Source organism: Notothenia rossii, assembly GCF_949606895.1.
Source record: "Notothenia rossii genome assembly, chromosome: 9".
Classification (NCBI taxonomy): domain Eukaryota; kingdom Metazoa; phylum Chordata; class Actinopteri; order Perciformes; family Nototheniidae; genus Notothenia; species Notothenia rossii.
In genome coordinates this window covers 57,396,275-57,540,453 of record NC_136907.1, presented here as the reverse complement: position 1 = coordinate 57,540,453, position 144,179 = coordinate 57,396,275, and the positions used below count along the sequence as shown (strand labels likewise).

Sequence of the window (144,179 nt, the reverse complement as noted above, 5' to 3'; positions counted from 1 at the left end):
TAGTACCATGACAAATACTTGGTTTGTGACAAGATGTGAATATTTATCAAAAAAGGCAATCCAGTTCACATGAAAATAGCGGTGTACGGGTTTATTTGCACTAGAAAAAAGGTACACATCTGGCACATATTTGTGGCAAATGGTTCTTCAGTACCTAGGGCATTGGAATGTTACATGTAAAGCCCACACAAAAAAAGCATTTTGCCCCATTTCAGTGGTAATGCTTTAAGTAGCAAAAATGTTCACCTTTCTTAATCCCGAAGAGAAATTCAGTTCTTGACTCTGGTGTTATTTTACAATTACACACATAGAATACACACATAGATACTAATGGAGAGGTGGCAGAGTTAAATGGCCGCCAGTGTTCCAGGACCCGGGGGCTGCTTACTCTGTGCCCTGAAAATAGCGGTGTACTTGAACCAACGACCCTTCAGTTCCCAAGCCACATCCCAACACACTGAGCTACTGTCACCAATAGTGGTTTTACCATTGTAGTAGTGCTACTATGACTTTTCTTGCTTGTATTGGCAACAACAAAAAAGTCAAATGATGACATGCTTTGGCAGAAAACCTATTCAAACACTGTTTGTTACCATCAAAATGTTCAATGCAGATGTTTGTAAGAAATGTATGTTTCTGGCTGAATACATAGCTCATAAATATGTACTTTCATTTAAAAAAAACTGAAGGTTTCCCTTAACAGATGGTTACCTTAGTGCTTGTCTTATCTTAAAAACAAAGAAAAAGTCTTTAACATGCACCTTTTTGGACAATCAGTAGAACAATGGTCTGCCTTATAAATAAATTGGCTGGTCAAAGGGGCTTCATTTACAGTAGAGAAGCAAAGGTCAAATACAAAAATAAAAACGTTTATACAAAATGGTTTGTAGTTTTATTAATTAGCTACATAAAGATTGTCAAACTACATCACTATGAACATTTGAATGTAATTGAACAACCAGCAAACTACGGCGAAATGCACTAGGCCTACTGTTTTTTGTACATGTTCCTCAATAGTAGCAACAGCATTAAAACTTAAATTAAATCCCAAAATAGCCAAAACCTAAAGTCAAACACTAAGTATCACAGTCCAACCTTCAGAGGGACTGGCATATACACACAACCGCACACACTCGCATGCTTGATGCCATGTGTCATCCTGTATTTGACCAGGCGTTGGAGGACACGGGCTTCACATGTGCCGTGTAATCCTGATGCAGCAAAGAGCTGGTGTAACAGCTGCATCAGCCAGCTTTACACATTGATGAAAGGCTTGTCATGAGGAATCTGCCACACACACACACACACACACACACACACACACACACACACACACACACACACACACACACACACACACACACACACACACACACACACACACACACACACACATACACACACACACACACACAAACAGGCTGTCCGCATGAGGCAGCACCTGCCTGAAGAAATGAAAGTGGAGCCTGTGAGCAGAGTGGACGGATAGGTGTTAAAAAGTGAGAGTATGTAAAAATGAAAGGAGGAGAGAAAACAGAAGGGGGAGGAGGAGGCGAGGCTATGAGAAAAGACAGATACAAGAGGAGTAGGAGGGCTAGGAAAAGAGAAGAGAAAAAAACTATTCTTGCATGTTGCTCGGCAACAATCGCTGGTCACTGAAGGCTGCTAATATGGCTGACCTGGCTTCACATGTCTTCCATTTTGGAGAGTGTTCCTCTTCTCCTCCACCTATCCATCCCTTATCTCTGTTTCTGAATTTAAATGTTTTATAACCACCTACCTTTCTACTTACACCACATGTTTTTTCTTCTCCTTCCCTCCTCACTATCCTCCTCCTCTGAACTTTGTCTCCCCCTTTCCCTTTCTCCTGCCTACTTCACTTGACCTATTTCAGTGTCTCCTCGTCTTTTCAGCGCATATCTGCTGTATTAGGTAACATGCAGTGAAGGGTGACAGGAGGAGGAGGAAGACTGGAAAGGATGCTGTTTGGATTTGAAAATGCAACGCTGCACCTGAGCCCTCATGAACACTTGGTTGCTTATATGGCCTCGTGACACCGCTACATGCTTCACAGTCTTCACACTGTCTCTCTTTTCTCTCCTTCTCAAGATTTTCTTTTTTTGTTACTCTCTGGCTAACAGCATTATCATGTGATGGCACGTGCCTTTCATCCTGTCTCTCATATCTACCTCCCTGTCTACTTACCGCCCTTTGACTTCCCTCCCTTTCCGTCATTGCTCTTCTTCTAATCACATCACACACAATGTCATCACTCTCATCGTCACCTTTACTCATCCTAATCTGTCTCAATTCCTCCTATTCTCAACAGAATAATCCCCCAAATCCCTCTGTTACACTCTTTACTTTTTACTTGAAGAGATAAAGTGGTCAACCTGAGTTAACATGTTCCTTGCTAGCTGGAATATTGGCCATTAGTTTGTTTGGACAACAGCTTGTCTCGTTTAATAAAAGATTTTTAAAGATTGTTTTAGATTCCCGGGTGCATGATGAAGAGTACATTGGGCTGATCAATGAGCTGCATTGTTCCCCATATAATGTTTTCACCACAAAACACTTTTTGTATAGCGTGTTACTGCTGCATATCCATATCCATATCCAGTCAATTTAGAAATGTACCAACGTTATGTGCTGATTCTTGACTGCACAGTGTAACCTTTTTGTAAATGTATCTATATCCCCGAGAATCTTTGAAATTCACCATTTTGGATTTTGGAGAGACTTTGACTCAATTGAAAGCCAAAAATAGCAAATTTACAAGGGAAAGTACTGCAGTCTAATATTTTCTTTAGAATAACTACAAAATTAAAAGTATTATAGTACAGAAACTAAGATTAAAAAATGAGTTAAACATTGCTAAGTTAGCAATGTCATTGTGTGCATCTTAGCTTGTTAGCATTAGCATGTAGCCCCTCTAAAGCCTCACATAGCTGCTAGCATGGTGGTAGACTTTTGTTTATATATGTGATTTCAGTTTTTCCCCTCCCCCAGTATATTTCACAATTTTAGTAGTCAATGCATTAGTCCACAAATATGACAAATTCCTCTACATAGACGATGAATTAAGTTCTTATCGTGAATGAATTCTCTCTTTGATTTGTGGGGAAATCCCTATGCATGAAACAGACACATACATTCAAGCTTGAAATTGATTACAGACCCAGATCAGATAGCGTAGCGGCCTGTGGCCCAATTTGCCAATAGAACAAAACAAGAGAATTTCTGGTTTTGACTGTGAATGCAGGGCAGGCAGCCAAATATAGGTCAGCACAACAGACCGTGTCCAAGCCCCCATCACACAACTGATCACCACAAAGCTGCTTTCCCCAATAACAGCCATCAGAACTAGGTTATAGAGGCCCACAGCCCAGCTAGAGACAAGACTTCGAAAATGGATTAGGCCTAAAGGCTTTATTTCACTGAAATATAATCTTGGATTTTTTTAGGTCTATATTTCAGCGCTGTAATGCAGGGGTATTTAGCCCTGCATTTCAAAGCAGTAATCTCAGATATTGCTGTTACATTGTAAATGCAGCTCACCATGCTATGATTGACAAGGCTGACATGGGGAGTACTGAGCTTAATATTTTGACCCTTTAACCTCATCAGTCAGGTCTGAGACTGATGGGTTTTGGTGAAGATATATAATTCAGATCAGCAACAAATCAGCTTCATGTCCATGTAGAAGTGTAATTTCTGTGGTACGGATCGTTGTGTGTGTTGTTTACTTACATGTACAACTGTGTTCTTGTTTATGTATACAAAGCACTGGAGCAAACCTGTGTGTATATTATTTCTGTGTGTAACCCTTCTGGGGTGTGAGTGTTTGTTATGGGTTTGACAGGCAGTCCCATGTCGCCTCATTAAAACTTGTTTTGTTTGGGCTTCACCAGTCAACTGTCCCTTTGTCTGGACCCTGTGCCCACGACTCAGATTTCCAATTAACAAGAGTTTAACAGTTACATTAACAATGCCATTAGCGCTGTATGTGTCTCATTGTGTATTTATTGGGTGAAGGTATGTCTTTTTTGTTTGTTTTACCCTTAGTACTGTGAGGCGGAATTTCCTTCAGACTTGTTTTCTCAAACAGCACTAAATTAAAAGCGTTGTGTCTGGGATTTGCTTTCCAAATGCATACTGAATTAAGATGCCTTGCATGTTTGTATCAATCCACTGTGAGATTGATACAAGCATTGGGCCTGCCTAAAGTCCTAGTAAATTGTGGTGGTGAATCACCAACTCAATGAGAATTACCAATGGACTCTGCAGCTTCTCTTGGATCCATGAAACCTGTTTTGTATTCTCTAGTTTTGGTTCACTGTTACCCATCTCATTAGCCCTTTTGCCCGGTACTAAATTGCAGAGAGACACAAGGCTATTGTAGCTGTTGAGATGGATGTGTTATTTGCTAACAACTTAGCCATATAGATATTACTGTATGTCATTGTTGCGTTTTTTCTGTTACATCCCTGTGGCAAAAAAAGGCTATATTTAAGTGCATGTCTATGATTTAGGGATACGCTCTGCACAGCTCTCAACATGGAGATGTAAAGTGAAATCACTTGTATGTCCGTAACATATACACAGCCTTTAAATTAATTACTTTTCAATTACTCATGTACTCACAGACATATGCATACTTCTGTGATATAGCGTGCATCCCTTCGATTGGCAAAAATAGAAATCCATTATTTAAAAAAAAGTATTATCAAAGGTATTAAAACACAAAGCCTTTTATACTACAAGGAAAACACTTGCCACATCACTTCAGAGAGCTGCTGCTGTGATGTTATTTTACTGCCTGGATGCCTGGCTCACTGAATATGGATCACAATTCAATGGAGCCTGAGTGATTGTGTTCTCATTTTCAAAAAGCTGTATCTATTTTGAGCTTAAATGCTAATGATGCTCAATGATGTTGGTGTTGGTGTGTTAGAGAAAAGTAATGCTGATTATATAATCACAATACCTTTAAGTTCCAAGGACAACTAGTAACTTCGGTACCAGCCCACTGGGTGTTTCACTTTGATTTCTGTTTTTCCCCCGGCACGTTCAGGCTTCATATGGCTAATTACCCAGAAGGCTGCTGGAGATATAGTGGAAGACTCTGAAGAAAACAAGACTCATAAGTCTTGTTCATAAGTTGAAAGGCTAGTAACAAGAAGAAAGACAGTAGGAGGACATTCCCTGAAATCAAGGTAGCATGATGGTCAGGCCATTAATATGTGTACCAATGCCATTGCGACTATTTGGACAATTTCAGTACAAAATAAGCCGACTTCACTAAAGGGAACTTTTGTGCGAATTACATATAAACCTTTCCAAAAGGGGAACTGAGGCTATTATCTGTGATCCGCCAGACTCCTTTGACAAAAACCCTATTTTGCTTTGCATAACATGTAAGTCGTTGGTCTTCCATTTACTTGGGTTATCGTGTGACTGGTGAATCTGAACCAACCCTTCAAATGCCAAAGTGATATGTTGAGTTAAAAATACATTATTGTTGTATCATCTTAGTTTCAACCAATGTTCGTTGGACACTAAATGAGACATACATTTGTGACATACTTTGCCACCCCACTGACCCCAATGTGCTTGCACCATGACAACGAACAACAATAGTCATTTTCTTTCGACTTAGTCCAATGACCATTGCAAATGTTCATTTTACTATTGAAGTTTTGAGCATTGATTATCTTATTTTATTTGATCTTGTAGGCAAATCAAACACATTGCCGTAAACTACCATGAGTCTGTCATATTGGACGAGAGCACCTTTCATTGCTGGACCGTCAACGTTATTCTCCTTCTGAATTCAGAAAACGACTAACACTGCTCCTAGCAATCGCTACTGTGATCAGATAATCAGGCTTGAAATAGAAAATAAGTAGAGGTTTCTGAAAGTTAAAAAAATAACATTGTGGCCTGTGGGGCATCAAAAGATTTGCAGCATCTGAAGGGTAAGCAGGGCTTTTGCCTTTTACTTTAGTTGAGTTAGGTAAAGTGGGTAAACACACTGTTTCTTCATCTTATGATTTAAATAAACTCTTTCAATCAATTTGCAGTATGCATTTGAGTGTAAACTCCAATGTAGATAATGATTACTGATTACAAATGGTTTGCAAAGGCAAGAAGCAGGATTAGTGGTGATTCGGAGGGATTTGGTGGACCTATTCAAAAGCCAGACACATATAGACACTGGCATCATTACCAAAATGACAGTGTTAGAGGGCCATAATCCAGACACAGATATATGGAAGAAGTACATTTCAGTTTATTTCTAGTGTCCGTCTTTCAAGTGAGTAGAAAAATTGTCACACCAAATATAAAATAATCAAACAGAAGTACAAGTGTACTCTGCGGAATGCTGAGACAACACCACCACTTGGAGAGCTCACAGGAACAAAGTACTAAAGTAGACAAATGTAGAAACTGATCAGCTGTGATTTCAGTGGCTTTCAATTGACTTTTCTGGAGCTACCCAATGACACAAACTCAGTCGAAAGATCTAGTCAGCGTATCGTAAGTATTTTTATAGAGCTCTGCTTTTAAGCTTTTTTCAAACATGTCCTTAGATCATTTTAACACAACATGGAATAGAACAGATACAGACTGTACGATAAAATATTTAATACCAAGCTAACAAGATTTACTGTCCTACTTAAATGAAGTCCAAAAAAAGGCCTGCTCTGACTGTCTCTACCTATACAGCACAGAGGTAGAAAGCGTATCACAATGCCGTGATAACTTTTCTCTATTTCCAAATGAAGCCACTTGATTGAAACCAGTGAAATCTTTTTCTGAGGTATATTTTACACATGGCATTTTTCACATTTCCCAAACCCCTTTCATTTTATAGACATCTGTGGGCTTTAGTTACACTACCTAAAACGACACATATACCATAAAGAAACAGCAGCTTGTAGCAGCGATAACACTGAGACTGCACAATGTTGACTCCTTTAGGTATGATAATTGATCTCTGTCTCAAGCCTTCAAAAGACAGAAGCTTCTACTGTAAGCACATCAGACTTCCCTGCACAGAAACAACATTAAACTAAAATATGCTAGCACTTCATTTGGTTTATGAGCTGAAAGGGGGGCTTCCTTCTTGGGATATTAGACATTTACACAAATTACTTTTGCAATTCATGTAGTTTTGGCACAAAAACAATGTCTAATGAAGCTCAGCGCAAGTTCAGGCAGGAAGACCTATCACTTCGTATTGCGCGTCATGGCAATACTCGCTCCCTTCACTAAAGGATAGGGAGCGCCACTCCCCACTCCTCAGCTAACCTATCACTTCCCTCCATTCACAAGCCTAATCATCGCACCTGTTAATCCCTCTATATATGCTCTCCCCTTTCCATCAGCTGTCTTCCAGGTGTCAACGCGCAAGCAGCAGCAGGGCTTCGTCCCAGCTCCGGGTATTAATTCATCAGCTCCGCAGTCTTGCGGATTAAGCTACAGGGGGCGTTCCCCAGTTGGCTAGCGGTTCTAGCCGGCCACCCCGCAAACCCGGATGCGGAAGAAAAAGACAAGGATACTGAGCTCCACGGAAGTTCCTCCGGCTTAATGGAAATGGGCTACTTCAGGCAAACAATTGACACACGCCTTCAGTCTCTCGAGAGGGCATCACTGGCATCAGGGCCGCTCAAATGCGGCGCTTCCGGCCTTCACGCGGAACGGGCCCTCATCGCTTGCGAAGCTTCACCCACTTCCGGCTTCAACCACAACCCCTCTTGCAGGCAGGCAGGGCTCAAGCTACATCTCATCGAAGCTACTTCTCCTCCCGGCTCAGTAGCAGTACTGGTCTCTAAGTGCGTCTTAGGTGGCAAGCAAGTAGTGATGGCGAGATGAAGCCTTATGAAGCTTTGAAGCTTTCCAGCAATTGGTTCGCAAAGGGTTCATGTCATGAGGCTTCATCATGGGCTTCATTTGAACATAAACCCCTGTTGGTCAAAGCGTGTAAAACAGGCATATTGGAAATCTCAACAGTTGCGCTCTATCTCATACCGAGTTCCCAATGAGTAAAGCCTTAGAATAACTCTAAACAACGGACATAAAATCCTATTTTCATGTTAACAATATTGTTTTCATTCCAGTTGAACGAGTGTGATTGAAAAGCCTATAGGAGGCTGGTAAACATTGCAAAGAGGGATTCGTATTCCTTAATATTATTCATAAACTTAACCACGTTGTAGCCTGAGAAGGCTAAACCATATCAGGAATACATTTATTAACTGCATTATCTCATTTAGCTGTAGCTTCTATAAGCAAACCCTGCGGTCGTGGGTCGGCTGCTTTCCAGCGAGCCACAGCCCACACGCTGAATCTACCCAAAAAACACTGGATATATCTTATCTGCATTTATTCATTTATTTATTCATGTTTTATTCCTACATTTATTTATGCTTGTATCTATTTATACTTATGACATTTTCCGACCTCTATATAAGTGAGGGTCTGAGCTCTTTTAATTCCATCGTGTCACCAGCGGACCCGGGTACAGGAGGGGTAATATGGTTTTGTTATACATCCATGGGCATTATGAGCGTTGTGGCTCAACGGTTCAAATGAATCGCTTCCCGAAGCAGTCACGTGGTATCGACAGGCAGCGAGGTTCGCTTGTCATCGATGACGTCACTGGCCCAAAATGATACAAGCCTCGATACATGCTTCACAAAAAGATCGGGGATTACTCGACACACGCTCCGAAGCCTCGGCGCAGTACGTAACATCACTACTAGCAGGTTCAGCGCACAGCAGGCTCCCCTCCTTTCCCTGCGCCTCACCGCTAAAACAGGTAAGAAAAGAGAAGAAAGAAAAGAGAGAAAGGAAAGAAGGAGAAAAGAAGAAGAAAGAGAAAAGCAAAAGAAGAGAAGAACGAAGAAGAGAGAAAGAGAAGAAGAAAAAGGAGAAAGGAAAAAAGAGAGAATATCGTTGCTTTAGTTTAGGGTTAAGGTGAGTTCCAGGCAGTGTCGGGTGTAACGCGTTACAGCATGGAGTTATGCAGTTCGGGTAACTACTACCCGTCACAATGCTCAGTAAGTACCGCAGTTTCAAGCTTCACACAGCCACGGATGCTGCCCATCCGTGGATTTTGGGGGTTTCTTTCAGGGAGAAAGAGATGTTCATGTAAGATGATAGGAGACAGTCTAATCACCCAACCAGCACATCAGCATCTACGTCTCACCGTGGCGTAATTAAACTGCTAATTAAGCTAGTCCCATACCAGGGCTCGATAGTAACGGTTGCCATTGGCAACCATTTGGAAACGTCAACCACTTCTTGGACTTTGGTTGCCATCAGTGGCAACCAGTTTTTAACATAAGAAATAAGGACAGCAAACGTGCACCCCAAAATAGATAAATGTTCATATTCGTTTTTAAGAGTGATATTTAATGTTGTGACCAGTCGGAACCTGATACTTAAAATGCACGTGCATTGGCGTGATTACAGAGCCAGAAGCGATGCACGTTTACTCGCGTGCGCGGTGCGCCGTGTGTTTGTTTTACAACAAAATGGCGAAGCAAAAATAAGTTGCTTGACTGTGATAAAAGTTCAGCCAACACCTCAACTTCTCCAATGAATGTTCAAAGTGATTCAACTGATGGAGCGTAAGGTAAAACCCGAACGAAAAACAAAGAGGAATGTTTTCTATTCACTTCCGGTAAAAGTTCCTTCAAAATAATAAGAGTCCCGATCTTATTACTACAAAATAAAAGTGCAAAACGAAACTTTACCATAGAAAATGGTTGCATTAAATTATAATCACTCTATAAAAAGGTAACACATTTTAAATATAGTAAGACATATTAAAGGTAATTTACAGCATCAATAATTAATATCAAATGTTTAACTATGAATGGTTTTCATTTATTTAACATTAGAAATGTATTAGTCTGGCCAATCCAAGACTTCATGCTGAAGGGCAATGGGTCTATGGTGGGGGTCAGCACAAAGGTCAAGAAAACCCACATTTGAAAGGGAGACAACGGATGATCAAGAAACTGGTGACTTGCTCAATTCATTTGTGAGGGATCTATGAAGACAGGACAACAGCAGCACTACTGGTATTTCGTATACCAGCAATCGAGGGTGGACAAGTTTACTACCACTTAGGTTCAAATAAGTGCGTTAATTACTTATTGTAAAGCATTCGAACATTCTCGTGTCACATGTTCATTATTAAGTGGATGTATAACTGTATAGCATCTTAATTATTTAAAATGTAAGGTATCAAAAAGGGCAACCGTATTTTCAGTTGGCAACCAAAAGCGGATGCCTGGTTGCCAGCCTGGCAACCACTTTTAAAAGTTAGCGCTGAGCCCTGCCTATATCATGGGTCATGTCTCAGCATTTAACTAAGCAAATATTATTTCATGCTGCTCATATTGCACTCATATATTTGGTTCATGCTCACATGGCTTATGTTAAGCAGGGTATGATATTCATGCATCATTGTACTCAAGCTAACAGCCGCATTACATTGTCTACATCTCCCTCTTCGCCGGGCATTGGCTCGTGCCGGCTATCCAAGATCTCTCCAGTTTACCTCTGGTAAACATGCATATAACTGGTGGTGGTGTCTTAAGAGCATTTCAGGGCTCGTTCAGGATAGGTGCAGCAAACCTGCCGCAATTAAGGTAATTGTTCCTCTTCCCTACAACAACCGCTTCTCATCCTACATTCGTCCGAACGCCAGTGCCGTGCTGGCTATCCAAAGGTCTCTCCAACCTTCAAATTGGTACGTATGCATATAACTGGTGGTGGTTCTTAGCATGTCAGCACGTATATTCGCCCCGCGGCTCATGTTATCCTTGCATGTCTAACCCTGCACGTCCAGGTTGTAACCTTCGGGTCTGTATAAAATGCGTCCCTGCGAAGTCAGGTTGCCCCGTACGTCCGGGATGCCCCGTACGTCCAGGATGCCCCGTTCGTCCGGGATGCCCCGTACGTCCGGGAAGCCCTGTATGTCCAGGACGCCCTGTATGTCCAGGATGCCCCGTACGTCCGGGATGCCCCGTATGTCCGGGAAGCCCCGTATGTCCGGGATGCCCCGTACGTCCGGGATGCCCCGTACGTCCGGGAAGCCCTGTATGTCCGGGAAGCCCTGTATGTCCAGGACGCCCTGTATGTCCAGGACGCCCTGTATGTCCAGGATGCCCTGTACGTCCAGGAAGCCCTGTACGTCCAGGGAGGATGCCTCAATCCCCACATGTATTAACCTCTCTTTTCATCCATAGATTTCCACTGCATCCCACAAGGTAAGATTTCATCACGTTCAGTACTTCATACCTTCACTTCTTTTGGGGGTTCATCGGAAACGGTTCTTCCCTTCCCGAATGACATCCTACAAAACCTGGGCCTAATCGCCAAACACCATTTCATTCACTTGTTATAAACTGTCATCATTATGTTCATTTATATAATGTGACCCGATAATAAACATGTATTCCATACATCACGTCTCTCCTGAGTGAAATGAAGCTCAGCGCAAGTTCAGGCAGGAAGACCTATCACTTCGTATTGCGCGTCATGGCAATACTCGCTCCCTTCACTAAAGGATAGGGAGCGCCACTCCCCACTCCTCAGCTAACCTATCACTTCCCTCCATTCACAAGCCTAATCATCGCACCTGTTAATCCCTCTATATATGCTCTCCCCTTTCCATCAGCTGTCTTCCAGGTGTCAACGCGCAACCCTCCTCCACCCCTTCGCCTCCTGCTTCCAACTCAGGGCCAAGCTCAACCTTCTCCCTTCCAACCGGACCTAACCACTTATCACCACCACCAGTGTCTAGACCCGGGGGGGTTCATCGGAAACGGTTCTTCCCTTCCCGAATGACATCCTACAAAACCTGGGCCTAATCGCCAAACACCATTTCATTCACTTGTTATAAACTGTCATCATTATGTTCATTTATATAATGTGACCCGATAATAAACATGTATTCCATACATCACGTCTCTCCTGAGTGAAATGTTGATCTCCGATATGCTGTTAGGGCTTCTTGATTGTTTTCTTCCCGTATGATGTCATTAAGAAACCTCTAAAGGAAACTTCTGTTTATTACTCACATTAAGAGGATTATTTTAGTTTGTATCACAAGCATAGGTGAATATAGACAAAGTTGGTAAAATTAAAATACATTTTCTGCAAGAAGAAATGCTATTGAAGCAAAATAAACCAAACTCTTTAAATTTACCCATGTATGCTTTTGCCTCGCCTTATTAATGTTTTTAATAACCTAAAGGCAATAAAGGGGTTAGTTATCACCACTCTGTATATTATAAAATGTATGATATTACATAATAAATTATTCACAAAGTAATTCCCACAATCTTAAAAGGAGTAAGTCAGTTTTGCTGGGTTCTTTTGCTACTCAGTATTACATAATGATTCAACACAAAGTTACGCATACTAACAGGCACAGAGCGTACCGTACAGATATATAAAATACACAGACCATATGTTGCTCTGCCCTTGTGTGTCTGTGCCATTATAGCCAGTGAAGCTTCAAGTTGGCACACTGAGACAGACTGTTGGGTACTGACTCAAATGAAATCAGAAAGCATCTTGTCACAACAGTGCTGGAATTATTTATTTATCTGTGTGCAGGATTAAAAAATGTTATATTAGACCATATCTTTACATTGCCTTTTTGATAATTAATGATGAATTTTGTAATGTTATAATAGACAGCAATGGGTGCCTGCAGCTATCAGCCTGCACAATCAAGGGCTTACCATGTAACCCATTAAAAGTAACCTGTATACTTTACATACATTATATCTGCACTGTTTGTACAAAGACCTACACTTGCATCTGCACACTTACATGTAAATATATTTAACAATCCGAACCCAAATATGTATATATTTTCTATCAACTGTTCAACGTTTTACCTTGCTGTGATATCGGTTACTATACATTTTAGAATTTGTTTTATCCATGTTTGTACTATTCATTTTTTCTCCCTTGTGTGAATCTGTACTGTCCTTTTTTTTCTAAACCTCTCTATAAAGGTCAAATTTCACTTGTTTTGCATCAATCCTGATACAGGGTACTTATTATATGCTATAGTTTGGATTCCTAAATTGTTTAGTCTACTGTCCCATCATTCAAGGGTGGTTTTCACTATAAGTAATGTTTTCTTTTTGGACGGACACTATAATTTAAAATGTTTTACTATGTTCAATCTGAATTGACTTAAAAAAATCTATATTGATTCTGACTTTTCTACATTCAACTCACAGGTTTATCATTGCTTTGAGAAAAAAGATTATTCATTTACCCCTTTTAGAAGGGAAGATATGGTCATTTGTTCTGGGGAGGTCATTTTCGAGCCTGAGACCTAAAAAAACAGGCTCAGGGCTTAACAGGTTAATACATTTGTCCATCACTTCCTCTGCGAAGGACGGTATGTTTTCAGTATGTTTTTTCTGTATGGCTGCAGGATTACAGATATTTCCTGGCCCGATTTTGAATGGAGCCCTTGGTGGAAGCTTGTAGCGAACGACAAATTAAATATTGGTGCAGATCAGAATCACCTTGGGCAAATTATGTTACATTGTCGTTAACATTGAATCTTCTCTGTAGCATCCATGTTTTTTCCACATTATGACTTAAAGCATGGACACACCGAAGTGAGAAGAATCTACTTCCCAACTCATTTCTTAAACGCTGACATAAAGCAGAAATAAAGTCAACGCCCTCTATTTCATTTCCTCCACTTTTCCCTTTATTGCCAGTTAAATCACGCTCACACACCATGCCTTTTCTTATTGTTGTTATACTATGAGGACATTGTTTTGACCCTTGGAAATCTAATTCATGAAGCTTTAAATCTTTACATTTATTGGAAGTTAAGACATCAACCGACTCAAAAATCAACCTATTAAGAGTTTTGACACGAAACTGGACAAAAATGATGATCACACTGGCCTAATCTTGTACTTATGACCTTGTCAAGTAAAATAAATCCTGACGAAATCACTTTCAACCTGATGCCATTTCGATGCAAATTTCCACTGCAGGTTTATCCCCAGGATGTGTGTTGATCCTGGGTCGGAGAGAGCTTCTGCATATTGATGAATGTTGGCGTAATTTTTCAGAAACAGCTTTTTCAAGGTCATTATTTGAGTGTGGGAAACTCGAAAAAGTTGTTTTAAGTCATTAGTGTCAGATCTAATATAAGAAAAGGAGACCTGGATGTTTAAGTTACAATCAACTCTACAAATGATTGGCATGAATGAGAGAAGCATTTGCAGTTAATCTAATTATCACCTTCTAACTGCACTCTGTTCATTTAGCTGATTAACAAATCTCATTACAGAATACTTCAGGAGAATGCACATCATCAAGAGCTGACTGACATTAATGAAATGAGCGTGCATGGACAATCAGAAGTTGGTAATGGATATAGGTACTTCTTGCCCAAAATATTTGGACAATCATGCGGCAACATAGGTTTGAAACATGGAGCCAATGTAGATGCACCTTGAACCTGTTACCTGCATTCTTTCTAAATTCCAACAGGCGGCAAGTGCACTGGATTTAAAAATGAGTCTGATTGTATAGAAGACTATGAGAAAGGGCCCCTACTTCTCACTTGATTTATCACCTCAGTAAATATTTTTTTCCATAAAAAAGCAATAAAGCAATGTATTCTTAGGGGGCATGGCTATAATGTAATTGACTGGACAATACCTCTCACAGAGTGTTTTCAGTTCAAGAAAGTTTATCTTAACATTTTTGGCTGGCTAATACAAATTGTGCATAGAAATGTCCTCAACCCTCTAGTGTCAGACCCACAGCAAAAAAACAAGACTATCAAAATGACAAACTTCCATTACATTAGTCCATAAACCAACGTCCACTTCTTAGTGTATACACAGTCTATGTAGACAATGCACTAGTGTTTTGTTCTTGGGTTGTTTCAAAGACCCCTTTGTAACAATTAAGGCAATCATTATGCTTCAGCAGAATCAGCACACAATAGTATTTTAATGAGACAATAGTGTGCTCCACCTTACTGGGAGGATCTGGAATACCAACTGTGAGCCAATCTTTTTCACCTTACATCAGTTATCGTCCTCCCCTACCAAAAAAGTTGAAAGGATATTGCTGCATTACTGCTCTTTCACAGCTCTTTCTTCACTCAAACGGCGCGGATTAACTCAACCTTCTCAAGCAGATCCTTTGAATGCGCCAATTCCATTGAACCCAACTGATAATTGCGCCCTTTTGATATCATGATGTGTCTAAGCTTATATAGTGCTTGCAGAGTCTGCTAATGCTTGAATCAATCGAGAAGTTTTAGAATATTGTTATAGTTCACGGATCAGTATCAAAGATGACACTGGGCCTGCAGTGCAGTACCACCTGACCCCCCTAGTTCAGGAAATAAGTCATGGAAAAGAGCTTCACTGGGATTGGCCCAAAATGTAGAGGGTAACAGGAGACTCCTGCTGGCTAGTTGATGGGACAACAACAGGGAAGCACTTGGGATAACCTCAGGCCAAGGAGAGAGAAAGAGAGAGACCTTCACACCAGCAACACAACTGACCTCCATATAGTGCAGGTCAATGCTAATGCACTCTTATTGATGAACACACACAAAGACACATGAGAGGGAGGAAGAGATAGAGAGAGGTTTCCAAGTTTCCCACTGTGTTCGATAAAAGGCTGAAATGACATTCAGTTACAGTACACATACACACTTGTATCCAACTTTCACAGGACCAAAGTCAAACCCAAGCAAAAATGTAAGATGAAAGAAAAACCATCTAGCTTTCTTATTTAAATGATGCCACTCCAACGAACAGGAAAATGCGGGCAATTCAGAGCTTAAGATATTACATTTTGTATGTAGTGTAATGGCAGCGAATGGAACAGCACTGCTTTGAAGGTAATGTTTTAACTCCAAAGAAAAATATGTGCAAAATAAGAATAAAGAATGGCATTAAGTTGGCACTGATGTTGATTTTCTTAAGCTAAATGAAAGAAGGCGGAACCTGAGAGTGAGAAAAATCCTCCCAGTGGGCAGTAGATGGAAGTTTTAAGAGGAGGAAAATAAACTGTTCACTCCAGGAGAAGATCCTCATCATTATCACAAAGTACCCTTGTATAACGCTACATCCGTGTCTCCAAACAACAACTGTAGCAGCTAAAAATATGATCAACATCATGAATTATACATCTTTTCCACAGATCCTCTGGGTGAGCTACGTTTCGCGAGCGGCTCCACCGCATGCTATAATTACAGAGGTTACAACGGCGGTGATAAACACAGTGCAAAGGCAAATTAAGACTCGCACTGCCCTCCTCCACCCACAAAGGAATTCAAACGGCTCGATGACAGAAGACTCTGCATCATGACAAAGCTGTTTGTGAACGAGAGGAATGAAAGTTACAGGCAGAGACACTTCAAAGTTAAACGCTTTGTACAAACTGTGGCGTTTTGTCGGGGGAAAAAGCTGCCAGTGTTTTTTTTTTTAGATCTCAACTCCTGAGGGTTTACATGCTCATCAGTGAAGTAAATAAGTGGGGCAGAGATGTATTTGCAGACGGGGGCTCCTTAACCACAGGTTTCTGAGTTTCAAGGATGATATACTCGTGATACATCCCAGCATCACAACTGAGACTGATACGCTCCACCAATAATGCCTGAGAGTGGTGAACATGATTCTGCTTATTCAAACAGTATGCTACATTAAAACAGTCTTTGAATTGGCAGCATTTATTCATAGATAAAACTCTTTGTGGTGCATAACACATTTTTCACAAAAGGAAATAAATCAGTATTTCTGATCTCCATTTTTATTTCCTACACCTTTATCTTTTTTATTAAGGGTTATCAATATCAATGAAATGATTGATTCATGTTGCTTAGAAGCAGGGCCGCCCCTTGCCAACTTGGGGCCCTAAGCGACATTCTGAGATGAGGCCCCCTCCCCAACCGACAGGAGTGAAAAAAAATTGTTTAGAAACAAAGTAGGCTACTTTGCAAATATAATTCCTGTTTATTATTATTATTATTATTATTATTATTATCAACAGTTACTTTTTTATACAGTGAGGTAAATGGTAAATGTGCATGTATGTCGTTCAGTATGCGTTTACTAGGGGTGTAACGGTTCACAAACATTTCGGTTCGGTACGTACCTCGGTTTTTAGGTCACGGTTCGGTTCGGTACGTTTTCGGTACAGCAGAAAAAATTATCACAAAACATAAAATATATATATATTTTTTATTATTATTAAACTGTGAATAATGTTTTCACTCAAATAAATACAAAATATAATAAAATAAACATTAAGGTTCAGCATTTAGATGAACTGAAATAATCTGTATTTGAACGTTACTGTACTAGTACTCACAAAACATAAACTATTAGTTTTGGGTTTTTAATTATTATTAAACTGTGAATATTCACTCAAATAAATACAAAATATAATAAAACAAACATTAAAGTGCAGCATTTTGATGAACTGAAATAATCAGTATTTGGCACTAACAATGTCTCCTGCTGTGGAGAACACCCTCTCGTTAGGGACAGAGGTAGCAGATACAGCCAGGTAGCGCTTTGCTAACATGGCGACATAAGGATATTTGGCGTTTGTAATAGCTTTGGCTCGGTCTGAACTTGTTGCGAGTGGTGGAGGCTTAAATGCTAGTGGGAGTTGGGTTTGCACTTCAGTCTTTTTTCTTTTGGTACCGGTGATATTCACGTTCGGGTGATGCCTTTTCAAATGAGTGTGCAAGTTTGATGTATTGCCAGCCGTGTAACCAATTTTAGTTGAACAATGCCGACAAACAACTTTGGTTCGGTCCACCTGTCTTTGTCCGTCATCCTTGTACGTAACTGTGAAACCAAAAGGTTCCCAAACGGAGACTTCAATGATGCTGGAGGATTTTCAGCATTTTTTTTGCCAAATACTAGCCTCAAAAAGATTAAAATATAATTAATGCAAATAAACTACTACTACTAATAATCATAATCATAATCAATTCAATAACAAAAATACTATATTGTTTTATTATAATATAGTTGTAATATACTGTAGTCAAGACAAAACATGCTTATGACATGCTCAAAAACTGATATTTCTTAAATCTGTATTCAAATGTAGTTCCCTCTGTCAGCAATGTATCGACAACTACACACACATTTCTATCAGTATTTATCTGTGTTGTGGTTGACATGATGATGACTGTTAGGAGTTAAGGGGGAGGCTGAGCATCACCATGAAATGTGCAAATTGACATACAAATGAATAAAAGGGGAAAAAATGCTCCATGTTTTTTAGGCTGTAAACTTTAACTGTTATGTAAGCCAACTAGAAAGAGAGTTTATCACTCTTCCTCCTGTACATTAGCAGGTAAAAGGCATAACAGACTTGAATGAACGGTAAATAAAGAATGCTGGAAATCACTGCATCTCCATTATCCTCTATGCTATGAAGAGACTGCCTTCTTCATGTCGTGAATTGCAGCTGATGTTTTAATATGGCAATTGGCAATTTGATTTATATAACATTCGCAAATAGTACATTTGACTCATACAATAACCCACCTTCGAGTGATGCTCTAGTTTCTTCATGTTTTGTTTTTTGCGCCGGACTGAAACTGTCTTTTCACCGACATCTCTTCACCTGCACTAGTGGCCGTATCAAAGCCGTGATTGGTCAGATGTCGATTCATTGCAACGGTGTCGGGTTACAGACGTGCTCCCCTTGTCACCTCTCACTCTCGCGGGGGGTGCGCGGAGAACTGAGCGGAGAACTGAGCGGAGAACTGCGCACAGCAGCTGAGGCCCTCTGCGGGCCCCCTGCGCAAGGCGGGGCCCCATGCAGCCTGCGTGATTGGCCTGTAGGGAGGGGCGGCCCTCCTTAGAAGCAGGAATTGTCTCTTGCTACTTACGCATCCTGAACTCTGCAACAACAGTCAGAATAGAGTCCTATCTTTCATTACAAATGGCAGAATATTGCTGCTACTAATGACCTTCTGTTCTAATGTTTTAAAAAAGGTTTACTCAGAATCTGACTTTTTGTGTTGTTCAGCTCCAATAAGCCCATCACTACCCTATTATCTATAGTCAGTGTCTCAAAGTGTGACTGTACTTCAGCTCAGAGTAGCTACAGTACATGCTTACATGCTAAAGGCCCAGATACACCGGCCCGAAATCGGCAGTAAATGGGAGTCGGGCCGAACATGAGCGTGGGCACGCCCTATTCGGAGTGGTGTGCGCCGCACCGTCGGGTCTTTTCTGCCGACCTGACGCCTTTTCTTGCCGATTCGATGTTGAATCGGCATGGGCGCGGGAAGGGGGGTGCTGAGGGCGCTGCAGCACCCCCTAGCGGCAGGCAGGGGGTGCGGAGCTCCCCTGTCTGAATTATTATTTGACGGTTATTGCTGCTCCCGCTGTGCATAATCTGTGTAATATGTAGCCAATAAATTCCACATTGTTGGTAAAATAATATTTTGGCCTGCCACGAATGTTTTTTCTGTAGCCCCGGACAATTCTACCTCAATAATATAATACATTAACCGTGCTTTACGTGAACCTCATCAAGACACTAGAAAGGACGGCAGGACTTTAATGTCCCGTGTTCAGTGAATGCAACAGAGGCAAGACACCAGACAAATCAGAGAGTTGCATGGAAATAAAAGTGTGCTTGTGTCATTCAAGCTCGCGGCTCTGTGTGTGTGCGGAAATAGCGCATTTAGTGTGTGTGAGAGAGGGGGAGAGAGAGAGGGACCGGTGCCAGCAGCAGGGACCTTGTTGTTAGCATCTGGTTAGCTAGCTGCACTAACGGACATACGGAGCTGTTTGTTCCACAACAAGCTGGAGGAGAGCTCTCCTCTCAGACTGAGAGGCTCAGGTGAGCTAAAGGACTCTCTGAGTGTTTAGATAGTTAACTTTAGTCTAAGTTATCTCAGTGGGTCTCAAACGGTTTGTTCAAAAATTATTCAAAAGATTATTTCCACGGCACACCTTCATATGATCATTATAGTTAAAAAAATTATAATAGAATAAAGGAAAAACAGTTATGAAATACTACATGGCAGTAAAACAAGAATACAGTTTGAAAGGGGAGTGATTTGTAAAATATCCATAAAGAAAAAGAACATCTGCTTACAGATGTGTTTCATCTGGGTGTTGAGAGATGTATCCATAGATCTCTTAATGTTGCTCTCAAAGTGCACCAGATTGATGCTTTTAACTTCAATATTTAAAAAAAATCTTCCCGGGGGAGCATCCCCCCGTAACCCCCTAGAGGAGGTGAGGTCCGCTCCCCACTCGTAAAAAATAGCACTTTACCCCTGCCTATATGCCGTGAGCTGATTATCGAGCCTTCATTGTAACAGTCGCGGGTTTTGTGTGTTTGCGTGTGGGGAGTTTTTTTGTGCGTGCTCAGTCCAGCACCTCAGCACCCCCACTCAAAATACCTTCCCGCGCCTCTGTGAATCGGCGTCGGGAACACCACCGGAAGTCGGACAAAGGGATAACACTGATTGGCTGTTCAGCTAGCGAATCAGTGCATGAGAAGCGTTAACGGAAGTGAGGGAGGTAAACAAATGATTTAAAATGGACTATGGAACACACACGGACGGCTATTTCACCTCATCGGTTTATAGAGCTCCTGTTCGTTCATGTTTTCAATGGACGAGAGTGAAAATGGAAAGAAAAACGCTATTTGTTGTTTGTTAATATCACGGAGTCTGTTCTTCTTCTCTGTCTTTCGGTTGTTCCGGTTGTTGCCTCTTTTGAATGATGAATACACACTACCGCCGCCTGCTGGTAAGGAGAGTTATTGCCACTCACGCATGCGCAGTTCATACGTGCTCGGCTCGGATTTGCGGTGTGTTCCAGTGCGTGAAGTCGGCAAATACGCAGGAGAGTCCGGCAACGCAACAGTCGGTGTCGGCGTCGGCGACTTCTCAGGTGACTGGCCGGTGTATCTGGGCCTTTACAATGATAATGGTGCCATGTTGATGTTAAGCAAGCAATGCTTTTTATGTTAGCATGGTGACATTTTATTTGTAATTATCACCAAACAGTTCAGTCAAAAGTTCAGCTGAGGCTAACGGCAATATTTTGCTAATAGTTAGTGATAAACTAAAATTATCTTGGTTTTAATAAATGCTATTGTTTTATGATCTTGACTTTTTGGCAAATAAGTAGTTGGGGATATTGCCAAATGATTATAAACACAATAGATCTCATTAGATTTGAGAACAACTTAATCTGGCTTTTAATTTGGTGTCATTTTAGTTGTACCCATGTTCATGTGTATTGTTTTATGGTTCTGTGATATAACTCTTTCTATTTTACAACTTGTTTTTTATTATGTTCAGTTATCTTTATTTTCTATCTCTAAAGCATTTTGGGCTGCATCTTGCATGAAAGGTGCTATATAAATAAAGTTGATTATCATCTCCAGCGACTCCACCAGCATGGACTACAGTACATATTGTGGATTTTAAAAGAAAATCCATCAAAATGCCTTTTCTTGTGCAGTTGTCAATCGACCATAGAGCCTTCGGTACAAAGCTATCCCATTATATTCTCAGCGCTGCTAGCATCACCACCACCCCAGAGCAGTACTAGCTCACTGGCTATCTACTGTAGAGACATGCATAAAACATCAGCCACTTTGAAGGGCTTTTCTCAGAAGAAATGACATCACTGGAAAAATAGGTACAACTGCCCTCGGCTTTAGCCACAATTAGCAGCATCAAACTGACCGTGGTTTTGGACTGCATGTCAGGACACGAAGAGAATAAATTAAAGTGTCGAGAAGCAAAGAGCGGTCCAAAAGCACTTGAAATAGTCCTTTTTAAGTCTTAGTATAACAAATAAAAAAGATTGGTTTATTGTTGCTGTTAAAGTGGTAGGCCAGGATATTCCCTTATCCTAATCTTATTATATACAGTAAGTCTTCCAGAAATTATGCAATGTTCTGTTGTTTTTTGGAATGATTATGGATTCATGCGTCGATGCATAATAACAGTCGACCTATTCATCTCAAATAGCAGTGTTTCTGGTGAGAACTGAAATACGGTTTCCAGCCTCTTTGAGTTTACCTCATGGCCAAAGCTTCCTTTAAACATAACATGACATAACTGGAATCATTCCTCTTTTTGGCTTGTTTTCATCAATATCTTCAGCAGAACAGGACATGCTGTTGTGTTCCTAGCAGCACTAATACCTTTTTTTTTTTTTTAGCTATTTGTATAAAACAGAGCCTTAAGTTGTGTTTTTTTATCATTGCAAAGCAACAACACAAAGCCACAACTAGAGCTAAACCCCGAAGCATGTATTTGGCTCGGAGAGTAAAAAGAACAACAACCATGGTATGAGACTTATTTAGTAGGGAGACCAGGGACAGTTGTAACGCCTTCAATATCTCCAATCACAAACAAGCTAGAGCAGGGGTCGGCAACCCCTGGCACGCGGCACCGTAACCAGTGGCACACTAGGAATAAGTGGAATAAGTGTGCAAAAATATTTAAATTATATTTTCGGATCCTGAACGAGACCGCCGCCAGAGCGCGTCTCCCCGTTACCTGCAGAAGGAAGCCATGAACGCAACGTAGCCCGCTCTCTTTAACTCCAGGTGACTTTCTGCCGCTTTCCTCCGTGGTGCAGTGCTGATCGTTTCACCACGGAGGAAAGCACTAAGCTAATTGCAGTACCCATAAGGAGCTGTACAAATGCCGCAGTTTTTGTGTGGCTGTGTCTTTAGTTGAAAGCCCAGTGGCGATCTGCTCATCTCTCATCGAAATGATATGCTACAAAGGGGCGGACTGGCCTTCTGTGTGTTGAACTTTCCTGTCGGCTCCCAGACCGTAGTCGAGGAGGGCAAAAGAAACAAGCTTTAGGTTCAATAACCCACTTAAGCTTAAATGACTGGAGAGAGGCGAGCTCTTCTTGGGAGGCCGTTGCATTTATTTAGCTGTTCTTCTGTTTCACAAAATACATCACAGACCTCTGTTTTTCTGCTTCCTCGTTTCACTTCCAGAAACATACACACATTCCCTCACTGTCGCTCTACCATCCACAAAAACACACATGCACAAGCCACACCCCTCTCTCTCTCTTAAAAGGGACAGCGATCTCATCTAACTCTGACTCCTAATATCATAACATGTGTGTTCTGGAGAATCACAGAACGGACGATCGTCCTTATTATTATGCCGTTTAAACAAATCATTTAAATGTGTTTGTTAAATTCGGCATCATGTAAGTTGCGCTGACAGGCCCACACACTACTTCCCCGCAGCGAGGCTCCCCCGCCCTCCTGCTGATAGTTGACGAGCGTCAAGCTCCTCAACCCCCCCCCCCCCCGTTGATGATTCTCGATCGTTGGCACAATGGTAACAATTTTTTTTTTAAATGGCACTTCATATCAAAAAGGTTGCCGACCCCTGAGCTAGAGTGATGAAACTCACTCTGCACATGCTCAGTTAGATGGAAAGATTGCTGTGAAAAAAGGGAGCCACGTCTGTTGCGAAAGATATCAGCAAAAGTGTGTTTCTGAGGTAAAACATTAACACAAATTACAGTATATGATGTATTTTTTGGATACTGTCTTGAGGTCAAATGTCTAGCAATCAGGCAGGTTCACAGGGGGTGAAAACATGACTGGTGGTCCTGGGACGGTTGTAACACGGACCACCTGGGACGGTTGTAACATGGCACATTTACAATCATGGCTCATTTGCTCGAATGATCAATATTGTTGATTAGTGTGCATTGTCCCTGTAAAAATAAACAGAATAAAATACTGTATATGTAAAGTGTGTGTGTGTGTTTACAGTATGCCAAATATCAGAAAGAGGAAGACAGACAGGGGGGTGCCACTTGCTCTGCTGCAGAGGGCCTCAAATGAAGTTCAGGAGGGCAAATCAGTCAGGGTAGTGGCAAAGTCCCAAGATATATGCCATGTCTCCCTGTACCTGTTCCATAAGAAGAGGCTGAGGTTGGAGAGTCAGGGATCACCCCAAAGAGTAGGCTACTGGACACCCAAGAAGGTGTTCTCAACAGAGCAAGAGATGCTTTTGAGAGACTACCTGATGGAGGCAGCTGATGTATACTATGGTCTCAGCTCAAAGGAGGTAGGTCTACATAATTAAGGTAGAATAGGCTATCTAAACAGATGGAAATGACTTTTACACCTGCCACAACTGTGAATCAGATTAATTCCATCTGGTGTTCTGTTTTAAGTTCTGTTCATTGTTCATTGTTTGTTGGAGGATGTGTGAAACCCCACAAAAATCTTGTTGCCTTAGAATTTGACAGATTTCCCTCTTTTTTGTCATGTAGTGTGAAAAAAGGTAACCATTATTAACATCTTACAACCGTCCCTGGCATGTGAGTTTTAAATACATTTTCCAACCTGTACTTATTTCATAGAAACATTTTAAATACATTGTTTCAGTAGTTGACACATTGAGAATGTATAATATAGCAAAATGGCTATCCTAGTGTAAATAGTTTTTTACTTATTGGGGAAAACCCAAAAAGTGTTACAACTGTCCCTGGTCTCCCTATAAAAAGGAACTTGTAAATGCTCACAAATGCCTATTTCTTGGCTGTCCGATGCCATTGCAGTGACATATGTTAACTCTGAAAATTGGGCGCAATTCCTCTTAAGCGAATGAAAACATTATACTAACTGTGCCCTGAAGTGTATGTGATGTGGCCGCTTTCTCCATCCTTGTCTTTCTCGCAGTGCTATAAATAGTGGAGAGTGCTGCTGTCTCTCATATTTCATGTGTCACTGGCTCTCTCAGTCACTGGTGAAGAATGTTCACTGCATACATAAAGCCTCTTCTTGCCTCCTTGAGCACTTGTCTCAACTTCCTCACTCTCCTTACTGCTTTTAATACTCCTCTCCGTACTTTAAGAGGCCACCTGTTTTAAGTGAAAGGGGACTAGACCTCTATGTGTGGGATAATTTGAAAAGAAAAGGAGTTATGCATGTTCAGCCACATCAATTATTCTCAGAATAGTACAGCAAAAATAATAATAACATTGACCTATATACAGGGGGGTAGATTACATAATAAACACAAATGCTTAAACCCTAACTGAACATGTTTTCAAATGTTTGCAGCATCAAATGGTAAATCTTAATGCGTGCACTTTCAGACTTTTAAAATTAGTTTTTTTAAGGAATGGCTTAGGAGAGGGGGCGTTATGAAGGTGGAATATGAGAAGAACAAGAGTTATTTGGAGAAACAGGAGTCAATGGAGAAATGTGAAAAGTCTAGGACTGCAGAAAACTGTTGAGGTCTAACTCATGCCTGCTTATATCAGTAACAAAACACACAGTTGGGCCCACAAAATGCAGATTTTTAGCCACACTGGTGGCAAAGCTCTATATATTTTAATGTGAGTAACACATTTGGTGCACTACTTTTTCCAAAAGGAAATATCTGAACAACGATTTGGATTGCAATCAAACTTTGTACAGAGAATCATGGTGCCCAGAGGATGAATCCTGTAGACTTTGGTGAACAGACTTTCTTCCTGTTGACATTTGTCATTTAAGTGAAATGTCTTGACACATTATGGATGGATTACCATGTACTTTCAGGTGTACTTTGTGTTCAGTACTAATTAGCAAATGTTAACATTTTAAAATGCTTAACTAACATGGTAATCCTTACATATTAACATGTCATTGTTCCCTCACTGAGTTTTAAAAGCACTGCTGTGCAGACCTAAGACAAGCACATACATGAATGCGTGTAAATGAAACATAACTCTATGTATAAGTCATGAGTTGTTAGGCAATCAACTGTAATACATATTAATGTAAGAGGCACAAAGTGGCAAAAATATCATTGTAAGTTGCACAAAGAGCAGAGAGTAGGAGTCACATAATATCCATGCCTATAACGAACTGCAGATGTAGTGTTGCTACCCGACCAGAAATAATGTTCGGATTTGGCCTATAGTACATGATGAATAATGTAACAATACATATATTCTTTTTTAGGCAACATATATTGTAAAATGTAGTGGTGCATCCATAATTAGTTCTTGCCTATACTAGACCACTTATTTAGTTGGAATGCTGACACAGCATTCCAACTATCTGTTATGCTATGCACGAAATACTTCCGCCGGGATATTTTGCGCTGCTTCTTCGCCCACATTGAACATCGCAAAAACTCTGTTCCAACATCAAACCGTTCAGCTCGATCGGGAATCAATGGCTATTACTTTTATCATTCATAACTTTCATAATTCCAGAGATACATCCCATAATACATCCCATTTTTAACATGGAAGTCAATGGAGAACTCTTCAGATTCCAACAATCTTCATGCAACTTCAACTGCTAACTGCTCCTTCTTCAACTGCTAACTGCTCCTTCATACTTTCACTCAGAAACCTCATTCCAACTTTAAAATGTCACACATCTTTCTGACATTATTCGTGTAATACAACTTTTAAATCTGATTCTCACTTTTACAGATATTAAACATTGTTCAGACCTTGGTAAAGAGGCCTTCTTCAGATTTTATAGTGCATGATGTCACAGCTAGAGTGGAGGACAGATTTAATTTTGCCTTCATATTTTCTTTTAAACCTGCCATAATTCCCAAACCCTACAGTCCTGAGACATAATTTTTCATGGGAAACGTAGGAAAACATCTTGTAGCTTGAAAGATAAAAAAAGTAAGCAAAATAATTAAACAACTTGCCTCTTGAGGGCATGAAGTGACAAAAACCTTCAACATGTCTCCATTAAAACCCATTGTAAATTCAGCCTCACCTTTCCCCACCACAGCAGCTGCACACCTTTAGTTAATCTGCCGAAAAAGGCCACATTATTAACCCGAAAGTACACAAAAAGCACACTTCAGATGCTCAAGTTCCTTGACATGCTTCACGCTTTGAAATTTCACCGATATCTGTTACGGTTCTTCAACAAAACGTTCACATGGAACAAGTTTATCTCTCATTCAGAACAATGAAAATGCTTTCCGCTCACTAATCACCATGGAAACCTTTGATCTCTGGACACGTCGTTAGCTCAAATATAAACACCTGTGTCATGGAACACGATGATGTCATAACTCCGATTGACATAATTAGAGCAGCAGACTAATGACGTGATCACTGGAGTTTAACAGACTGTCTCAGCCTATTCTTTTCCGTCTGATGGAGACTTCATACTGACTTCAACATGTTCCACATATTTTAGACATTATTGGTGACGTATGCTTTTAGTTCTAAAGTTTTCAGTTCAAATATTCTGCTGCTTTTTCATGCATTTAGACTTTTATTTTCTTGTTCTTATTTCACATTCAAGTCCCCTCTATTCATGAACCCTTTAAAGTACCCAGCCACACCACTTATATACCAGGTGCGACTGTTGCTATGTGACTTAATCTTTCAAATACAAGGTTGCTTGTTTGATTCAAGCTCTTGTAGTCAATATGTCAAGGTATTTATCCCTAACATTTTATCAGCTAACTAATGACACACACTCAGAGGATCTTTATAAATGTTTTAAGTATTGCACATCTTTAAACATGACTCTTATAAATCACTTTCAAAACCAGCAGTGATGCACTACAGTGTCAGCTTTTCTAAAATAGAAACTTCAATGTTCACATCTTTCTAAATGATTCTACTTTTCAATGACCTACAAATAATCCTAATAATAATCCCATGTTCAATCTTCCAACTGTTCATATTTGTTGGTCAATTAAAGGTGGGATAGGTAATTTTGGAGAAACCAGCTCGAGTGCGCTAGAATTTGAAAATACACAGCCGGAAAAAATCTGCCACTTCCTTACAGAGCCCCTCCTCCAACACACACAAACACGCACATGACCAATGAGGGCATGAGATAAGTTTGTGCACAGGTGGAAGGGTGACAGGCAGGTAGGCCATCCAGTTATTTTAGCCGGGCCGGCTAAAATGATTGGTCGTGCTTTTTAAAGTACTACGGCTTCCACAGATGAAATTTTTTTATGGATTTTTTGTCAAACACGATGTCGCTGTAGCTCCAATGGACACGGTCCGGTCGTCCCACAATCTTCACCTGTATATCACCTCTCCATGCCCCAACAGCTCTACGTCAAATCTGATATCTCACCATATGCCGTTTCCATGGAAACGCATCCCTCGCCATAAAACACAATGTTGTCGTAACGCCTATGAAAAGGGTCAGAACAGCACCACACTTCAGATAATGGTTAACGGTCCAGCCCTCAACAGCTCTACGTCAATTATGGGGTTTCATCATATGCCGTTTCCATGGAAATGCATCCCTCGCCATAAAAGACGATGTTGCTATAAACTCCTATGAAAATGTTCAAAAAGTGCTCAAACTTCACATGTGTGCTAACAGTCCAGCCGTGAAGATATCTACGGGACAGTTTTGAGATTTCTTCAAGTGCTGTTGCCATGGCAGCACAATGCTAGCCATGAAACACGGTTTTCTCATAACTTCAGTGAAAATGCTCTGAATGGCCCAAAACTTCACAGGTTTGGTAACGATCCAGCCATCAACGCACCTAAGCGTATTATAGGATGTCATCAAATGCCGTTGGCATGGCGACAGATCATTGACCATCAAATTAGTTCAAAGGTTTGCAGTTCAAATATTCTGCTGCTTTTCCAAGCCTTTTTACTTTCTTTTCTTCTCTCATCACACATTCAAGCCCCCAGTGTTCATGTATCATTTCAATCTAAATTCTTCACTTTCTTCCTACACATTACATTTCAGCATAGCAGTTTAGCGTCAGCTTTTCAGCATAAAGCATTCCCACTAGCAATTTCTTCAGGAATCGCATTCTCTAGTTTATTATAGTATTTCAAGAAGCCAACAGCCGGGAAAGGCTAACATACTAACATTGTTTATTAATTGTATTTTTTACGTTTATTTATGTAGTTATTTAGTTACAAATGTCCTTTGTCTTTTGGAAACAACAAGATTATACCACCTGGTGATAAATACTGTTTTTAAGTGTAACAGTTTTCTTCATTCATAGTTTTTTTCAAATAATCTTTGATTGCTTTGAATATTAATAACATTTTTTATTTAAGATAAGTCCACTGCAGACTATAAAAGCATTAAACAAATGTTCATTTGCGTGCAATTTTGTGTCTCAATTGTTTTCAATCTACAAATTGTTGAATTCTATCAGATTGTTACTGCTAGAAAAAATTAATACAAATAATGGACCTACTCTCTGTGGTGGTTTCCTTCTTATTCAGTCCATGAGTATTTTTGCCTTTTTATGCAAGTGTAAATCATTGTTATAACCATGGTAACAACATTTGCGTGACAGGGATACAAAAAGTCATTCATAAATAGAAACAAGAATGCCTGTTGGGTTGGCGCCACACGCTCATATACGTAGTCTGGATCCAGCTTATCGGTGTCTGATCAATGCCTTTCATTAATGAAGCTGAAAGCGAGTTAACTGAGGACACCGTGTTATTTCACTACAACAAATCAATGAGATTCATTAACTTAGCCTGAAGGCTGAGATAAGTAAGGACACACTGTTATTTTACTACAGCAGCTGAGAGGAGTGCAAATAAGGAAATTCCCAGCTTTAAGTCGAACACACTGAGTGCAGTATGTTAGCCAGCTGAGTGAAAATCTCTGCAGGATTTGACCCTCAGCCAATAAACTGCAAAGTCTCTTCATCTCTCAGTCAGACACAATGCTTAGTCATCAGTGAGACGTTAAGCTCAACCTGACAAATCCTCATTAGTAAAAGTTTAAAGGTCTGAGAGAAAATTCTTCCTTTGAGCTGTGTTCAGAAGCTCAGTCTAGTTCCAGGCATGTCTTCAAGGAGGCAGTGTGACATTTTTAATCAGCAGCTGCCGAAAGCTGGAGCCGTTTGTGCCTGACATCTGTTGATAAAACAACCCAAAAAAAGTCCAACACAGCTGACAAAGGGTGTCCAATGGATGATTCACAGTAGTTATAAAAGTACAATCATCTTTGATTTATTTTCATTTCCAACTTGTTCTATTTTCCAAGTGTAAATGTCCTGTTTTCTTTCTGACATCAAAGCTGATTCAAATACTTCTATCTTCTCTATGTCCAGGGTGAACTGATGAAAATATGACTACAACAAACACACACTGTATTCTAATGAGATAACCCAGTTCACAGGGTTTGATATGATCATTCGATGTAACGGTAAACACAGCAAAACACCACTGATATAAATTCACATGTATTTCCATTGATTGCATCAGTGTGTGTAGCCCCATTAAGGCAGATCAATGACTGCACTCCTTCAAAATCTCAAATCAAACAACAAATATAATCGAATGAATCATATATTTTTAAAGCACAAAAGGTCCTAATGTGGAAACTCGTAACCTCACCTGGCTTTTCTGGTAAAAGAGTGGGAATAAAGGAAGACTTTGCCGTTACGGTTAATGGACACACATAGGCAAAGTACCACAATGTATTTTCTAAATAAAGCTCTTCTCTGGCAAAATAACACTCCGTAAAACATGTCTGAATAAGAGTTTACATCTAAAACAGGCATAATGGCTACCATTTAACCATCTTTGCTTAGCTTGTTTTTATTCAGACATGTGTTAGTTGGAAATAAGCTGAGCCTAATGAGAACACTATACATTTGGCATAGCTCTCGGATATTGAAAACAAAATCACACATGTCAATTTCATACTATTGCTAGAGGAAAAGTCAAGAAATCACGAAAGTGAATATGAGTTACTATGTAAAAAGACTTTAATGTCCAAATTTGTTTGCTTCTGGTGTTGCTGGATTAAAATCCACGGCATCACCAAAATCATTAACATTGATCTAGTGTTGCCAACTTTTCAATTGGAAACTAGCTAAAGGGTTAGGTGGTTAGAGTTAGGGTTAGGGTTAAAAATGCTAATGCTAATTTGTGAATAAGTGATGTCAACTATGTCATGCTAAACTGACTAGTTTTAATGTTGAATATATTTGGGCATCCTTATGCAAAAGTAACAACCTCCCTATTCCAAAGTACGAAGACAACTAATGGACATAGTAGAACAGTCAACAAGAAGTGCCACTTTTCTGCCTGAAATCTTTAAATGCAGCAGTCTGAATGGGATGCCAAAGTGCTGATCAAACTTTGAAGATAAAGAGGAGATTAGTTGTTGTCAGGGCCCAGGCTGGATGTGAGTCCAGTGAATGAAAAGGCATTAAAGCCAGACAAAGCTAGGCTATGCTGGCCTTACGCCACTTCCTCTTCTCCACGCTTACACACACACTCAAACCCACTCATTCAAGACCTGCAAGTAAGCAAATGCTTCCGGAAGGTTAGAAATTAATGAGGACTGGGGGCACTAAAAATGCCCTTTAAAGTTTGAAAAATGCTTGTGAAATAAAAACTGTAGGAGGTTAAAAAGACATATAGCATCACCTCACATTTATTTATTCCATTTTTTCCATCTTTATTATATTTAATTTAATTAGCAATAATTTTCTCATATGGATTGTCCACTCTAGATCATTTCTGTGTGTAAAAAATGGAAGTGAATTTGGTCAGAAAACAACAAAGGACATAGCCTGAAGCAAACGATTACACTGACACCATGCAGTCTGCAACAGACCGCACTAAAACCACCATGTCAGCAAAAATGAAAAAACAAACCTGGTAAAAAAAAACATAAACAATAGCACCAATGAGAGTTGGGGGTTTTAGGGGAAAATAAGTAAAGCACTTATTCCTCCCACTGGAAACATTTTAAAACAAATCTTTGATATGTAATGTCAGCATTTTATTGAAGTAAAAACTTATTATTCTACTGCATTGAACACACAATAGATTTCCCTCAGCAAAACGATTTGTATCACACCAAGATGAAAATTCTCTTTAGGCCACCATCTGTGAAAACATGCATTCTTTGCCATAGCCGAATAACATAGGGAGTAAAATAAATCAGACTGAGAATTGTTCTCATCAAGGTGATAAGGGAAGAATGGGTGTTTGACCATCACCATCTGTCTGTTTTTCTCTCCTATCCTCATAGCTTCAAAAAGCTCTGCCGGACATAATGGCCATCTCTCAGCAGTAGAGATAATAATATTATTTGTAATTATGTAAGGCCCACTTACACGTAAGAGCTCATAAACAATAAAGGCATGTGAGAACAAAGAGTGGCTGACAGGCAGCAGCCAATGCTCCAACACCCACCCAGTCGAAAACACACAAATACACAAACACACACACACGCACACGCACACGCACACGCACACGCACACGCACACGCACACACACACACACACACACACACACACACACACACACACACACACACACACACACACACACACACACACACACACACACACACACACACACACACACTACAAGGGCATGCAAAGTCATACTTTCATTTGAGCATGCAAAATGAAAGTAGAACTGACTTTTTTCAGTTAAATATATTGAGTCAGGTCTCAAAGCTCTGGGACCTGATGTTTATTCTGCTCAGTCCAATAAAATGAGGGGTAAATAAAGCACAAAGCATGGTCATAAAAAGAGGTTTACTGTATAAAGTCTACCTTAAAACAAATGAGACTACAATTGGGAAGAGTATAAGCTAATTCTAATGTTAGAACTCATGTTGATTCTGCATATATTTTGGATTCATAAAAGAAAAAGAGACAATCATCTAAACAAAGTTGATAATGGCTAAGGTAATAAATAGCCAAAAGATAGTGTAAGTTCATATTCAGAATTAAACATTCGTGCACAATCTTTCACTACTGGGAGAGCGTATGACTCCACCAAAGGCCATGCTCTTTTCTCAAAATGTTAATGGTAAAAATGGAAAATAGAAAGCATATCCGCCTTCTGTGGTTTGCTGCTATACTGCTGACAAACTGTCAAATTGAACCAACCAAAAACATAACGTTCGTTGGACAGACAAACTAAAGCGTAACGTTTCAGCTTGGTGCAGCACTGGTGTTTACACTGGTATCACGACATTCAGGAAATAGCTACTTAGTTTGTCCAGATATCTAATGTTTGTTTAATCTGCGACTTTACCAGGTTCAAGGATGTGATTTCTTGAGTGCAGTGTTAAGTCCCCCGAGCTAACGTTACTGTAAGCTAGACGTTGGTGGTCGACTAATGCCTAACTATTGTTTTTATGAAGGCTACAATACAGCATATATGATGTATGGGTTTAGGGAGTTTGGCATTGTTGGAAAAAGAACGTTTGATGGAGCTTAATTAGCTAGAAACATAAATAATGCAACCTAAAATAAATTCATTTGTGTATTGATTGTTACAAAAAAAGTATAATTTTGGTATCATATTGACGATATTTGAGGGAAACTCAACTTTACCCATCCATTAATAGCTTCCTCATTTTTAAAGGTCCCATGCAGGAGCTCCAACAAGCCGTTTAGGACAGATAGTGAATACACATACTATACAGAGATGCTGTTTGAGAAACCAATGTGATTTTGGAAATTTGCACGATTTAAATCTATTCTAGTAGACCTCAACAATGGAAATATGATCAGTAGAAAAGGCCATGACATGGGACCTTTAAAGAATCACCAATTGCTTAATCATTGTCTACATGTGCCAATACAATCTTTAGTTAAAGCTTAAAGGGGGTGTAGGTCATTTTGGAGAAACCAGCTTGAGTGGCTAGAATTTGAAAATACACAGCCGGAACAAATCTTCCACTTCCTTACAGAGCCCCTCCTCCAACACACACGAACGCGCACATGACCAATGAGGGCACGAGATAAGTTTGTGCACAGATGGAACGGCTGACAGGCAGGTAGGCCATCCAGTTATTTTAGCCGGGCCGGCTAAAATGATTGGCCGTGCTTTTTACAGTACTACGGCTTCCACAGATGACATTTTTGTATGTATTTATTGTCAAAGCACTTAAGATATTCATTGCTATCGGGATGTTAAGAGCATTCCATGGAATATAACAAAAAGTGTATCTCGAGACGGTTTCTCAAACTTACCTACCCCACCTTTAAGGAAAACCTTTGTAACAAAACTGTCTTTCTGCTAGCAGTGTTTTTGCGGCTGAATAATGTACAAAGATGACAGATGATAATTGATGGTCCTAATTTCTGGATCCACATTGTCAAAGTGAATGTTGACTTTGTGTGACGTATAAGATTCACTTTGTATTCATACATTGACTGAAGTGTCACAAGTATTCTGTCTCCTATAGAGTATTATATTAATCAACTGTGTTATATTCCTGACTGTTTAGTTAAACAGATCCAGGACACCACAATTGTGTGTTTGTTATATTTGTTACACCTGTTGCATTTCTCCAAACATACAGTAACACACCAGGGGGAAAATGTTCCTGTCAAACTCCCACCCACCCACTCACCCTCTCCCTCACACACTCCAAGCTAATTGGGAGTCGCCCCTCGCTGACCTCCCCTCATACTCAGAGTCATCTTCGTGACAGCACAGTCTTGCTCATTATCCCCAACAAGGGTCGGCCTTGTTAGAGCCCCAACCGCCGCACCGCACCTGGCTGACATCACAGCAAACCCTGAGTCCCTGTTGCCATGGAAACCACAACTTGGCAACAACAACTTGGCAATGTCCCACTCCACGGGGGATTGATTGGGTGAGCAATGCAGTGAGAGGTGGATTAGGAAGAGTATTATTGTCTCCCTGGGTGAAGAGGAACGCTCAGGGTCTGATCTTTGGCAGAAACCGAGAGGACGGTGGACTTACTGGAACAATGATGACTGCCTTGGCCCGAAATTGGTCTAACACAAAGATTAAAGAAGTCTCTGATGTATTCATTGCTCATTAATTTGCTAACATGCTGCAGGGATTTAAAAAAGAGTGTGGTGGGCTCTTGCTGAGCTTACTTACATTTTAGACGAATTTATACTTTTTAATACACAACCATATAGTGGCAGTAGTAAATATAGTTGCAAAGCAATTTTGCAATCAAGAGTTTTTTCAGGTTGCAAAGTGCACACTCAACCATTGAGAGAAATGAACAAAACTCAAGTGACACAACGATATGTCCGACAAACAACCATTACCCTCTCCATAGCTCCCGCTCTGCTCCTCTCTCCTCTTAGGGCAGCGGAGAAGAGCGAAAAGCACTCACTGCCTGAGACAGGGAAGCAAAGTGCAGCTGCTATTTGTCATCATCCATTAGTGAACTAGCCAGACCCACAAGTGGAAGCTGCAGTGAGAGCAAATGGTTGGTGGTCACCTGATTTTTGCACCTGATCAGTAGGTATTAATATATTGTGTATACAACGTGGGTCAACCCTGGCTCCAGAGGTGACTTCATTTATAAGCACTCAGAGAGCTAGTCAGTTGAGTTACCTGGTCTATCTTCATTGTGAATGGAGGAAGTGGAGTGCTCTTTATGTATCAAGGGTGTGGAGGTTTGAGTGTGTGACAGGTGAGTATTGCGTTTGATGCAGACCAGACTTTGCTTCCTGTTACAGACCTGCTCTTAACATTTGCCTTAATCCTAACCCTAACCTAGTTTTAGTTGCTTAACCTTACCATAACCAGGTTTTTGTTGCCCTAACCAAGATCATTCCTTAACTTTGACTATACTGTGGTTGCCATGCAAAGATACTTCAGCGAGCAAAACCTTATTTTAAATTGTTATTATTGAATCTGATGAAGGTTTTTTTAAGAATCGTCAAGTATGGTCACTATTGGCTACAGGGTTATGTATAGAGAATGAAATGTTTTGACAGAGTATACAGTTATGTGAGCAGAAAAACATTAAATATAAATGATGTGTTATAATAGAACCCAATGGCAGTTGCAGATGAGTGTCTGGATAGAACATCTCTGCGGTCTAACAGAGAAGGTTACTTCCATAACCTACAATGAGCTTTGATGGGACTCTAAAGACACCTGTTTAAAAGAAAACAAAGTTAAGCTGTTAGGAAACTCTTGAAACTTCAACAATTTTTCCTTGTATCTTTCCTTATTTTATGCACAGACATTAGTTGCAACAGGGCTTCGCTAAGCATGCCATTATGCTCAGGGATAAGTTAGGTTTATATGAAATTCTATTATTTTATGTTTCAGTGGTATTATTCACATTCTGCTGTTTCTTTGAATCATTTGCTCCTCATCCCTTTGAACTGTTGAGGCACTGGCTTTGGCTCTGATATTGGCTTTGGCTTGAATTTCAGACCAATTTACAAGCAAGCTGATGACAACTAAATGTCAGTTTTAAGATTTGTAAAGCTTAACTAATGGAAAGGCAAAACAGTCCTTATAACCATATCAATCTGCAAATATGTGTCCAAATCAAATTGTGATTAATGAAAAGATTTAATTCAATTCCTTTAAATCAGGAGTTGAACTCAAACCGAATCTTGAGAACTCTTTCGTTGATACTCAAAACTCAAAGATATTGCAGCTCAGCAGTAACTTCACACTAAAATGCTACACCATGAAATCCAACAGAAAGGCCTTTATATAAGATGAAAGAGAGATTGAACATATCGAAGGCCTTGGAGAGGTCAACAAACAGAGTTGCACAAAGTTGATGGTTATTCTGCATAATTCATCGCAGAAGCAGTGAATGTGCAGTGACCTAGCTTTAAAGCCCAGTGCAATACATTACACTGCTCTGAAATGACTTGAGGGAGAGGCTTTGAATTAGGTCTATATGTTAACAAATGACTTGAAAATGTAAGACTGGGTATGAGTATAAAAAAAGAAGACACAAATACCAACAGGAGATTCACTATTTGTTGCCAAAATAATACTTTCTTGTTTATATTTTATAAGACATTGGTCTTTTTATTTAACTCTAAATCGCTGCTAAATTCTCATTGTTTTGGCCATGCTGTTTAATTTAATTTCATTATTTTTCCAATACAATTATTTTTCTTTTAACGATATTTCACTGTGGGACTTACGTGTGCTTTGCAGCAACTTATAATGTTATTTATTTGTATTTGTTTGATATAAGGTTCTGCAAGTAAATGTTCTGCAATGGTGATTTTTGCTTATTTTTTCTCATCTCCGACTGCTTTTCTGCTCTGAACAGCTCAAGGAATAAAGAGGTTGTTGACTACGCAACCTATATTCCCCATGTAATCACTGAAGGAGGGGGGCGCCAGCTGCGATATGAATCAGATGCAGCCACGTTTGGAATACAATGACCTGGCAGCGTCTCTCTCTTTCTGAACAAGGTTATCAGCAGAGATTATCAACAGGACAATAGACAGCTGATTCAAATAAGTATTGAATGGTTCTAGCACAAAACGTATGTTGGCTTGTGGTAACATTGGGCTTCAAATTAGTAGTAGTACGGAAATATGTTGGGCCATGGAAATTTTTATGTAACATATGTAATATTATGAAATCTTATTTAATTTTTTCAAATGCCTTAGTGTTAACATAATCCTAATAATTAGCAGTACGGCTTATTACGATCACCATCATTATTTCCCCGGTTGTCCTTCTTACATCATCTTACATAGTCTACAGGGGGAATAGATAAATCAAAAAACACCCGTATACAAATACAATTTTGACTTTGAAGTATCTAAGGCATGCTAATGCTGCTACAAATGTGGGTCATAAGATGCCTCATACTAATTAAGTATTTGTCAACCCCCACTATACTGTATACTTTATACAGTATCTGTAATGGCCTCAACTAGTGGAAGCTGTTTTTTTTTTGTATCTTACTGCAGTTTGCTCTTGATTTTTTTACAACAGTAATCCTTGAGGTAATTAATCATTTAGCAGTTTTTTTATTTATATGCCTGCATATTATATCACAGATCATCTAACAGCTGCAGATATACTGGATATACTGTTAGTTGTGAATGCTCCGATTGTAAAACTGCTCATTGCCACAACTTGTCATCAATAAAAAAAAATTGGCCAACTGTCAGGGAACTGAGGGGAGCTTGGGTTTATTTTTCATGATTTTTGGCATTATTTGTATTGATAATAATAGCACTGTTCACACAAATTACATTGCTGAGGTCTGGCAACATTGCTAATAAAGAATCCCAATGGACAGGAGCAATTCATTTTACCTCTGAATATATATAGTGTCTTCTCATTGCCGGTTTTTTTTTTAGCAGTTGAACTTTGTTGAAGCAATCTTACAACATTCCGAAATGTAAGTTAATATTTTAGCGAGATGTCATCATAACCAATAGAAAATCATGGCCAAACCAATTAACCAAAAGGATAATAAACCCAACAAATCATTAAATTCTCCATATATCATTGAATGTTTTCATTATTCTGTCTATAACCTCTATATCATAGTCTTGAACTGAACTAAATGTGTTGTCAGAATTAATTTCATTAGTGTACACCGCGGGAGCAATAGATACATCATAGATTGACTGTAGATGTTGCACAGGTGCAGTAAATCATGTCTCAGATCTGTCTCATTAAGAGTTTGTCCACATCTCATGTATCATCTTCTTAATATAAAAACTTAATGAAGCCTGTTGAGGCTGCAGCAGCCGAGGCGAGTCTTTGGAAAAAGGATGATAGCATGCTCTTTACACCTCTCTGAACCATGGTGGAGTGCATCACTTTTTGCACTTTTCACCAGGGATCTAACTATAGGTTGACTCCACCATACGCTATGAATCTTTAGCAATTAGGCAGAGGAATGGAGAAAGGGGTAGAGGATTGGGATAAAGGTGGTTTACTATTGTACCCCAGAGTAGCAGGTGAATGTACTGTGAAGACTTTCTTCTTCATGTAATGCTGTGTAGGGGTTTAAAGCAACGTATTCAGCAACATTTTGGATAAAAAGCTCTCTGATTGATAGTGGTAAATCAGTGGTAGCAAGACGGGTGGCAAGATCAATCTGAGCGGTTGCGTGGTGTTTATATCAGGCCTTTTTTCTTTTTAACATATTCTCTAAAGCTAGTCAAAAATAATATAACCTGAGAAGGTGACAGTACCCAGCTCAGAATCAAGATATATTCATCAGCCTGTGAAAAAGAAGTATTCATGGTTTATTTTTTAAGCAAAAGTGGGACCTTTTGGAAAATGTTGGGTATTAAATGAAAAGACCAAACCACTAACCACCTTTTGGCACTTTAAATATGAAGCTGTCATCGTGTAACCATCAACTAATCCAGGAAGTTTGTTCAGACAACGTAAAAAATCTTGCACATTACCCCATTGTTAACCACAAACTGCTGTTGTTGTAAACTCAAGATATAAAATGTTCAATCTTTATAATATTATGTGAGAGTCAAGGGTGCTGTAAGGCAAATGTTCTTATATTTGCAGTATTCAAGCTAGTTGTCTTTATGCTAAGCTAAGCAAATTGGCTGCTAGCTGTAGCTATATTTTTAGCATTCAAACATGAGAGAAGTATTGACCTTCATCTCTTAGACTCAGCAAGAAATTAGACACATTTCTGTAGATGTTGAACTATACCTTAAAAAGGGTCACATGACAACATCTTGGATACCACAGACAAAGTCAAGTTTCGGTATACAAACACTAGAACCAAAGTCAACTGAGGGATATAAGGAAATTATATGTTTTGATTCAATCAAGATTTAATTAAGGGTTGCAGGTTTTTCCATCGGTTTAGTGGGCGGGTACATATTTCACCCACATGATATAGATATAAAAAATTATAGGAACAATGATCAGAATTCTCTACGATAAGAACAGATTATTATGACTGAGCATGTTTCACACTGCCATATATACACTGATCATTGCCATGTTTCTAATGATGCCAAACATCTACTCAAACATACTGTACATGCACAATGTTCAACAGGGCTCTCAAGTTTTGAACAGAATTCAGAGTGACATTTTGGCAGTGGTGTTTGATACTCCAACTTCTGGCTCCCCTCAAAGTTCCCATGAAGCCTTCTGTACCGCGAATGTCAACGGGGGGGGGGGGGGGGGGGGGGGGGGGGGGGTGCTAGTGGAGCATGAAGCCCTCTGTATCGCGAATGTCAACGGGGGGGGGGGGTGCTAGTGGAGTATTAAGCCCTCTGTATCGCGAATGTGCTAGTGGAGTGCACGCGTCTCAAACAAGCCTGGTTTGTTTACAAAATTGCGGCGCGAATTGGTGGGCGGTACCCTGGAAAGAAATCTCTGCGTGAGAAATACAAGGTGTGGCGTGTGAGCGTGTGAATGGAGTGAAATGCGAGCTCTGGTTGATAGCCTGTTGATAACCGATTCGGTAAGATGTTTCACTGCCTCAGCTGGCCTAATCAGAAGCATCTCTCTGGCTTCCCCCAACCCCCCCCCCCAAATACCCATCACATTAAACTTCTTATTAAGGCCGAGAAGCTCCTCCATCTTGGGACTGATCTGTGATCTACAACACGATAGCCCTTAAGAGAAAACTCAGGAATTAACTTCAAATGAGGCAAATATCCGCTCTCTGCCAACCAGAGAGCGGATATTTTAAGGCTTTATGAGGACTAATTCAATGGGCACGAGCAGGCCCCGATTTCTGCCAGGTCACAGAGCAGAAATACACACACAATTAAACGAGAGCATAACATTATGATGCTCTCTGCTGAAACACAGACATCCTGGCAATCTGATGAATGAGAGGCATTACTCTACAGAGGGGAGGAGGGACAGCTTGGAGCTGATCAGGAACACACTGTGGTGTTTTTGGTCATCAACATGGAGCTATTGGAGCAGGCCGGAGCTGGAGCACACAGACAGCAAAGGTGCTCTGCATCCACTCCACATGCCTGCTGATGGCTGAGGGAAATGCATATTCCCATCGTCCCAGCATCGCCCTGCAAAAGGCGACACAAAGACGGCGCAGCCCGGCCACGATGAGCCGCTGCCACCTGTGATTATCGCACAAATATCACTCACATTTAGGTCAATCTCAAAGTAATAGGGTTTTCGCATCAGCAATCCCCCCGACACCAGCCCCTACTCCGACCCCCACACACCATCGGAGGGAAGGATGGATGGATACATAGATTGATGGCGAGACTAGGTGAAATGGGGAGGGGGGGGGGGTTCCATTTTTAAGTCCACGATGAAAATGCAAGCGCACAACAGCCCTTTAACGCATCATAATAATACAAAAACACAATCAAAACCACGCCTCGGTATTCAAATAAAATTGCAAAAACATCTGGCACACTATTCGAACCAAACAGAGCCGTATTCCCAGCAGGCTGTCACATTCTAGCATTTTTTCGAGCACAGATGGGAGGTGTGAGACGAGCGGAATGAGGAAACTGGAATGACATTGCGCCTGCTTACTGTAAAATAAATTCCCTCGGGGGATGGAGAGCCTCCCTTTTCCCTCTTGACTCCCCTCCTTTCCGACGTGCGATTTTCCCAAAATTCAGACCATGCAAAGCGGGTTGTCGGTCATTCCACCCTCCGAAGCATTTGGTCCGGCAGCGCAGTGTGCGAGAGGAAGAAGGCAAGAGCCAGCATCCGAGAGGAGAGAGCCAGCTGTGGGGAGGAAATGAGGAAGGAAGGAGCGGCCGGGCCGGAGAGCTGCGCACAGGAGAGGAGGCAGAGCAGAGGTGCTCTCTCGCTCTCTCGCTCTCTCGCTAGATCTCTCTCTCGCTCTCTCCCTCTCTCTCTCGCTCTCTCTCTCTCGCTCTCTCGCTCTCTCTCTCTCTAGTTCACAATACAACACCCCCCATCCCTGCCAGACAGACTGACAGACGACTTGGGTACCAGTGTCACCAGTGACCCCCACCGGGGATGAGAGGAACTTCAGTATGGAGGCTGAATAATGCCAAAGAGAGGCAAAACCTGGAAAATGAATAGATAGGCTACTATGCAAGTTGCCTACACGTTAGGATCCTGGTCTGTATTATACAGAAAAATAAAACCCTCTCTCTTTTGCTCCATACCCAAATCTCTAAAAACTGTGGTACGGAGCTGATCCAGATTTGCTGCCAATATGACGTAATATAGGAAATATGGGCTGGCTTTACGCCCACGACCCTAACAGAAACATTGTTGTCTCAGAAACAATGTGTGACTTGTTTTGGAAGTAATATGGTCTGTGTTTACATTAGCAAGCATCGCTAACACTCAGAGCTAACACTGTACTGGAGGATGTAAAAGGACTCACTTTGTGGTAAATCCGCAAGAAAAAAAGCATTTCAGTTCCATATTGTTTCAGAAAGAATCCTTGATGTGGTTTGGAAAATAATATGGCGTTTAATCACGGCAGCACTTAGCTGGGTATCTGCTTCGCTATGCTGCTCTGCTACATGTGGCTGCAAAGGGGGCGTGGCCCCGTAGCTATAGAGAGGCAAAGTCCCTCCCTTTCCGGTGGAACTCATGGGACCTTATTTCGGAAAAATTATGTATTGATGTCAATGGCGAGAGAAAACATATCTTTCGATCCCGTTTCCATGTAAAAAAAGTCACAGTTTGTCGTAAAACTGTTGAAATATAAGAAAGATACGCAACTAGAAAGACTACAAATCCCAGAGTCAAGTAAGTGATGTCATAACTGATAATATAATTATTAAATAATTGTTTTCCTCCACTAAATATAAGAGAGAGCTAAGATAAGATAACTTGATTGTTATCATAGCAGCAATGGGTCTTGCTCGTTCTTTTGCTTCCCGTCTGATGAAAGGACCAGGAGTGGCTGGATCAAGTTAGCTAACTAGCTAGTAGCAAGCACGTTAGTTAGCATTACAGCCTTAGCCTTGTCATTTGCATTAGCCGTAACATGAAGTAACATTAAGTAACCCAAAATATTAAACAGTAAGAGAAGTAGTCATTTTTCGTGAACCCTTTGAAGAGAACTGTCATACCGATCATCATTCTATAATACACAGTTTAAGCCCGAATGCCCATGCTACATTAGCATCGGCGATCTTTTTCACTTCATGCTATCTGCACAAATGGTTAACATTGAACATTCAAAAGATCAGGCAGTTCAGGGAGAATCGAAGGAAGGCAGGCAGGCAGGCAGCTTTGCATGACATTCTTCTGGACGTGTTTCTTTGTGGTGATGATGACAGTAGTGACGGCCATGGTGACGTGTGTTGTGCAAGACCAGAGATGTATTTAATTGAGCGGTTTCATACAAAAAAAATTGTTACTTCACAGTTTTACGGCAAAAATAAAATGTTTTAACTTGCAAAATGATCTTTTAAATTGATTAATATATTGTTCAAATATAGCATAATAGGTGAGCTTTGATATTACTATTGAAGAGGCTGTATAATTTTGGGGGGATTTTCCCTTTCTTGTGTGTTATGCGTTTTTGTGCATGTAAATAGTCTGCAGACGCTAACATCCAAAAGTTCCCTCCAGAGGGAGTTTTCTCATTTAAAAACCATTAAAATGTAGCTTTTATTTTTGAAAAACTTTAGACAGTTCCATAGTCTTTAAAAGGTATCAATATATATATATATATAAGTAAATAGCATGAAAATCAGTTTGGTTGTATTCATATATCGCAAAAGTCAAAAAGGCATTGCGTATTTTTGGCAACCCTTGAAAATAAATTGTTCATTCAGAAAGCACGAAGCCTACATTGTTTCCATGGTGAGCCATGCCATAGCCTATATTTGTATGCCCCCTAAACATATTCCACCCCATACTGTTTCCTAAACTAACCCCCCCCCCCCCCTTTGTTGAGTAGACTAATAGAATAAACAATTTATGCAGAGACAGACATGCCAAATCAGGACAAAGACCTAACTCAGGGGCATTAGAACACAAATGAAGATTAAAAAAAAGTTTATAACCCATTTTGCGGAGCTATGTCTATCCCCTGACTCTTTTCTATCTCTGGCTTTTTATTTCCCTTCCTCTTTGTCTAACATTTCTTTGTTCAGCCAACTGTAAGCTATTTCCAAATGCCACAGTCAGTAGCATCAATGGCAATCTAAATCTTGCACACATTGTTCTCGCATGCATCATTTGCTTCATTGCACAAGAAATGACTTTGGATGCTCAGATTAACCACACACACTGCAGCCAAAATGTCATACTCTAAACAGTGGAAGAATGAGCAATTTGTTGATAAAAAAAAACTTGAAATATGACTTCAGGCATGCATGTACTTATGGTGTATGAATGCAGGGTTTTATAGTTAATCCCTGAATGCTTATTTTTTGCTATCATCTGCTCTCTTCTCACTATTTCTTGCAGTATACTCTATTTGAGCTATTCTTATCTGTAGCCTCTCCTTTCCTGCTCTAATGACCTGACATCTCCACAGGGATCATTAAAGTTTCATCTGACCTAATCTGAAAAATTGAAGTCCCCTTAAGCAAGGCACTTGTCTGCTCCAGTGAAGCTGCTCAGTGTCCATCAGTGTAGTGGTACTGAGAAGCTGCTGGCTGGTGCGTATGTGATGCTGCTTAAGTCTATGTTATCACAAAAGATTATGTCACCTGTTGGATTGAAAGTGTTGTCGAGATAGTCTGGAGGTTATGCAGCAGTGGTGATTTGGTATTTGAACTGTGACATGTCTGGCTTCTTGAACTGGTGATGAAAACACACACAAACAGCACCCACCTTGCACACTTTAGCACTGTGATGTCATGCGTGAGTCAAGACAGCCGATTAGTCACAGACTGAGTGACTCATTTTGCCTTCCATTTATCTATCAATCACCTATTCAACCGTTTTAATCCATAGAGCGCAATTTTTCTTTAAAGACCCAATCTGTAATTTTTTCAACATATAACTAATCAGCCCAGCCTCATTTCCTGGGGCATCAAATATAGATGTTTGTCAAATCAGCGTTTGATCCATTACACAAGACAACTTTTTGTATTTGTGTGGCATGCACCAAGGTTTTAATCCACTACAATGTAAACAATCAGCTGCAATATAAGATGCTCAGGGTGCTTCCACCAATCAGAGGTCATTGTCATTAGTTCAATCACCAGCCCTTGCAGTGTCGTAGTATCATGGGCAAGATATTAAACCCCAAATTCCTTTCGTATGTCTACAGTATTGAAGGGTATGTAAGATGTGTGATTAGCTAAATTACATGTTATGTTAAAACACAGGACACTTTACCTAGGACGAGACCTCTTTTTGTGTCTCTCACACACAACACTGCTGAGAGGATCATCGGTGCCTCACTCCCGTCACTCCTGGACCTCGAAAACAGCCGCCTCACCCGCAGAGGACTCAGCATTGTGGGTGACCCCACCCATCCCTCCAACTGCCTCTTCACCCTCCTGCCTTCAGGGAGGAGGTTCCACAGCCTGAGGTTGAGCACTACTCGACTTAAGAACAGTTTTTTCCACCAGGCTGTCTGGATTGTGTTTTTTTGTAATATATATTCTTACAAAAAAAAGTAAATACAGTAGTCAAAAAAGTTTTAAAATCCATTGTAAGGAACTAGTAGGAAGTAGGCCTGGTGGAGAGACACTTGAAATTCATTGTTAAACAACCCAATGAGACATTAACTCCAATGTGCTGTATATTTATGATAAATTGTAGTTTACTTTCATTATTCTGCTAGTTTTACAGACCAGTGGCCCGTCTGTGGATTGAGAAGAGCAGCCAATTGAGAAGATATCAGTCACAGAAAGAAAAGGTGCATCTGGGAAAAAGTAAAGTAAGAATACAGAGAGATAAAGCGCAGCAGTGCAGACAGCCAGCGAATAAGCAAGCTGTGCCTCTGTGGATCCTGTCACCATTGCAGATCTGAAGGTAAAGCTTCTCAAGCTGGTGGGAGGGAGCTGATCTCAACTCTTTGCCACTAGGAAGATTCCGTTTGAAAACTTCTGACATATGTGTTCTGCAAAACACCCGGTGCCACAAGTACAAGACGAGAAGATGTTTCCGAAGCAACATAGCCTAAGATGCTCATACTCTTCGCTGTTTAAGCTCGAGTCATGCCTCTTCTTAAAACCCTTTAACTGCCAGAACCACCATTTAGTAGAGCACATTTCGCGTCTTGATATCTCGTTGAAAAAAAAGAAAAAAAAAGTTGAACTCCATCTGATTCAGACAGCTCTACCTTTTGGTTGACATGTTATGCACAAAACAACCTCTAGATGTCACTGTGGTTCAAACAGAATGCCCTTCAGCTAGCTTCAACTGAGAAAGTTGACAATGCTAAAGATCACTGCTCAACTTTTGGAAGGTAACCATATCATTTTTGACATATTTTAGTGGCAGGGCACTGACTGAACATAATTAGATAACTTGATGCACAAAAAAAGTTTTAACAAGGGTGTAATTATTTTTTTGAAAATATACTCAACCAATCGGTCGAATTGGCCTTTTATGGTAAGCTAGCAATATGACTTTTTCAGAGTTTCAGAGATGTTTTCCAATAAAATATGGTAAATAAATGGCTAGATTCATGGCAATATTACTAAATCTAGTACTGCCTTATCTCAGAGTGAAAGAGTGATAATAATTTATATAGCACCTTTCATGCATGGCATTCAGCCCAAAATTGCACACAGATGAGCAAGTTAGGCCAACACAGGATATAGACATTTGCTGTTAGGCCAGTGGTTTCTTGTTAGGCCAATACAGTAAGATGAGCAAGTATTTTTTTTATCATGAAAAACACTTTACATTACTTTTTTCCATTTTTTTTTTTGCTCATTTTCCATAAAAAAAACAAATGTATTTGAGTTTGTGTTTTGTTTGAGTTTGATGCATACAAATGCTGTACTGTATATGATGATTACTTTTACCATAGCAGGCCAGCTCGACCATTCGGTAGAGGCTCATAAAAACAAAATTGTGTGGTCAGTCAAAGAAAAAAATGTGTTTGTGCTTATTTGTAGTCCACTTGATAAGAAAATGCAAAAAAATCATTTTTCCATAGCTTTTTTCTTGGTCCGGCAGTTAAAGGGTTAAAAAGCACAACCTCGATCCAGAGGTTTTAGCCAATTAGACCTATTTCTAATCTTCCGTTCCTCTCAAACATTCTTGAAAAACCAGTAGCAAAACAGTTGTGTGATTACTTAAAAAACAATGATTTAATTGAAGATTTTCAGTCTGGCTTTAGAACACATCATAGCACAGAGACAGCTCTGGTTAAAGTCACAAATTACCTTCTCATTGTTACGAACTCAGGCACTTAGGAGATAGGACACAATTGCACAGTCGCTAACTAATCTCATGATGAGATGACAAAAAATGAGAACAAAAAGAAAATTGCTCACGTGGTGAGGAACACAACTTTTCACGAGTACAAAAAAAGAGTATAGACCTGACCAAGGCAAAAGACAAGGAGCACATAGACCTGAACATGACAAGGGACGAAAACGAACTGACACTGAACACTGGGAGACAGGGGAATTTAAACACAGGGTAACAAGACACAGGTGGGAATAATCAGGGGCGGGACTGATGCTGATTAGCACAGGAGACACAGAAGGGGTGACAGGTGAAAACAATCAGGAAATTAGACACACCAGGGAAAACTAATGACAGACAGGAAAACACAGGGAAAAAAGACCAGACAATATACAGGGAGGAAAACATGACAAGGAGAATAGAAAAACACCCCACTACCAGACACACAAACTTAAAACCGTGACACTCATAGCCTCAGACAAAGGACTTGTCTCTATTCTTGTCTTGCTCGATCTCAGTGTTGCATTTGATACTATCGACCATGATATCCTATTGCAAAGACTAGAGCACTTAGTTGGCATAAAGGGAAATGCTTTAGGCTGGTTCAGTTTGTGTGTGTCAACGATGAATCTTCCATGCAAACCAAAGTTAGCCATGGAGTGCCACAGGGCTCAGTGCTTGGACCTATTTTGTTCACATTATATATGCTTCCGTTAGGCAATATTATAAGGAATCATTCTGTACATTTACATTGTTATGCGGATGATACTCAACTATATTTATCCATCAAGTCTGATGAATCCAATCATCTAAATAAAAATCAAGACTGCCTCAAGGACTTAAAAACGTGGATGACCTTACATTTCTTTATGTTAAACACGGCCAAAACTGAAGTTATTGTACTTGGCCCAAAGAATCTACGAAACAAACTATCCAAAGATATATTAACTATGGATGGCATTAATTAGGCCTCCAGTGAGACTTAACGAATCTTGGTGTTATATTTGTGTACTTGTGTACTAACCAGAGTTAGGAAAAGGGACCACATTACTCCTGTTCTGGCTGCCTTACACTGGCTCCCTATAGAACACAGAATTTAAAATTATTCTTCTCGCCTACAAGGCCCTTAATGGACAGGCTCCATCTTACCTTAAAGAACTCATTATACCCTACTGTCCCACTAGGGCATTGCGTTCCAAGAATGCAGGGTTGTTGGTTGTTCCTAGAGTCTCTAAAAGTACAATGGGAGCCAGAGCCTTTTCTTATCAAGCTCCACTTTTGTGGAATCAGCTTCCAGTTTGTGTTCGGGCGGCAAACACCCTATCCGCTTTTAAGAGGGCGCTTAAGACCTTCCTTTTTGATAAACCTTATTGTTGATAAGAGAATCTAATAAGAGAGTATTGACGTAAACATGTTGTGCCTCTTCACCTATACATCTTAGTTCTTACTCTTTTTCCTTAATGATGGTATAGATGTAATTTGGTTGTGTGTGTAGACGGTGGAAGCAGGGAGAAGCATATACGTGCCTTGATCCCTGCCGAGTCGACGCACAACTGTTGATTGGTGTCAGTGCCAAAAAAACTTTTTAGGACCAATGAGCTCATGGTATAGATGTGGCGCATACATCTTAGTTCCTACTCTTTTCCCTCAACCTATCCTAAGGGAGTGCATGTACATAGACACGTTGCGCCTCTCCACCTCTGTTCCTTTCTTCTTACTTGCTACCCTTTTCCCTCAACCTATCCTAAGGGAGTGCATGTATGTACGCATACACTTTATGCCTCTCCACCTCTGTTCCTTACTTCTTACTTGCTACCCCTTTCCCTCAACCTATCATAAGGGAGTCCATGTACGTAGACACGTTAGTTTTGCTGCTATATGCTTAGACTTTCGGGTTGGACCTTACTTCTTCCTTATGTCCTGTGTACTCTCATGTTCCGAATAACCCAGCTTCCCAACATTTATTTTTGGTGTCTATCTACGCCGGGATCCGGAGTCGTGGCTGATCCTGTTGCTGCGGTCCTGTGTCCTGGATCCTGAAACATGTGTCCTGGATCCGGAGTCCTGGATCCTGAATCCTGAGTCCTGGATTCGGAGTCCTGGATCCTGAGTCCTGGATCCTTAGTCCTGAGTCCTGAGTCCTGGATCCTGAGTCCTGGATCCTCTATCCTGAGTCCTGGATCCTGAGTCCTGGATCCTGGATCCTTAGTCCTGAGTCCTGGATCCTTAGTCCTGAGTCCTGGATCCTCTATCCTGAGTCCTGGATCCTGAGTCCTGGATCCTTAGTCCTGAGTCCTGGACCCTGTGTCCTGGATCCTCTATCCTGAGTCCTGGATCTGAGTCCTGGACTTTGAGTCGTGGCTGGGCCTGTCTCTGCAGTCCTGCCTGTCTCATCATACTACTTCCCTGATGGCTCCCACAGGTTTGTTGACATCCTCTTGGATTCATCTTCTTATTACAGACACATGCATTTCCAAACATTTGGTCTACCTATGCTGTGAAATGTATTATCTCTTCGATTTACACACGGCATCTATTGCACGTCTGTCCGTCCTGGGAGAGGGATCCCTCCTCTGTTGCTCTCCCTGAGGTTTCTCCCATTTTCCCCTTTAAACTGTGGGGTTTCTCTGGAAGTTTTTCCTTGTAAGATGTGAGGGTCTAAGGACAGAGGGTGTCATATTGTCATACTGATATTCTGTACAAACTGTGAAGTCCACTGAGACAAATGTAATGTTTGTGATATTGGGCTATATAAATAAACATTGATTGACATTGATTGATTGATGTTTAAAGGTCAACACGTTTTTTTGTATCTGTATATTGCACCTGTTATTGTTATATGTTTTCTCATCTTTAATGCATGAGGGGGAATCAGAAGTATTTTGTCTGCTCTGCTGTCACAAGGACAGATACAGGAAGACATTCCTGCCAACACTGTGTATAACAACTCACCTCTGGCTGGCAGAGAACTCACTGCTCCATAGCTTCTGGACTTATAATTTCCCACTGTACATTAACGTTTCCTTTTAATAAATGTTTTGCCACCTTTGCTTACTAAATGTAAATAATATCCTACTTTCATATTATGAGAGTTTATATTATATTGTGTTTTCTGTAATTTGGCACTTCATTAGTGTTTTTTTTTGTCAGGTAGTTTACATAGTTTTTCTCACGGTCAACTTTTACATTTTCACTTTTTTAGTTCTGTTTTACCTTCTTTTTTTAGATGTTTATATTGTATAATTTTTTATTTCTGACTCTTTTTTATGTCTAATTATGTGCAATACTTGGTTTTACATGCTGCTGCCTTGCCTTGCCTTACAACACAGATGGAGCATCCTTACATATGTACACACATTTAGCCTCAATATCTTTGTTGAATAAAAAGAAAAACGTGTAATTCTTTCTTTATCTCAGCTGATATTGTCTGATATTGTCTTGGACTTGTTGAGGTGAATTGAGGGAGCTCTGTTAAAGATAAATGCTGACAGCAGCGCCATCATGTGGTAAATCAAAGCATAACATACAAACAAAAATCTTGTTTACAATCCAAGATATAGTTTTATTATAATTTTGTCCCGGTTTGTCCACATCTTTCCACTATAATTATAATCTGTTTAGTTAAAATTACTTTTTTTAGTCTTCACTTCACTTCAGGCCTATATAAATAAATACTTATTGATTAACTAATTCATGTGATTTTCTTTTCTTTTTCTCAGTAAATGTTAATTTGCATCAGTTTGTAAAACGAATCTAATATTAAAATGAAAATATGATACACATTTGCTTCTTGAACAAATATTTTTAAACTGCTTTCAAAATCATAGATAGATTGATAAATGGATGTTTATTCATGATGATGAGATTTACGAGGTGATCACGAATGCACCATAAGCCTTGGTGCTGCTCAGAGCCATGCTCTCTCCTCTCATCCTTTTGTGTCTCCTGTCCAATCAGCGTCTAGAAGCAGGTTCCTCGTTTCTGATTAGTCAAGAAGGAGGAAGATGCGACGGCAAGGGAGAATAGACTGGGGACTTTACATAGCATCCTACTGATGTGATTCATATTGTTAGATGATATCCATGTGTTGACTTGTCGCGCTATGTAGTGGCGTTGGGATTGTTACCTGTTTGACTTGGGTTGTTTCCAGCATTTTTCGTTGGTTTTGTTTGTTTTGTAGTGTCGTTTGACGCGATGTTGGGCCTGTCGTGGTGCTTATTCTAGGTGAAGTCACTCCCAAGAAATGTAGCTTGTGGCTACAGCACTGGTAGAGCTGTCACTTAAGGTAAGATATTTCCAAAACGGGACTTGGGCTGGTAAAATTGCTTAATGATATATTATGGATATATCATTTGACTTGTGGTTAACCTAGATATCTGAATCTGGTTGATTCTTGACGTGTGGGCCAAACTATGGACGGGCTACCTGGTTAGCATGATATAGTCTACTTTAAAATGTAAAGCTGTGAACATTAATGTAAAGCACATTAGGACAATAATTCAGTGTTTATAATAGTGGCTTAGAAATGTGGATATATAACTGCAATCTTATCTTGTCTACATCTGGGGTTACATTAAAGTAAATAGGGAGGCCTTGTTTTTCTTAAGCAGGCTACTATTCTTAACATGTACTACTACTAACATGTACTATTACATTGATGTACTCAAATAAGGCATCCATATTATAATGTGATAATGTGATAATATAATTATTTTTGCATGAAGAGTTATCTGCTTTTACTTTTGGTTCTTTAATCATAGGGCTTTTTTTCTGTAAGACATGTTTACAGTGTGGTATTGCTACTTTAACTTAAGTAGAGATATAAATACTTCCTTCCCCTCTGTAGAGTAAGATGTAACATGAGGATTATGCATATTTCATGTTTTATATTGTTGAGTCTTTCATGAAACTGTATGGAGAACTGTGTGTTGAAAATGTTGATGATTATTTGCTCCTCCTGTAGGTGTTGCTGTGTGAACGATGCATGAGCGATGTCTGATGTTGAGGCCACGTACGCTGACTTCATCGCCTCTGGCAGGACGGGACGCAGGAACGCCATGCATGACATTCTGCAGAGTCCCAGCGACCCTGATGGGCGACAACTGCCCCTCACCCTGTCTCTGTCCCAGCTGCACATCAACGCAGGAGGGGGAGGTAAACCACAGCCTTAATCTGGAGGGGATATGTGTGTGGGTGTAAAGGGTTATTTGTTTTTTGTCAGGTTTGAAGCCTTTGCTTAGCTCAAGAGTTTCTTTTTATATGTTTTATTGTTGACTAATGGCTTCATATTATGAAGTCTTGCATCTTTGAAAAGCTGAACTGCATTGAGAGGCTTAAAGTAACTTTTGTTAACCCCAAATCAAATAAGATTTTCAAAATGTAAAGGTCATTCAACCCAGTCTTTACACTTTATTTATTTCAGTCCAAACTGAATGATCTTGATTTTATTTTGTTCTTATTTTCTCGCAATATCTTTTCGCTGCCAAGAACACACAAATGACAAGGATGCAACAATACTTTTTCATCATTGTACAGCACAGGATTGTGGGAAAAAATGTAGTTATAGTCAGGGGTGCACACAACTTTCTCAGTGATGTACTCAGATGAGTACCTGGAGTCAGTGTTTGGTACTCCAACTTCCGGCTGCCCTCAAAGTTCCCATGAAGCCCTCTGTATCGCGAATATCAGCGGGTGGGGGTGCTAGTGGAGTATGATGAAGCCCCCTGTATCGCGAATGTCAGGGGGGGGGGGGTAGTAGTAGTAGAGTAGTAGTAGTAGAGTGCAGAGCTTCGTGACCACAGAGCGTGTGAACGTTGTGATCAGCTGTTTTAGCGCAGTGCTGCTGTACAGGCCGACGTTAACAGCAGCCCTGTCTGTGCACACGGAGACCAACTCCGTCGTCCGATGATCTAACCGCCTTCTGGAAAAGCTTCACATATACATCGGTACGCAAATGCGCTTTGTGACACAAGTGACGGTACGCATTTCAGATTGTTGCCGCGCATGCGTACCTGCGTACCAGTTATGTGCACCCCTGGTTATAGTCCCATTCATACATTGATTATGCTCCAATTTTATAGAGTTTATTATAACATTTTCAATTTCCTGTTTCCAGTCGAAATCCAGCATCTTGTCTTGTTTTTCTGGACTCAAAATGCCTATTTTTTAGTTTGTTTAACAGGGGTGTTTAAGTAAACCTTAAACAAATTCTGCTAAAACAGTCTTTCGTGGCTGTAGTGTGTACCACTTGTGAGTGCCACAACGTTCAGGATTCCCTAAAAATAATAGCAAAATTATCTGGGATCTTTCTTTAGACAATCTGTTTTTGCTAATTCTTTCCTGAAAATTAACAATGATGAGGACCCAGGACTATTGCCTAAAACATGTGAAAGACGTTGTATGTATGATCACATTATTATTTACGTAAATCATTCTCCCTTTCCCCATGTTCCTGCAGATGGAGACGATGCTGAGGACAGCCAGAGCTCTTCGTCCTCGTCCCACAGGGAGCTGGGGCAGAGGAACAGCTAACCTGTCACACACTGCTGCCAGTAGACAGAGAGCTGCCAGATGGAATCCAGCCGCCATTGTGACAAAGCCTTTTGTTCAAAGTGGGCTGGTAGCTGGAGGCTAGTGCACCACTGCTGAGGTGCCTAAAAGCAGGGCACTGACCCCCTCATCCTTCCTTCGAGGCGCTGTGCTGCGATGTGACCACCCAGTGCTCTCATGTCCCTGTGGCTCTGCTGTGCACTACAATAACACACTGTTGGCAGGCCTGTATTTCAGAGTTGGAGTGAGCAGAGAGACAAATGTGTAGCTCATGTACAGCTGATTTTACTTTCAGTCTTAGTTACTAAACACGCAGGCTGGAGGATAGGAACGAAAAGAGAAAATAGACAGAGATCTTATGTGTAGTTTGAGAATTTGTAAGACCACTGAGACGTGCTGATGTAATGGGTCACAGTGGGAGTAGCATGTTTGTAGTGATGCTGATAGAGATTATATTGCCAGTTAATGGCCTGTGCTTCCTCTAAATTGATAATGCCGTGGAGGGAATTGGACTACTTAGTAGGGGTAGTTGGGAAACATCATGGACAAAAACACTGGGGCTTACTTTATCTGTTGAAAAAATATTCACTGATTCTATTGTGTTTGATGGGACAAAATCCAGTAATATCCTGTATGTGAATTTTTTTTTTACTGTAGAAAGCAGAATATGGATGGTGGTGTGAAAGTGTTCTGTTAAACAACAATACTTAATATACATTTCCAGTCAATACAGTTTGGATGACATCTTTTATTCAGACTCAGTGGTTGAACATGATGATGATGTACTATCTTTTCAAATGTTTATATTTTTGGTTACTTTTTTTAATGATGCCATTATAATATAACCTTAAAGTGTGACATTTTGGGAAATAGGCTTTTTCTATTTCTTGCTGAGAGTTAGATAAGCGGATTGATGCTGGTCGTGTAGGCTACATGCTAAATATGTAGCCGCATGTAGCAGAAGGTTAGCTTGGCTAAGGATACATAGTGGATACAGAGAAACAGCTAGACTATCTTTCTCCAGAGGATCAATAACTATCAGCCCCCCTAAATTTCAATAACTAACTATTATAATAGTATAATATTATATCTACGAAAACTGACGTTTGAAAGCGAAAACCAGTTGCCGGGCTACCAGCAGAGACTCAAGGAAGTTAGCCATGTTTTTTCACCACAGATTGTGTACATAATACATTAATGTTATTAGTGAGCTTAAAAGGTGCTGGTAAGCATATGTTGTTACCTTAAGACTGATCCAGGCTAGCTGTTTCCCCTTGTTCCCAGTTGTCATGCTAAGCTAAGCTAAAAGTTGTGGTATCAAAATGTGTGTCAATTTGTCCGGACCTTTGAGCTGTTACCTACTATATATAAAATTGCTGAAGTGTTAGGGACACTTTTTGTTGTTTTGTTTTCTCTCTACAATCTAGATAAACTAGTTAATCTAGTTAGCTACGCTACCCTAAGCTAAATCTTTCGAGCTACATTTTTAGCATTCAAACATGAAAGAGGTATCTATCTTCTTGTCTTACTCTCAGCAGTAAAGTGAATACATTTTTCTCAACCTATTAAACTATTCGATAAATGTAGATATGCAATACTCAGTGGAGCTTCCAGTTATTATAACATGTTTGTGTGAAAGTTTTTATCTCTGACATTGAGGCTGCATTGCTGCTTCTAATAATGGATGCATAATCATCATTTGTAAAGACCAACATGCATGCACTGTTAAAACTGTGTACTTTGTTATTTTCTAGTATAATCTTACTGTAATACTGCAGCTTGACTGCGTCTCGTTCTTATTCACGCTGAAGATCATAAAGCAAATATAACTCTTTTTTAAATATTACTTATTCAATCAGGTTTTCAAGTTGTAAACTGCCATGTGACTATAGTGACTCCCACCCGCTTTCACAACGCTGTATATCCTAAACCACACTGTTTATAACTCAGCATGTAGAGTTAAAACAGTTGCATGATTCTGTGTAGGTGTTTCTCAGACTGTCTATAACCATATTTTCTACTCTCTGTGACAAAACAAAAATAAATAACTGATGGCAGTCAAATGGAAAGTGGATTATCTTGTTGTACTTCTGCAATTTGGCCAACAGGTAGCACTGTAGGAGAATTTGTGAAACCGACAGAAACTAATGCATGACCCTCAAACTTTGGTCAATATTCAACTTTATGTGTACATAACAATTTTTTACACATTTCAAAGTATTTGATACATAGGAACTTAGGACATATGATAGGCCATTAAAAATCTTTACAGTGAAAACGTCAAAGGGATTCTCTTAACTTTTTGTTTAATTTTATGATGATCGTAAAATTATTCTACTTAAACATTATCCAGTGTGATTTTTCTGTATTTAAAGACCATCAATGTGCTGTGCCCCAGTGTGTGTGTTTAATGTGAGTGAGTGAGGGAGTGTGTGTTGCTGATTATGCAAATAATCATTAGACAATTGTACCAGGAAGTTTCAGAAAGAAAAAAATCCCCCACCAGTTCCTCTAAGTTCCTCATTCTGGTGGGTGAATGTAACAGTCTGTATCGCCCAGAACGCACACAGCCAAACACTTCACCAGCCTTCAGTCAATCTGACAAAAAACACAGAGAAGAAATCTGAGGACTAAAAGACTTCTTCATATTGGATGAACTGTTTCGTGAAACACAATACACACTAAGAGGTAAGCACACATGCATGTGAGGTGTGAATGACATCAGTCAGAATTGTGCCAGGTCAGTAAGAGCTGTACACACCCAGAAAAGTAAAGAAGATAGGATGTAATTGAGTTTATATCATGGAAAAAGGTATATATAAATGTAGGCTTGACTCAAATGCGTATTGTTTGAAGTTACTTTATAGTAAACAACGTTTTAAAAAAAAGTTATAGTTGAGTTTTTATTGAAAGCCATGGACTGTTTCACAACCATAGACTTAGGAACCAACAGGTGTTGTTTGCCATCATACTGTAAATGCTGTTTGGTAATAATGCTTTATAAGTTGTATAAATCACTGGTGTAACTGTATTTGAACAGCTCAGTACATGTGATCAGATTTGTCATTTAGTTGCATTAAATTCTCCAGTGGATTATGTCCCATACTTTCCTTTCATGTTTGCCTCCACTCCAGCCCTTTGCTCAGTCCAAGGAGGAAGTTTGTTCGTGATCATAGCAGTGTGTGTGCGTGCGTGCGTGAGTGCGTGCATGCGTGCGTGTGTGTGTGCATGTGTTAGCTCCTAATCGGTCCAGACCCTTGGTTTCCTGCCGTTTGCTGACTGTCAAGTTAAAAATATATCAGAGGCACTGAACCAATAAAGCACGAAACCAGTAACAAACTGCCATTCTTAACAACAAATTATTTGTATTCAACTATATAAGCAACTTTTCTGTCATCTGGATTATATAAACTTCAATTTAAAAAAGTGAACAACACATTGTACTGTGCACCAATTCTTTTCTTTTTTTAAGGTGTGTCCCCTTTTTTGATTTCAATAGTGCTTGAAATCTTGATAAAACAGAAAGATTAAGGTCAGTCCTTCACCATAATCTGAAGGTCACATAAAACCCTTTTGTTTGCATTCTTCATTATTATTTAGTTTTAGGAGCTAAGAACTTTATCTAGGTTCCAGCACAGACTTTTGTTGTAGACAAAAGTAAAGTTCTATAGGAGGTTTAATGCTTCTTCTTTTTTAAAAGTACATTACTTTTTTTACCTCTCTTTTATAGCTGAAAATGTTTGTCGGTCCACTTGGTTTGGACTGAAATATCTCAACAGAGATTCATGTTCCCATAAAAACTAATCTTACGGTCCATAGCTGCTGACATAACCATTGTTTGCATGGTCTGAGAAAGCATATTGTTCTGCTAGAATTAACGTTAAGGCCAAAGAAAAGCTTTTCCCAAGTAGGCTACACCATCAGCCAGCATGGCTATTGTTCTCACACTGCTAACGCAAGAGGATACAAGATTTTCCCAAAGAACACAACCTCATGTCAGACACTGATCTCCGCAAAACTATCATGACAAGCAGCGATCTCAACTTTTTTTTAGAAACCCAATAACTGATCATATGCTTTTGCTCTTGTTCGATAACTGCTAGAGCACACAACAGCAACTCGGGGCATCTCAATTGCTGTGTTATTGCTTTTGTTGCTTGTGCTAACATGGCGTAACTTTTTCAGTCCTGACACTTAAAAAAAAGATGTCGTAGTCCGTTCAGTCCAGTCCAGTTCTTGAGTAGCTACTCACTAGCTCTTGACACCTGAATGTAATTAAGATGCTTTGCTATTGTTTTGCATTCTTTTACTCAAACCTGTATGAGCAATTTAGGCCAACAATTGTGTGGCAGAAAAACAACGTTGTACTATCAAATCTTATTTTAGCTGTCTTGGAGGACTAGCGATTGAAGGTAAACAATGTTTGGTCGTTCCTTTTTTTATTGGTGATTCCTCTTAACATTTGACATGTGACTTTTATTATTTTCTGATGCGCCAATCACCGTAAGATATATTGTCCCCATATAAATGATGTTATTTGCTTCTGTTTACAGAGCACTTAGTGGCCCACAGGGCTTAGTATACTTCTGTTTCCCAGACAAGCAGTGAAAGTTGTTTATCTCTTTTTTAGAAAACAGGTGTTTATATATGACCAACTTCTGCTGCTGTAAAGCCTGTATGTTGTCAGTGTAGTTTCTTATATTTCATATTCCCTTGGGCCATGATATCATTGTAACTGTGATTCACCATATCAATAAGTCAATACACATTTCCCATGCCTAACATAATTCCAGCACATAATCATGTATCAATTGTTTCATTCATGTGTACATTGTTGTGTTATATCCGTCATATCCTCTCTGAAATGTACTTTATAGGCTATACAGCAATGAAAAAGAAAGAAACACAAGCATCTGGAGGATGTGAAAGTGGTTTTACTACATTTTGAGAGCATCATAAACATCATAGCCACATTGTTATTAATGTAATCTGAGCTGCACTTTCACGCAACAAATTTGTTTATAACTTTGTACTCGAGCACATTGGGTGTTTGCTTCCCTTCAAACTATAAAACAGCAAGTGACATTTTGATGTAACGTAAAAAATGGTTGCTGGAAACTGTCCACACACTTATCTCCACTGCCAACTCAGACATTACAATCATCATGCTGCCAGCGTGGCTAGAAGACATAACGTATGAATGTCATAAACTGTAATTTCACATTTCAGAGCTACACACCATGACGTTTTATTATACTTGTTATCTCCAACACCTTCTCTGAACTACCTGCCTTTTTTCCACACAGGAAACGTTTGCTGTGCATTTTAGTGGTAAAGATTTAGTGGCCATTTAGTCGTTTGGTTGAGTAGGTGTTATGTACTGAGTGTCTGATCTTTTGAGCTTTGAGAAAATAGCCTATAAGTCATAATAACCCAAATTATAATACATAAAACAAATCTTTAAGTATGACACAAGAGGAAAGAGCAAACCAAATGCTGTTAAAGAAATTTTCTGGCAACTGAAAAGTAAAAAATCTACTTTTGTGTCGTCAAAAACACTTTGAAACGGGTTAGTTTTAAAAAAAACACACAAACATCCCCACCCTAAAACACTAACATTTTTAAGCAGACTTTAACTATTGATAGAGAGGCGAAGTCCCTCCCTTTCCATGGGACCTTATTTCGGGAAAAGTACGTATTGAAGTCAATGGCGAGAGAAAGATTATCTTTCGATCCCGTTTTAATTGTGCCACGAATTACACATATGATGTTTGTGAATTTAAAAGATAATTTTGCAAGTCAAAAAAATAAAAATGTGTTGTAAAAATGTGAAGTAACACTTTTTTTTGTATGAAACCGCTCAATAAACTAAATCTCCCGTCTCGCACCGACACCAAGACGTCACATTGGCACATTTCACTTCTTTCTTTCAGAATGAGGCGAAAAGTATTAAAAGAGGTGAAAATCTGGGCATGTTGAGAGCTGTACATACACAACATATCATGATTCTGATTTATACAGCATTATAGGAAAGTCTTGTAACAGAGATTTTATCAGTTTGATGGTTCTATAAAGACAATTTCATTCATATTTGGGATAGCATGTCGAAAAATGTGTTCCTACACCTGCTGTTGCTGCTGCTTTAGTGTCTCAGTGTCCATTTCCTCTTTGACTTTGTTTAAACACCAAATGATGAAGCAAAAGAACAAATCACCAAGTCGCTGGTTAGGTTCTTTATTATTTTTACATTCAAAAGCCAAGGAATCACAGGTGTTTGGTAGCAAATATTTAAAGTGTTGTTTGTTTTAGCAGCTGTTAATGTGTAACAGTCACTCTTCCTTTTTCTCACTTCCCCCTGGAGGCAGTATGGGCTGTATGAAGTCCACGCTGAGCGAAAGTCCAAGCGGAGGTGTGCAGAGGAAGATCTCCGAGCAGCCTGTACGTACCGACAACACGCACTATGTCAGAGACCCCACCTCCAAAACAAAAAACAACATAGTAAGTAGTCCGAAATCTGGGCTGAGTAAAAACTGAATTTCAGTTCTAGAAAATAAGATACTGATTTCTTTCTGGCATAACAATCTGAAAAGTATCAAAGAAAAACCATAGCATAACAATCATGTATGTTATATTATATTTTTCAATGTGCCCTGGTGAATTCAAAATGTAAGTGGAGAATGTCATAAAAGGAGAATTATTCAGTTCTCATGAGAGCATTAATCAAGGCAGATACACCCCCTCCTAATGATTCGGAGAAATAGTGACTCAGATATTTCTTAATAAACAGAACTTCTCTATTGCACACGATTGAGTCTAGTTTGTGAAAGTCTGTATTCACGAAGAGTTGATAGACCAGATATGTATTATATTTTCATTGTTTCTGATCAAGTCTTTGCTCTGCATTTGCAGGACTCCCTGTTACCTGGTCAGGTGTTCCAAAAGATGGAAGGTATGCCGCATTCCTTCTCTCTTTTGTTTCATTTTTTCTTTGTGACTCTCTTTTGTAAAATTATGTAAAAACACATTTTCAGAAAGTTTTTGCCTTTTCTATAAATCATTAAACATAATACTCAGTAAAACTTAGAAAATGTCAACGTGGTATTATTAAAGAGGCCCTAAAGCTTTTTCGGGGTTTCCCTTTCCTGTAGTGTCTTAAATAGGTTTTTGTCTGCAAAGGCTAAAATTCCAAAGTTCCCCCACCTCCCCATACTTCCGTAACATAGCTCCAACACATTGTACGCAATAAGAGGCGGGGCATTCCTAAGACCAATCACAACAGAGCCGGCCAGCTAACCAATCAGAGCAGACTGGGGTCTGGTTTCAGACAGAGGGTGAAAAGAGGTGCTGCAGCACAGACAGTTTGAGAAAAATAAAGAGCTTTTTGAACATTAAAGCATGTAAACATGTCAGGATAGAGGCACACAACACAAATATGACACCTTAAAATTAGCATATTAGGGCCCCTTTAAATAGTTCAGAGTCAAAGCCAGTTTCAGTATAGTACAAACATGCTCATATCTCAATTGAAAGGCTTGACAAGTTATCATTGTTTTGGGGAAAAAAAGTTTACAAGACAAGCTGAAACTAATATGAGGCTTCAGCAGTCTGAATTAGCCAAATTATTACACATTATTGAAAAATAGTGCAATAATGGGTAACCCCCAAACTAGTCCTAAAACCTACAGTAGTTTTTTAACTTTTTGAATCTTAGTTAGATGCCTGAGATTAGGTTTGCGGTTAACACAAGAAATGTTGGTTTTGTTGTACGACTTCAAATATGTTCTTAAATACCCCTGATGTAAATAATGAATCTTCTATTTCTTAAAAAAGAAATTGCTAACAAGTCGATAAATGAGGCTAGCAAACTGTCTATATCTGGTGCATCAGACTACTTGAGGGATTAATTGTCACAGCAGAAAACCAACCAGCAAAACCAACCTCCTCAAACCCCCCAGGACCAAGCGTCGTACTATGGAAGACCGGGCTTTCTGCTCGGCGGCTCCCAGACTGTGGAATGCTCTCCCGAGCACATGAGAGCAGCACAGACCGTGGAGGCTTTTAAAAAAGGCTTCAAAACCCATCTATTCAATAGAGCCTTTCCTAGACCTTTTATCTTATTTATTGCTACCCTTTTATTTTTTTTATTGTTTGTTTTTACTGCTTTTTATTCATTCTACCGTGTTGTTTACTGTTTTTATTTTGTTCCATGCTAAATGTTTGTTGCACTTCTGGATCTGAACTCAGATATGAAGTGCGTTATAAATGAAACCCATTATTATTATTATTATTATTATTATTATTATTATTATTATTATTATTATTATTATTATTATTATTATAAATGCCTCACACTACTGACCAAAGGTTCCTTAGCATAGTCATAAGTTTAGAAATAACTGCTGGAGGAACCACTTTTAAGGAAGCTTTTAAACATTTATCATGATAGCCAGATCCTGAATGCACCTGTTTGTGACACATTAAATACAGAGCTTAATCCCAGGTCAAATGTCCGGTAAAGCGTCTTTGGGCATGTTTCTATTCAATAATTGTGATGTCTTGTTAAATGTTTGTTTTCCTTGTATTGTCTGAATACTTGTCCTTGTTTGATGTTGCAAATGGAGTTGCTGTGATGCAAGTAAAATGTCAGACTTGATCTGAATATAAATTATTATCGAGTCGTACGTCACCTATGTGTTATAATTGGGTCATCACCTTGGTTTACAATAACGGGGGGTTACGTATTGTAACCCTAGCTATATAAGCACAGGCGAAGCCCTCTACTGGACTCTATGGGTACCACTCTCATCAATGATACGCGAGCGTTCACACACTGAAGTTGTATAAACGTAGCCGGCCAACCAGGGCGAGCCTACCTGAATGCGTGCACAGGCACACAGTATATAAGGTGGCTACGCCTCCCGACTGTCATCCTACACCCTCTTCAGCGAGAGGCATAGGAAAGACAGGGCCCCCAGGTAGACGGCGTTGCCTGTGCTTATATAACTAGGGCAACAATACGTAACCCCCCGTTATATCTCACACAGGCACCGCCCTCTACTGGACTCTATGGGTACAGTGGGTGGAGCCCCGATGGATAAACGCCCTGTCGTCTAAAACATCGACCCATCACACTGCCCCTGACCGGCCTTTGGTTAACAGCCACCGCACCCCAACTTCCTCTCATCCGGTTGTGACCATGGAGAAGTTGGGGTCGCAGCTTACTTGGCTGCATAGAGCCTAATTGGTCTGAATAAGCCCATAGCTCCACCCTGCAGGTGCCAGCGCAAGTGACTAACACTGCGCACTACGTTTCCCAGGTCCCTACGGAGCATGGGGAGAACGTAAGTGCACCATGTTTCCTACACTCACACACTCTTATCTTGTGCATGGATCGTAATGGGGAAGGCTCTCCCTGTATGGGGCTTACTGCACACCATGTTTCCCGGGTCCTTAAGGAGCATGGGAAAACATAAGTGCATTATGTCCAGGGGGGGTCAGATACCTACTGACCCACAGCCCCCCCCCCCCCCCCCCCTCATCAGTCATGTGTTGCCCCAGCAAGCACAGACGATGAAAAGGAGCCAGACATGTCCAAAAGATAAAACCTTATGAAGGGGCCTGGCATAGACCAAGACGCCGCCGTGCATATGTCCTCCACACTCACGCCGTTGAACAAGGCTGTTGATACAGCCATATCACATGTAGAGTGTGCACGGACCCCAGTGGGGAAGGCTCTCCCCGCCTGTCCATAGGCATGTGAAATGCACTCGCAGAGCCATCCTGTCAGGCGTTTCTTGGACAGAGCTTTACCGGCCACACCATCCCCAAAGCCCACAAACAGCTGTTCAGTGCGCCTAATGGAAGTCCGCTATTAAGCCAGGGCACGAAGGACAGGCCCGGGTCTCTAGAAGAGGCAACTCTATGAAGGTATGATAACTTCTTTCTTGTTCTTTCAAACGTTTTACTTTTCTCTGTCAGGTGTTGTCCTGCTCGCTGAAGAGAAAAGGATGATAGTCGGGAGGCGTGGCCGCATTTTATACTGTGTGGCTGCGCGCGCATTCAGGTAGGCTCGCCCTGGTTGGCCGCATAGACATATAAAGGTTGGCCGGCTGCGTGTATACAACTTCAGTGTGTGAACGCTTGCGTATCATTGATGAGAGTAGTATCCATAGAGTCCAGTAGAGGGCGGAACCTGTGTGAGATACAACTAAAGGTTGTGATTTTTCTTTTTAATGCATTATTGTGAAAATATATTGTCATAAATACATCTAAAGTCACGTTGTGAAGTTGCTTGTACAGAGCTCTTTCATTCTGATATCTTATCCATCTTGTTGTCCAACATGTACAATTTTTTATGTTTCCTCTCTTAGCGAACAAAGGGGTTGGTAAACTTGTGATCGGCCTTTTCCCGTATGAAGCTGTGCATCCCGACGACTTAGGATTCAAGAAAGGAGAAAATATGAAAATCTTGGAGGAGTGAGTGTCTGATTTTGATGGTAGACTGATTCAAGATAAAGTAATGTTATTCATCATTTATGAACATTTATAAAAGATTGGGGAACAAAGATGAATGCTTAACCAAGCTACAAAATGGGCACTGTTATCTCCTAAACCCTGAATGACCCACTGATCTAATATGCCATTGCAGATTATTGCATCATTAAAGAGTTCAAACTCACAGAGCATTCTTCAAATGTTACTGAAGATCCAAGAGTTCACTTTGTACCAAACTATTTTAGAAGAAGTACTCTTCTAATAATGCTTAAGACATAGGGTTAGGGTTAGTTTGATATAGTGGTGCATCCATCAAATAAACATTGGTCCTGTTAATGTTAGCTTCATACAGATGTAGCGATTCATTTCAGACAGTTTGAAACGCGAGGGCCGTGATTGGTACGTGATCTGCCCTCGCTCAAGGGAAAACCTCCAGCTTGACTTGAGACCGCCCCCATGATAGATAAATGTAATTATAATGAAGCCAGCTGCAATGGATCATTGATCTACCAGGGGGTGCAGTGGGGTTCCACACTGGAGCTCATGTGAAATAAAGTCAGATACAGTACGCTGGATGTACAGCGGAACTTTGTTAAGATCCATATGTCACGGATATCATACTCTGTGCTAAATAAGAGAAATGTAATCATTTACAAAACATCACCATGTTGTTATTTAACAAAATAATTTTGTTTAGTCGAAAAAAACGAACGGGAGGAAATGCAGCCCGGCTCTCGATTTTTAATCCTAATTTAATCATCATCTTCACCACGATCATTTATGTTTATGTCCGCCGAATTGACATGAAATCACTGACACATATGAATATACTGTATTCAACTTCATTAAAACGTTATTAACGTGCCTAAACTCAGTAATTCACTAAAAATATTTATATTTTAATGGAGCCTCGTAGGCAGATCAGGATCCCAACGCGCAGCGGAGGGATCTTGGTCTGCATGAAGGGTGTTATTTTCCCCATAAGGAACAAGTCGCTGCAAATTATCCCGCTTATTACATGGCCACATTCTCAACAAAGTAACGAAATGTCTCCCAATATTAATTTAAATGCTTTTATGGATTTAGAAAATGTTTTTATTGATTTAAAAAATAGTTGTATGTATTGATTTAAATTGACATGCATCCGCTAAGAAAAATAGTCCGTTGTTACCGTTTTTTAAACAGTGTGAATGAAACGGCAGCTCTCTCCCCCCTCCCCCCCTGATCTTTCTTCTCCAGCAGCTAAATTAACTGTAGGTTACTCTGAGTGACCATAGACTGTATGTGACAAGCTTACAGTTAGTGACGTTATAACCAGTGCTTGAATTGGAATAAAAAAGGTGCCAGTACTCTAAATCAGCAACAAGTATTTGGCACAAAGTCATAGTATATCCTATAATGCTGGTGGGTTTGTCTCTTTACTGTATATTTTAGAAAGGCTCACTGTAATTAAACAAAATGACTCAGGGTGCATCTGAGATTAGAGGGGGTGCAGTGGTAAAGTGCTATTTTTATAAGTGGGGAGTGGACCTGACACCCTCTAGTCTAGGGGGGTCCGGGGGCATGCTCCCCCGGGAACATTTTTTTTAAAATATTGAAGTTAGATGCATCAATCTGGTGCAATTTGAGAGAAAAATGAAGAGATATATGGATACCTCTCAACATCCATAATGAAACAACTGTAAACAGATTTACTTTTTCTTTATGGATATAAAAGAAAGTAAAGCTTGACTCCTACTGGCTGGTTAAATGACTCCTCGTCCCTGAGGCCACTACCAGTTTTTTGTGCCATTTTGCTGGATTTATTTGTCAATAGCGTTGCTGCACAAAGTGATAGCCCTCTAGTTTAAATCTACTACCCAAAAAGAAACATATGGAGATGGGTTACTATTTAAAAAAAAATGCAAATCTATTTGGGAACAGTGGAGCCGGGCCTCAAATCCTATAGGGGGGTCCGGGGGCATGCTCCCCCGGTAAGATTTGTTTTTAAATGTTGGACTTAAATGCATCAATCTGGTGCATTTTGAGGGGGAAATAAAGAGACTACACCCATATGAAACAAAAATGTATACATTTGAATAATCATAAAATCATAAGTACATGGCCATAACCAATAACATACAATATCCAATATGAAAAAACATTGAAACTTGTTTATTTATTTGTTTTTGGTTCATTTATAGTTGTGAGTGTGTCTGGGCTCCTGAATCGGCCTCTCCTGTCTCCCTCCTCTCCCCCCTGCTCCTCTTTGAGCCAACAGCAAAGACTAGTTTTAGCTCTCAACAAGTTTATCTTACCTTTTTACACCTAGTTAACATTTTGTTTGTATTATTCATGCATATTTTACTAATCACTACCCCCTCAAATGGAAATATGTGTTTACATAAATGGTGACCGAACCGTTTGAGACCCACTGAGATAACTTAAACTAAGTTAACTATGTAAAGACTCAGAGAGTAATTTACCTCACCAGAGCTATAGTTATCAGCCTCTCAGTCTGACAGCAAAGGACTCTCCCTCCACCTTGTTGCTGAAAAAGCTCCTTATATCCGTTAGCGCAGCTAGCTAGCACCAGATGCTAACAACAATACACGTAACCGGTGCGCGCGCTTTCTCGCTCGCTCGCGCCACACATACACCAACACACACCCTCCCGAGCTTGAATGACACACAGAGACCAATCGAGGGCATTAGTATGATCTGTATGAAAGTGGCAATGTCGGCAGGCCACGTCATGTAGACAGCCAGTCACCCTCTGTGAGGCAGAGTCAGACCCACATTTGCGCTGCGTTGCGTTTACAATATATACGTATATTGCCGGCGGCTGAGTACCGGCATTTTACTAGTGCCGGTACCACATGGGTAAAAATCAGAAGTGCCGGTACTGCGTACCGGTGAGTACCGGCCCAATTCAAGCACTGGTTATAACACCATAAAAGCTGGCAATACGGGAGGTAAAAATACTACAATAATTGTGATTTATTTATTGTGGCTTTTATGTTTTTAGGTATAAAATGTTATGTAATTCAGGCTTATAGTTCATTCTTCTCTAAAAGCCTTCAACAATGATAATATTCATAGTAATTTAATAAATCCTTCCAACACACATTGTAAAAAATAGCCTACTGTAAGTTAAGAAATCATTCCAATATGTACATCTTCGGATGTAACAACAATAACATTATAAATAGTAACATAGCGGAACATGGTATTGCACATTTAGACCTGAGATGTTTTTATTACATGAATTAAGGTGACTGAGGCTTTGGGATGCAAACTCTGTATGAAAAAGGTGACAAGGATCCGAGCCCCCGGCTCCCCCACCCCACGGAATATCGGCTTTAAAATTAGGAATAACAGAGGATTTTAGCAGTCAGAACAACAAAAGCAGCAGTGTTAATAATAACAGAAACGCCAAAGAGTCACATCTAATAGAAATATATAAAAGCATTTATTTAAATTTTGTAGCAGTCAGTTTATAATGTTGGCAGCACTGTTGAGCATTTTGAAAATGTATTTTCATGCCTCTGTGCAAGGCTTAGTCTTTATATCTTTATAGCCACATGGTGTAAAGTAACTAAGTTCATAAACTCAACAAGGCACAATTTTGAGACACTTGTACTTTATTTAAGTATTTCAATGTTTTGCTACTTTGTTCTTCTACTCCACTACAGTTCAGAGGTACATGGTGTACTTCTACTCCACTCCATGTATTTAATACCTTTAGTTACTTTACAGATGTGGATGAATGATGTGAAATATAATCAAGTGTTAATTCAGACTTTAGTTCCACTTGGAGTAAATCCACAAGCTACCCTGCAGTATACAAAGTCATTCAAACTAGCTGCACCTTTACCAGCTTTGAGAACACTTTCATGATCAATCATTATGAAACATATCATATATATTATTCTGAAATGGACCAATCTGCACAATGACTACTTTTACTGTCGCTACTTTCACTATATTTTGATGAGAATACTTTTCTACTTTCACTTGAGGAACATTTTGAATGCAGGACTTTTACTGTAACAGAGTATTCCTACACTCTGGTACTTCTACTTTTACTCAAGTACAAGATCTGAGTACTTCTACTTTTACTCAAGTACAACCTGAGTACTTCTACTTTTACTCAAGTACAAGACCTGAGTACTTCTACTTTTACTCTACAAGATCTGTGTGCTTCTACTTTTACTCAAGTACAAGACCTGAGTGCTTCTACTTTTACTCAAGTACAAGATCTGAGTACTTCTACTTTTATTCTAGTACAAGATCTGAGTGGTTCTACTTTTAATCAAGTACAATATATATATATATATATATATATATATATATATATATATATATATATATATATATATATATATATATATATATATTAGGGCCGGGACTTTAACGCGTTAATTAAGATGAATTAATTACACAAAAATTAACGCATTTTAATCGCACTTATTTTTGCACCGCGGAACGTTTCTCACTGGATGAGTTTCAGGGGTACCGATTATACTGGAGCACCAACTAACGTTCATGACTTCAGACAACAACAAACCACAGTGAACAATAGTCAAACATGAACGAAGAAGCTGATGAGACCGCTTTGGTTGGCCCCGTGGATGGGACATTTTGTTTTAAAAAACGGACGGATGGAAGCGTCAATAAGAGCACAGTTGTTTGCAAATTATGCAAAAAGGGATTCGCATATCACCGCAGCACATCAAGCCTCAAGTATCACCTCAATGCAAAACATATAGCAGCTAGCGTGGAAGCTAGCGTGGACGTACAAGGACCCACACCCAATTCGCGTTGATCAAACAGTGGCATATGCAACAGAGAGATTTTATTTTTCATCAGGATATTGGAAGAATAGGAGGGATTGAGGTCAATCACTGGCACTTTTTTATTTTATTTTAAATGCTACACTTTATGTTGAACTATTTATTACGTTGTTGGTGCAACTGGCACTTTATGTTGAACTGTTTATTGTTTTGGCCAAGGTTATTGAGAGAGTTGGACTGAAATTGATTAGATTTTTTAAATCAACTGTTGGTAAATCAACAAAGTCTGTTATGGCCTCTGAAGCAACAGAGAGATGTTTTCTAATAGTCAGGGTTTCCAATGTTCTGAATGTACTTGAAAGTATTGTGTTTTACTTACAAAACAAAGTGTTATAGTTTACAGAAGGTCTACCTACCTATAGGCTACCTGAATCTCTGAAATGTACTATATTCCTAAATATGCTATTGCTACACTTTATGGCAAAAATTGCACTTTTCTGTTGGTCTTGCTTAAGTACCACCTTGAAAAAAATAAACAATGTTTTGTTGCTTAAGCTTATGTATTCAGTCATTATTCAATGGTATACTAAAATCCATTGCTTCTCACTGTTCTCAGGTCAAATATTTATATTTGATTAAAAATGCGATTAATTTCGATTAATTAATTACAAGGCCTCTAATTAATTAGTTAATTAATTTTTTTAATCGAGTCCCGGCCCTAATATATATACATACTTATACCACCTCTGTTTATAGCCTATGAAAAAAACTATTAGAAATAGAAGGCTAAAGCTAACGTTAGCAGATAGTGACCATATATGCTAGTTAGCTAGCTCAACGATTCCTTAAATAATATTGCCACAGAAAAACTTTTCAGTTCACATCACGCTCTGCCGCTCCGACAGGGAGCTCTGCTCTGAACACCTGAACGGCCCGTTCTAACAGCTGTTCACCAGCGGTCCAGTCTGTGCCACAGTGACTCCGGACGCGCAGTTAATATTAACGAACGCACCCGTAGGTAATGTAGCTGCTGAAGCTAGACCATCATCTCGAACAGGAGAGCCTTATTATACATCCATGAGAGCAGAGCCGACAGGCAGGAAGACTCGAGCACACAGCTCGCACTTCATTATAATATATAAAAAAAGAACACCATGCATGTCATGATGGCACATAACAGCTCACGGCCGCAGATTACTCCGGGTCCCAGACCCCTCCATATACCAACAATATTTGTATTGCAGATCTACATGAAATGACATGAAATCACTGACAAATAGGAATATACTGTATTCAACTTCATTAAAACGTTATTAACGTGCCTAAACTCAGTAATTCACTAAAAATATTTATATTTTAATGGGGCCTCGTCGGCAGATCAGGATCCCAAAGCCTAGCGGAGGGATCTTGATCTTGAAAAATAGTCCGTTGTTACCGTTTTTTAAACAGTCTGAATGAAACGGCAGCTCTCAGCTGTGTATTTACACAACTAATGGCCCATCAACCACAGCTCTCTCCCCCCCTCCCCCCTTGATCTTTCTTCTCAAGCAGCTAAATTAACTGTAGGTTACTCTGAGTGACAAGCTTACAGTTAGACACAACACTGTCATTGCAAGTGACCCTCAGTTAGTTGACTTTTATGTTTAACTGCTAAATTCGTTACTGATAAAAAAGGGTTTCTACTGTACCTAATTACCTTAACACTAGAATCGCCAGAGTTTTTTGTATAGGCCTACCTAAAACCGTCAAATCCCGCTATTAGATTGCAATTTTTAACAACATAGGGTGCTACATAACACACTTTCAGGAAAAGTCACGGACTGGGAGACTTTCATATTTTATTGAAAAAAAGTTACATTGCACACACACAACACACATCACACAAATTGACCCGATTGGTGGTTCTAGTGTTAAATAAACTCACTAATTAATGAAACCAGTTCAATACGTATTATTCTTATTCTTATCATTCTTTATGAGTGCAGAAATAGTCTTAAAATCAGATCTGTTTTTTAAATGAAATCTGACGGCAGGCAGTTAGCTCTGATCACCTATGATAATTTAAATGTGCCGCACCTAATCGCTGGCCATTCAGCGACAGAGCTCCCTCTATACAAATCAAACTGTAGACGGTGTGAAAGCACCTATTGTTTTAAATAATGGTCGGAATGTGACCTGTGAGCCTTCTGAATTACCGTGGGACAGCACATTCTAAACTAAAATGTTCAATCAATAAAGTAACATCTTATCTTATCTTAATAATATCTTCATATTAATAATAATAATAAATCATACAGTATGTGTCCGAAAGGGAGCAGGAGGAAGCAAACACAAAAGTATAAAAAAAATATACTGCATATTAAAGCAAACGATTGTAAAGGTAAAAGTATGAGCATAACAAATAAAGAAGTGTAATGTAAACATTTACGTTATTATTATGATTATTTAATATATAAATATATTATTGAATTACAAGATTAGATATACTTTAGTATAGTATCTAAAATATTGATGTGTTCAAATGCTCTTCGAAACTTGTCTTTCTGTATTTGTGAATGAAGCGGCATCTCCTGGTTAAAACCTGAAATTGAAAATCTGGCAACGCCCTCTTGGAAAATAGTGGGAGGGCTTAACATTCCTCTATACTGGTTTTAGGCAGGTCGTAGGCAGGAAGCTGTAAGCTGGAGTCTGAAATGAAGTGCTACATCTGTATAATTACAATGAAGTATGCACATTTGTTGAGAAAACTAAAGACATAGTTGTTCAAGTGGGTTTGCATGAGGTTCTTATCCAGTATATTATCCACAACTCCCATTTCAATCATCGTCCCTTTAACGGAATTCCAGGGTTCAAGAGATTGGCCTATAACTTTATGACAAAAAGCTCTAGAAGGTATAAACATCAATCAAACCAAATGATAAACATGCTTAAATAAATTTATATTTCCGATAGACACGGGGAGTGGTGGAAAGCAGTGTCATTGGTCACCAACAAAGAAGGATTCATCCCGTGCAATTATGTTGCCCAAGCTGACACCATCGAAACAGAAGAGTAAGTAGCTCAAACCAAATCCTTAGTTATTTCTCAATAACAGCTTCTTTTTTTAAAGGATGTTGGAATTGATCACCATCCTATTATAAAGCTAAAGAAAAGCAATGTAAAACCCAACTATATACCCAACCAAGGTGTGATTTGTATAATGGGTGGAGTCAACTTTAATAAAACAGTGTTTTTTCATAATTCTTTGCAGCTGGTTTTTCAAGGACATCACGAGAAAGGATGCAGAGAGGCAGCTGTTGGCACCTGCAAACAAACCAGGCTCTTATCTCATCAGGGAAAGTGAAACACAAAAAGGTATGGGAATGTATCAACATACTGTATTGATTTCCTCCTGCTCCATTTCTAGTAACTCACTTATTTACTTGCTTACTTTTTCACAGGAAGTTACTCATTGTCCATCAGAGACTTTGATGCCAACGGGACAGAATCAGTCAAACATTATAAGATTAGGTTGCTGGATAACGGCGGCTTCTACATCTCTCCTAAAATCTCCTTCAGTGACATCGTTGCACTCATCAAACACTACCGTAGTGAGTAGCCAAATCTATGGAATGGATCCACTTAAAAAATAGTATTCAAAAAACTCACCCAACCCCATCTTTGACACCAATGGTTGATTTCAATATAAACACTTAAAGAAAAGGTTTTTAAAGATAATGTTTGATTCATAAAATGGAACAGTAATGCAAGTATACCTTATTCTTGACTGTGTGTGTGTTCACCTTCCAGACAAACCGGATGGCCTGTGTCGTAAACTGGACCGTGCATGTGTGAAACCCAAAGCTCAGAAACCGTGGGATAAAGATGCCTGGGAGATTTCTAAAGACTCTATTAGGATGGTAAAGAAACTAGGAGCGGGGCAGTTTGGAGATGTCTGGTTGGGTGAGTATGTCATTCTTGTCGCACACACACATATACAAGGGTGCTGAAAAAGTTAACCGTGCAGGAATGTCTAATTTCCCCCTAATTAAAACAAAAACCACTTCCTACTTTTGTTATCCAATAGGTGCATTACATCGTTTTGGTTAGAACTATTTACACTATATATAGATAGACAGCGTGTCTCCACTTCTTCCCACTATACAAAAAACGAAGCCAAAATATCCTGGATACAGCTGCTGCCATTTTGTGCTGGTGGCGTCATTTGGAGCCAGAGTCTGCCCAGTAGTGAATGGGGCTAAGGAGCCAACTGTCAAAGTCCCGTTCATATGTTTATACACCGTATACTGTATGTTTGAAACAGACACTAATGGCTATGGAAAACTAAAAGTCAAGTGTATTTCTCCTATCTAAATTCCACTCCAATTGCTAAGGGTTAGCATCAGGGTTAGGGTTAAAAAAATACCTACATTAGCAACTATCTCTGAGAATAAAGGATTTCTCCTGTGCTTTGACCTTAGGCATTTCCTGCATCCCATGGTCACTGAAAAAATATGCAGTAAATATGCTCAAAAATATTTCCATACATGCCTCTGTAGTAAAGTAAAGAGTGGTTCATTTCTTATGTCCAACAGCTTGTTATCATCTGCTTAGGAAATGTTTTCAAGTTTAAAGGGGTTTGCATCAGGAGTTGAGATGGGGGGAAGACACACATCCAAATATCAGAAAAGGGTGTGTGGAGAGGGACTAGATTCATTGCAAAGTTTATGAACACACATTGCTGTGGCCTGATACTTACTTTTGCCAAAAGACAGGTTTCGATATTTTTAGCACTTACACAAAACTTGAATTCAACTCATTTTTGAAACATGAGGGAAGTTTATACATTGTGGTAAACATTTGTTTGATATAGGTGTTATCTCTGTGGGTGGGGAATGATCAGGAAGTAGGTGCCTTGTTCTAGGTATTAGTCTGAGAAAATACTGAATATTTACAAATTATAGTATTACAACTTTTTTAAATGTTAAACTTAAAAAGGCAATGTGAATCATCCATGTATGTCCGTTGCTTTGGAGTGGTGTGTTTGGATTAAATTCATAACCAGAATGGGAAAAAGTTAATATGATAAACCAAGTGCGACAGGTTTTATGACAGTATGTTATAAATGGCTCAAACACTGAGAGACACTAACCGTTAGACCTTATAGTATAAAGAGTGTGGAGAGATTCTTACTAAAATTGTTTTACCAAAGACAGAAGAGGATTAAAGTAACCACTATCAGTGTCAGTTTCCTGAACATACTAGAGCCACCAATCACAATTAATGGCTTTTATTAGTTGTGACCTTTAGCATAGATTTGCAGTTTTATGGCCATACTCTACCAACTCCTTGGCCTAGTAGGCTATGACTGTCTATCACTAAGCTGATCAGTGCAGTAAGGTTAAAACATTTTCAGATGTAAACAACTAATGGCAAAAGCAATTATGATGAGAGCAAATAATTTGGCATTTCAAAAAAAAAATATGTCAGTGACATCTTATGCACTTATCTGCAAAAAATGATTTTACACACATTGATATGTGTTTAGCATTTTGTAACAACAATTTTCATAGAAAATTCAGTAATGATTGGTTTATGGAAGATTAAAAAGATACAATTTAATCTTCCCAAAGTTGTTTTACTGGAGAAATGGTCAATGGTTTTAAGAGTTTGATTCTCTCCTACAGTATGTTCATGATAGCACAAAAGCCACTGAGCCAAAGATCATGTCAAGCAGCTGGTTTTATTACTTCCACAAAAATATATTTATGTGCAAATAAAATCTCCTTCTTCCTTCACTTTTTGCACATTCAGCTTACTACAACAACTTAACAACAGTGGCGGTGAAGACGCTGAAGCCAGGCACCATGACGGTGGAAGCGTTCTTGGATGAAGCCAACGTCATGAAGACGCTGCAGCACGACAGGCTGGTGCGGCTTTACGCTGTCGTCACCAAGATACAACCCATCTTTATCATCACAGAATACATGTCAAATGGTAAATGACCTTTATTTTTAACACATGGAAGATTTTCATATGTGAAGAAATTAAAATGTAGCATATTGATGATCAGAGACATGCAAGTATACCAGAAATGCGAAAAGGCTGCATAACATTTCCTTGGATAACAGCGTCGGTGCTGGTCTTTTTTTATTTCTCTTGGTGCTCATTTTTCAGTCACTTTGTTACTCTTATGTTCGTTACCGTAATTAGTTTGTCACTTTGTTACTCTTATGTTTGTTACAGTAATTAGTTTGTCACTTTGTTACTCTTATGTTTGTTACAGTAATTATTTTTGTCACTTTGTTACTCTTATGTTCCTTACAGTAATTATTTTTGTCACTTTGTTACTCTTATGTTCGTTACAGTAATTAGTTTGTCACTTTGTTTCTCTTATGTTCGTTACAGTAATTATTTTTGTCACTTTGTTACTCTTATGTTCCTTACAGTAATTAGTTTGTCACTTTGTTACTCTTATGTTCGTTACAGTAATTATTTTTGTCACTTTGTTACTCTTATGTTCGTTACAGTAATTAGTTTGTCACTTTGTTACTCTTATGTTCGTTACAGTAATTAGTTTGCCACTTTGTTACTCTTATGTTCGTTACAGTACTTAGTTTGTCACTTTGTTACTCTTATGTTCGTTACAGTAATTATTTTGTCACTTTGTTACTCTTATGTTCGTTACAGTAATTATTTTGTCACTTTGTTACTCTTATGTTCGTTACAGTAATTAGTTTGTCACTTTGTTACTCTTATGTTCGTTACAGTAATTAGTTTGTCACTTTGTTACTCTTATGTTCGTTACAGTACTTAGTTTGTCACTTTGTTACTCTTATGTTCGTTACAGTAATTAGTTTGTCACTTTGTTACTCTTATGTTCGTTACAGTAATTAGTTTGTCACTTTGTTACTCTTATGTTCGTTACAGTAATTAGTTTGTCACTTTGTTACTCTTATGTTCGTTACAGTACTTAGTTTGTCACTTTGTTACTCTTATGTTCGTTACAGTACTTAGTTTGTCACTTTGTTACTCTTATGTTCGTTACAGTAATTATTTTGTCACTTTGTTACTCTTATGTTCGTTACAGTAATTAGTTTGTCACTTTGTTACTCTTATGTTCGTTACAGTACTTAGTTTGTCACTTTGTTACTCTTATGTTCGTTACAGTAATTATTTTGTCACTTTGTTACTCTTATGTTTGTTATAGTAATTAGTTTGTCACTTTGTTACTCTTATGTTCGTTACAGTAATTATTTTTTCACTTTGTTACTCTTATGTTCGTTACAGTAATTATTTTGTCTCTTTTTTTCCCTTTGTGCCATTTTGTGTTTCTTTGTAGTCATGTTGAGTAATTTTTAAGTCATTTCAAGTCTCTGTAATTTTTTCTAAATCTATTTGAAGTAATGTTGTTGTCATTTTTAGTCTGTTGGTAGTTTTTGATGAGTCTCTGTGTAGTTGTTTGAGTCTCTTTGTAGTTGTTTTGAGTCTGCATTTGTTTTTTGTCTTATTGTAATTGTTTTCGGTTCCCAGGATTTACTTTTCTTAGGCTGTTTTTTGGTTAGCATCTCTTTGTCGTTGCTTTTTTTTGCGCCTACTTTCATGGCTTTTTGCATCACTTATTATTATTTTTTTTGTCTCCTTGTAGTCTAGTCTTTTTGTGTCTCTTTGTATTGGTTTTATGTTATCCTGCTATACTCCTCTGTGTTGGCACATGTCTCTTTATCTCACGGTGACACGGTGGTCCATAGTTCTGTGCCGGCTTGTAAGAATAATTAATCCTCCATGAGATTAATCATCCAGTAATAAGAAGTGCAAATGTCAGCAGTTTGGAATTGTGACATAAAAAGTCATGTGATCACACATTGACCTATGGTTGTATTTCACAGAGGAGGTTTGCAGGTTAGCAAAAAAAAAACTTTTTCTATATTACTTCTAAAAACCCGAAAACTTATATTAACAAAAATGCAAACAAGGATACACATGTAAGTAGCCTATACAGTATACCATATGCATGGACACATGAAAAACTAACATTGTAAATATTCTCTCTTGTTTTTAGGGAGCCTACTAGACTTCTTAAAGAGTGACGAAGGATGCAAACTGCAGTTGCCCAAGCTCATTGATTTCTCAGCGCAGGTGATTTGCACACTGACCGCAATATGCTGCTTTTTCCTATGCTCACTCTCTGCCATGATTGTGAAACAGACATAACATAACTTTTTCCATTGTTGAACTGAAAGGAGGAACCATAACCAAAAGCAATAAACTGACACTTCACCGATTAAGTTTCGTTTAATGAATTAATAATAGTCGAACATTTACATGGATGTAAATGGAGCAATTCCTTTAAAGAAATACAAAATGTTGCCAGAATTTGTATCACATCTGGCCATTTTTACATGAAACCTTTCAGAAAATTATTATGACATCATTACAGAATTGCAAAGGGAAGCTTTGCTGACAATGTTTTTCCTACACTTAAGCGTGCGACTAAAGGTTCAATGCTAACTCGATTAAGTTGGTAAAGCATGGATAAGATAAACATAAAATAAAGTATGATAAGAACAACTATGTTGGTTTGCAGATTTCTACTTTCAGCATTAGTAAAAACCAATACAAATAGCTGGAACTGGGATTATTTGCTACGTTTGGGTTTGAACTTGAGCTGTATATATATTAATCTCTTTGTCGATAAGATGTCAAAAATAATGATGAATCAAATCCACATGTTATGACTTTATATTATTCCAAGGAACTGTTTGAAGACACTTTATTCAGATCATCGTGAAGTAATTCACACAATATCTTTAAATCTATTGCCATCAACACTAGTTTGAACTGAATTTCTGTGTCACCCATAGACTTGTCTGAAATGGTATATAGAATTGGGCACTTCACGTTAGACCATTTTTAAAAATTATTTGTTATCTCTTTTCTCTTATGTTGACATTGTTGCTTACCATATCTTTCTTGTGCTGTTGCAGATTTCGGAGGGGATGGCGTATATAGAGGATAAGAAATATATCCACAGAGACCTGAGAGCAGCCAATGTCCTGGTGTCAGAGAGTCTGCTCTGCAAAATCGCTGACTTTGGACTGGCAAGAGTCATAGAGGACGACGAATACTCTGCCAGAGAGGGTACACTTTTTCTGTTTGAATGTCCATTGTTATTTTTCAGTATTTAGCTGACTCCCAGGGGGATACTTTTGAAAAACCTAAAATAAAAATCGAAGTAGAATTGATGACCTATGTGTGTTTCAAGACCCAGACTTTTGGTTTCAGTTGCCAGTTCCTCTACTCGTTCAAACTAAAATAAACCACTCAGTGACCAACATGGGTTAAATCATTCGTTCTCCTTTTACATTACATTACATTACATTACATTACATTACATTACATTGCATTTAGCTGACGCTTTTATCCAAAGCGACATACAATAAATGCGTTCGACCAACAATATACAAACTTGAAGAAAACAGAATCATATAAGTACATCAGGTTTCATAGAGCTAAAACATTTCAAGTGCTACTCAACTGGCTTTAGATAAGCCAGCCCTTTATTTATCCTTTCATACTAACACCAGTCTAGTGTGTGAAAATGTATCTATGTGTCATCATAAACCTGATGATTACTGACCTGGAACCAGGAAACACTGAAACTCCCTTCATAGGAACATTAAAAATAAACGTAGGTTTTTATTCTGATCTTCATTTACATATTCCATTGACAGTATGGGTCATACACGTGGAAATATGGAGTTTTTTTACTTTCAGCAGATGAATTTGATTTGAATTTAGATTCTAAATGAACGGCATATTTAATTTTTTTTCAGTGTCAGTTTCCTGAACATACTAGAGCCACCAATCACAGGCTTTTACTGTAAGCAGAATGAATGGCTTTTATTAGTTGTGACCTTTAGCATAGATTTGCAGTTTTATGGCCATACTCTACCAACTCCTTGGCCTAGTAGGCTATGACTGTCTATCAATAAGCTGATCAGTGCAGTAAGGTTAAAAAAATGTCAGATGTAAACAACTAATGGCAAAAGCAATTATGATGAGAGCAAATAATTTGGTATATATACATATTTTTTATATTTTTTTATTTCAGTGACATATTATGCACTTATCTGCAAAAAACGATTTTACACACATTGATAGTGTAACTTCATGTTTTTTGAATTTTGTAACAACAATTGTCATAAAAAATTCAACAATGATTGGTTTATGGAAGATTAAAAAGATACAATTTAATCTTCCCAAAGTTGTTTTACTGGATAAATGGTCAATGGTTTTGAAAAGTTTGATTTTCTCCTACAGTATGTTCATGGTAGCACAAAAGCCACTGAGCCAATGATCATGTCAAGCAGCTGGTTTTGCTAGATACTAAATGAACGGCATATTTAATGTTTTTTACCATGTTATCCTCAGGAGCCAAATTCCCCATCAAGTGGACGGCTCCAGAGGCCATCAACTACGGATCCTTCACCATCAAGTCAGACATCTGGTCCTTCGGAGTTCTGCTCTATGAGATAATAACATACGGGAAATGCCCCTACCCAGGTAAACCTAAGTAGTCCATTTGTACTACTTATATTATTTGAATTTTTTTTAAACTACAGTGTTATAATCTTTGAATAATGCACAAAATACCATTAAATAAATAAATTGCATAGCTGTGCTTTTCCTCACTTTGTGTTCTTACTTGTGATAAATATAAAACTGTCAATTAAAATAATATGCAAGAGAAATAAAGTTTTTTTTTTTTTTACTTATAACGAACAATTTGACTATGACAAACGTGGTGACTACAGTAAAAGAGTTTTCCACAATACTGGAGTCATTGTGTTTTGAAGATCTATCGTCCTCTACTGGTGATTCTTTACTCATGCTAATGACTACGTGGGTATATGTGTGTTGTCCCTCTAAACCAGGGGTGTCCAAACTTTTTTCACTGAAGGCCACATACAGAAAAGCATATAAAGGGTTGGGCCAGAGGTGAGGTTTATTGCCTCATAAGTTAAGTTATAAGTTAGCAAAATCAATCAAATGTAGGTAAATTATTCTTGATAATTGAAATGCTTAAATAGAAAAAAAACGCCTACATCACAGCTTTCCATCGGGTTTCATATATTTAGTTACAAAAAGTGTTGACAACTCATCTCTTAAAACAGAAGCCTCAGATTGCTTATAATAAGGGGAAAGAGGAAAGGTATATCTGAAGCTTGATATGTAAGTAAGTTATTGGGTGTTTTTTTTATCAACTAAGATTTGTTAGAAAATGTTTTCAACTTTAATTGACTGAATTTATTTGAAAATTGGGTACATGAACACACGAATACTACTGTGTCATATATTTAAGAAGTGCAATATAAGAAAAACACAAGTTTCAGATGTGGGTCATATTCCAGTACACTTTTACAATTAGCTGGGGGCCAATTTAAAATGGACAACGGACCGCAGTTGGCCCCCGGGCCGTAGTTGGGACACGCCTGCTCTCCTATATTCTCACTTGCATGCCTGCCTGTGTTCTCCTCAGGTATGACCAAAGGAGAGGTGATTTCCTCTGTGCAGCGCGGCTACAGGATGCCTCAGCCTGACAGCTGTCCTGACGAGCTCTACGCCATCATGATGTCCTGCTGGAAGCACAAACCTGAAGACAGGCCCACCTTTGAGTACCTGCAGAGTGTCCTGGACGACTTCTACACCGCCACAGAGGGACAATACCAGCAACAACCATAGAGAGGGAAACTTTCAGCCAGAAATTATACTTGGAGCTGCTTTGGATGTGTTGTTATAGTTGTAATATTTTGTATATACCAGACTAATGTCTAAAGCCCTAACAGTCTTGAAATGTGCTCCTGTACATGTTTACAATGTGTTTCTTATATATTTGCTGTTAAGAACACAAAATTATGTGCTATTCCAGTACCTGACCATCTCAATTTCAATGTATGTTTGAAAGGGACAGAACAAATAGGTGACGTTATACATAAGAGTTTGCAATGTCCTTATTCCTGTCCAAAAAGCTGCCTAAAAGAGACTGGATGTGTATATAATGTGGCAACAATTGAAAAAGGGGCATGCTGTAATTACGATTAGCTGTTTGACTTCACACAATCATTTCTCCTTTTATATAGTGTAAATGACTGAATTTCGCATTTCATGACTTATTATTTCATAAGCTGCTCTAACAATGTTCTTCAATCTCTAACAAAATATTCTTTAATCATTTTCTGTTTGTTAACCGTTTCTTGAATATCCTTGTATTGATCATCTCTGAACCCCACTTCATATTGAAGTTATTTAGCATTTGTTTAATTGTTTAATTGGTGTGAATATGTTATCTGTATTATTTCAACTGTACATATAGTGGGCTATTATATAATTAAATGTCTGGCTTTGACATATTGTGGCTCTTGGTATATTTGGTTCATATTTAGGATTCACCTTAAATGTAGAGGGAAAAAAAACTTTATTTTGGAAAATTGAAACAACACGCTTTTTATTTATTTAATACGCATTTCAATGATACTTGTTGATATTTGAGATGAGATTGTGGAACTGTTGTATTGGCTAAAATAGCCGTAATTGCAGTAAATTACATTTTGTGTCAGATGTCTTTGTACATTTGGCTCAAGAAATTGCGGACATGATGAATTACTAGAAAGTGAATGTATTAATGTTATTAATGTATTAATATAAACCCTAAATAAGTGGCGACTAATAATTAATATACCATGGCAAAGGAACACAATTCAACTTAAACACACAAAAACAATCATATCCTTAGGATCTGTTTTATACTAATTATTCTGGTCTCAAATTACTGATCAGATGGTTGCAGACAATAGTTCATTTATTGTAAAACAGTGCAGAGGCTTAGTACACAGTAAAAGAGCAATTAGACGTCGTTTTAGGGGGCGTTGTTGGAAAAGTAAGGCACTGAAGTCTCGGGTGGAGCGTCTCTGCAATCTTTGGACTTCAATGAATCGGCTTGCGTAGAAAGTGCTGGTGGTTGCAGAGATGGGGAGGGACAGAAATGAAGTATCTCTGGATCTGGAAGTCCAACAAAGCCTGCAGAAAATCCAAAAGAAAAGGTGTTGCATTAAAATAGCATTCATCAGTAAACTTCCATCAAAAATCCCATGACTTAATGTCTCATACTGCTATACTGTACGTACAAGTGGGAGGAAGAGGAGCTCTTTCTGTTTCACGAAGGCATGAGAGCAGGAGGGGTGGTGAAGGTGCAGGATGTGGAGGAGGATGTGGAGGAGGATGTGGAGGAGGAGGAGGAGGAGGAGGAGGAGGAGGAGGAGGAGGAGGAGGAAGAGGAAGCATCTCTGGAACAGAGCTGTTGTAGAAGGAGTTGTCCTCAGGGCCCTGAAGCAGCTCCTGGTAGATATGGAAGTGTAAATATATAATATATATATCAAATATAATTAATCACCGAACTTCCATTAAAAATCCCAATTCACTCAGAGTGTGTTGTTAAGAAATCTCATACTGCTATACTGTACGTACAACTTGGGAGGAAGAGGAGCTCTCTCGTTTCATGAAGGCATCATCACAGTCAGTCACGTTCATGTTGAGGAGTGTGAGCTCAGTCTTTCACACCACATATGGAAACACCTGTGAGAAGAAGAACAAGTGAACAGAAGGTAAACAGAGAGCCAGCTTTAATAACACAGAAATATTTTTGAATATTAACTGAAGGACTATATCTGCGTGTGTTTCTCTGGTCCTTGCTGTTCCACTCAGGTCTCCACATGGCAGTAGGATAACATCTTTGCAGGTTTCCTTATAGAGGCTGTAGATGGAGGTTTAGCCATCAGCTATTCAACAGAATGTGCAGTTGGAGGAGATGGCTGCAGGTTGCTGACAGAGGGTGGAGGTGGAGAGGAGTTTTTCATCTCACAGGCTGCAGCTCAAGGCTGATGTGTTGTCTGAGGTGGAAGGTAGAAGTAACAGGTGGAGGCTGGAGGGTGGAGCAGGTGGTCTGGCAGGTAATAACTGTTGCTGTTGAGGCTGAAGCTGGATTAAGAAGACTGTTAACAGAGGAGCAGGAACTGATTCAGAGGAAGACAATTCATCAGTGGTGAGATACATTAAGATCAATGAACGTAAACTTATCTCAACTAAATACTAACTCTTAACACTAAATACTTATTCTTAACACTAAATACTTAAACTAAACACTAAATACTTATACTTACTACTAAATACTTACTCTTAACACTAAATCCTTATACTTACTACTAAATACTTACTCTTAACACTAAATACTTATACTTACTACAAGTGCTTGAATTGGAATAAAAAAGGTGCCAGTACTCTAAATCAGCAACAAGTATTTGGCACAAAGTCATAGTATATCCTATAATGCTGGTGGGTTTGTCTCTTTTCTGTATATTTTAGAAAGGCTCACTGTACTTAAACAAAATGACTCAGGGTGCATCTGAGATTAGAGGGGGTGCAGTGTTAAAGTGCTATTTTTATAAGTGGGGAGTGGACCTGACACCCTCTAGTCTAGGGGGGTCCGGGGGCATGCTCCCCCGGGAACATTTTTTTTTAAATATTGATGTTAGATGCATCAATCTGGTGCACTTTGAGAGCAAAATGAAGAGATATATGGATACCTCTCAACATCCATAATGAAAGAACTGTAAACAGATTTACTTTTTCTTTATGGATATAAAAGAAAGTAAAGCTTGACTCCTACTGGCTGGTTAAATGACTCCTCGTCCCTGAGGCCACTACCAGTTTTTTGTGCCCTTTTGCTGGATTTATTTGTCAATAGCGTTGCTGCACAAAGTGATAGCCGTCTAGTTTAAATCTACTACCCAAAAAGAAACATATGGAGATGGGTTACTACTAAGATTTTTTTTAAAATGTTGGACTTAAATGCATCAATCTGGTGCATTTTGAGGGGGAAATAAAGAGACTACACCCATATGAAACAAAAATGTATACATTTAAATAATCATAAAACCATAAGTACATGGCCATAACCAATAACATACAATATCCAATATGAAAAAACATTGAAACTTGTTTATTTATTTGTTTTTGGTTCATTTATAGTTGTGAGTGTGTCTGTGCTCCTGAATCGGCCTCTCCTGTCTCCCTCCTCTCCCCCTGCTCCTCTTTGAGGCAACAGCAAAGACTAGTTTTAGCTCTCAACAAGTTTATCTTACCTTTTTTCACCTAGTTAACATTTTGTTTGTATTATTCATGCATTTTACTAATCACTACTGTTAAATATGTTCTTTATTCTCGCGTCCAGGAGAGAAGCTTTAAAATGAGACTAAATGGAGTCTCTGAAAAGATTCAAATGGGATACTTTAATTAAAAAAGGCGCGGTAGTGTTACAGACAGAATATTGTTCCGGCAGAAAACAGCTGTGATCTGGCTCTCCTGAGCAAGAAGAGAAGAGACCGGATCTCTCCTCCGGCGCTGTTATATATCCTCTGCTGGCTCCTCCCCGCCAGCCGGATCACCTCGTCTCCAATGTCCGTTATTGCATTTAAACAGAGGATAGGTTCTTTTCACATTCAATATATGCTTAACACGCCGTTTCTCCTCATATTCTCTTTCATCACTTTTCATTTAACACATTCTAAACGCTGTAATCAATACTCTAAACAATACTTCTCGGCTCGTTTGGTTTCCGGTCATTCCGGATGTTGTCACATGCTACTCTCGTCTGTAAACAATAATGTATTCAAATAAACTGTACTTTCATTTAATATTCAACATGGTAGTACCTCAACATCTATAGTTGTAGTGTTAAATCCGTAGGTTTCGGTTTGCACCACTCCATATCATTTCGCTACTCAATTCACCTCTTTAGGAAATCGTATATTAGCCACATGCTAAATGCTAACCGTAGATGAAGGATTTTCAGAATAAAAGCTTAACTGCTTGTGCACAAGAATTTCTGGTTTTTCAGTATAAAAGAGCGTTTAAACTGACGGTATGTTTAAGCTACATTATACCATCAAAACATTGATTTTAATTTCTAACAGTCCCTCCTTACACACCTAAAAGGTGTGTATAATACTGAAATCAATGAGTTCTTCATCTGAACTTCGCATAGTACATATCTCATATTACAAACATACAATCTAAATGGAATGGTTCAATAGGCTTAACTTTACAAAAATACAAAATAAATTATTTGCCTGGTTCAAACCTAAAAGTTGTCCCTTGTGTATAACTTCTCGTGTTTGCATTCAATATCATTCTTCAAAATAGCAGCAATGGCTTGGTATCAGAACATTTCTTCCTCCCTCCTTTCACAGAAACCGTTCTCATACCACGCTCAGTGTTAAGGCACTTGTTTTTACAAAGTGAAAAGAAACAAACCATTTTAGAATAGCAATGATTTATACAACATGAAATCCACCATATTAGAATAGTATAAAATAATCAAGTCAAATAAAATGGACTATCTTAGAATAGTGTAAAATTAATTGGAATAATAAAAATATTAAAAATATACTATCTTGGAATAGTATGAAGTAAATTGAAATGGATTCACTCCATTTCAATTTTGCTCACTTCTTCACATGATTTCATCATTTAAAGAATCACATCGGCTGGACATTCATTGATCAATCTCATCTCCGAACATCCATATCATTTAAACTAACTGATCATTGTCATCCACATCTGTATACGGGGTGGGTCGTCTTGTTCTGCTAGCATTTGTAACTGTCTCCTCCTGAGAAATTTACCCTCCCTCCTTTCATACCATTTAAGGTATGAAAGTAATATGTTCTCTAGAAGGGGCCGTTGTACGTTCTACTCTGGGGTACGGCATTCTAGACAGTCATTTCTGGGAGAAGATTTTGGTCAGTTACAACAGTTGTAGAGTTTCATCACTTAAAAGTTCCTACTCAGTACCTTTGGGTGGTCTGTTCTAATGCAGTGATAAAGTCCCTGAAATGGTGTGAAAACTTGTGGAATATCAATAACTCATTATACTAATTTATTTTCAATTCTTGTCTACTTAAATAGCTATGCTAACCCCTTTTACAGTGTGTGGAACCTTGGGTGCCGAGCATGTGATAATTACTCCCTCCTTTAACAAGGATTTTAAAAACAGAAGTCATTTCATTAATGGTTTGTAGTTTAATTCAGGAATTTACATTAATGGCAGATATGTTTCTCCTTTAAATAACATCTCTAAATGTCAGGTCATCTGGTGAATGGATGACCATTAGGAGCTGGTGGCGCTTGTCTTTTAAAACTCATACTCTGGTGCCGTGCGCTCCCTCTGAAGCTGCAAGTAAGATTTAAAACATCTGCAGGGTGGGTTGAGCGACCCCTTCTCCCTAAACGATGTTTGTTGTAACAAATATGCACCATCACAATGAGTGCTCCAAGGCCCTGCATGTATTGCTCCCAACTACATTAGTTTTTTTTTAAAATTAAACTTTGCTTTCGCTCTTTGCCCAGTGTCATTTTAAAACTCTACATCTTGGACGAAAAACAAATGTTATTTCCACCTTAATCTTCCCTCCTGAGGTAATAACCATGCTACAATGGAGAAATCAATACTCTAGATTGGAATACCATCTTTGGCTTGGTACTAGCTCTACCTTTAACATTTTCCATACAAATAAAGATTTGTCTGCTTTTATAGAGTGGTTACTAAAACCATCCCTTTAAACTGTAGGTCTATACTGTAACAAATTAAATCTTACCCAAATTCACACATGAATAAAAAACTCTTAAAGAATAATTTGTTCATATGATGAAAAGATTGAATAATATGTTCTACCCTCAGTGTGTTTTTAGGGTTATTTAATAGTTTCCTCTTTATAAATTCACCAATTGATTCATTCATGGCTAATAAATCTTTTTCTTTACGTATTTATCATTGGTGAATAAGTGTGTTTATGTGTAAACTCACAAACTCCCGTTTTCCTTCTCTCCCCCTCTGGTTGTCAAGCCACGACCCCCTCACATTCTGCCGGACCATGCCAACTCCTCCGTTCTTTCCTCTCCTCCGTCCACCTTCTCCTCAGTCCATCTGCTCTTGGATCCTTCCGCTGTAACTCTTTTCAGTGTCCCATCTGCTTTGCTTTTCATCTCCTCCTTTACAGTCTCTACTGGTTGCTTGGAGGGCGTATTCCGCTCTCATGTCCCACACTCTGCTCTTGTGCCCAAATCTTGTGGCTCAGCTTGGAACTTCATGTCCTGTGGGGGACCGATGAGAGTGTGCCTTTTTATGTCACCTGGTTTTGGTTCTGGATGCCTCAGGTAGAGATAGTTCTGGATGCAGCGTTGGAGTTGTTGGTTCAGCTCTGGTTCTCTGTCTGTTCTATGGAGGAGGAGGAGTCTTCCGTGGTGAGGTCTTTTGTCTGCTTGGACGATGGGGTCGTAGCGTTCTGACAGGTGGAGAGAGAGAGAGAGAGAGATCTCGGGACGCATTATCTATAGTTAATTCTAACACACTGAGGTAAAATAAATCCAACCTTTTCCACTCTATTTTCCTAATCTTACTATCCATCTTAGTTGTTAAATGTCATCTAAACACAATTCATGTCTACTAATAATTTTACCATATCCCTAAACATTGCCTTCACCCACTGTAACATGTTTATTCCAATTAACTCTTTCAGGAAACCATTTTCTTCTATAAATTTAAATACCTACATGTTTCAAGCACCACATATTTCACACACTATAAAAGAACGTCTCCATATTTTCTCCATCACTTTAAATCTCACTGTTATTTAGAACCGTAGTAACTTTTGTGACTGGACATATCTGCACTGTCGCCACTATCTGCTGGGGAATCTTGTTCATAGAGTTTGTACGTACAAAGCTGTACTTGTGGGTTAGTAGCCTGTGTCTAACAATCATTTTCAATAATTGTGCTCAGGTCACCGATCGGTTGTTCATAGCTTAACAGGGGGTGTTTCTGGTACGGACTAAAACATGGATCCAGTGTATTTAGAGATTCCCCTAATCTGTAAATCCCCATCACTTACATATCCCAATCACTTAAACCCATCTCATCATTTGATACAAGAACTGCATATAAGGGGGTGAATCATCTTGATTATAACCGCCTCTTGTTTGGGACCGAGTATTTCTAACTCCTCCTCTTGTTGCTCAGCTGATCTTTTGGCTCTGGGGATAAGTGAAAGTCTCTGAAACCCAGCTGGAGTCTTGTTAGTGATGTGGGCATTCTATGAGTGAACTAATGGATCCATGTCTTACATAATATTGTACTCCCCTTCCAACCAGAAAGGTGCCAAGTGTAATGAGCACAATCAACAATGCTATTCTGACTCTTATCCCTAGGGGACCCCACAATTGGTTTGGCTTTGTTCTTGTCATCATCTCTATTTTATCCCTGGTTGTGTCCGTTACAGAATTTAAATAATGAGTACAAAAATAACATAACAAATTGGACTCTTTTTACAGATGTAAAACAAAAAATAGGTTTTCACATTAATGTACAATCTATAAAAATCTATAGACAATTTGTCTTTTGAGCTGTTTCTATCTTTATCTTATTTCTATTTATTGTTTTGTTCCAGCTCTGCCAAATCAGTCCTAACTCCCAATAATGTTCTGGAAGTTGCCAGTGAAGGGTGACAATGTGTGAGGTGGTGTCAATTTGCTCCTTTTTCTTTACCTTTAAACCGGAGCGCGTTTGAAGTTCGTTACAACTTTTCACGCTTCCGTCCACCGGGGATCAGCCCACTGTCTTTTGTGAACTTTCACCCTCACCCAATCACCTGGCCGAACAGGAGTCTCTTCTGGTGTCTCGTCTGGTATCTCTGTAGTTTTCCTAGCCTGCTATGTAGACAAAACTTGCATAATATTACTCAGAGTTCTGACATATTCATCCACTTCTATTTGTCTAATATCTAAAACTGGACCACTCCCTCCTTGGAGAAGGCCCGAGCTTCGGCATACCTCTTGTTGACTACATGTTATTATTTATTAACTACAACGTCACTGAAATCAACATATCTGTATAATCATGACACTCCCTCCTTTGAGCATAAAATGCTCAATTAATATTGCAATGATTACCCTATTCTGAACAGGACATGTAAAACCCATAACGTTGCATTAAATAAATATAACTTCTCCGTGTACCCACAAGGGGTACAAAAATATCGTATGATTTATGGTTTTCTGATGGTATAAATGCATATTCACAAAAAAAAAATCAGCAATTAACACTTCTAATAGTTTACTTGTTTCAATAATGGCTTTTGTCATGGTATTATGCATCATCGTTGCTGCGAAAAACAATACCCCTGGTGTCGCTAATGCGTCTCAATAACTCTAGGATTAGAGGATTGGTTGACACTGCTGAACTAACATATGATAAAATAATATTTCTCCAAACTGGAGGGAAAATATGAACTATTCTCTCAGAGAGTGACCTGCATGAAGGGCTGGTGCCCCTCACTCAAATGAGATATTGCCTTACGCACAACACTATAAATCAGTAAAGTTACTCAAGAATAAATAAATAAAGACTGATTCTTGAAACTGTTGTAAAAACCCTACAACTTCTTCATCCAAGCTCTCAATCAGTGTTATGTTATTTAATCTGCAGCTCACGCCTTAAAACAGATACTTCAGACCGATTATAAAATTGTGTTTATGAGAAAAATGTAATCTGACTCCATAAATCAAATAATTGTTTGATTAAAAACTGCACTTCTGGCTAACAATAAATGAAGTTCCCCTTTAAACACAGCCCCGGTCTTCTGACGGGGTCCATCTATGTACTGGCTGGAAAATGTTGGGCCAGTCTCCGTCGCTCCGTCACTGTTCTCCCGCTAACAGTCACTCTCTAGTTCAGCTGGGTTCTTGTTGACTTCTTCACTGGTTTGAGACAAGCGACCCTATCGGACACCTCCCTTTGTAGCCAGACTTCACCACCACAGAATCGAGTTTCTGTTTTCAGGTCTGGACAGCTTCACGTCAGGTGTATCGCCGCCCCTTGCATATTTTGGGTGGAAGCCCGTCTTCTTGACCTCACTAGTTGTGTGGACACAATAGTTTTCTGTGTGGGGGAACAACATCACTCGTAATGTATTTTCCTTCTCATAATTACAAAAATAGTCTGCTAAATGTTCTACTCTGCTACTTCTAATCTGTGGATGCTCTGTGTAAATGCAATATTCTACTCACTATCTTTTAAATAACATTCAACCTCTCCCTCCTGTGGTGACATATGTGGCTCTATGTAGCTGGATTTCCAAATACTCTAGTGCTGAAGATGCATCACCTGATGGTCTGGTCCTCTAAGCTTCCTCATTGTTGTGGTTGATACAAGGCTGTCTGCGGCATTTGGTTCATGTTTGGAAATTCTGTACGTCTTTGACATCTCTGGGTTGCTTGGTATTTCATATCATGGTAAATGAGATGTTGTCTCCATTCTTCAATGGGTATAGCGTCTAATGCCACCACATCTCCCAGGCTTGCCTGCACTGATTGGGGAAGGGTGTTAATGACCGCGTTCTTCCACAGCATTACGACAGACGGTGAAACGTCATGTCGTTCTCCAGTGGAGTCCTCCCACACTCCTTCACATCTCTTCAGGAAGGCATACATGTCTTCCCCCGGTTCTTTTCTCAGGCTGTTGAGGGCATGTAAACTCCGTGTTGTTGGGTAGATGTGACGAATAGCAGCCCAATAATTCGACCGGATGTAGTTGAATGGAGTGTCATCTGGGTCATTTGTGCAATTGGCCTCGGAATCTATTGCTCTCACTTCAAGTCGTCTTTCAATCCGTCCGAGCAGGGCCCTCATGTCTCCCAAGCACAGGTGGTCCTGGGCTGTGTATCTCTTCAGATCATTCACCCACTTCTGACCTCCTTTCGTGAGTGGAGGTAGCTTTGACACTAATGCTTCCATGTCCCTGTGAGTCCATGATTTGTATTGAAATCCTCCTCTTCCAGCCGCTATCAATGGCATGGAGGTATATGCACCGGTTCTTCGTTCTTCTTGTTCTCTCCGTTGTCTATCTGCAACAATGTCATTATGGGCTTCAACTGACTTTCGTCTCTCTTCAATAATGTCATTATGGGCTTCAACTGCCTTTCGTCTCTCTTCCATTCCTCTGTTGAGTTCCTTTTTCATTATTCTGCCGAGTTCTTCCACATGTAAGCTGTTTGTCAATCCTTGGCTGGCATCTTCCAGATGGAATACCAGACTTGCAACCATAGCTTTTCTTTTTTCAGCTCTGTTCATAGCAATGTTTACAGGTCCATACCAAGAGGGTTGTCCGGCTTTGATCCATGCGTTTTCCTGTTGTAGATATTCAGCATTCTCATGTTCAACTACAGCTTTTCTATGGGCTTCCGTTGGTCCAGGTTGATCATCTGCTGGAATCAATCCTCTCGTTTGCCACTGTTCTAACAGTTTCTCCATTTGGTTCCATGTCCTCTGTCTTTTACTTGAAACTGTTAAAGCATCGGATCTGATTTTTACCCTTTCCTTGATATCTGCAGTTGAGCCTGGCCCTGCGTCTAGTCTCAATTTAGTTTGTTTTGGTGACATGTTCTCTAATTATTTATGAACTTATCAAAGATGAAGCACTAATCTTCTGACTAGCACCTTCGTTGCTGTTCGTCCGAACTTTAACTTTTTTTTCTTTTTTTTTTTTTTTTTTCTTGCTCAATGTTTTATTATTTTTATAGATTTTTTTTTTTTTTTAAGTTTAAAGTAAAATATTAATAAAGTTAATTAATATATAAAAAATATGCAAAATTAAAATATGAAATGTTAAAATAAAGTTGTACCGTGTATGGTTTTGACTTTGAAATATGAATTTGGTTCAAATTCACAATGTTATGGTGTTTCCGCTATTTGGGTAATAATTCTGTACTACCACCAGAGTGCGCTATTTTAAATTCCAGCTTAATCCACTAGGGAATAGCTGTTTCAAAACTGACTCGTTTTTAACAAGGAGAAACTTAGTTTCCTCAAAAATATCTTTAAAATAGGAATTTACACTATGGTTAAACAACACAGCACATAACCGCCAAAACACATTTGCAAAGAAGAATATTCACAAAACCGCCAATACACATTTACCAGCAGAAGTACTTCCAATAGTTCTAACTCTAACAAGAAGTATGATGTTCTTTAGAAGATGGAATGCCTAGCCTCAGTGTGTTAAAGCAAACAGAGTACTTCAATTAGCATTTCATGAAATGGTGACTGCCGTGTGGCTCACCGTGAACATGAGGTCAAGACAAGATGGCAACTGGTTTTCCAACCTTTGACCTGAAGAACAAAGGGATTTGAGAAAACACCTGGAGTTGAAATTGGTGAGGTGATATTTTGTCTAGTAAATTCAACACACAACACTGTAGTTTAAAATAACATTTCTATTTAGTTTACAATGATAAATGGGCCTCATACCCTTACGTCATAGCCCTCTACCCATGTACGTAAATGTTTTGACTTTAAGAGCCAGTATGGTCATCTCTTCTGTTTAAACACGCTATTTATGGGACAAATAGGACGCTATCCAAACACAATCAGAAGAATATCGTCTATCTAACGCACGAATGTCGCACTTCCTGCCGTAATCCACAACGCAATGTCTTGAAAAACAGAAATAGAGTAACCACTGAAAGCTTCAAACTCCTCAGGCCTTTTCCTTGAAAAAGGACTTTTTTAAAACAGCCTCACACTGTTGTTACACAAAACACTCACTCCAATAACCTTAGCTTCAAACTTTGGCTGTGTCTTTGCCTCAAGCAGTCCCGACTGCTTAATGGCCTAAAACCATTCACGTAAAACGTAAAACGCAACAAAAGACACATATAGTGATTGGCCTCTAGCCGACATGTAATAACAGACAAACGAATAGCATGCAGGATTAAATAGAAAAAAAGAAATTGAACTCACCCTGCCTGTAACAAAGCAACGCCACGTGGTATGATACCAATGTTTATCAATTTAGGCTTGTTTTAACTTAAATTGCACAGCTATTTTCAGGATCCGCTGGCCGCCGTCAAACACACAGAACTAACATTGTCCTACATTAACTATTGAAGAATTCGATATAACAGGTTTCTCCTTACCTAGTTGATTTGAGCTCTCTGTGTGTTGAACGGATGCCAGCGGGTCCAGCAAGCAGCCTGCTGTAGTCTCTCCCGGTTTTGCGAGATCCCGGCTAGCTCGCCAATTGTTAAATATGTTCTTTATTCTCGCGTCCAGGAGAGAAGCTTTAAAATGAGACTAAATGGAGTCTCTGAAAAGATTCAAATGGGATACTTTAATTAAAAAAGGCGCGGTAGTGTTACAGACAGAATATTGTTCCGGCAGAAAACAGCTGTGATCTGGCTCTCCTGAGCAAGAAGAGAAGAGACCGGATCTCTCCTCCGGCGCTGTTATATATCCTCTGCTGGCTCCTCCCCGCCAGCCGGATCACCTCGTCTCCAATGTCCGTTATTGCATTTAAACAGAGGATAGGTTCTTTTCACATTCAATATATGCTTAACACGCCGTTTCTCCTCATATTCTCTTTCATCACTTTTCATTTAACACATTCTAAACGCTGTAATCAATACTCTAAACCAGTGGTACTCAACCTTGTCCTAATCAGGAGCCACATTGACGAAATAATATTTTTGCAAGAGCCACAATCCAAAAGCGCTCCTTTCCTCCCTGAAACCTTTATGCATTTGAGAATATGGATAATAGTAATATGTTACTTAAGAATGAAAAGCATAATGTACAGTGCAATAACTGTGATTTCTTATTTTCACTGCAACCACAAAACACACAAAACAACAGATAACAGACAGCATGTTTACTGATAATCACAGTCCATATAACAGCAGATTATACACAGCAGGGGTTGTCAGAAGAGTAATGTTGACCTTACTTCACACTCAATGTGATTTCTGACACTCCTTCTGCCGCACAAGTGATTTGAAGTCGGGCTCTGCGCTGGAAACGGCGATCCGGAGGGCCTCTGTTGTGTGCTGCAGACTCAATCTGTTTCGGTTGCGACATTTTATTTTTGTGAGCGCAGAGAATGCTGCTTCACACCGGTATGTGGACGGAAACATTGAGATGATGCGTCTTGCCAGTCTGGAGATATTTGGTAGATGCCCCACCAGTTTCCAAAAGTCCACGACATCTGTAATCCGAAATTGACGCTGAAGTTCATCTGAGCTCTTTAACTCCACGAACTCCATTTGAAGCTGCACAAGTCCGAGCTGGTCGCTTATTTGCTTCATTTCATTGACTTCAATCAGGAATGGGTTTTTCACAAGTAGAAAAATATTGCTATGGTCCTTGAAGTCGTGGAATCTGGATGTGTAGTTTTGCTTGAGCTCAGTTAGCACCTCACAGAATTGAGATTGACAGGTCAGGAGAGCGTCTGCATGCCTCGCCATCACTTTCTGCACGGTGGGGAAGAAACGGTAATCAGAACCACGGACACTTTGGTCGAGTACATCCAGTTTGTCAGAAAATACTTTGACAGCCGTGTAGAGCTCATACACGGTCTTGTTTCTTCCCTGCATCTTGAGATTAAGTTCGTTCAAGTGCTGCGTAATGTCACACAGGAACGCAACAGACAGCACCCACTCTTTATCATCCAAAAAGGAAAATCGGGAAGTCTCCCCTTGGCCGACAATGAAGGCTTTCAGGGGTTCAATCAAGTCCATTAAATGTGCAAGCATACGTCCTTTAGACAGCCATCTGATCTCGGTGTGTAACACCAAATCTCCATAGTGAGTGTCAAACTCCTCACACAGCAGTTTAAAATTTAAGTGGTTTCTTGCACGGGCCCTGATATAATTAACCACTTCGATTACATTTGCCATCACTTCATTCAGACATTTGAACTTAGCAAACAAGGCTTGTTGATGCACAATACAATGGTATGAGAAAATACCCTCAGCAGCAACCCCGCCGTTTTTAAGCGTCTCTTTCAGCAAGGCCACGGCTCCGTTCCTCAAGCATCGCCGGTGCGCCATCTGTCGTGAATGCTGTGATTTTTTCTGGGCCAATGTTAAACTTCTGTAATGTTTCCAGCACAGCGTTTTTTATTTCAATGCCCGTTGTTCCATTTTTCAGTGAAACCATGTCAAGCAGTTCCTCTGTAATGTCAAGCTTACTGTTGACCGCCCGGATAAAGATTAGTAATTGTGGCGTGTCATTGACATCCAAGCTTTCGTCCATTGCAAGGCTGACAAACTCAGCGGATGACAGTTTGTCCTTAAGAGTATGTGCAATGTTCTCTGAAATGTCTGATGCCCTCCTAGCTACAGTAGAATCCGACAGTTGCATTTTTTTGGCCTCTCGTTCCAGGTCTTTTTTCTCAGGAAACAACGTTGAACAAGCCAGCAGTATGCAGTCCTTCACCATTTCTCCATCAGTATATGGCTTCATCTTTTTCATCAGTTCATGTGTGATTTTGTAGGATGCCTCTGTCGCTCTTTCACTCGTATTAGTGTGGAAAAAGTTTTTTTGAGCAGTTCGGTTCTGTTTGAGTCTAGCCAGCTTTTCCGCCCTCAGCTCTCCACCTTTCGGAAAGTCGGTACTAAACTTCGGGTGTTTTGTGTCGTGATGGCGCTGCAAATTGGACCTTTTAAATTGTGAAATGATGTTGTCACAAAGCAGGCAGGTGCATTTTCCCGAACCGGTGGAGACGAAGAAAAACTCCAGTTCCCAGTCCTCTTTAAATGTTCGATATTCCTCTTCATATTTCCGTTTAGTCGTAGCCATTTTTGCATAGTGCTGTATAGTTTTCCCAGTGTGACGTAGCAATTATCTCGCGCGAAACAATCAGAGCGCGAAACCTGACATAATATTTGATTGGCTATTCAGAGGGGGAGGGGCGACGACTGATGTGTGACTTGTGAGTGATAATGAAATGTTGATGAATTCTTCTGACTTTGTTTTTCGTTTTTCAAAGATTTTTTTTTTATTTTTTATTTTTTAAGTGGGACTTAAAAGAGCCGCAGTTAGTCTTAAAAGAGCCGCATGCGGCTCGCGAGCCGCGGGTTGAGTATCGCTGCTCTAAACAATACTTCTCGGCTCGTTTGGTTTCCGGTCATTCCGGATGTTGTCACATGCTACTCTCGTCTGTAAACAATAATGTATTCAAATAAACTGTACTTTCATTTAATATTCAACATGGTAGTACCTCGACATCTATAGTTGTAGTGTTAAATCCGTAGGTTTCGGTTTGCACCACTCCATATCATTTCGCTACTCAATTCACCTCTTTAGGAAATCGTATATTAGCCACATGCTAAATGCTAACCGTAGATGAAGGATTTTCAGAATAAAAGCTTAACTGCTTGTGCACAAGAATTTCTGGTTTTTCAGTATAAAAGAGCGTTTAAACTGACGGTATGTTTAAGCTACATTATACCATCAAAACATTGATTTTAATTTCTAACACTACCCCCTCAAATGGAAATATGTGTTTACATAAATGGTGACCGAACCGTTTGAGACCCACTGAGATAACTTAAACTAAGTTAACTATCTAAAGACTCAGAGAGTAATTTACCTCACCAGAGCTGTAGTTATCAGCCTCTCAGTCTGACAGCAAAGGACTCTCCCTCCACCTTGTTGTTGAAACAGCTCCTTATATCCGTTAGCGCAGCTAGCTAGCACCAGATGCTAACAACAATACACGTAACCGGTGCGCGCGCTTTCTCGCTCGCTCGCGCCACACATACACCAACACACACCCTCCCGAGCTTGAATGACACACAGAGACCAATCGAGGGCATTAGTATGATCTGTATGAAAGTGGCAATGTCGGCAGGCCACGTCATGTAGACAGCCAGTCACCCTCTGTGAGGCAGAGTCAGACCCACATTTGCGCTGCGTTGCGTTCACAATATATACGTATATTGCCGGCGGCTGAGTACCGGCATTTTACTGAGTACCGGCACCTTGCCGGTGCTCAGTAAGAAGTGCCGGTACCACATGGGTAAAAATCAGAAGTGCCGGTACTGCGTACCGGTGAGTACCGGCCCAATTCAAGCACTGCTTACGACTAAATACTTACTCTTAACACTAAATACTTGAACGTATTACTCAAAACTTAAACTAAACACTAAATACTTATACTTACTACTAAATACTTACTCTTAACACTAAATCCTTATACTTAATACTAAATACTTACTCTTAACACTAAATACTTATACTTACTACTAAATACTTACTCTTAACACTAAATACTTGAACGTATTACTCAAAACTTAAACTAAACACTTCCTCTTAACGCTTTATACTTATTACTAAATACTTAAAACTAAAGACTTAACACTTAATACTTATGCTTGGCACTAAAAACTTATCTCTACACTTAATAAACTTAAACTTAACTGCCATACTTAAAACTTAAAACTACTCAAATGAAACTTAAAACAACTAAACTAAACTTAAAGCACAGTATTATTTAGATATGTCAGCTTATGAGAGTGTGTCTTAGTGCTTTGCCCTTTTTGCTGGTGGATATTCGGGCTCTGGTTCACCAGAAACATCCACGTTGTAGAGCGGAGGCTGGACTCCAGCACCGAAGGACACGTCCACATGGACCAGACCGTCTTCATCCACTGTCTCTGTGAACATCAGACGGTCCAGTCGCTCCCACAGCTTCTGCTTGATACGACGACCCAGACCCAAACTATATGGACGCAGGAGACCGTTCGGGAACCTGAGAGGAGAAACACAAAATAAATCTTTATGATGAAGGAAAATAGAGAGATAGATTTCTAAGAGAGTGGAAACTCTGTGAATGAACTGACTCATTTGGGACACAACATACCTCAGCATGTTATCCACAACTTTATGGTAGATGAGCTGGTACTCCTCGACTGAGCGGTTGTGGATCCTGATAGGGTCTTCGAGGTGCAGGGGAGCAGTGGAGGTCTGGGGGCCGGGGGCCACATTAGAGACAGGCGGCAGGGCAGCAGGTTTAGGAGGTCTGCTTCCTTTTCTGGGGAAGGTCTGCAGAAGCAGCAGGGCGCCGGCGCTTTGTATGTGGCACCTGGAGAAGGTCAGCAAAACACGAGAGGATGTCAGACTCTAGTAAACTTCTTACTTAACAACATATTTTATCATTTTACAAGAGGAAACATCTACATCAGATGCACTGCAGAGGATTACTTGAAATGTGAGTATTTTGGGCATTAGTCCTGTACAATGGACCTTGTCTAGTCTCAAACAATTTAGTATTGACAATATACTCCACTATGTGTTTGCCTTTTAGTAAACCTGTCAAAGATTAACTTGCCAAAGATGGATGTGGTTGTTAGATAAAAAACATAAATGAAGGAACATGAAACATATAATCAAAGTCTGAAAACCTCCTCAAGACAAGACGGGTCCGGTAACAAAACAAGACCCACCTTTAGGCCCTCATGTCAGTTAATATTGTGCTTTAGTGAAGCATATGTCTGTTTATTGTTTGAAGATATAATATTGCACATGTATATGATGGAAATAATGCTAAATTAAAGCGAGTGACTTTAATTAGATTGATTCAAAGTTACAATATGAATGTATTTCAGCTTGAAGCTGGGTGATATAACCTAAAATGTTAATATAGATGATTTGTATTAGATACATTTATTTGTTAATATTGTCATATAGCCTAGTTTTGATGAATGCATGTGTATTTTTGGTAGTTTTTAATGCAAATATGTATTAATTGAGTCATCACAGTAGCATAGCCTACTTGACCTTAATCTGATTGTTACAGTGTTTAATGGTAGGCCCACTTATAGTTACAGGAGACTAAATGGTTTGATAAACATCAATAAACTGTGAGGTTTCTGAAAATGTCGACGGCATAGCACATTGGAAACAACGGGGACTTTCAACGTTATGAAATCTTACATTTTCCATAATTAAAGTTTGTTTTCTCGCTGTAATAACTCTCAGGGGGTCTCTGACTCTTGTCGGGATGTAAAAATACTTGAGAAGAAGCGATAATTTGGCAGAATCGTTGAGTGAAAGCGGAAAAAATATGTTCGTGGCCGTCTTCAGGTAGTTTTCAGGTTGTTATGGTTTAAATATTGATCCGATATTGACGCTAGTCCTGCGTCAAACCATAGCAACCATGGAATCCTCTGCGTCCATTTTGTGCACGCAGTCACGTTTCACCTCTTAACATAAATATAAATCTGTAGATATATAACTGGTATTAAACTGGAAATGTATAGCACGCAGCTTTCAGTTTGCTAGCTTAGAGATCAATCACAATGTGCAGCAGAGACAAATATCAATACATGGTTTATCGTTATCTTTAACCTAAAGACAAACCTCTATGGAAAGAAATTATGAGAGCACTTGTTACTGAACTATTAGTGGTAGGCCTACGTACCTGTTGATGTTGTTGTTGGTCTGATCATTACTCAAATACAGCAAGTTGAGTCTATGAAACATCTAACACTGATCTAAAATGTAAAGTAGCAATCAGCCTGAGATGAAGTCCATGTCTTCATGTGAATGTACAGATCTGAATGCTGTTATGTACCGAGACACAGGACGTAGGACCCAAAAGCAGGACTCGAAGACAGTTGTCCAAAAATAGAATGTTCTTTAATAACAAAACTTAAATCGTACTTTCAAAAAACAGAAAGTAGTTAAATAGCCAAAGCTAAGTTTTACAGCAACACAAACACTCACTTGGCAAAAGGTGTAAATCTCAAGGAAGGCTACTAGGTATCAGGAGTAAAAAAGGCCCAGGTTCTCACGACATGAAACATAACGAACTGACAAAGGAACAGAGAAACACCAGGGCTATATATAGGTGAGGGGGATGGGCACAGGTGAAACCAATCAGGGCAGGGCCAAGCAGGGCGGGAGACACACAAAGGCAGGAAATGTGGGATCTGGAATGAGAGGAAAGATTACTTTCAAAATAAAAACAGGAAGTGACAAGATCAAAACACAAAACTAGAGGAAAAACATAACTAAACCTAACATATCTGTCGAGTCACAATTACACATTACCCCCCCCCCCTCTAGGGACGTCTCCTGACGGCCCAGGCAGATTAGGATGTTGCCTGTAGAAATCCCTGATCAACTCCTGATCCACAACGTAGCGAGAAGGAATCCACATCCTATCCTCGGCTCCATAGCCTTTCCAGTCAACGAGGAACTGCCTGCCACGTCCCCTTCTTCGGACTGCCAGCAGTGTCTTGACCGTATAAACAAGGCCACTAATTTTCTTGAAGCGACATGGAGGGGTAGATCTTTCGTGGACAACCAAACCTTCTGCGGGCTGGTACACTGGAGCTGGCCGGCGGTGTCGGTCAGCCCCCCTTTTCATTGAAGAAGAACTCCTTTGAAGGGTTCGACGGGCAGCCGCCCAGATGCGGTGGCAACGTCTGACCAGGGCATGTGCAGAAGGGACCAAGACCTCCTTTTCAGTCTCAGCAAACACGGGTGGTTGGTAGCCAAAGACGCACTGGAAGGGAGTCAGACCTGTGGCAGAGGTAGGAAGAGAATTGTGGGCGTATTCCACCCAGATTAGATGCTTGCTCCACGATGAGGGATTCTGAGCCACCAAGCACCTCAGACATGTCTCCAACACTTGATTTAATCTCTCCGTTTGTCCGTTGGACTGGGGGTGATACCCAGAGGAGAGGCTAGCGGTGGCTCCAATAAGACTGCAGAACTCTTTCCAGAACTTGGAAACAAACTGTGGGCCCCGGTCTGACACAATATCCCTGGGAAATCCATGTATTCGGAACACATTGATCATCATAATTTCTGCCGTTTCTTTGGCCGAGGATAGCTTGGTCAATGGAATAAAATGAGTCATTTTAGAAAAAAGATCTACCACTGTTAGCACAGTGTTATTACCTTGAGACACCGGGAGTCCAGTAACAAAGTCCATGGATATGTCAGACCAGGACCGTTGAGGAATGGGCAACGGCTGCAGCAACCCAGCCTGAGACCTGGAAGAAGTTTTGCTGCGAGCACAAACAGAAGAGGCATTCACATATTCACCAACATCTTTAGCCATGGACGGCCACCAGAAACACTGCTTAAGTGCGAACATGGTTCCTCTAACCCCAGGATGACAAGTGAGCAAGGACGTGTGAGCCCAGTGAATGATGTTGGAGCGTAAGGGCACTGTAACAAACAGCCTATTAGGCGGACACTCACTAGGTGCTGGGCTCTCAACATTTGCTTGCTGCACCTCTTTTTCTATCTGGCAAGTTACCGCTCCTACCACACAGTTCAGTGGTAGGATGGGTTCTGGTTCCTTGGCAGCAGGCTCAGGGTCAAACAGACGGGACAAGGCATCTGGCTTGGTGTTCTGGGAGCCAGGTCTAAATGACAAGGTAAAATCAAAACGACTGAAAAAAGTGTCAATCTAGCCTGACGTGAATTCAGTCTCTTAGCCTTTTTTATGTATTCGAGGTTCTTATGGTCCGTCCATACCAGGAAAGGCTGAACGGCCCCCTCTAGCCAATGTCTCCACTCCTCCAAGGCTTGTTTCACTGCCAGTAGTTCACGATTGCCCACATCGTAGTTCCTTTCCGCTGGGGATCCTGCCAGCTCCATGTCCAGTCCCGCTGGGGGTCCCGCCGACAACTCTTCTGCCGGGGGTCCTGCCAACCCCTTGTCCTGTTCCGTTGGAGGCCCCGCCATCACCTGTCTCGCCGGGTGTCCTGCCAACTCCTGGTCCTCTTCCGTGGGGGATCCTGCCGAAGCCTATCCCACCGGCTCCGGTTCCTGTTCGGCCGACACCGGGTCCTGCCCGGCCTCCGGAGCTGTCTGGTCTTCGCCCTCGAGCCCGGCCCCCTGAGTGCCGTGGTCTTCGCCCTTGGGCCCGGCCCCCTGACTCTTCCTGCCACTGCCTTCGTCCTCATGCTCGGCCCCCTGAGTTCGCCCGCTGTGGCCTTCGCCCCTCCATGGACTCTGCCTTGCCCCCGGGCCGTCCGCCCGAGACCCCCTCCATGGTCTCTGCCTTGCCCCGAGGCCGTCCGCCCGAGATCCCTTCCGGGTCCTCCGCTGTGCTCCTGGGTTGTCAGCCAAAACCCGTCCTCCTGACCCCCTCCACCCACCCTGCTGGACGTTGTTTTTTTGTGTTTTTTTGGACTGTTTTGGTGTTTTTGGACGTCTGGGATCCATCCCTTGAGGGGGGGTAATGTCACGTTTGTCTGTGACTGTGTTCACCGGGGAGTGTTTTGATTGTCCGTGTGCCATATCCTTGAAATAAAGGTATTTTCAGTTTTTTCTGCATTTGGGCCCTGCCTGCTTCACTCACCGTAACAAATGCTTCCAGTGTCTAAAACGTGTTTAACTCTACTATAAATATATAAATGCTTACATGCTGTGATTTCATTGCAATCATTATATAAAATATAAACTAGATTTTGTTTATATTTTGTGAACCATACTGTGGCAACTGAACACAAGATGGACCTGTGTTTTGTTAAGTAGAACATTAAAGAAAGAGTTTGTCTCTTTAATGATTGTTTTTTTTGACAAAAGTTTCAAGTGAAGATTTACACTAATTTAATCTCTGTACATTGTCTTTTTTTATATCACAGAGCAGGGCTCTTCCTGGGTATTTGGCCTTCCTGAAGTGGGACAGGAGACAACAAGAACAACACAACCAGTGTGTTCCACACATAGTTTCCACAGCGGTCAACATCTAGCACCCCATTATATACACGTGACTGCTTTGATATTGAATTCAATGAAAACACCTCTATTAAATAATCCTGTGTTCTGTGACATACTTTACCCTCAGTGATGTGTTAAAGCAGAACTACTTCCAAACAATCTTGTCACCAGGAATCTGTTTCAACCGAAAGTATTTGTAACAACAAACAAATGTAGTTCCTTCTCCATGACACAAACAGAAACAATAAAACGTTTGTCCAGAGGGTGGCGCCAGAGGATAGGCTGAGTTACTACAAAGATCAAATGGTTTATCCTGTGTAGGAGCTATATACCAAATTTCACTGTAGTCAGTTTGCAAACATTTCAGAAATTAAATGATTATCAATCTTGTAGTTCACATTTAAAAAACGTATTTAAAATGTGATGTCAACTTGTGAGTGTGGTACCCCTGGTGCCATACTGCTGATTTATTAACTATTACTTCCATTGACAGTCGATTCAAAATGATGTGCTGGTTATAGCAAGGGATTATATTCTTGACATTTTGTTTTAATCTTCCTTCAAGATAAAACCAGTATAAGTAAATAATGACATAAAGACAATGATCATTTTTAAAGAGCATACATTTATTTTTTCAAAGGTAACTCCTGTAAAAGGTAATTATACAAACATCTAAAATGAAGAATGAATGCAAATCAAGGATCTGGCTCTTTCCAGAGAAACTTAAGAAACAATACCTGGCTTGATCAAAACAGCTGCCGCTGAATGGCACTTTATTACCGTCTTTAATACTATTAATAGTAGGTAAAAATGTACAAAAGTCTTAAAGAAATAAAAACAGAATAGAGCATGAGAAACAGACTTACATTTCAACACTGCCAGACTGAAAGGTTGTGCCACAAGCAAACTGACCCCCTATTCCATAATTCTTAAAAATTGGCAAATGAAAATCAACACAAAATCCTGGTTCCCTAGTTAGGGATTACTTTTTTAAATCCATCCATCCTGAGTGGGGGCATGGAACAAATTCCAAGCCAATCTATTCAATAATTGTCAAAAATTGTCAACCTCATAGTGACAGAGGAAGGGGATCTACCCATCCTCTGGGCCCAGGAGTTCAAAACTTTTAATCCCTATCTGATCAGATCAGATTTGGATTTTAGGGAGTTCAAAACCAAAAAACAGGATTAGGATCACTTTCATATCCGATCAGATCAGGAAATCCAATCCAAGCTTTAATCTGGATCAAATCTTCAAAATGGGTAGTTCAAACCGACAACACGGGATTGGGATCAGTTTGATCCCAAAAAACTGGATTATCCTTATCCCACAAAAGGGGTGGATTTCCAGTGGATTACCAGAGCAAAATGTACTTTACAATTTATTTTAAAATATGTTTCAATTTAAATAAGATGGCAAAGTTTGTTAACTGAAATAATACAACATTTTTAGCCTTCTTGGGAAATACATTTTATTTTTTCCATTTTTGCTCACGTTTGTGGTGGCCTATTTTGTTTTCAACCAAATGTTGATGACATCAATGTTTATGCTCATAAAAGTATCACAGCAAAGATTGTCAATCACAAATGTAATTTAGATTAAAGTAAAAATATCTTCAACAAAAAAAAAGTACATCATCTGTCATCACCTTTTAAATAAAAAAATATAATTAAACATTATAGATCTCTCTGCAATGTGGTCTCTTGTCTTCCTTGCATTATTTTTCATGTCCACTAGATGGCGATCGGTAGGATTAAAGCACTGATATTCAGGATATAGTCATCTTGAAAAATCGTAATCTGGATCAGGCTGATCCTATCCTGAAATGCTTTGAACTCCAGGGACAACATCTGGCCGACTTGTCTGATCCTGGATCACAAAAAATGGGATTTCAAAATCGGATCGGATCTGATTGAGATTAAAAGTTTTGAACTCCTGGGCCCTGGGGTTCAGCACTGTCCATCAAATAGTTGAGCCAAACTCTTGGCAGGCTAAACAATTATTTATATTGAACCTGCACATGTACATTGGAGTTGTAACTAGGTGCATCCAGAGAAAAAAAATACCAACTTCTTTGATTATTGATGTATCCTTTAAGTAATTATCCATGGAAAAAATGCCAGAAAATGCACTTTTTAGATCTTGGCTTTTCTCTGTTAAATATTATATTAAAATCAACATCTTTGGGTTTGGACTCAACAAAACATTGAATCACTTGGACTTTGAGAAACGGAATTGTTCCTTTTTTATTATTTTTGGACAATTTATTGAACAAACAGTTTATCGTAAAAGTAATCTGCAGATTAATAATTAAAATAATAATTAGTTGCAGCCCTAATATAAACACTTAAATACTGTGTTCAAGTGTGTACACTACACTTTCTTTCCCCAAACCATCTCCATCTTCGCCACATGGGCCTTGGATGATTTGGAGAAGGTGCTTTTAACCACGTTGAGAGGAGCAGATTTACCGCTGAGGTAGACCTTATTGAGACACGAAGGAACCCAGGACTCCTCTTCCTCCTTCTTCTCTACAGCTTCCACTCCTTTCTTCTTGTTCAGGGTACATGAATGGGCAAAAATGTATCCCGTCATAAAGGCGTCGAACCCGGCACGGTGCGATCCTGAGTCAGTGTTCTTCTTCTGCTCAGTCTTGGACGATTTCTCGCTTAATTTTTCACTTCCTCCATCTTTTGTTCTGCTTTCTTCACCACCATTTGTGTTGGTTTTTGCGTTGTCATCAGTAGTGGGTGTTATTTCAAGTGTGTTGTCTTGGCTAGTGGGTGTTATTTCAAGTGTGTTGTCTTGGCTCACTCCGTTCCCCTCGATGTCTTTTTTCTCTTGTTTATTCTGTTGGGTGTCCATTAGAGACCCTTTTTCTGAGGAAGACTCGGCCCCTTGCTTCTCATCTGGCGCTTCTTGCAGATCCACGTCCATGTGGGGGATTTTGTGTTGAGGGGCACCGTCTTCTGCTGCCTCGCCTTTACCTTTCCTCTTTTCTTTACGTCTCTTCCTCTTAGTGCTCTTCTTCCCCAGGTCTTTCTCGTCCTGGAGGATGATCAGGTCAGTGTCGTGGGATAATAGACACTCGCTGCCATTTGGACACCAGCCAAATGCCTATAGGAAAAACATAGAGACAAGGATGTTAATAGTAAATACTGACTATTTGGCTTGTTTGTCTATTTCCCTTTCACTTGAACATAAAGAACAATATAAAGATTTCTTAAAGAAAGGGAAAACTCACGGAGAAGCGCTGGCAAACGTCAGTCTGTCCCTCAACAGAGCCCACAGCTGGACACACTCTGTAGTCCACGTAGCTGGACATCTGACCGGCGTACTGACAGAACTCTAGCTGAACGTGAGGCTCAGTTCCTCCAGGGGTGCCCCTGCGACTGCTATCCAGCTTACTGGAGGGAAGAGGAGGCAATGAGGTAACTCTGAGTGTTTTTCATTTCTATTACAGTTAAATCTGAACTGCACCTTATTATTTACTGTACAGTACATTACACAAATACACACCATTTCTTATAGGCATACTCCAGATATGAGGCAGTGAGTCGGAGCTCGAACTCAGCGACATATTTGGTGTCGTAGATGCCGGCAGGAAACATCTCAGACAGGTCGGCTGTGAAGGTGTTCAAGCGGTCGGGCAGATGTGCATAAAAACTCTGGGGGAGAGAGACATTGTTGCAATGCAATATATTTCATATAAAATTAAGCAGCAAATGATGGAGAAGCTGGAACCAGAGAATCCTTGGCATTTTAGCTTAATTAGATTACATCAAAATTGAATATCAAGCGTTTCAGGCTATCCTCCAATCATAATCGACTTTGCAGCTCGAATACCAAAATGGAAATAGCAACTTAAGATAAGGTTATTTTTCCCTCATTGAAAAAGCCATTGAATTATGTATTTGCTTTCTGCAAAAAAAATAAGTACAATTATTATGAGAAAGAGGAAAAGAACAAAAGTGAACAGCCAACATCATAAGTTGATGTTACCTGGTAAAGGAAGGCCATGTCGATGAGGCCGTTGTGGAGCACCAGGGGCTTCTTGGCACGCAGCAGTTCAGTGAATAACGCTCGGATGTGGACCCCCCGATCATCTGATTCTGCCTAACAAGTTAGAGAGAGAAATGACAGATAGAAATGTAAAACATCAAAGGAATATGGTTTATCTTTTGCAGTGTCATGTTCTATGTTAAATTGTATATATACAGTATACATCTATGTTTTATGTCTACTTACATGGGGCCCTATAGGATTCCCTGTTTTATTAGATACAGTGGGCCCAAAAAGTATTTAGTCAGCCACCAATTGTACAAGTTCTCCCACTTAAAAAGATGAGAGGCCTGTAATGTTCATCCTAGGTACACCTCAACTATGAGAGACAAAATTAGAAAAGAAAATCCAGAAAATCACATTGTCTGATTTTTAAAGACTTTATTTGCAAATTATGGTGGAAAATAAGTATTTGGTCAATAACAAAAGTTCATCTCAATACTTTGTTATATACCCTTTGTTGGCAATGACAGAGGTCAAATGTTTTCTGTAAGTCTTCACAAGGTTTTCACACACTGTTGCTGGTATTTTGGCCCATTCCTCCATGCAGATCTCCTCTAGAGCAGTGATGTTTTGGGGCTGTCGCTGGGCAACACGGACTTTCAACTCCCTCCAAAGATTTTCTATGGGGTTGAGATCTGGAGACTGGCTAGGCTACTCCAGGACCTTGAAATGCTTCTTACGAAGCCACTCCTTCGTTGCCCGGGCGGTGTGTTTGGGATCATTGTCATGCTGAAAGACCCAGCCACGTTTAATCTTCAAAGCCCTTGCTGATGGAAGGAGGTTGTCACTCAAAATCTCACGATACATGGCCCCATTCATTCTTTCCTTTACACGGATCAGTCGTCCTGGTCCCTTTGCAGAAAAACAGCCCCAAAGCATGATGTTTCCACCCCCATGTTTCACAGTAGGTATGGTGTTCTTTGGATGCAACTCAGCATTCTTTCTTCTCCAAACACGTCTAGTTGAGGTTTTTACCAAAAAGTTCTATTTTGGTTTCATCTGACCATATGACATTCTCCCAATCCTCTTCTGGATCATCTAAATGCTCTCTAACAAACTTCAGATGGGCCTGGACATGTACTGGCTTAAGCAGGGGGACACGTCTGGCACTGCAGGATTTGAGTCCCTGGCGGCTTAGGGTGTTACTGATGGTAGCCTTTGTTACTTTGGTCCCAGCTCTCTGCAGGTCTTTGACTAGGTCCCCCCGTGTGGTTCTGGGATTTTTGCTCACCGTTCTTGTGATCATTTTGACCCCACGGGGTGAGATCTTGCGTGGAGCCCAGATCGAGGGAGATTATCAGTGGTCTTGTATGTCTTCCATTTTCTAATAATTGCTCCCACAGTTGATTTCTTCACACCAAGCTGCTTACCTATTGCAGATTCAGTCTTCCCAGCCTGGTGCAGGTCTACAATTTTGTTTCTGGTGTCCTTTGACAGCTCTTTGGTCTTGGCCATAGTGGAGTTTGGAGTGTGACTGTTTGAGGTTGTGGACAGGTGTCTTTTATACTGATAACGAGTTCAAACAGGTGCCATTAATTAGACCCTCCAGAAAAACGCGGGCAAAAATCCTTGATTATGCGGGCTAAAATCCTTGATTATGCGATGAAACATGCGGGGTTTTATGTGATTTTATGCGGTGAAACTGCGGGAAGTTGCGAAATATGCGGAAAGTTGCGAAATATGCTAAATATATTGGGCTGTCTTATTTATTCTCTCTCACACACAACTTGCCACTAACGTTAAACCCCTTTACTATTCAATTAAATACATTCAATGTTTATTTATTGTAAAAGCAATTGGGCTATTTTAATCTCTCTCTCACACACACACACACACACACACACACACACACACACACACACACACACACACACACACACACACACACACACACACACACACACACACACACACACACACACACACACACACACACACACACACACACACACACACACACACACACACACACACACACACACACACACACACACACACACACACACACACACACACACACACTTCTCCGCCTCATTCTGTTTTCATTTACTCGTTCGTTATCTGCAGCTTCAATCTTATAGGCTACTCACCTCGTTTCTTGTAGCCCTCGAAAGGGTTTTGGAGGTTGATGCCTCGTGAACGTGAGTTGTTTGGCTTTCTTGTCCGCAGCAGCAGAAAGCATTTTCGAATGTTTGAATGAATCAAAGCGGGTCGTCACCGTCGATTTTCTCTTATGCTCCAACACACAGTTGCACGGGGTGCAGAATAGTTTCCCCCCACTTTTTGCCCGGTCTTTAGTAGAAATGTTCGTCGGTAAATGAGATGGATTAGATATTTTCATTTTGGTGTTTTCTCTACCGTGTGAGCTCCACACGTTCACTCTATACAGTGTTGTTTACATTCTGTGATGCGCGAGCTGATGACGTCACGTCAAGACGAGTTAACTTTTTTTCTTCTCAACTTTGTGTGGAAAAATGTGGGGATTATGCGGCCTTTTGATAAATATGCGGCCTTTTAGAAATCTGCGCCATTTTGCTGATTATGCGGTAAATTCTGCGATCGCAGAATCGCGTTTTTCTGGAGGGTCTAATTAATACAGTTAACAAGTGGAGGACAGAGGAGGCTCTTAAAGAAGAAGGTACAGGTCTGTGAGAGCCAGAAATCTTGTTTGTTTGTAGGTGACCAAATACTTATTTTCCACCATCATTTGCAAATCAATTCTTTAAAAATCAGACAATGTGATTTTCTGGATTTTTTTCTTCTCATTTTGTCTCTCATAGTTGAGGTATACCTAGGATGAAAATGACAGGCCTCTCTCATCTTTTTAAGTGGGAGAACTTGCACAATTGGAGGCTGACTAAATACTTTTTTGCCCCACTGTAGTTTATTTCCCTCATGATTACTTGGCATGCATGGAGCAGATAACTGTCAATAATTATAGCGATCCCATATTGGTTGAACAAAAGAAAATAATCACAATAAAGATAAACTTTATGGATAAGCACCAATTTAGAAATAATCTATCGATATGACATTATGTGGTGCATCCCTCTGTCTGAAAGTATAGAAGAATATATCATTTCAAAAGGTAACTCCATTGATTTAAATATCCAAGATCAAGACTTCGATATTCTACTGCAGAGTCCTTGCCCTGTCCAGTTTTGCAAACCAGCAATGCTCAGTACTGGAATTGATCAGATTCAAGCTAATGTTCTCCAAATCAAATCCGGATCTTCGACTTGACCCGAGATGAAACACACAGGCTGCTTTAAAGGCCCGTCCACACAACAGCTTCAAAAAAAGCTTGCCGGCGGGCGTGTCTGAAGCTCGACCAACAACCAATCACATGAATCTCCCGCCCCTGACACATAAGCAGCGGTTTGATTGGCTAGAGCTTGTACTGGCATATGATTTGATTGGCTGACGTTTCCACCGAAACCTTCAGAAGCTTCAAAAGTTGAACATTGCTCAACTTTTGCAGCCTGAAACGCCAGGAAAGCTCCGCTCTGCTACCCACAATTCAGTTCGGCGAAAAGCGAGGCAACGTGACGTCACCCCATTCAAAGTGAATGGGCAGACGCGTTGGAAACCGTTTTTGAAGCTGTCGAAGCTGTAGTGTGGACAGGCCGTAAGGTGGTTTATTCTTAACCTGGTTTAAATTGGGTTCTACCATTTGTGATTCACACCTCCAGCTGAGGCAGAGAGTCTTTACTGGCTATTCTTGAAGCCTGCTCTGTCTGTGTGGCTGAGCATACCTCTTAGCAATGAGTGACTTTAACTAAAAACTCAATCTAATCCCAAATGTGTATAAATATATATTTGTACCCATTACACACTACTGCAGGCATTAGATATATCACGTTTTAACTGTTTACTCCACAATAACAGACGTACAATTGAGAAGACAGTGGGCTCAGGACTCTCACCACATCACAGAACAAAATGTAGTATCTTCACCTTATTATTGCCCTTGCAGTAAGGGATTCCATGGGCGTACTGCTTGTTAAAGTCAAAGCCATGCTGAACCAGGAACTGGACTGACTGAGGCTCTATGATGTATTCCTCTGAACACAGCAGGGTGAGGTTATACACCTGGACCAGGTACGTGTCTGCAGCCTGGGAGAAAGAGATACAAAGAAAGAATACAATCAGACATAGCATAAAAGTCTGCAGAGGCTAATTCATTTAACCAAAATCCATACAATACATGTCATCAGAATCAGAATCAGAATACATGTATTAGACCCACAGAAGGGAAATGTACGTAGTTACAGCAGAAAAAGAGCCACCGACAGCTTAATGTGACATATGTCACATATGTTTCATGCATAAAAAAGTATTAAAGTGAAAAAAAAGTTATAATATAATAAAATAAAAAGTTACACAATTTACAAAATACACATCCTGTAACAGTTCTTAGGATTTAGCAGCCAGCTATATATTGCAAAGTTATTAACGGCATATATATATATATATATATATATGCCGTTAATAACTCTGCAATATATAGTTTTATTAAACACTCACCAATATTCTATGTGTGAGAACTTTCTAATTGCCATTCATCTACCAGTTTCTCATGCTCATCGGAAATATGTAATAATCCTTTGATATAAACTAAAGTGTATAAACAAAAGTATATGAACAACAGCGATCTCACCTTATCGTCCAGTTTCTTGTAACAGGCGAATCCCAGAGAGAGGATGGAGCGAGAGCGAGCTGCATGGCAGATGGCTTTATATCTGTCCTCTATAGATCTGAAACATGACAGTGAGGTCAGGGCCAATTCACAGAAAAGCAACACTCAGCAGTAAGACATAGAATCAGCATTGCATATTTTGTATCCATGTTTCTTGCACAACAACCTGTTTATATACACTTTAATGTAGGTATGCATGTACAGTTGAGGAACCTGCTATCTACATTGTTCATACATTACATCATTAAACCATAGTTGTGTATATGTTATGACAATACACCTTTGAATCTTGAATCTTAAATCTTAATGGTGACTGTGTTTGAAAGAAGTGCACAGAGGAAAATTCATGTTTCTACTCACTCGGCCAGCAAGGATTTCCTGTTTCCAAGACCACTCAGCTCCTAAAACAACATGCAGGCAGCAGTTAATACCTTTATTTTGAAATTGGTGAAATCAAGTGACAAATCAAATAGTGACATGGAAAAACAAACAAACAGATTGTATGACAAATCACTTTCAATGAGGCATGTGATGACATATGTTCAGGGTGTACAAACAGAGGTTATATGTGCTAATAAGAGTGTATGGGATGAAGGGGGTATATATAGTATTCATGTCAGAAATAATATATCCCACAACGACTTGATAACAATTTAGCTACTGTCAGCCAATCCCACCTTCTTTTTATAATCTAATCCAGCATAATGTTGGCTTCTCTGTTGCATGGAGACGAATTCATGTTTTTTCATAAATTAAAATGAATTCAACTGAAACCTTTTTTCTGTTTAGATATCAGGTTGATAACATGGACAAACTTACCGTGTCCAGTGCAACGAAGGAAGACGTTTTTATGGCCAATACCATGGCAGGCCAAAGCTCGTTGAAGGTATCATTCTGGACATCAATAACGGGAACAACCATAGAGGAAGCCATGTTTACCCCAAAGTAATTGTACAGAAAGCAAAAACAGCTCCTATTCGTGAACGAAAAGTTTCCTGCAGTCACAGACGGATAACTGGAATATTATCTATCTTAAATTACTACCTTGTCAATATTTCCATTATCAACTGTTCTATGCAGAGCCCTTGATTGTCGTTTGATTATTATATTATCTTTATACATTCGGCATTTGTTTTAGTTCATATATTTGTACTTGTTCTGATAGGCAGCTAACCGCGCTTCCACCGTAAACATTTCAACGTGCTTTTCGGGGTCCTGTGACAAAAAGCCCATAGGAGGTGCAGTGTTACCTGAGAGGAAATGTAAAATATTTGCCCGTGAATGTATGCAAAACAATCTTTAGGATAATAAATATCCATGTATTAATCGGATGTTCCGTACTTGTTGTTTTATCTTTTCATTCTTTCTTGAATTGTGTCTTTTCAATAAACATTTCAAGCAGGCGCCTGCGACAGCTTCACATAAACAATACGTCACTATGCCTAACTGTCGGAGTGAAGAGCGCCATTTTGGCTCAAACTAAGTCAGAAACATTTTATCCTCGATACGATTTTTTAAAATTGTAACAAATATATACTATGTAAAAGCCTGCAAAACACAACTCTGGTTTCCACGAGTTACCTTTTCATTATTGTATAACTTTTTTCTCGTTTATACACCGCGTAAGTAGTAAATAAAAGTGATGATAAAAATCCCCAGCTGAGCTTCGTTGGCAGCCAAGCTATCTTGACGTTTGCTATATTTAGATCTGCTGTTTGTTTTAACCGGAGCAATGGGTGGGTGTTCTGCTCCAAACTGCTCTAATTCAACGAGCATAGGAAAACAGCTGTTCAGGTTCCCCAAAGACCCTCTGCGGAAGAAGAAATGGGTGATGAACTGCAGACGGGACTTCGAGCCCACTCCTCACTCCAGACTCTGTCAGGTACATCAATGATCAACAATCATCTCTCTTCAATCAGTCTGTTTTTCGGTTATATACCAATTTGTTGTTGTTAAACTACATTGAAGTCTTTAATATGCAACACTGAGTTAATACACTTGCTGTTCTTTAACAACTCAAAAGCATAATATGCCATACATAACATTCGAGTCATCTGATCATGTTAAAGGAGCCTGTGTTTTGTATTACAGCTATGTTAGGATGGCATGTTTTGCATATATTAATATTAATGTGACAATATATTGTAATGTATGAATAGATAAGTCACATTTATTTTCCTGCATTAATACAGCATAGTAATAGTTAAGTCTCAGAGTTCCTATATGTGTGTAACATTGTATTATTCCTCACCATCATGTGACAATATCAAGAGTGCTGTTAAGCAGAGCAGCTTTTACCAGCCGTACAGATATTTAACCTCAATTATAAACCAAAATCGATGTAAGCTACCGAAGTATGTCTAAATCCCAGGGCGATAATGTATCTGAAACAAGTAGCTTTAAAAAGTGACACACTTGATCTTATAGAAATATGTGTCTGCAGAAGTTATCATGTGTTTCCAACATAGGACTTGGCAATGAAAGCAGGTGATCAGTTCAAAAGCAGATAGTTTATAAAGATAAGATACATTCTCCTCTGGGTTCACCCGATTGCCACTTCGACAATACTTTTATTCTGGAACCTCTGAACTTTTCACACACTATTCTTGTTTATTGTGTTTTGGTGTATCATTCATTAAATACAAATGTATGTGTATTCCTATCTTTTTCCCACCAGGACCATTTTGAGCCATGCCAGTTTGAGGAGATAGCGAGGTCTCCGGCGGGGGGGAGGAAGCTGAAGCCCAACGCCATCCCCAGTCTGTTCAAATGTGGAGATCCTCCTTACCCAGCACTCACTTCTCCTTACATCTTGATGTCAATGAAGCATGAACCAGGTACGTCTGCAAGGACCAGGGATGAAAATCCTTGCATATTTTTATTTATTTTAAAAATAACCGTGCAGCCAATCAATCAGAAACATATTGCAAGGCATTAGGGCTGCATGAGTTTGTAACAAATAGTGATAATATTAACTGTTGCAATATGATTGACAATATTATTCACATCATCTTTGAAACATTTTTTAAACTGATAATAGTGTGAGTCAAACATTTTTTTAAGATTAAGTCCCTAGATTATCCTTTATAGTCAATACTCTGCAGCACCACAATATTTAATTAAGATATTTTCACATATTTTGCGTTTACCAAATATTGAGCCTACTGCGATATTTCACCAGTCCATAATTTGCAATTTGATATATATCATTAGGGGTGCACCGAATGGGAAATTCTCGGCCGAAACCGATACCGAAAATAGGAAACAGTTGGCCGAAAACCGAATGCCGAAAGGCCGAAAATGATTAATAGAAATATATATATATATAATGTATACATTTTTTACCAATGTTGTTCAGCTGCCTGATTATGGAAAAAGATATGATTATGGCAAAACTTAACTTAAATAATAATCACTATTATGGGTCCATAAAACATTTATTCAGCACTTTTGAATACAGTACACTAATTCCAAGTCAAGTGCCTTTTTCTTTTCTCTGTAGGATAACTACAACAAAGTGCATTCAGAACAAAGCCAAGGTGCTTTAAAACTGCATAAACATCTAGGCCAGAAGGCCTACAACAACATAGTGTAAATAAAGACTGTAACAGCCAGGCCTTCAACAACAACAAATGCACCTATAAGTGCATGCATACAAATGTGCAAACTGGATAAATCCACATGAATGTAACTATTTACAAATGAAATTACAATTGAATTTCAAGAATCTATAAATAAGGCTGTCTGTCCTCATAAGCAAAGTAGTAAACATTGTATAAAGATACATAAAGTGAAAACTGGACACAAAATCCACAATCAATTACAAATTAAATTACAATTTCAAGAATCTGCAAATAAGGTGGTCTGTCCTCATGAGCAATGTAAACAACATTGTATCATTTAGATACCGAAAGTACAATATATTGAACACTGTGCTGCTGTCATTTCCCCCTAATGATAACCTGAGATGGTGAATTATAACTCACAATGAAAATTGTTCAGGAAAGTGGGTATAGAGAGTAGACATGTAGAACTAGATAAGCTTATGATAAGCCAGCCTTGTCTACTTATAAAGGAAAAGTGGGAGGTTCTTTTTAATGAACATTAGCTTCTCTGCTTTATCAGCCACAAGTCTGTTCCTCTTCTCATCAAGCACATGAGAGGCAGCGCTGAACAGTCTCTTGCTGTCAGTGCTTGTGATTTGATCTTACTCCGCATATTTGTCCGGGTGTTTTGATTTCAAGTGGTGGAGTAATCCCGAAGTGGTGAAAGTCTTTGCAGTTACACCCCCTCGAGAAATGTCAGCTGAACACGTTTTACAAATCGCAATCCCCGCCTCTTTCTCTGATATTTTTAAATATCTCCAAGCGCCAGACATGTTGGCTGTGAGCCAGCCGCGAGCATGGTCGCGCGCCGTGCTTGTCGCCGCGTTTTGATTACGTCATCACAACAACACGTTAGCTTACCAACGTAACCCTGTTCCCTGACATTCGGTGATATTTTTTCGGTCGAAAGCCGAAAGGGCCTTTTTAACCATTTTCGGCCGATAATTTTCGGCGGCCGAATATTCGGTGCATCCCTATATATCATATATCGTTTCTAAGTGTTGCATGAAGTGTAATGCTTGTAAGTTCAGTAACATGTCAAATGCATCAGATTCCAATAAATGCAATACTTTTTATATGTTGCTTTGTGTCTGTAGTGGAGAAAGATCTGAATTTTGGAGACCATGGCTATGCCAGACGCACCCCCCTGCCCGGCCTGGAGGGGGAGGATGCAGACGGGACTGGGGAGGACCAGCAGCCCTGCACACAGTGTCAGCTCCTGAAGAAGCAGCTGGAGCAGGAGATGCAGCACACTGCCAGGCTGCAGAAGGAGGTGGGTGGCTGCTGTGTGTCTTTCAAAATCACTCTCCTGTTTGCTTTTCCTTTGAAGAGGCAATGAACAGAGACATTTTAGACGTTTTAAAAGTGGTTAAGGCCAAAGATGGGTTCAGGTCACAGTAAAACAGGGGGAAATATGTGGTTTTGGGGCAAAATGATTGAAAGAGAAGGATTAAATGAATATATAAAGGTTAGAAAACTGTCAAAGGAACTATCAGTTCATGGGAAGACTATGGGTAGAGGAATGTGAGATTTTGGTTCGGGGTATTGCCAAATATCTGGAACAAACTCCCAGAAACCGGCAGTTCCGCTGCAACTCTGACTACTTTTAAATCCAGGCTGAAGACTTTCTTTTTGCCGCTGCTTTTTATTGAACTATTCACATCTTACACTACACCAGACGTGGGACCAAGTCATTGTTTTGAAAGTCCGAGTCAAGTCTCAAGTCTTTGCTCTCAAGTCCGAGTCAAGTCTCAAGTCTTTGCGCTCAAGTCAGAGTCAAGTCTCAAGTCTTTGCGCTCAAGTACAAGTCATGTCTCAAGTCAGGATGGGCAAGTTCAAGTCAAGTCAAAACAAGTCTTAAACAAGTCATTATGTTCTTTTCACCAAATGTAATGACATCCGTCAACAGAATAATACTTAATAATAAAACTGTTCTTTATTACTCACATTAATAATTTAATAATCAATTTTCTCTCTGCTGGTGACGTGTTTTTTTTCTATTTTAAGAGGGATCAGTAAGGTAAGGCTACCGTGACGGTTTGAGTTTAATTTATAATATCCCTAATGTTAAGGTGACCAGAATGTTTATTTCCACTATGCACACCATGTTATAAGGGACCCACAATCTATCTTTATGCAAGGGATAATGTGCTGCGAGGCGGTCTCTATGGGGAAAAGAACACCTGAATCTAGATCCCTCTGCAGGTGGTACTTTAAGTATATTTTGATGCTAATACTTTTTTACTTTTACTTGTAACATTTTGAATGCAGGACTTTTTATTGTAACCTCAAGTACAAGATCTGAACTTCTCCCACCTCTGACAATAAATCCTGGTGTGGTTACCAAACAAAAACCCAATTTCTGAAGGTTATTTTCATTTGACAAATCCTGCACTCAACTTTGCTTTCTCCAATATCATTCAAATGCAGCCAGATACTGCTTCTTTTTTCGGTTTTCGCTCATTTCTTGACTTTTTCCGACGCGCTTGCATTTAAATCCGGCTCCCCGTCGCTCTGTGTTGCTGGCCTGTCCCACTACACCTGCTGACTTTGGAGCGTCTGCCCCCCACCCTTCTTTCTCATAATGGTATGATCCTAGTGTGTCCTCGCATATGATTGGCCGCATGGCAGTGTTGTAGTCATGTCAAAAATTCACGAGTCCAAGTCAGTCTCGAGTCACCACTCTTCGAGTCGAGTCCGAGTCATCATTACCTGTGTTCGAGTCCAAGTCCGAGTCACCCAAGGAGTGTCCGAGTCGAGTCCGAGTCACAAGTCTTTGTGGATATACAGTGGGGCAAAAAAGTATTTAGTCAGCCACCAATTGTGCAAGTTCTCCCACTTAAAAAGATGAGAGAGGCCTGTAATTTTCATCCTAGGTACACTTCAACTATGAGAGACAAAATGAGGGGAAAAAAATCCAGAAAATCACATCTACACCACCTACAAACAATCTACATCACCTACAAACAAACAAGATTTCTGGCTCTCACAGACATGTAACTTCTTCTTTAAGAGCCTCCTCTGTTCTCCACTCGTTAACTGTATTAATGGAACCTGTTTGAACTCGTTATCAGTATAAAAGACACCTGTCCACAACCTCAAACAGTCACACTCCAAACTCCACTATGGCCAAGACCAAAGAGCTGTCAAAGGACACCAGAAACAAAATTGTAGACCTGCACCAGGCTGGGAAGACTGAATCTGCAATAGGTAAGCAGCTTGGTGTGAAGAAGTCAACTGTGGGAGCAATTATTAGAAAATGGAAGACATACAAGACCACTGATAATCTCCCTCGATCTGGGGCTCCACGCAAGATCTCACCCCGTGGGGTCAAAATGATCACAAGAACGGTGAGCAAAAATCCCAGAACCACACGGGGGAACCTAGTCAATGACCTGCAGAGAGCTGGGACCAAAGTAACCCCAATGCAGCGTTGTAGCCCCGTTTAAGCGTCCCTAAGCATCCTCGCTCAGGCCTCGGGCTCATGGATGTATAATAAGAACTGGATACAGCGTGGGAGGCGGGGCCTCATTCATTCCTATGAGAGTTGCTCATTGGCGCATGATGATAAAATGGCCCTACTTTTTCAGAGAGCGAAACGTAACAGATTACCCGGCATGCCTGAGAAGTACCCGTATGTGCGCTCATAGCGCATGCGCAACTTTAACCAAAATGCTCGTTCACATCAAGCATGTCAATTTGCGTACACGTAACAGCACCGCACGTTCATGACAGCATGGTAATTACTTGTTTTTATGATTACATTACATTGCATTTAGCTGACGCTTTTATCCAAAGCGACTTACAATAAGTACATTTGACCAGGAAGATACAACCTTGAAGAAAACAGAATCATATAAGTACATCAGGTTTCATAGAGCTAAAACATTTCAAGTGCTACTCAACTGGCTTTAGATCAGCCAGTCCTTTATTAGTATATAAGTGCTTTGTTAGTAATTCTATCGCTCGAAGTGGAGTCGAAAGAGATGAGTTTTCAGTCTGCGCCGGAAGATGAGTAAGCTATCTGCTGTCCTGATTTCAATGGGGAGCTCATTCCACCATTTTGGAGCCAGGATAGCAAACCCACGTGTTTTTTCATGATGGGAACTTGGGTCCCCCTCGCAGTGCGGGTGCAGCTAGCTGTTTGGTCGATGCAGAGCGGAGTGCACGTGCTGGGGTGTACGGTTTAACCATGTCCTGGATGTAGGAAGGGCCAGATCCATTCGCAGCATGGTACGCAAGTACCATTGTCTTGAAGTGGATTCTAGCAGTTACTGGAAGCCAGTGAAGGGAGCGGAGGAGCGGCGTGGTGTGGGAGAATTTTGGAAGGTTGAAGACCAGACGAGCCGCTGCATTCTGGATGAGCTGCAGAGGTCGGATGGCACATGCAGGTAGACCAGCCAGGAGGGAGTTGTAGTAGTCTAGGCGTGAGATGACGAGAGCCTGGACCAGAACCTGCGCTGATTTCTGGGTCAGGAGGGGACGTATACTCCTGATGTTGTCGTAAAGCGTGTATCTGCAGCAGCGGGTTGTAGCAGCAATGTTTGCAGTGAAGGACACTATGAGTCGGGGAAACAACAGAGTTGCCCATGTTGATTGTTAGGTTAAGAGTGGGACAATCTTTTACCGGAAGGAAAAGCAGTTCAGTCTTGTCAAGGTTGAGCTTGAGGTGATGAGCAGACATCCACCGAGAGATGTCAGCTAGATAAGCAGAGATGCGTGCGACGACCTGGGTCTCTGAGCGGGGAAAGGACAGAATTAGTTGGGTGTCGTCAGCGTAGCAGTGGTATGAAAAACCATGCGGGCTAATAGGGCTGCAACAAACAAGTAATTTGATAATCGATTAATGAAACGATTAATCGATTATTCGGATCGTTAAGGTTTTAACTGTACTACTTCTTATATCGATACTGCTTATCGATCCGGTCCTTTTAACGATAGTATTAACGGTTCTTTTGACAAGAAATAAGGTCAACTAACTAAACAAATTCTGAACAAAACTAACATTGCTTTTTATTTTTAATTAAATGCATAATATTTCACATGAAAAGAAACAATGTTTTAACAAATCATATTAAATAATGTGATGACAGAACTGTAAACAGAATAGCTGAAACTTTAACAAAATAAATAACTCAGTTACCTCCAATCATTAACCCATGTTTGTATAATTGAGTTAACTCCGTGTGTTGCTGCTAGCATACATAACACCTGACGTGGAAACGTTACTAGTGGCCGGGGCTACAGAGCTGCTAGAAAGACAGTCGAACCCGGTGCATTCCTCCGTCTGAATGTGGTGCACTTTTGCTAAATGTTTAGACAAATTGCTCGTGTGGCCGCCCTTACATGATAAACTGTTATTGCACTTTTGGTAACGAGCATTGTCCACATCGAGACGGCTAAAGTTTAACCAACCCTCGGAGCGCGTTCTCTCCGCCATCTCCTCAGTGTGTGTGTTGCATGCATGTAGCAGCTGCGTGTGTGTGTGTAAACTGCCCCGCCCCCTCGCAAGCAGGCGGGGGAGAGATCTCTCGTCTGAATTGGGAAGATCAAAAATACATTATAGACGCATTTTGTAGTCATATTGCATATTAGAAACGGAGTTGGCGACACTAAGACTGCGATATAATGTTTATGTAGCAATAATACATATGACATTTGTTTTAAATGTCTCCTGTACCGATAAAAAAGAGCAATAACGTTGGAGCTTAACGGGGTGTAGAACACATGTGATGACGTCACCAACGAATCGACGACTGAATTAGTTGCCAACTAATTTGGTAATCAATTTTAATCGATTAAGTCGATTAGTTGTTGCACCCCTACGGGCTAATGACAGATCCGAGCGAGTTTGTGTACAAGGAGAAGAGGAGGGGACCAAGAACAGAATCCTGAGGGACCCCTGTAGTTAACTGACAAGGGTCGGACTCGGACCCTCTCCAAGTTACCCTTTAGTTACCGGTCTTTGAGGTATGAGGTGAGGAGGGAAAGTGCAGAGCCTGAAACTCCAAGTTCTTGGAGAGTGCGAAGGAGGATCTGATGATTCATCGTGTCGAATGCAGCAGATAGGTCCAAAAGGATGATGACAGAGGTGAGGGAGGCTGCTTTAGCAGTGTGCAGTTCCTCAGAGACAGCAAGAAGAGCAGTTTCTGTTGAGTTACCTGCCTTGAAACCAGACTGGTGCGGATCCAGAAGGTTGTTCTGATGGAGATAACAGGAGAGTTGTTTAAAGACAGCGCGTTCAAGTGTTTTAGACAGCAACGGGAGGAGAGAGACAGCCCTGTAGTGTATAACATCAGACGGGTTGAGAGTGGGTTTCTTTAGGAGAGGGTTTTCTCTTGCCTCCTTGAGACTGTTTGGAAAGTGACCAGAAGTTAGAGAAGTGTTGATGAAATGGGTGAGAAATGGTAGAATATCAGGAGCGATAGTCTGAAGGAGGTTTGAGGGGATAGGGTAACGAGGGTAAGAACCTCACTTGGAGAGAGAGAGGGGAAAAGGAGGTTAGTGTGTGGGTGGAAGGAGGGTCTGGTGACCCAGCGGTGAGTAAAGGTGAGTCAGAAAAAGAAGAGCAAATATCATCAACCTTTTTTTTCAAAGTGGTTAACAAAGTCGCTTGACAGAAGGGAGGAGGGGGAAGGGGCTTTGGGGGGGTCCAAGAGGGTGGAGAAGATAGAAAATAGTTTTTTGGGATTGGAATAGGAAGATTGGATCTTATCTTGAAAGAAAGTGCTTTTTGCCTGAGAGATGGAAGCAGAGAAAGAGGAGAGGAGATTCTGATAGGTTAGGAGGTCGTCATGGTGTTTGGATTTCCACCATTTCCGCTCTGCTGCCCTAAGGATGGTTCTATTAGCACGCAGTGCGTCATTTAGCCAGGGAGCAGGAGGGGACTGACGAGCCTGCCGAGATTTGATATTGATATTGATTTGATATTAACGAGGCGGCAGTTACTAGCTAGCGGCTAGCTTGTAATTATGCTAATGTGCACATCAATCGTTATGTACTTATATTACGTTGTAACATGATCTAGTGATATCCAAGCAACAGAGCTTCATTTAGCATGAAATAATTACTGCAATATATATATACACACACAGTGCAATAAGCTTCTTAGTGCAATAAGAAGCTACAGGGACGTTAATCTAACGTCGGTAATATTAACTTTATTTAATACAACATTTACGGTACAAGATGTAATCATACAGCCCATGTAGTATAATATTTTACATATGATGAATTATAGCAAACATGAGCAATATATCCATTATTACAGCTCCGTGGGATGGCAGTGAGACGATATGGGTCCGTTGTTATTGTGCATCCATAGGTAAAGATAAACGCATGTAGTGCTGAACCTGCTGAACACGTAATATGAACGTGCCGAGCGGCGCGGTCCCGTGGGTTAGATGTGCGTTCATAATGCAGAGGGATATAACTCTCAGAATAACGTGATTAGCACATTTTTACAACTTGAGGAACGAATGTTTTTAATAAGGGCTATACAAGTGTTCATAATGGGTGGTTTATTTAGTTTAAAAAAAATTATCCAACGATTTACAGACCATTCTTTCCCCATGTAAGTCAATGGGAAAAAGTGTTTCCGGGCCCAGCGACCTAAAAGAAGTGTAGTACCGCCGTTTGGCCACAACGGATATTCTACTCAGAGTCCGGCGCACTTCCTGGGGGCTTGCTCGGGCTGCCTCGCTGGCCGTCCGAGGCCGTGGCGCATTTCCATTACAGTTTAGGACCTGGGGTAGCAACGCAGTGTAGGCGGGGTGGTCGGCTTTTTGGGCGGAGCAACGCTGGGTAAAACTGCAGTGGCGTCATCTTCAATGCGACACAACTCACAAAACACACACAACAATGGAGGATGTGGAAGCGATCGTTAACTTGTTTCTTGGTGTGTGGCTTGTTATCACAGCAAGAAGGAAAGTGATCACAGCAAGCAGGAAAGTGATGTTTCAAAGTAGGCTGCGTATAGCAAGACGAGATGCAGAAGAAGCTGACGAGAGAGTTTCGGAAGTCCTACAACGCTGCAGAGTCTACAACAGGACTAGACGACAACGCTACTCGGTAAGCTAACGTTCGCTAACTAGCCATGTGTTTAGGCTCACGCTCACAATACGACCAAAGTGTTTCAAGTATTTAATTAATTGTAGCTACCACTTACAATATGTATGCTTTTGTTTGTGTATTTCAGAAGTTACGTCGCCGCAGACCATGTGAAACTTGTGAAATCCATGGTGCTGACATGCTATGCTGTGCTCTGCATAACCTCTGCAAGAGTCATGGAGAGGACTATGATGATGGGTGGAATGCACCAGCAGCAGCAGAGCCTGGGGTAGCAGTGGCTCAAGGTGCAGAGGAGGAGGGCACTGACATCAGAGAGGGTTTGATGCGCTACCTGAATACCTAAATATGCATTGTATTGTATTCATTGTATTGAACATAAATAAATCTTTTTTTTTTCATATACATGTGTTTGTCAAATGTTTTAAACAAAAATGTTGTTATCTGAATTGAATATTTAGTAAATATTTGAATTTCAAGCACCAGTAAGTACTGCCCCATAATAAGAACATTTGAGGGAATATCAGATCATGAAAAGAAAATCTTTCTAATAAATTAAGCGAATATCAAAGCTAACTATAAACATAAATACTAAAGTGTAAAACACAGCAAAACTATATTCATAAATGCAAGTGTAAAATAGTGTGGACAATTGTAAACATGGATGGAGGCTAAAGTATCCACAACATAAAATAATATATTAAAATATAACGTCAATCTTTCTTCTACACATGTTAAAAGCTTGCTTGAATGGGTTATAGGTTTCTTCTTAAGGAATAAGGAATGTGTTGTTTGAGTCTAGTAGAACGAGGGTATTACAATTGAGCAATTTCTACTACATGTATTATGTATTCTTAATACCATTACAAAATAAACATGTAATAATGTTTAAGAGGAGGACCTCAAGCTAGCAAACTCAATTTCTTGCTTTAAATCTCTTAAAACTAACTTTTATTTTATAGGCTTTTTCCGAACTGATGGTGTTTGTTATTGCTTTATAAATTCCTGTATGTTTATATCTTCTCTAAATCAAGATTATGTGAATCTGATTTTTTTTCTGTTTGGTGCAATTAATTATCAACGAGAGATAAGAGAAGTCAAAGAAGTACTTTATTGATGGCAGTATACAATACAAAAAAATGTTTGTATCAAAAAGGCATGCCATTAAACAATACAAATAAAAAATGTAAAACTGTATTGCAGCCAGCATAAATATACATGGCATTTTAAAGAAAATAAATAAACAAGAAAGTACAAATGTTGCATTTAAAAATTAACTAGATAAAAAAATATATAATATGTACAATAACTATTAAGGTTATTTGAAGTATCACGGAGGAGACGGGCCACGTCGGCTGCCCAGTCCCCCTAGCACCTCGCCAAGAGTGCACAGGAAGGCTAGGTTGAAGGTCTCTGCTTGAGCAGCCTCCTCCCTTCTCAAGACGGCCTCCTCCCTTCTCAAGGCCGCATCCAACTCCCAGTCCAAGTGCCGTTCCTGCTGGGCCATGTGCTGTTCATGGTGCCGTTCCTGCTGGGCCCGATCCTCTCCTCCTCGTTTCCTCTTGCCTGGGTGACAATAAGATAATAATTAGCAATAAGGAAACACACAGGACAGGTACAGGTCACACAAGGATATAAGAATAACATATATAAACAGAACAACAGTAAGGATGAACTAAAGATGTTTACAATGATTGTGAAAGTGAATTACATTATGTCCAGCCTGTTGATAATGAATATAAATATATGTATATGATAGGATGTGACACACAACTGTACTAGCTGCATACTAGCTAAGACTTTACTTGTAACAGAGCATTTCCAAACAGTGGTATAGCTTATTTTAATGACTGACGATGGATGATCCAAGGTTTAAAAAAGAAAAACACAATTCCAGTCGTTTTGCCATTTCTATTTCTTACCTAGAACCACACGCTGCGGGGTCGTGATGGCACTCGGCGTTGGTGGTTGAGTTGATGTCCGTTCTGGATTCGATGACGATGTTGTGGACGAAACACTGCCATCACCCGTTGTTCGGGAATGTTCCTCCTCACTAGTCCCAATGTAATCATTAGACCCTCCAGAAAAACACGGGCTAAAATCCTTGATTATGCGATTAAACATGCAGGGTTTTTATGTGATTTTATGCGGTGAAATTGCGGGAAGTTGCGAAATATGCAGAAAGTTGTGAAAAGAATATATATATTTTTTTAAATATTGGGCTGTCTTATTTATTCTCTCTCACACACAACCTGCCACTAACGTTAAACCCCTTTCCTATTCAATTAAACAATTAAACACATTCAATGTTTATTTATTGTAAAAGCAATTGGGCAATTTTAATCACATTCTCTCTCACACACACACTCACACACACACACACACACACACACACACACACACACACACACACACACACACACACACACACACACACACACACACACACACACACACACACACACAGACACACTTCTCCCCCTCATTCTGTTTTCATTTACTCGTTCCTTATCTGACCAGCTTCAATCTTGTAGGCTACTCACTTCGTTTCTTGTAGCCTTCAAAAGGGTTTTGGAGGTTGATGCCTCGGTGAATCGCGTTTTTCTGGAGGGTTGAAATCATCTAGAACAGCAACATGACTTGTTAATTCCACAAACTACTGCAGCACAATACTAAATAGCAACAACAACTATAGAAAAGAAAAACTGAACGTAAACAATGGCACATATGGTGTTAGCAAACAATAGCTCTAGCTAAGGCTATCTGCCTAGGCTATCTGCCTTAGCTAGCTATGTAGCTCTTTGGGGCTCCATAAAAGCATGGGTTGTCGAACATTAATGTAAGGATAAAATAGACTTCTTTGTTAGAATTGAGCGTACCTTGCAGGGACTCCAGTAAAGCCGTTGCAGAGTCCAGGCCTCCCTCCCTCCCAACGTTGGCCGGTCTATGGCCTTAAATCTGGTATAACAAGTCAAACCACTTCCAGTGTTTCCTACCCGCACCACTCGTGTTGTCGTTTTCCTTTACTTGGTGATATTCACTCTTCATCTTTTTCAGCTTTTCCCTACACTGCAGGAAAGTCCTCGAAAATCCGCGTTCGGACATCTGTGCAGAGACATCCTGGAACACTTTCACATTTCGAGTTGTTCCGTCGAGCTCCCGCTGGATTTTATCATCCCCAATGAGATGTAGGAACGTCGTCACCTCCTCGGTCGACTACGGTGTGCTTTTCTTCGACGTTGCCATTTTTGTATCTCCTCCGTTTACAAAAATGCTGTGTATAACAATGCTGCAAGCTTGCTTCTAAATATATATGCGACGCTAGGGATGATCTCGCGCGCGATCTTGTGACGATTCTCTCTGACCAATCAGCAGTCGAGAGTGTTGACGTCTCTAGTTCAGCCCTGGCCCTGGCCTTGGCCTGATAGAACCACGATTTTATGGGGCCAGAAAAAGAGGGAAAAAGTAGCCGCTAACCGGTGCTGCGCTATATGGAAAGGCCACCAAAAACTGGCCTGGCCGCTTGAGGACGCTTAAACGGAGCTACCCGCTGCAGTGGAAATGCGCCAAAAGGCTACCATCAGTAACACACTACGCCGCCAGGGACTCAAATCCTGCAGTGCCAGACGTGTCCCCCTGCTTAAGCCAGTACATGTCCAGGCCCGTCTGAAGTTTGCTAGAGAGCATTTAGATGATCCAGAAGAGGATTGGGAGAATGTCATATGGTCAGATGAAACCAAAATAGAACTTTTTGGTATAAACTCAACTAGATGTGTTTGGAGGAGAAATAATGCTGAGTTGCATCCAAAGAACACCATACCTACTGTGAAACATGGGGGTGGAAACATCATGCTTTGGGGCTGTTTTTCTGCAAAGGGACCAGGACGACTGATCCGTGTAAAGGAAAGAATGAATGGGGCCATGTATCGTGAGATTTTGAGTGACAACCTCCTTCCATCTGCAAGGGAATTGAAGATGAAACGTGGCTCGGTCTTTCAGCATGACAATGATCCCAAACACACCGCCCGGGCAACGAAGGAGTGGCTTCGTAAGAAGCATTTCAAGGTCCTGGAGTGGCCTAGCCAGTCTCCAGATCTCAACCCCATAGAAAATCTTTGGAGGGAGTTGAAAGTCGGTGTTGCCCAGCGACAGCCCCAAAACATCACTGCTCTAGAGGAGATCTGCATGGAGGAATGGGCCAAAATACCAGCAACAGTGTGTGAAAACCTTGTGAAGACTTACAGAAAACGTTTGACCTCTGTCATTGCCAACAAAGGGTATATAACAAAGTATTGAAATTAACTTTTGTTATTGACCAAATACTTATTTTCCACCATAATTTGCAAATAAAGTCTTTAAAAATCAGACAATGTGATTTTCTGGATTTGTTCTTCTCATTTTGTCTCTCATAGTTGAGGTATACCTAGGATGATAATTACAGGCCTCTCTCATCTTTTTAAGTGGGAGAACTTGCACAATTGGTGGCTGACTAAATACTTTTTTGCCCCACTGTATGTTTTGAAATGTAGCTGCTCCTCTACATTGCTTTTATCCTGTAATGTTATACTAATCTGTTTATTGAACTGCTGTGAAGCGAGTTTGGCTACAATTCTTGTAATAGGTGCTATACAAATATAAAGCTTATTACTAATATTAATATTATTATTATTATTATATATAAATAAACTATATTTAAAGTGATTATATTTGTATGCCAATATTTTCCTATGGTAAAGTTTTCGTTTTGCACTTTTATTTTGATAGTAATAAGATCGGGACTCTTATTTTGAAGGAACTTTTACCGGTTAAATCGGTTTACTGATAAAGATTGAGCCCCAGAAAGCACATGGCTACTTAGCATGCAAAATGACTCATTCTGCATGTTAAGTAGCCATGTGCTTTCGTGTTATTGGCTGAATCTTTATTTATTGATTAGGTTACTCTGATGATAGTGTTCAAGACAGCCTATATGTCTGAACTCCTTCCTTAGAGTAATGTGTTACGGAGCCTTCTCTTCAATATTGTTTCCACATAACGAGCATTTTGCGCTGCTCTTTTCCAATGTGGAAGCACAATGTGTGAAAGCACAGAGCACGATGCGGGGTGTGTCTTTAGACATTTTTAGACTGGAATAGCGGGGCCCAGTAGGTGAACTCGCCTCGCAGGTGCACACGCCAGGATAGAGGACATCAGACTTCAGAGAAAATTAGCCCGAGTCCAAGTCGGAGCGTCAATGTACAACTCGAGTCCGAGTCATCGTGGGGGGGGAAATTCACGAGTTCGAGTCCAAGTCATGGTGCGCGAGAATTCACGAGCCGTGTCAATCAGTGCGCGAGTCCGAGTTGAGTCACGAGTCACGAAAATCGGCACTCAAGTACTCCATCTCTGCCGCATGGTGGCCCAGCTAAATAAAGACCCGCCCCTGCCTGCAAGAAATCTCACCAAGAGTAGAAGCGGCTGAAGATTCTGCTCTCCCCAACGGGTGTCTGCTCTTCTAGCGGCATCTCGCGATCAGCGTGTTGCGACCTCTGAATTAAATTATCAAGTTACCTCAAGTCAGAAGGCTCAAGTCCAAGTCAAGTCCCGAGTCATTGGTGTTCAAGTCCAAGTCGAGTCGCAAGTGTTTTGTGATTTTGTCAAGTCGAGTCCAAGTCATGTGACTCGAGTCCACACCTCTGCACTGCACTGTAACATTTATTCATGTGCCTGTGTTATTCATGTTTTATTATCTTTGTTTTTTAATGTTTCTAATGTGTTTTATGCTCTTAATGTCTTTCATTTTTGTAAAGCACTTTGAATTGCCTTGTGTTGACAAGTGCTTTATTATAAATAAACTTGCTTTGCCTAGACATACACTGAACAAAAATATAAATGCAACACTTTTGTTTTTGCTCCCATTTTTCATGAGATGAACTCAAAGATCTAAAACATTTTCTATATACACAAAATAACCATTTCTCTCAAATATTGTTCACACATCGGAAAAAATCTGTGATAGTGAGCACTTCTCCTTTGCCGAGATAATCCATCCCACCTCACAGGTGTGGCATATCAAGATGCTGATTAGACAGCATGATTATTGCACAGGTGTGCCTTAGGCTTGCCACAATAAAAGGCCACTCTGAAACGTGCAGTTTTGCTTTATTGAGGGGGTCTGGGGGGGTCCGAAAACCAGTCAGGTTTAACCCTAACCCTAACATGTCACCCATTGAGCATGTTTGGGATGCTCTGGATCGGCGTATACGACAGCGTGTTCCAATTCCTGCCAATATCCAGCAACTTTGCACAGCCATTGAAGAGAAGTGGACCAACATTCCACAGGCCACAATCAACAACCTGATCAACTCTATGCGAAGGAGATGTGTTGCACTGCGTGAGGCAAATGGTGGTCACACCAGATACTGACTGGTTTTCGGACCCCCCTAGACCCCCCCAATAAAGCAAAACTGCACGTTTCAGAGTGGCCTTTTATTGTGGCCAGCCTAAGGCACACCTGTGCAATAATCATGCTGTCTAATCAGCATCTTGATATGCCGCACCTGTGAGGTGGGATGGTTTATCTCGGCAAAGGAGAAGTGCTCACTATCACAGATTTTTTCAGATTTGTAAACAATATTTGAGAGAAATGGTTATTTTGTGTAAATAGAAAATGTTTTAGATCTTTGAGTTCATCTCATGAAAAATGGGGGCAAAAACAAAAGTGTTGCATTTATATTTTTGTTCAGTGTATTTAAAGAGTTGATATGGCCAGACCTTTTTCTTTCGTCCTACTGTTCTATTGCCTAATAAACATCCCTAATGAACCGCTTTCCTCTCTGTCAGGCGGAGGAGATGAAGAAGCGCCTTTATCGCCTCGACCGAATCGAGAATGGTCTCCAGAACTTCCTGTACGAGGACCAGATCCGCGCCCTGTCCCTCTCCAAGCGCTCCCGCCGTGCCGTCTGGGCTCCAGAGACTATCATGAAGGCTCGGAAGATCCGCTGCGCTGTCGGCACTAAAGGCTACGAGTACCTGAGGGAGGTGGGGTACCCTCTGCCCTCCTACAGAACTCTGTGTAACCGCCTGGAGACTAAAATCCTGGTGACCACGGACATGAGCTGCGAGGAGCTGGCCGAGCTGGGCCTGGGGCTCATGGCCGCCTGCGATAGCCCCACGGAGGGGGGCGGGGACAATGACGAGGAGGAACTCATAGGGGGTCTTTCATGAGGGGGCAGTTTGCATGACTGTAAACAAGCGAAGAAGCTGCTGTTTCTGTAGATGTGACTTCAAGTTGGGAACATTGTGCTTCATTCATGAAAGACTGAAGCATCAGTTGAATGTTGCTTGGCTTCAGTGACTGTGATCTGCACCACTAAAAGTCTGTTGGGGACTAAGAATAGGCATGGGATGATATTAGAGCTGCAACGATTTTCAGCCTCTTTAAACTGACTTTCTGATTTTCTCTGCTTCATAATATTCAAGTGAACATGCCCGGCTTTGAGCCTTCCAAACTAGAGATGTAAAGACCCTTGAATCTGAAAAGGTTGCAGGTGACCAAACCATGAATTGAGCAACATAAATGGGGGATTTATTGCTAATATAATAATTTTTAGTTGCAGCCTAGATGATATGAAATTCTCTTGTCAATTATCCTTGCCCAAAAACTAATCCCAAAATGAATTACAGATCTACTAAAAGATATTGGAATCAGTTTATATCATCAATTATTTATCAAATATCTTGAAAGCATCACACATTGGACAAACACGTCAATTTGACCCCATTCAATGTTTAACGTATCGAAAAAATGGTTCACATTATTTTGTTTGCTTAGTATTTCATGACGTTTCCTAATTTAGTGAGGACTAAGGGGTAAACATAAAATAAACATGAAGATATTTTTTTAAATGTCCTGTATGCACTTTGTACGCATCGGTGTTCCTTGGGGTCAATTTGACCCCAGGCTGTTTTAGTAGTGTAAAACATGTAAAAATGTCAACATTTTACACATATTTGTGTTGATTGTGTAGGATGATATTGAGGTGACTATTACATGCAAATGTATCATTGTAAAAACAAAACTACCCTTTGCTTTAGTTATTGGTCCTTTAACAACATCAAAAAGATCTTACTTTAACATGTTATTTCAGTCAGTGAGATTTTATATATTTTTCGATATTCACATAATAGGAGTTCTGGATGTGTAAAGGGGTCTGTGAGGGGGAAGGTTGGGGGAATGTTTTTATTTAAATGGTTATTTAGGTAGTCAACTAAGACACCTAAAGCACCAGAGACATACATGTTGGTTAAAATGTGGAATATGATCATTGTCTTGAGTTTTAAACTACTGGGGTCAAATTGACCCCAGCGGATAAAGGGTGTAAAGTAAATCTGAGGATAAAAGGAAGGTTAAGTAAACAACAACAATTCTTAAGAAATGTATCACAAGCTCCACCTGAATTGATGCATGTTTTGAAAAGTAGCACAAGCCTGTTTCCTTACATGATAAGTATGTATTTTCATAATCATAATCAGGCTCCAATATTAACTTCTCTACCACAACAAGCAAGACAGCTTCTTCCTGTCACTGAATATTTCCAGATATATCACTCTCAACCTACCTATCCATCTATCTATCTATCTACCTCTCTATCTATCTATCTATCTATCTATCTATCTGCCATAAAATGCTATATAAGCCCTGCCCTACTAAGAAGTAATTTGCACAGAGCCTGATGAACTTTGCTTGGTTAATGTGCTTCATCACGGTGTTCACATGCCCAATAAAAGCCTGGTATTATTCAGGATACTCAAATGTTCTGAGACCGTAGGAACTATACTCTGGATTACAGAGTAATGCCTAAGGCATGTACATATCTCGCACTATAAACTGCTTCCTGTACATTATGCAAGCTTTACTTTCCCATTGTATGTATCATTTGATGGCCTGTGCATAAGCCGAAAAACACAACTGGGATAACATTGAGTGTCAATGAAGATAATCATAATCAGAGGGGTTTGTTTTCACACTAAGAATACAAATGCTGTCTGCAAAATAAGGGTTAATATCATGTAACCTATTCTGTAAACCATGGCTGTTTTTCCATTCTTTAATATAGAGCCTGAGAGGTACGTATCTTCAACAAGGAACATCATGTAAACCCTAGTAGTGCGATTCAATAGCTTGTACTTTTCTGACTTGAAGTGTTTGTGAGGACTTGGAGTGCAGTTGTAGTTACCAAAAAACAATTCACATACCCAAAACAACACTGGCGGTATGAGAAAATAAAGAGCTTGTAAAGAATGAAGTGCATTTTTCATTGTTTGTGAGAGAGACATTGTGCATATACAGTGTTTCCCCTAGGATGGAGTCCTAGCAGCGGTGCTAAGGCACGTGGGCCCAGTATAATGTGAGCGCGGACCGCGTGGAATCTTTTAGTGCGTGCGAAGTGCGCCCCGCCAATTTGTTTCTATGTGTCTGCCAGCAAAACAAAAGGCTCTTGAGGCCTAGTACCAGGGCCGGTTGTAGCCAATTTGCTGCCCTAGGCGAGATTTTATATATAAAGAATAAATGAAAAATCTCTACAAAAGACAAAAATACACTACAAAAACAGAAACTTATTGTCATAGGTAATATACGTCAAAATGGCTTCAAATGTATTCAGTATTGTATGAACATGTTTTAATTTGGGGGTGGACGTCACATCCTCTAGGGCAGGGGTGCCCACACTTTTTTGGCTGGTGAGCTACTTTTGAAATGACCAGCTAACCGAGGTCTACCAACCAAAAATAAAATCCCAAATTGCAAGGGTTGCTGAATAACACGTTTTATTTTTACATGGGATAACTACAATAGGGCTGCAACAAACGACTAATTTGATTATCGATTAATCTATAGAATAATGAAACGATTAATCGAATATTCGGACTACTACTGTGTGCCTTGCACAATTTCTCAAACGCTCTTATTTAGCCGTCAACTTTTAGATTTAGTTTGAGGTTGTTTTAGGCATGTGGAAACTAACAATGAAGACAATAAAGATGAATACTTGATTCAAAAATACATATATTATTAAATTAACTTAACAAATTGTGAACAAAATTAACATTGCTTTTTATTTGAATTAAATAAATAATATTTCACATCAAAAGAAACAACAATGTTTTAACAAATCTTATTAAATAATCTGATGACAGAACTGGAAACAGAATAGCTGAAACTTTAACAAAATAAATAACTCAGTTACCTCTAATCATTAACCCATGTTTGTATAATGTAGTTAACCCCGTGTGTTGCTGCTAGCATACATAACACCTGACGTGGAAACGTTACTCGTGGATGGGGCTACAGAGCTACTAGAAAGACAGTCGAACCCGGTGCATTCCTCCGTCTGAATGTGGTGCACTTTTGCTAAATGTTTAGACAAATTGCTCGTGTTACCGCCCTTACATGCTAAACACTTTTGGTGACGAGCATTGTCCACCTCAAGACGGGTAACATGTAACCACACCTTGGAGCGCTTCTCTCCACCATCTCCTCCGTGTGTTGCTGCATGTAGCAGATGCGTGTGTGTAAACTGCCCCGCCCCCTTGCAAACAGACGGGGGAGAGAGAGATCTCTTCTGGATTGGAAAGATAGAAAATACACCGACCATAGACGCATTTGTTTGTCTTTTTGCATGTTAGAAACGAGTTGGCGACACTAAGACTAAGAGATAATGTTTGTGTAGCAATAATACATGACCTTTCTCAACTCGCTACTCGGAGGGAAGTCGCTGTCATATGCCTTGTACACTCCGATAATGCCTCTCCACGTTACCTTTCTTTGGCAGAGCGACGCTTGCTTTACAAATAAGGCAAATAACCTTTGAATGTGACATCACAAAAAAAGATTCTCCCTCCCATTCTGTGTGGAAGTGGTATGTCTTTAGCTTTTTGCTCGTTCCCGCACTCATTTTGTTGTTTGTCTCTCCCGGCACTTGACTGATTTTGTATCGCTTTGCATTCTGGGTTAACAGACTGGAAAGCAATAGGTCGCTTTTTCTGTCAATCAAGTCAACTCCTGAATTAAGTGGCAGGGAGGCCAAGGGAGGAGGGATCAAAACCTGTTTTGTCTATTTTAACGGAGCTGGATTTTTTTAAATTTATGAATGACTCGCGATCTACCAGCATTGCCCCCGCGGTCGACCGGTCGACCGCGGTCGACGTACTGGGCACCTCTGCTCTAGGGGGTCCCGGGGGTATGCCCCCCCGGGAAGATTTTTTTTTTACATTTTAAAGTAAAATGCTTCAGTCTGGTGCATTTTGAGCATACAATTACTAGAGACCTGATCTAGGGGGTACAACTCTAAAACACCCATATGAAAAAGATTGGTTTACATTTTAATAATCAAATAAGCATATGTAAACATAACCAATAACCTACCATAGCCAATAACAAATAAATGTAACTTATTTTATTTTTGTTGTTCATTTATATCTTATTTTACCAGTTAACATTTATTCATATTTTTGTATCTCTCGAACTTTAAACGATATTTTTGGATTACTGTCCTATAGTCAACCCAGTATCACGGCAAGACGTGAACATGTAACGATTTACCATGCTGGGAGACGTGAATATGTCACGGTTTTGTCCCTTCAAAACGTGACAGTTACACGGTATAGAAAACCGCAGTGACGCGTCGTAAAACCTGGAAGTAAACTTCTTCCGGTTCCTTCGCGAAAAACCAATGCAAATTCTCCATAGGATTTTGGAAAATAGCTCGAAAAAGGTCTGTGGTTGACACACATTTAAGAGAGGGATCACGTTTTGTTCAGCCGGATAATCTCCACATGTCAACCCTACTTTTATAATTTCTGAATCATAAATCTAGTCGCCAAAAGCGAAATACTAACGTTATGCTATAAACGAACTACAAGCCAGTACAGCAGCAGGGTCGCACGACTTCAACGTCACGCCAACTTAAGATCGTTTCAACTGACTTGCACTGAAACTGCACTTTGAACACTTTAAATTAAATATATTAACATTTTAAACTGTATACCCCGGTTATCTCGGCCCTTTTTGTTTTGTTTAATGTATACCACGTTTATCTAGGCCCTTTTTGTTTTGTTTTATGTATACATGTCACACTGTGGGAAACGATATTTCGATATTTCTGGATGTATAACACATGTAGAATTTTTGACAATAAAGCTGAATTTGACTTTCGCGTGCTTGCATATTTTAACAAAGCTTTTCATTTTAGCCACACTGAATTTAACTAGAAGTCATGGCTGTGTCAATTACCAGTCTGATATCGTTTTACAAAGATGACAAGAAGAGTGTAGACAGAGGAGAGAACCACTACAAGTCAGGACACGTAACAGTGCAGCCTAGATGAAGGTGTGCTTACCGGTGTTGTCAGGGCAAGCATGAGGGACAAGGTTTATAGGTGAGTAGTGATAGCAAGAGTACCGTTAACTTAGAGTTAATTTATTCACATTAATTCCCATCAACAAATCAATTGTATGTGTCACATGAAATCTTTATTAGGCAAGGCAAGTTTATTTATATAGTACTTTTCAACACAAGGCAATTCAAAGTGCTTTACAAAAAATGAAAGACATTAAGAAAATGGCATTTAAAATCAGTCATTAAAAAGAAAAGCTAATAAAATAAACATTAAAAGAAAAGATACATGGATAAAAGTTACAGTGCAGTCTAAGATATGAATAGTTCAATTAAAAGCAGCGACAAAAAGAAAAGTCTTCAGCCTGGATTTAAAAGTAGTAAGAGTTGCAGCGGACCTGCAGGTTTCTGGGAGTTTGTTCCAGATATTTGGAGCATAATAACTGAACGCTGCTTTACCATGTTTAGTTCTGACTCTGGAGACAGAATGCTGACCAGTCCCTGAAGACCTGAGAGATCTGGATGGTTCATCATTTAGCAGGAGGTCAGAAATGCATTTTGGTCCTAAACCATTCAGTGCTTTATAAACAGCAGCAGTATTTTGAAATCTATTCTTTGACACACAGGAAGCCAGTGTAAAGACTTCAGAACTGGAGCGATGTGATCCACTTTCTTAGTGTTGGTAAGGACTCGAGCAGCGGTGTTCTGAATCAGCTGCAGCTTTCTAATAGATTTTTTAGTGAGACCTGTGAAGACACCATTGCAGTATTCCAGTCTACTGAAGATAAAAGCATGGACATATTTTTCCAAATCCTGCTGTGACATTAGTCTTTTAATCCTAGATATGTTCTTTAGGTGATAGTAAGCTGATTTAGTAACTGTTTTAATGTGACTGTTGAAACCAATAACTAATTTAACCCGCTGACAAGAGAGCCCACCTCCGAAGATCGTGACTGGCTGAGGGACAGACTCGGGGGCAGGTTTTCAGGAATTTCTTGGCTTCTCTCCCCCGAGCCAGAAGAAGAACACTACAGCTTGGAAACACTTACTGTTCCTGAAATTATCAAATCTGTTGGGCATCAGGGACCTGAGGAAATTGTGGCAAGCATGGCATTGTCTGAAGAGCAACAGAGGGCAATTCAGGTGGCTACCACTGGTCAGCGAACCAACCCAAACTGGCATTTGTTCAGGAAAGGAAGGTTGACTGCCAGCAACTTTGGAGCTGTCCTGAGGTCAAAGCGTGTGACTGCATCCTTTATTGCCAGGGTGCTAGGGCAACAACAGGCCCTTGATGGTGTTTTGTCTGTACAGTGGGGGACTATGAATGAATGTGAGGGCATCAGGGCATTCACCACTGCAACCCAGATGCAGGTCCATGAGTCAGATTTGTGGCTCTCCCTGTCAGGATTGTTGGGGGCATCTCCAGATTGTCTGGTAGGGTCTTCCGCTGTGCTGGAGGTAAAGTGTCCCTACGGAGCCAGGGAAATGACAATTAGTGAAGCATTGCAAATCAAGGGCTTCTGTGTCAGTAAGGAAGGAGAAACATTCAGCCTGCGTGAGGAACATCCTTACTGGCACCAAGTGCAAGGTCAGCTTCACCTCACTGCAAGGAAGAAGAAATAAAAAAAATTGTGAATTGTTTTTAATTTACATTTACTCGCCTTTGCAATGTTGTGGTTGTTAGAGTGTTAGGTTTCCTGTCAGCTCGTCTGTTGGGAAGATATAAAATATTAGTTTCATGGAAGTCACACCGTCACATATACTGTAAGAGCATTAAGACATACAGTACATAGGCTAAAACAAAACATCTAAAGATATAACCTTGCACTTTGATAAGTCTCGCGAACATTTTCACTATTTTGACATTTTTATAGATGAAAATTGAACTAAAGAAATAAATGGTAGATTAATCCATATTGAAAATAGGTGTCAGCTGCTACACTAATTATAATAGTTATATTTCTTAATTAATTAAGATAAGATATTACTGTATTGATCCCAATTTGCGAAATGTTTGTGTTGCAGCAGCATAACAAGAAAAACAAAATATAAGTTATTATATACAAAAGTATGTGAAGGATGGAATATTAAATTGAATATAAATGTAAAATGTGTGATTTTACGTACAAGAGAAGCTATGGAGCCGAGAGTTCTCTGCCAGCCAGAGGTGATTTACTATTAGTTCAATATGTCAAACTGATTTCCCTGACTACAATCTTTAGTTACATGGTGAAACGTTATGCTGCTTGTACTAATAAGACTTATCATATAAGCCACACAGGTTTTAATAGGATGTATTCATTATCTTTACTTATGTTGCGGTCTTTTCAGCAGCGCCATCTCTAAAACGGCGATACAGTCACTCACTACCCATCATTTACATTTCACCGTGACATGGACAAAGATGTAACGTCAGCTTACCTCATGGCACGAATCCAGACTCTCCTTTGGAAAACATTGGCCGGGAAACGATAGAACAAGCACGTTTCATGCGAAGACCTGTGGCTGCAACCCGGAGCAAAGCAACAAACCATTGCGTAGCGTAGCTAACTAGTAGCGCTAGCTTTAGCTAACGTTAGCTAACGAAACGAACTGCCGAGTAAAATTGGAAAACACTGGTAATTAATTATTCTATAATTTGTAAAACTACTGTGTTAAAAACGACAATTTCAAAAATATAGATTTTAATGGTCAGATATAGATATACAGAGACTAAAGATAGGCAGGTACTTGCTTTCAAGCAGAACACAGGGGGAAACAAACTTAGTGGGAGTGTTTACGTGTTCTGCGTAATGACGTACAACGGCCTCGACAATTTCTGTAGTCCTATTCAGCCACTCGGTAACAACCATCGTTTTTCAGACACGTAAACTCTTCAAAAATCCCCAGTGGGGTCACTGCTGACGTATTTAATGTCGTAGAACAAAACGTGACTCATCTCTTAAATTTGTGTCAACCACAACTATTTCGAGCTATTTTCCAAAACCCTACGGAAAAAATGCATTGCTTTTTGAGGAAGGAACCGGAAGTGCTAAAAATGCTAACTTACTTCCTGGTTTTACGACGCGTCAATGCGGTTCTCTATAGGCGCGGTTAGAGCCTTTGCTTTGCACTTCCGGGTATTTCTCCACTGGTTAACATAGGTTAACAATACCGTGTCACTGTCACGTTTTGAAGGGACAAAACCATGACATATTCACGTCTCCCAGCATGGTAAAACGTCACATGTTCACGTCTTGCCGTGATACCGGGTTGCCTATAGTATACATTGGAAGGATTTCAAACCTGTTTTTATTTATCCTAATAATTATAAAGGAGTGCCTCGGAAATATGTGTTCACATCATTTGTAAACACATATTTGTTTGAGACCCACTGAGATAACTTAGACTAAAATTAACTATCTAAACACTCAGAGAGTCCTTTACCTCACTGAGCCTCTCAGTCTGACAGGAGAGCTCTCCTCCACCCTGGTTGTAGAAACATCTACTTCTTATATCCGTTAGCGCAGCTAGCACCAGATTCTAATAACAACAGCGCCGGTACCGGTGCGCCCTCTCTCTCTCTCCCTCTCTCGCTCCCACGCTCGCACTTTGGCTTTGAGCTGCAGGCGCCTGATAAGCCAACATCCCCCACTTTCATCACTATGTCAAAAGTTGGCCCTGCCAGTACATACAGTGGTAATGTCTCCAGATTTAGCAAAAATACACCTTTATTGAACATACAGTAACACAAATACTACAAATCCACATAACAAACAATCAAAAACGAAAAAGGGTTATTATTTTAATTAAATAGCTTCGCCGCCGCTATTTGTATATAGGGGAAACACTGATATAGGTCTGCTCTGCATATCAGGCAGCTCACTGTCACAATGTTGGATTTATGGGTTACATTACATCTGACATGAAGGCGCACAACTCTTTATCACAAGTCTTCTGAAATACCCACACTGGCCCATCAGGTAAAGTGTGTAGTTTACCCTGCATAAAACAAAGAATGACAACTGACTTTGGCCCAGTTTGGACTTTGAGCCAATTACTCACAAGAGAGATATTTGTTTTAGCAGTTGGCTTTTTACCTGAGCTGAATTGCAAAATAATGACAACATGTAAGTAAAAAGATTAATAACGAATGGTGCAATCAGGTTTTGGAAATCTGAGCAATGCAGCATTACGGTTTAATGTACAATCAACAGGTTTATTTCACCAACAATGCAAGTATGCAGTGAGTCTGTCGCTGCTGCTCATTGATTTTGGCCGCTTGCTTCTTACAAAAGTGCAACCGTGGTTTTGTTTGTCACATGGAGGCATTCACCTCTACACAGTCAAAAGCCTGAGTCATGAGTAGTAAAGTAAATATACTCAGTAATCAGATCAATATCCCGTATAATGTTCATTTTGACAGAAACAAAAGTGTCAGTTGGTACCTTGATGCTTTGAGCTAAGTGCTAACGTCTGCAGGATGTGCTGTTGATAATGCTAACATGCAAATGTTTAGCAGGTTTACATCTTAGTTAGGTATGTTAGCAGGCTAACATACAAAAAACAGTAAGTAGAGCTGATTAACCATTAATCTCAACAGTTATTTGACCAAGCTGACCAAGCCCAGAGCCAGCTGCTAGCAGGGCTAAAAAAGTGACAAATTAGGCCTTTACGGCTAAAAGTATATGATACACTGTTTGTTTAAGAAGTAATAATAATAATAATAATAATAATACACTTTATTCAAATAGCAGCTTTCATGCAAGATGCAGTCCAAAGTGCTTTACAGATACACAATAAAGATGGGGCAACATTCTTAAAAACAGGTTATAAACAAAGAGAAAGAGATATATCACAGAACCATAAAACAATAAAACATGAACAGTAATACAACTAAAATGACCCCAAATTAAAAAGATAGGTCTTTATTTTACTTTTTAAAACTCCAATGGAGATGGCTATTCTAAGATCCAAATTTTCCACAGTTAGGGGCCATAAAAACAGAAAGCAGCCTCCCCAAATTTCTTGTAACAAACTCTAGGTATCAGTCGATAGCATACTTAGTTCGAGCCCATGACAGACCTATACAAAAGGGGGAAACAGCCAATGGGTCAGTTTGATCCTAATTTCATACTGATCAATATTTCCCAGCTCGGGCTGTTTAATATCTATCGATGTGGACTGGATGTGTTTGATATGATGCGTCTGAAGTTGCACACTAAGTGCGTGATAGCGAGCAGACACTGGGTCTCTCTCTCTTCTCTGTCTGTTTCATTTGGGGGGAGTGCTTAGTCAACAGCAGAGGCTTTAAATACAGCAGAGTTTATACTCTGTCCTGTGTTTATGAGTCACAGGACAGAGTGGACAGAGGTAAGATTGGACAGGGTTTTTTGTTGGGCTTGATGAGTATATAACTCTGAATATTGAAATATGCAAAACCATTGTATTTGATTTGAGTTTGTAGCATTTGAGGGGATTTTTGAAAGTAGTTCATTCATTGTAAGGGAGCACTTTTAACCTCTTAATATAATCTGAATTCAACAGTTAGCCACTGTCTGCAGGACACACAAATGTTCTTCATTCATGTTGGTAAAACTGACATGTTAAGGTTATTTTAAAGACTCTGACATACTCACTGAGATTATACTTGCAATGTAATCACTTTACTTCCATTCATTTTACTTTGACGATGAAAATTCCCATGTATCCATTTCTACTGTTAGTTTGGATGTTTTTATGCTGTAAATATGTTTGTCCAAGCCTCTCTTTGTATTCTGCTCCCTCTCTCCTATTCTTCTGTGTGTTGGCTGTTTACCCCATAATAAACTCTTTTTGCAGATTATCTCCACATGCGATGAGAGAGACAATGAGGGTTTACTCGTTTAATTATTTGGGGATCAGACTGACTGGACATTTGGTGCAGGGGAAACCTGCCAAAGAATCTGCTTTTATCCCAGCCTGGGCACGTGCTGCCCTGCATTGTAGTCTACAGGCTGCTTTCATGTCAACATGATTGCAATATCATATACAGTTTAGAGAGGCTTTAGCACACAATCTAAGGTTGATTATGACTTTTGTTCAATAATATGCATACTTTCAACTCTAGTTTATGTATGTTTAAGGTGAGACAATTTAGGCAATATAAAATATTTCTGAGACTGTAGATTTCTCTTAATTTCACAAAGTTATTGTAATGTTAAAGAATATCTAATTGACAATTACTACAATTATATTATTGAAAGTGTCACCTATTTTATTTTACCCTATTCCCCTATATTGTCTTGAATATGTATTGTATAACAATACAAACGTTGCTGTTTAATTACTATTTATATTCTGAAGGTTTTTACTGATGGGTTTGTTATCTAATAATTCTTAGCTCTTTCTAGAAAGATGGAGGAATCTTTTTTTGGGGGGCCCGGCCTTTTTTTTATTGGCTGTATTTTTGGATTTATAAGGGGGTTACAAAGAGACATCCAAAATCCCTTGTGTATAGATCCGTTGACCCCATTATGTCAACAGATTTAAAGTTGATTTTTGGCTTGATTTAATATTCAGATTTCTGTTTGAGTCTTTAACGGTCCCCTAATATGCTCTTTTTCATCAATATAATAGTTCTCAGATATATACAAAACATGTCTGAAGTTTTTGGCTCGAAATACCAAACAGATCATTGTAGCATCCCATAATCCTCTCTGTTTCAGCCCTGTTTCAAAAGTGCTGATTCTCTGTCTGATCCTTTAGATGAAAATAAGGAGCCACTCCCCACGCCCCTCTGAGAGATATTTGGTTAAAAAGAACACAATGGTGCTCTAGGAGGAGATTCAGGTGATAAGGTGGGCGGGGCAAAAAACATAATGACATCATAAAGTGGCCAAAATCTGATCAGTTCATTTTCAGACAGGTTTTTAAATAAATGGATCAGGACAAAAAGAGTGAATCTTTTTTCCTGAAACTTTCTGAATCTCTTTACACAGAGGGGACACATGTTGATGTTTAAAGACGTGAAAAAGTGGATTTTGCATAGGTGACCTTTAAGTTCATTGTTTTTTATTCCGGTTCACAGTGTCTCCCCTCAAAGGGCTGAATGTAGCACCTGTATTACAGTGTACAAAGTCGCTTTTGGTCAAAATAACAGTTAATACCTCGTGCTTTTCTCGTCTTCAGTCCAGAAGGACAATGAGCGGTGTCTCGTCGCTGTGGCTGTATGCCGCCCTGCCCGGGCTGCTGTGGGCCGCACAGGTCAGTCTGCCATTGGAGGGGGACAATGATGCCTCCAGGATCTGCAAACCTCCCCCCCGCTGGTCCATTAAGGGACAGGAGCCCATGCAAGAGCTGCTGGGAAATGTGGTTGTGGTGGCGCTACTGAAGGCTAGCTGACAGTTCTGTCTCACTCAGGCCTCCAAGTAAGAAAGAAGAGAACAACTGCCATTTAAAATGTGGAGGTTTTTTTAAACACATTTGCAGAAATCATGAAACATGTTGGGACAAAGTAAACTCATACAGTCTTGTTTCATACATAGTATTTTGACTCTTACTTGTTAGTTTTTTCAACAAAAAGAAGGGACTATAAAGGATAAAAAAAACATGTCAAAGATTGTTCTGGTTTGTAGCTGTATTAGGTTAGTTGAAAGCAGTAATGTACTGTCTATCTCCCGACAGTATGGGTGGAATCAAGATGGACGGAAACAACTCCTAGGTTTGATAATTTAATCAAATTCAAATAGGTTGTTAACCTTAGAAGAAAAAAGGACAACAACAATACAATAATTAGGATCACACATATCCCATACAACTTAAATCAAATTCAATATAATAATCACACTTACTAGTGGCCTCTCCTGATTCCTCAATCTCAATGACGTTCATTTATGTATCCCCTCTACACATCAATAAACCCTGCGAAGCTCCACCCAGATTTAAAGTATCACACACATAAACTGAACCCCATTAATTGAACCCTCATACACCCAGCACAAACATGAGTTTACAGCACACCTCCCACCTGGCACCCTGGTCGGATGACCCAAGGAGGCCACCAACCTAAATAACCTTGCTCTGGTGGTGGTGTCTGAGGAGGTTCTTCTCCTTAGTTCTCTACTTCGGAATCTTCCACGACCCTGAAGCCAGGTCCCCCCGCAGAGGCACAGCCAGCGTTACGAGGTCGACTCGCTCTCTCCTGATCTCCTTGCTCCTCCACAGGTTTGCCTTTTCTTTTGTCCAGGACTCTTGCCTCCCACTTTGCTTGACCCGTCGCTCGGCCTCTTCTAGTACGCCATTTCTCTGCAGCTCGCCGGACCCATACGACCACTCCACATAGCCTAGCCAGACTGCTGAACCTCTCTGGTTTTACCAGGTTCACAACAGCAATGCTTCGAAACTTTCCTTCCGGTCTTCTCTCTGTCAAGACTGAAGCTTCTTCCCTTTCGGAGGTTTCTGGGGATCCACCAACCTTAACTAGGGACTCCTCAGCCTCTGCGTCCTTTCCACTGGTGTCGTCAGGGATAGGGGTTTTGGTTGACTGGGCTCTGTTGAGTATTGCCGAGAATGCTTTTCTTTGAAGCTTGCCCGCACTCTCTCTGGCACCAGTTGCCACCTCAGCGGCCGACTTCATGGGCCATTCTTCTAGCGGCCTCACCAGGAACTCTGGTCCCCTCTGCCACTCTGAGCCCTCTCCCAGGTCTTCAGGAGTTGCTCCTCTTGTTACGATGTCGGCGATGTTAAGTGGCCCTGGGATCCACCACCAGTCAGTTACTGGTCCGGCCTTCTGGATCTCGCCGACCCTGTTTGCGAAGAAAGTCTGATACCCGTAGCTCTCTCGCTGGATGGCTCCCAGGACCGTCTGACTGTCAACAAAGTGGAACCAGCGCTCCACCTCCAACCGTCCGTGCTTCTGCA

The 144,179-nt window shown here is 40.0% G+C and overlaps 6 protein-coding genes and 1 long non-coding RNA gene across 11 annotated transcripts in view; 4 read left to right on the top strand and 3 right to left on the bottom strand.

Annotated features, from left to right (window-relative positions):
* The window catches only part of LOC307019916 (catenin delta-2-like), a 195,494-nt gene extending 153,892 nt beyond the window's left edge, over positions 1–41,602 (bottom strand). The window contains exon 1 of the mRNA XM_079651016.1: positions 41,274–41,602. The gene's annotated coding sequence lies outside the window, so the exon portion shown is untranslated. The remainder of the gene's footprint in view (positions 1–41,273) is intronic.
* Positions 41,603–51,039: 9,437 nt separating this feature from the next.
* LOC307020836 (cAMP-dependent protein kinase inhibitor alpha-like) lies at positions 51,040–55,678 on the top strand. Its single transcript, XM_079652431.1, has 3 exons — positions 51,040–51,345; positions 52,024–52,214; positions 53,518–55,678. The coding sequence occupies exons 2-3, from the start codon at positions 52,052–52,054 to the stop codon at positions 53,589–53,591; spliced, it is 237 nt and encodes a 78-aa protein (XP_079508557.1). The 5' UTR covers positions 51,040–51,345; positions 52,024–52,051; the 3' UTR covers positions 53,592–55,678.
* Positions 55,679–56,108: 430 nt separating this feature from the next.
* Positions 56,109–81,266, top strand: lyn (LYN proto-oncogene, Src family tyrosine kinase). Of its 4 annotated transcripts, none has more exons than XM_079652430.1 (13): positions 56,109–56,297; positions 59,975–60,047; positions 60,519–60,558; positions 63,980–64,085; positions 71,831–71,929; positions 72,129–72,232; positions 72,319–72,468; positions 72,668–72,820; positions 74,672–74,854; positions 76,920–76,996; positions 77,845–77,998; positions 79,292–79,423; positions 80,400–81,266. In XM_079652430.1, exons 2-13 carry the CDS (start codon positions 59,976–59,978, stop codon positions 80,600–80,602), a joined length of 1,473 nt encoding a protein of 490 aa, XP_079508556.1. In that variant the 5' UTR covers positions 56,109–56,297; position 59,975; the 3' UTR covers positions 80,603–81,266. The 4 variants fall into 4 exon arrangements, with proteins under 4 accessions (XP_079508556.1, XP_079508554.1, XP_079508555.1 ...); XM_079652428.1 differs by having other exon boundaries at positions 59,975–60,107; XM_079652429.1 differs by having other exon boundaries at positions 59,971–60,047.
* Positions 81,267–81,479: 213 nt separating this feature from the next.
* LOC307020143 lies at positions 81,480–91,381 on the bottom strand. The gene is made up of 3 exons (XR_013802785.1): positions 82,385–91,381; positions 82,045–82,255; positions 81,480–81,937 (listed from the first exon to the last, which is right to left on the bottom strand). It is a non-coding gene; the product is annotated as an uncharacterized lncRNA (long non-coding RNA).
* An 11,714-nt stretch (positions 91,382–103,095) lies between these two features.
* On the bottom strand, positions 103,096–112,446 carry toe1 (target of EGR1, exonuclease). Its single transcript, XM_079649173.1, has 8 exons — positions 112,074–112,446; positions 111,615–111,655; positions 111,216–111,312; positions 110,513–110,671; positions 106,493–106,606; positions 106,010–106,158; positions 105,735–105,897; positions 103,096–105,607 (listed from the first exon to the last, which is right to left on the bottom strand). Exons 1-8 carry the CDS (start codon positions 112,185–112,187, stop codon positions 104,864–104,866), a joined length of 1,581 nt encoding a protein of 526 aa, XP_079505299.1. The 5' UTR covers positions 112,188–112,446; the 3' UTR covers positions 103,096–104,863.
* A 271-nt stretch (positions 112,447–112,717) lies between these two features.
* Positions 112,718–132,209, top strand: LOC307018766 (uncharacterized protein). 2 transcript variants are annotated; one of them, XM_079649175.1, is made up of 5 exons: positions 112,725–112,876; positions 113,033–113,136; positions 113,932–114,091; positions 115,957–116,132; positions 129,749–132,209. In XM_079649175.1, exons 2-5 carry the CDS (start codon positions 113,086–113,088, stop codon positions 130,130–130,132), a joined length of 771 nt encoding a protein of 256 aa, XP_079505301.1. In that variant the 5' UTR covers positions 112,725–112,876; positions 113,033–113,085; the 3' UTR covers positions 130,133–132,209. The 2 variants fall into 2 exon arrangements, with proteins under 2 accessions (XP_079505300.1, XP_079505301.1); XM_079649174.1 differs by having other exon boundaries at positions 112,718–113,136.
* Positions 132,210–140,493: 8,284 nt separating this feature from the next.
* The window catches only part of selenop2 (selenoprotein P2), a 12,412-nt gene continuing 8,726 nt past the window's right edge, over positions 140,494–144,179 (top strand). The window contains exons 1-2 of the mRNA XM_079648511.1: positions 140,494–140,651; positions 142,449–142,687. Coding sequence (XP_079504637.1) covers positions 140,625–140,651; positions 142,449–142,687 — 266 coding nt within the window. The 5' untranslated portion in view covers positions 140,494–140,624. The remainder of the gene's footprint in view (positions 140,652–142,448; positions 142,688–144,179) is intronic.

Coding starts and splice junctions, on each gene's coding strand:
- lyn (XM_079652428.1), top strand. CDS start 59,976: ATGGGCTGTATGAAGTCCACGCTGAGCGAAAGTCCAAGCGGAGGTGTG. Junction 60,108..60,518: donor CCAAAACAAAAAACAACATA/GTAAGTAGTCCG, acceptor CTGCATTTGCAG/GACTCCCTGTTACCTGGTCA. Junction 72,233..72,318: donor GGAAAGTGAAACACAAAAAG/GTATGGGAATGT, acceptor ACTTTTTCACAG/GAAGTTACTCATTGTCCATC.
- toe1 (XM_079649173.1), bottom strand. CDS start 112,187: ATGGCTTCCTCTATGGTTGTTCCCGTTATTGATGTCCAGAATGATACC. Junction 110,672..111,215: donor ACAAGAAACTGGACGATAAG/GTGAGATCGCTG, acceptor TCTTTCTCCCAG/GCTGCAGACACGTACCTGGT. Junction 105,608..105,734: donor ACGTTTGCCAGCGCTTCTCC/GTGAGTTTTCCC, acceptor TTTTTCCTATAG/GCATTTGGCTGGTGTCCAAA.
- LOC307020836 (XM_079652431.1), top strand. CDS start 52,052: ATGTCTGATGTTGAGGCCACGTACGCTGACTTCATCGCCTCTGGCAGG. Junction 52,215..53,517: donor CATCAACGCAGGAGGGGGAG/GTAAACCACAGC, acceptor ATGTTCCTGCAG/ATGGAGACGATGCTGAGGAC.
- LOC307018766 (XM_079649174.1), top strand. CDS start 112,987: ATGGGTGGGTGTTCTGCTCCAAACTGCTCTAATTCAACGAGCATAGGA. Junction 113,137..113,931: donor CTCACTCCAGACTCTGTCAG/GTACATCAATGA, acceptor TTTTCCCACCAG/GACCATTTTGAGCCATGCCA. Junction 114,092..115,956: donor GTCAATGAAGCATGAACCAG/GTACGTCTGCAA, acceptor TTGTGTCTGTAG/TGGAGAAAGATCTGAATTTT.